Source organism: Amborella trichopoda, chromosome 1 (assembly GCF_054954075.1).
Source record: "Amborella trichopoda isolate Santa Cruz 75 chromosome 1, AtrichopodaSantaCruz75HAP2 v2.0, whole genome shotgun sequence".
NCBI classification, from domain to species: domain Eukaryota; kingdom Viridiplantae; phylum Streptophyta; class Magnoliopsida; order Amborellales; family Amborellaceae; genus Amborella; species Amborella trichopoda.
Window position 1 is genome coordinate 55,521,924 of NC_142336.1, and position 132,343 is coordinate 55,654,266.

Consider the following 132,343-nt stretch of genomic DNA (forward strand, 5'->3'; position numbering starts at 1 on the left):
CCGTTCATCTTCTCGTCGAGATCATCAATTTGAAAATTTCTAGGCATAGGTGAATTTTTTATTGGTTATGGCCCTGCCCAAAATATAAACCTTTTCTTTTCTTTAATGGAAGATAGTTTGATAGGGTCGCAGCCCTATTAAAATAAGTAAAGTCTTACCGAATAACTTGTTGAAAATTGTAATTTAAGTAATGAAAAACATTTACATGGATCATCTCAACTTTAACATTATGGTTGTAAAAACAATTAAGATTTCAAACTCTAAAAAATGTGTATATTTTAACACATTATGTAGACCATCCATTTCAACCTAAAAATAAGTGTTCAAATATTAGCAAGATCTATACATTTTTTGAGTTTTAAATTTTATTATTGGTGTTAAAATTTGATTTAAAAACCACCCTGAAATTTATTTTGTTGCCGAAAATGATTACGAAACGAGGATTTAAAGTGAGGCTTTATTTGGTTTTCATCGAAACTTGCGTTATAGAAACTTCATCCTTATTTAATTTGGATCTCCCCGACGTGGGGTAACAAACAAGTTTCGATTTGCTTTGCAATCCGCTGGTTATAAGTTTTGAGCATGTGTAGTATGCTACTGCAGGAGCATACTATCCGTGTTTACTTGGGCCAAAAACTTACTCGGGAGAATTTTATATATCTCAAATTTTGGGAACCACCTAACAATCATAAGTTGATTATTTTTAAAACAAAAAATTTAGTTTTTGCATTTTTTAACACTTATATCTCACCCTTCAAAACTACTCACCCTCAAAAAAATAGATGATCTCTATTCAATCTTGCGTTAGATCACTGCCTTTATTTTTTTCAAGCACATAGAAAGTGCAATTTGATTTTCTTTTTTTTTTTAATGAAGAAAATCTATTGGTTGAAGAGGTTATATCCCCAAAATTTGATGTTCTCAAAATACTCCTAAATTAAGTTTTACTCAAAAGAGTAAATACAAACTATAATCTTGCATGAAATCTTTTTTGGCCTAAGCGTTATTTAGTTTGGAGCACCAAAAGCATTCGACTCCATACGAATGAAAATGGACAATCTACTATTAGTATTCGAATAACCTTATGTGTCTTAAAACCCGTTGTTGAGGTAAACCAATTGTGGATCGTCCAATAATTGTATATATCTATTGTGGATCGTCCAATTGTATATGTGTATAAAGAAAGCTAACAATAGTTGGACAGTTATAATGATAGTAATAGCTGGACAGTAATAATGAATAGTAATAAATGTGGATTCCACCTATATTACTATTCAATATAGCTGTCTACCTATTATAAGTTTTTTCCATATATATATATATGAAAAATACTACACAACGTCTATAGGTGAAAATAAACAGTGATTTCGCCTACCCCCGTCACCGTCTAAAGTTCATCGCGTGGTCCCGATTGTTCGATAGTATTTTATTTTTTATTTTTTTTCTATAAATCAAAATGACTTAAAATTTGGAGCGTGTATTCATCAAACATAAGGTAATCTTCTAAAATTAAAAAAAAAAAAAAAACCAAAAAACAAATTTACATAAAAAATTGACCAAAATACCCTCAAAAAATTTCAGGGGTATTTTAGTCAATTTATTTTTTACATATATATTTTTTAATATTTTTATTAGATGTGCCTCAGTAATATGTACATATCTTCCAAATTTAAGGTCATTCCGATTGGCTGAAAAAAAATGAAAAATAACATACTACAGGACAATCGTGACCGCGAGATAAAATTTGGACGGTGATGAAGATAGATGTATTCACTGTTCATTTTTTCCTATAGACGTTGGAAAGACTTGACTTTTCCCCCCCTCTCTCTCTATATATGCCCTCCTTCCCCTCTCTATCTTTGTCTTTGTACAATTGTCCCAATGTCTTAAAACCATAAATTAGCTATCTACTGTACCGATCTAGATATGCTGAACCAATGAAAAATGGGTGCGGTTTCTATAAGATTGCAAACTTAAACAATCCAATATCGACGCACCTCCAATTTTATCATAACATGTAATTTTGTTGTAAAAAATTCTTAAGATTATTTTAAAATCTTTTTTCATATCTAATTAAAAAATTTTAAATTCCAAAAATGGTTAAAACCAAGTAGATCTATAAATATATGAAAATCTTGAAAATTGACGGTCTAGATAATAAGTTGCAAGATGCATTTTTTTTGAGATTCAAAAACTTTTTTTTTTTCATATCCATACATCTCGATGTCGAGATGATCAATTAGAGGGTTTTCCAAAATTAAAATAACATTTCCGATAGATTTTTGAGGTGCATCTATGATTCTACGTTTTAAGGTTGCAACCTTATATAAACTTTTCCCATGAAAAATTGGTAAAATATAATAACAAAATCAGTCACGGCAATTGTAAGGGGACCTAAATCATCTACCCACCATATCAACGTTTTTTGCGAACATTGCCTCTCTCATCTCTCTTAATTATTATTATTTTTTGGAAGAGGTTAACATTCGTTATTTCCACTAATGCTTTAAAAGATGCTTCTCTCTTAGTCTCTTTATTCCCTCTTAATCTATTTATTCTTTATTTATCTAGGATTATTTTCTTTGGCCTTTGAAATGTAAAGAACTAGCCAAGTCAAAGATGCTTGTGATAAATAATTGAGAAGCAATGTGTGGTATTGCTTTCAATGCTGGTTTGTGGCCCTAAAGATGCATGTGATAATGTCGCCGCGTAAGTTCAAGACTTGCAACACCCCAAAAGCTGGTTTGGAAGCTTTTTATTGAAATGTATGTAGCAGTAAAGTTTTTTTATTAAAGATGATGACGATCATTATTAACTGTTAGATGTAAAATAAGATGGTTGAGCTTGTTTCATTGATTGGACAAAAAGTATTTTTTTGAATATTGCGATATATTTTAGCCTATTAAATTTTACATCTAATCGTCAAAAATGATTGTGATCTCTCTGTACCAAAAATAAATGGTTTCATACTATATAATCTCATTTTTAAAACTAGTAAACTTGATGATTCATGACGAATTTTGATAAAAGAAAATAATACAGTATAAAAAAAATGAAAGAAAATTAATCAAAGTACTCGTTAGAGATGAAGTATTTAATATTGGGTTGTGTTAGGGTACTCACACTATAAAGTAATTTATCATTATACTCAATAAATTTGTACACTTATACACCTTTATTTTGTACATAGATTTTTTTTTAGGAAGAGTATTTTTTATCATTAGGATGGATGTGACATCATCTATATAAGTGTGAATTACCCACATAGAGCAGTAAATGTCACTAGTATACAAAACAAAAATATAAAAGTATCCAAAATTTGTTAAGTACAATGATAAATTACTCTATAGTGTGAGCAACCTAACATAATCATTTAATATTTTGTCTATTTGTATTTCAACTGAATACCGTATCTTCTTTTATGAGTATTTTGAAGCTAAATCAAAAGATGTGACATCTCTAGTAAATAATTTGACAAATCTCCAAAAAAAAAAACAAAAAGCTAGATCAACTTATTCGGGCTTTTTGGGAACCATGTCTTCTTTTATGGGTATCTTGAAGCTAAATCAAAAGATGCAAGGGAAGAGCTAAATTGTTCATCTCTAGTAAGTAATTTTACAAATCTCCAAAAAAACTAAAATACAAAATGCTAGATCAACTTATTTGGGCTTTTTGAGAAAAACTTCAAAAATCACTTATTTTTCTTGATGAGTAACCTCAAAGTCACTTCCAATATATCTACCTCTAACCTGGAACTTGAGGGACAAGAACCAGATACCTTGGGGGGAAGGCACGTTACCTTAACACTGGAGGACTTTTGAGACAATGCAAAGCCTAACATGCAGCACAACCGATATACAAAATTTATGTGACCCTGATCCTTGCTGTACCACTTGAATGGACGATTTGGATGACTTCTTATAATGTCTTAAGTTAGTCTCTAAGCATCTAAGTTGGTGCGGATTAGAGTTTTTTTTTTTCTTTTATTTTTTTCTAATAAATTATTTTGCAATAAGTCTTGCGCACCTCTGTAGGGTTACCCCAAATAAAGATAATAAAATTATTTTATATTGAAGAAGTTGACCAACATACCCCTAAAACAAATAAAAGTATTTTGGTTATTTTATCAAAGATATATATTTTGATTTTGCTAGGTGCACCTCAATAAGATGAGAGCACGCCCCAAATTTCATGCAAGAACGTTTTGTAAGAATTAAAAATAAAACAATACTAGGCAAGACCAACATTAGCAGGTCTTTTATTTAAATCATGATTTTTGAAATCCATAAAGAACTCGAGTTTTTCAATAGATCTTAAAAAAAAACAAGATTTTAATAAAATATTCAAAAAATCTTATTCCTTGTACTTTAATGAAACTTCCTCTCTCTCCATTGATTTGATACGTTCGAATTTAGGTTCGAGAGAAAGACATTAAATGTAGGATTAAATAAATAATCTTAATTTAACAAAAAAATTTATCAAAAGTTTTCACCAATATCATAATCATCATCACAGCCTTTTCCCAACTATTTGTGATTAGATACATGAATATTGGTCCGTCAATCTGCTCTATCAAGGAGCATACCCTTACTGAGGCAATAAGTGGCTATATCTTTTTTCATTACTTCCAACTACGTCCTTCCCTCCGCCCCTGCTATACACACTATACAACTAGTTTTGTCCTTGACAAAGAGCCTTGGGAAAAAATTAAGATGGTCCACCCATGCACAACATTTCCAGATCTAGTTCCAAAAACAATCCATGTATATTCTTGGTGGAATAAGCAGCATTACTAAACATCAATGAGTTAATAAGTAGCTCCCTAGAGTCAAGCCATATATACAAAACTTCTTTACAGTTGACCCCCATCCATGGAAGGAAATGGAAAATGGCTGGTCATTCATTTTTGTGTAGGTTATGTAGAATGTACAAAGAAGCAGATGACAGGAAGATACAAACAGAGTAGCTGAGAAGATCGAGCCCAGTCACTATGTTCACCATCTTGCTCCTCTCAAACATTTTAACTAAGAGAATCATGACTATGACGTGCCCCACCTTTGTTTTCAATTCGTCAAGAGAGCTTATCTTCATCCACCGAGGTCTCTCCTGCACAATGAAAGAGAATTTTGTTTTTCTTGACAATTAAAGTAAACAGATCCATCACCCATCTTTTTGCATTTCAATCTCTAGGTAACATCGTGACTGCTTTTTGTTATCAGGGACTCAGCTCAGTAATTCCTTCGTGAACTTCAACTTGTTTTACTTTTCTCTTAGAAATTTTTCATGAAAATCACCGAAAACATTGCAAAAATTAATATAAAGAAAAAGGAAGACACTAGTAAATGTCAGGACAATAAACGTAGGTCAACTCAACCAAAATACTCCCACCCAAAGGGACATTGTGCCATTTGCTATTGGCAAATTATAAAACTGTTTCTACTGGTTTCAGACTTTCAATAAGAATTCTCACATCACTATTAAATGGTTTTGTATCGTACTTTAAAGAGTATCAGGAAGAGTGAATGAGATATCAAAGAAAGTTGCCAGGACAAAAGAGTCCACGGCACAAAGGTGGCAAGCATTTGCAAATGGTTATGAAAGGTTATACTTGCAAGGTCTCAAACAATCAGATGATGAACTCATTTATTGGGAAGCTGCCTGCTGTAGCCAATAGTTAAGTAGGCAAAAAAAATAAAAGCAACTGTGAAATCTGCTTTCAAATATACAATCCGCATAAGTATCCTACCAGTGCAAGCAAAACCTTCCGTAAAGCTTGACCTTCCCATATTACATAATAATAGGTCAGAAATTGTCGGATATTAGAAGGAATATCTAATAAATGTCTTTTGTAAGATATTGGCAGTGAAAACAGCACAATTTGCGATCAAATATCAGAAACAATCCAAATAAGTATCCTATCAGTATAAGCAAAATGTTCCATAAAGCTTAATCTGCCCATATTATTTAACAATAATCCTCTAATTGTCAAATATCAGAATGGATATCAAATGTATGCTTTCTGTAGATATTGACAATGAAAACATATGAGCCTAGTAATACAAAAATCAAAAATAATGTTTTACAAGAACCACCCAAACCCTTTAGAACTGGAGTATATGATCATAATGAAGTAAAAGAATCAAAAAATCTTAAGGGAAATGGAAATCCTCTCTAGAAGCATAACAACAGATTGCAAGGAGATCCAAACAAGCATATGGGAGAATGCAATTTTTCTTTCAGAACTAAGGTTAGGCTGACCAACATCTTTTTGTCTGCATCTGGGTCAAAATGAAAGGACATTTACCAACAAAACAAGGACATGACAGAGAAGCACGTTACATATCTTCTCCTTTTAATAGTTGGCATTTTCTTTTGAGAAAATTATACAATGAGACCATTTATTTTTGGTATAAACAGGTCATAGTCATTTTCAGCCATTGGATGTGAAATTGACTGATAGAGGTGCGCTATTGATCTGGCAAAGTCCCAAAGAATATTTTATGAACTTCATGAAAAACCCCAAGCTGTCAAATTTCACATCTGATGGCTCGGGGTGACTGCGACCTCCTTGTACAAGGGTAAATAGTCTCGTATACAAACTCTTTTTTATACCTTTGAACAGAAACAGACACTCAATTTGTCCAATAGAATAGTAGATACCTTAAGAGCAAACATTCCAAACAAGGAAGACCCCCCGAGTGCACGGTCATGAGAGGCAGGTACATTAGGAGACACGTTGCTAATAAATAGACCATATAATCCCATGCCAAATATTAGCATGACAGTGCCCGCGAGATAAACATCTGCACAGGAAAAGAAGTTCAGACTTATTCATCCCAGTAGAATGAAAGCAACCAATTCACATATTACATTATTAAATAATACAGATGTTCACTAGTATAAATGGACCTAGTAGAATTAATCCATGCGACTTTAATATCCCATACATTTTTGGCTGACTGCAGTTTACATATGTATCACATTCTTGACCCAATTCTGGCATGGTACAGGGCATTGGATTCCGAGGGAAGTTTCATTTTTGGGAGTTGGAACTCTTTTATTTTTTGATGGTATTTTACAGAGTCAATTTCATCCAATTCTGAAGGAAATTTGGTGTTGGAAGGTGTCTCAATAACTTTCTATCAATTCTGGAAGATTTTCCTAACTGGAGCCTTTATCAATGGTTCACATTAAAGCTTGTGAGCAGAACTAATGTGACTGCAATAAGTGCATGCATAATCTGTCTTTCATCAGAGCAAATTTTCTTGTGGAACACAAGGCAAGTCGGTGTTCATATATCATAATTGCTATGTTTTGTGGTTTTGTTTAGCTGTCAACCTTTTAACAAGCACAATTCATAGAGCAAATTTCTTGCAGAGCAAAGCGGTCCACGTTTACAATGGCAACAAAATGGTCCATAGCCGTCCAATTGAAATGGACGCCTAGAGATTTTGCACCTTCCCCCAAAATCTCAGTCCACCATTGAACTGGATGGATGTGGACCCCATGATCAATGCACTACACATTGACCACTTGGTCCATAATCCAGTGGAGTATCTTATATGATACTCCAAATGGAAATGGAATTTGCCATCCATTCTCAATGACAGAATGAAGATTAACAATAGTGGAACTCACCAGGACATCCCCCCATGTACAGTTTATCAACAGGAAGAAAGACAAGATTATCATTTACTCCACTGGAATATGGTAAGCATTTTTTTTGTTAATGAATCATTGGAGTATAGAATATTTCTCCATCATATATTTCATAGGAACTGTAGAAGTTACAATCGGAGCACAAAGCACATAATTTTGCATTCGTAGATTAAGAATAACAGAATTTCTTGCATGTGAACACATAGATATATACATACCTTTGACATACATGTACAAAGATTGAGATAAAAGTAAAAACATTTACTCATAATTCTCACCAATGGCCTCAACCAAACGGAGAACCATCTTCCCAGTGTGAACACCTCTTAGACAGCTTGTCCAATAAACCTTGTATGCATCAACAATGTAAACACAACCCTAATTGAGAGAAAAATAACGATTAGTCAATATATAATAGCATCCTAACTTTAGAGGAAGAGCATGAAGACAAAGATATATTTTGTTTTCTACATAAAAGACTTTATTCTGTGCTCATGGAAAAATGATTCTTGCACGTTTGACTAGCAAAGACAGGTACTAGCACAAACAATAAACATATATTGATGCTGGTCAATGTTACATGTTTTTCAACTCTCCTGTAAGGTTTTGGGGCTTCAAGGTCCAACTCAAAAATGATACATTGGAAATATGGTATTAGACATCATTTGAGAAAGATTCAATTGATGATGCCAATATGGATGATATCTCACTTCCAATTCATGTGTAAGCTTCATGACGGCGTACCTCCTTTCCAGCATATTTTGTAACATACTAGATAACACAGATACATAAGAGAGAAATTACATTGAGAAAGCACAACACGGATCCAGCCAAGGAACCTCCAACAGCTAAAAGTGCCAGAAAGCGGAAGTCAAAGATCATCTGTTTGAGAAGAACACTCAAGATTAAACATCGGAAGATGTAAAAGAAAAAAAAAACTTCAATAAAATAGAATGGTCAAGCCTTTCAGCAAAAAATATTTTGCTACACATGTCAAAAGAAAAAGAGAGAAACACATAACAGGTAGAAGTCAATTACTGGTAAACAAATGTACGTCTGATGAAGAGAACTGAGACTCAAGCGTAAACAAAAATGGGGAGAAAACCACATCCAAATAGTACCAGAAAAGAAACCAATTTGAATATGTGAAGACTTCTTCTTTCAAGTATTTCATGTAACATGATCTATAATACACAGACAAAACCAGATGAACTTTAGGGTTTAATCACTTTCCCTATCAGGCTAGGAAAACCAATGAAAGTATTATCATCTTTCCCTGCATTGAAAGGTAAAATCATGGTGTAGGCGATATAAGATTAAATGGAATACACTACATAGAAGCAAATTCACAAGACATGCATATGGGCATCAGCACGAAGTATCAAGAAACCAAAACTTCAAACCTATAAAATACCGACTATGTCCAAAATTATTGATACTTTAGACATGTCCCTATAGAAAATCAATATGAGCTCATACCAATGTACCCTTAGCTTAAGCTATGCTAAAACACAAAATTGCTTGTTCAGGACCCTCTTCACAATCGTTGGTCATTGATATAAAAGTAAGAGCCATACAGATAATGGGGATTAGATAGAAGAACCTCACAATGACTAGCATTAGCTCCCAAATTCATATTCCCTAGGCAATCCACAGTGGAAAACGATTGCATGATCCCACCCTGCTCCTGTGAAGAGCATCTAGTGACTATATACTTAGGTGTCCATTAAGAACTAATCAATTGATGTGTATATGGATTTAACTGTAACAAGCACTTACATAGAGATGTTGTTGTGTTTCATTAACTATGATCCCTTAGGTAGAAGCCTTAGAAGCGATGGACTGTAGACAGAACTTCAAATTTTTGAGCAAACACCATTGCAACTAGCCGGTATTTTCATAGTCCTCAATGCCACTACTTATGTTCTTTTATTTTTATATAAACATGTGTTGTTGAATGGAGGCACTGGCATGATTGGTTACTAAGTTGACAATGGCAACACTATATCCCAGGTTCAAATCCCACATTGACCATCACAGAAAGTCATATAAGCATGTGCTATAGTGTTCGGTATGATGCCCTTATGTTGTTCGTATAGGTGCCCTAATCCTCTTAGGTGGTCAGATGACAAATTTGAGTGAGCATTTCTAAGGCTGTATAAAAAGAAGTTCCTCTTTTAATTTATGTCTTTTATTTGTTACAAGAACCTGTAACCCAAGACAAAATACCTCAGAAACCCTTGACAAAGTATAAAGCACAAGCAAGCTCATCCAGCAACCCAATCACCACATATCATAACTATGGTACACTTACCAGATGGGCAATCCAAAATTCAACATAATCTTTTTTACTGGCCCAGAGATGTTTTTTAAATTGTTGATATCATTAAAGTTGTCCAATAAATCTATACCTAACATAAAGGGATGAAAAGAAAATTCTTTAACAACCACCAATATGCAGTAAAAGAGTAACCAGAGAAATACACCGGTAAAAGAAAACAAGTTAGCAAGAAATCGATAAGAACTACGAAGAGAATAGGAACAAGATTAACCAAAGAAACAAAAAAAAAGCCATAATTGATAGAAACAAGCTACTAAAAAAAGAGCAAGCGCAAAAGTAAGAAACAAATAATTAACAACAAGAATCAAGGTAATAAAAACACAATTTCCGAAAGGAGTTGAAGACACACACGCTCAACATTGGATTCAGTAGATGGAATGAAGTTAATCATAGCACCGCCATTAGGGCTAGCCACTGTTTCGGGGATCCTAAGCCCTACTTTACCAGAAGATGAACCAGAAGAATCATTAGAAGAAGAAGAGTGAATAAGAGGATCAGAAGTAGTGGCACGAACAAGCACGCGCTGGTGTGAGGGCACGAAGGCAGGTGAAGCAGGGCGGCGGAAGGGGGCAGTGCTCGAGACAGGAGATAGGAGTGCCACGGCATTTAAGGCAGTCGCCATGGAGAGATGAGAGAGAGAGAGAGAGAGATCTTTAAAATCTGACTGTAGACAGAGAGAGCGCATTAAAAGTTAGAGGCCAGGAGAGAGAGTTCAGATATCTCTGGTTAGAGAGAGAGAGAGAAGAGTGAGAGAGGGCCAAAAAGCAATGGGGAGGGCGACTTGCGCGAGCGTCGCAATCAATCTCACTGGGAAGAGTGTGGTTACCGTTGATCCTCTTCACAGTAGGCGGGAAATGGAGTACCACGCGGTCACAAATGGCAACAATTGGTGAGGCCAAAATTCCTATGCTCCCGAAGGAACATCTTCTCCATTTGCTCCCCCTGGCAAAAATACTGTTACCCCCAAATCTCGATGAGCACGTGTACCATGCTTCCCAAGGGCTATAATTTACTTCTTCTCCCCCCGTAAGATGACCTACTTTAGAAGATTTTTTCAATTTAAAATATTGGAGGTTATTTTAATTTTTTTAATTTAAAATATTGAAAATCATTCTAGAATTACTAGATGATTATTCTAAAAAAGAAGAAAGGTTTATGTGATTGTCTACCAAATAAACTATTTATTTTTAGGTGCGGTTTGTATATAGGCGAGGCGAGGCACTAGATAATCAAATTAGACCCCACCTTCAAATAGTATCAAAAAATGTGGTTTCAATACTAGAAAGTTTTTTGATAGCCTTAAATTATGTTTTCATCTTTACTTATAAAATTTAAAGCTTCAAAAATAGTGCAGATCGAACAGATCTATGAAAACTTGAAAATTAACAGTCCAAAAATGTGTTACAAGATGCACTATTTTTAAAACTAAAAATCCATTTTTTCTCATGTTCATGCATCCTGAGGTCAAAACAACCTCTTCTAGTGAAAGTTTTGGGGTAGGCTCTATTTTGATTGTTTAGAGCTTAGGCTCTATATAAACTTCCCCCTTTATCTTTTGTATATGGAGGTCATAAACCTCACTCATTAGATGTCAAATATAATAGCTTGGAGTTAGTCACGAAGTTCGAAATTTTTTAAAAAAAAATTATATCTATTTAATGACACTCTTACAACCACTTATGTTGAAATTTAAGGGACAAGAATGATAGTAACATACAAAAGATAAATGATCTCTTTGTGGACAATCCCGAAAAGAAAGCTCTACAATTTGAATTTTCTAATACTTAGATCTTACCATCTAAAATTGGATGGTCACTATTCAATCTCGAGATATTATTTTTTGGAAATGTATATAATGAGACTATTTATTTTTTATACGAAGAGGTCATGATCATCATTAATGGCCATATTTGAAATCAAGTGGTTGAGGATGTGTCATTGTTTGGGCATAAAGTTCAAAATAAAAGTTCTCAAACGTTATGACTATGGATTTCACATCCAATAGCTAAAAGTGATGATGACCTCCATATATCAAAAATTAATGGTCTCGTAGAATAGAGTCCCCCTCTTCTCTTTTAAGTGCATAGAGGGTACAATTAGGGGAAAAAAAATTTGATTGAGGTTAATCAAACAGTTGAAGGGGTTAATCTTCAAAAATTGGGGTCCAAAAGTTAATTTTAGACGAGGTTTTGCCCGAGGGAGTAAATGGACATTCTACTTTACATACAACCTCTTGACCTAGCAACCAACTTTTAAAAAAAAAAACAAATAAAACACAGAGTGTATGCACCTCAAAATCGACATCATAGGTTTGAATTGGAATCGTCTGATGTTTGGGCAATGATAACCACATGCCAGTAACCATTTGAATAAATCCCATTCGTAAAAAGTTCCAAACTGACTTACCTTTACGATAATAACCGGATATTTTATGCAAATTTTTGTTTTATTTATTCACATATTTAATTTGTATTCTAAAATAGAAAATACTTTGAGGTTATTCGTTACTTCTATTTTTAAAAAATATTAAATTGTTTTTATTTTTTTGTGGATATTCAGAATACGTATTTGATCAAAATATGCATTTTTATATTTGTAGCCTTTTTATTGTAATGCATACGTATTTGATCAAACTATTTTTCTATTTTATTTTTAAATTTTTTAATTATCATCTTTGATATTTGGATTGCTCGGCAAATGACGGTGTTGAATTAAATAGACAAATGTTAACCTTTATTATATTACTGTAAACTTTCTATACTATGCAGTTACCATTAACTAGTGAGCGTAGACCTAATACAGAACATATTAGGAAGGACGATTTGATTCAAATAGAAAACTCTAAAAGAACAAAAAAAGCCGTAAAAAATATAAGTTCAAGTAGTGAAAAGAAATAGAGTGATTTATAATCCAACTAAGGGTATGGCCTTGTTAGAGCGGAACAGTTGTACATGATTCGTATACTTGGCCAAGTCTACAGCATATGCTCTTGAGTAGCCAATTTCTCAACAAAGTTTGGATGCATGTATTTGAAATTTAAGATCAATGTATGATCATGGAACTTAAGAATGCATATCGACCGAAGTTCAGCCTTGCATTAGTCGCGTTCATAGTATCCTTTTCCTTTCTTTCAAATTAGAAAAGTGTTCTTTCCTTTTACTTGAAGAGAAGAAGAGTTATGGAACGTAGAAAATAACTTAGGTTGCAATTATTAAAAAAACAGTACAATCTTATATCTTAATATATGTATCACTTTAACATTTATCTTAAAAGTAGGACTAAATCTATAATATCCAACTAAAATTTATGAAGTAGAATATTACGACTTCGCTTTCTACAAATAAAGTTGCAACCTTGAATTACTCTGCAACACTCAAATTTACCAAGTTCTTAACTTGCCCATATGGGTATTTTACCTCGAAAACGAAACCCAAATAAATCAATCTCCAATAGAATTAAAATTCTACTATTTTATGAAATCTTCCTCCAAATTCATTAGAAATCATACCCTTCTCATTCAATGGCTCCCACAGATCACGCTAATAAAAGGACACAAGAAGTTAAACAAAAAAGACCTGAATGTTTTATATAACATTTTGCCCTAGTGTCATTTGATAAATATCAAAAAATTGATAAATTTTGAATCCCATTTTGACCGGGCCAATGAACATATGCTCAAAAGAACAATGGGCTATTTGAAACCGGATAAAAAAGTACAAGCAATATGTAAAATAGTTAAAGTCTTTAGGTATAAGTTGATGGATTTCCCGAATAACTATTAAGCATCCGGCTTTCGATCTCCTTGGACACAACTCTCATGAATCAAATTCTCCTAAAGAAAGACAACATAGGAAGAGAAATTACAAATTCTCCAACTGAAAAAGAAGCCAATTAATAGAATGGCACCTCTACGACTGAGCTATATATTTTTCTTAGAAATACAATGATGAAGAGCCAGTCACGTGGTTAAAAGCCCTTGGAAAAAGGAAAAAAAACAAACCACAGCATTTATTTTAAGCAACTCCTTCATTACCTCAAATGGCTCAAAACTGTTTAGAAAAGAGCAGATGAGAGAGAGACACTATGACGATTTTGCAGTAGCTTTTCTTCTCAATGTCCTCTTCCTGCGAGCTTTCGGGGGTGGTGCTTCCTGTGTAGAATCCTCCAAATTGCCCTGCTTCATACCAAGAAAGCCGAGACCAGAAATGATAGCTTTCTTGGAGATGAACCAGTTTGAACCACCATCTTGCAATGGCTCAGATCGACGGTTATAGGCCTTCAGAAGGTTCTCTGACTCAGCCATTGGGTCTGCCTCCACCCCTAGCCAAGCAAGCCTCGATGTTTCCCCAATCTCAACATTAAGAACCCTGCACCAAACACAATACATGTTGTAAACATGATAGAAAAACAACCTATGCAAAATAGTCGGACCCAAAACTGGTTCAAGGCATATGACCCAAATGGTTGGTCACAACTATATTTTATCACAAACCTTTGATGGACTTATAGTCTTCCATGTGATGAACTAAGGTATCATTTTGTTAATTGCAAGAGTCAAGAGACTATTGAAAGGATAATTAATCTACAGCTCCATGGGTATATTTTTGAGACTTGATTCTCACATCTGGAAATGATGCTTAATAGAATGGTACATGAAGCAACATAATAGAAATTAAAGAACAAAAGACCATAGTAACAAATAACTAATAAATGAAATGAGGTTAGCAGACCATAGTAGAAGAGAAATACCACATGCAGTAGACTAACCTTAGTGCAGTACTGAAAAATAATGCCACTCCAAGGACCTCGAAATGATTATGCATTGCTCTCTCAGCTCCACATAACAATTGATATCGAAGATTTGCATAAAACCCTAGGAAAGCCCCATAACCCAGAGCATTGGTACTCACAGGTGGAATGGTTACTGACATCCTAAAAAACCCAATAGCAATGAAAAGAGCTATTTTGAGAAAGTGTGTATAAAAAAAAATTAAGTATTAGTGGAAAGCTGAAGCATATGTGTAATATACCTCCCCTCCTTTCTTGAAGCCAAAAATTTTGTTAAACCACCCTGGGCTGCACCAGCAGTTAATCCAACCATACATAGTTCTGCAGCCTTATAGAAAAAAGAATGGACTCTTTTCTGTAGGTCAAACTCTCTAAGGGGATAGCTCTTCTCAAAGACATTGTTGGGAAGCTTCTGCAGGGTATTTTGCAAATCAAAACGAAATGTATTCCCATATGAGCGACAGGGAGCAAGAGACCAAACAACGAGAGCATTGCAGGCTGAAACAGTCAACACATTAACAAGTGCGAGATCCCATTCTTGCTTTATTCTGGAAAGCAGAAAACCATATAAGTACCCCCAACCATTTATTTGTAACAAATCAGTTCAGGTTATTTGTTGTTTTTTTGATAAGTATGGTTCATTTATTTGTAACAAATAAGTACGGTGACATGGTCAATACCTTTCCCCCCGATTTTTTATCTCCCACCAAGTGGTACAACCAATAGAAGCAACCTGCTCTAGGAGCAATTTATGTAGGAAAGCTGGATCTGCAATCATCCTGCATGATATATGAATAAAGTAGGAGTTAGAAACAAAGGAAATTGACCAATAAGATGAAATAAAATAAGAATAACGAGACATAGAAAAGTTAATGTGTATGTGATTATGATTGCAAGAGATAGGAATCACTCAGAAAGACCACTCACGTCTGTGTACTGCTTTCAGACAACAGTAAAATCTCATAAAAAAACAGTGCTACTTTCCCGGTTGCAGTATATTTTATGGTTTGAAGTAAATCCACTGCAAGGCAGATTGGAAAAATCACCAGAAATATAATGAAAATTGGACAAGTTTATTCCCATTCCTATAGGCTATCATTTTACCTGCCAATGAAAGCCCTTGATAGCCCTTGAGGAAGAGCTCTCGAAATATATCTTGCTGTTGTTGGCCTGGCATTTATAACCAGGTACCTTACCACCTGGGCTGAACTCACCAAGCCCTAAAAATCACAAGACCCATTCAGATTAGCCCATTTGTAGACAATCATTAAAACCCTGTGGATATGAACTCACCATTTCATAAGCTTGGCGAAGCCCAGCAGGCAAATCCATCATGGTTTTGTACCATTCCTGCAAGACTGCATCCACGAATTTTCTATCGAAAAGCTGGAAAAGAAAAACAAGTATCAGCCTATCTCCAACAACGAAAGCTACAAGTTCGAGAAAACAGCATCATCTCTTGATCATGTAATAAAAATACCATAATAAGTACACTAAGCATCAACCAAAAATAAAATAAAATAAAAAGCATTACCAACAACAAAAAATCACAATAAGCATAAACCAACCTCTGGAAGGACAGCACGCCTCCTAAACAGGCCACCTTCATCACCTTCATCACCTTCTTCAAAATCACCAAAGTAGTCGTCATCATCTCCACCATCATCACCTCCATCGCCCCCACCATGATTGTTTTTCTTTCCAATGTCTCCACCCCCTCCACCATCTGCTGTCTGCCAAATACAATTAACATGAAAAAATCGAACTTAAGAAGTCCCTCTTATCCTGTGTGAGAAATGATAGTAATCCAAAAGTTGAAAGCAGCAATTGATATTAAAAAATCTTCAACAAATTAGTAATGAAGTCATGATGTTATTACTATCTTGCTTCTTTCTTTTCCAAGCCAAATCAGCCCCAAAAAACAAGAAAACAAAAATTGGATAAGAAATCAGGCACAAGAACCCCAGTATTTTTCTACTTAATGGGGAAAAAAAAGGATGGGCAGAGGCAATACTTAATTCATTCCTCGGGAGCTACTTCATTTCAAGCAAAACACAATATTATATTTACGAAAAATAGATGGTCTGATCAGGTGTTGTTGCTTCTCATTTCCCCATTAAATTTAGCTATTCGGAGACCCCCAAGTTCAAGGGACAAGTAAAAAATATATACATCGCCCACGAGTAAGAGAAAACACTCCAAGCTTACCCATTCCATTCTTGGAAAACATGGAGACATTAATATAAATTAAATCGCCAGTACATCGAAATGGACCAAAAAAAAAAAAAAGAGATTTAAGCAACATTATTGAAAGGTAAATACCCATATCTCTGCACATTGACTAGACGATGCATTCTCATGCAACAGGCTCTGATATTCAAATGCTCCTAAATGATGTTTTCCGGTTCATATATTTATCTAGGGCAAACCAAGTAACTAGAAATAAAGAAAGCGATAACACACGAAAGAAGAATGTAGAAAAAGGATCTCCATTTGTCCATTCATCAACCCTTAATAAAACTGTCCACCAGTTGATGAACCCTAATCTATTTTCTAATTGCCCTATTTGCTTTAACCTCCTTAAAATCCGTTTCTTTACAATTCTTTTGCATTTGACTGAATGTCCATATATGGGTTGAGAATTGACAGATATCATACTCACTCCATACAGTGTTTTAAAATGTGGCCGCATCGCCGCATATGCGGCCGCATAATGCCGGATGCGCTCGCATCTGCATCGCAAACTAGCGCATATACGCTTTTGACAGATGCGGCCGCATATGCGACGCATCATGACCACATCGCCCGCATCTATTTTCCGCGGAAAAAATTATCGATTTTGCCCCTCGATGAGGGGGTAAAATGGTCTTTTTGAACTTCCAAAGTTTAGGGAAATTGTTTGAGGGGTTATTATACCCCGTAAACGAAGATTTTCAGCCACTTTTGTGGCTTTTTTTGCATCACATCGAGGGGAAAAAAAAATTTGGCGAAAATTTTTTTTCATCCAAATCTTCGATTTGGTGGTTGTTTGATACTTGGATGTTCATTTGATGCCTTTGATTGTTGATTGGGGGATGTTAAGGTGAATTTGTGATAAGAAATTGGGGGTTTCAGAGGCCGTGAAGAAATCGAGCACTACTTCACAGATTCGGTAATTTTTATTCCTTCTTGTACAATAATACTGTTATACTTATTTTTGGGGCAATGTCTTCTTCCCAATCTTCTAGTAACAAGGATCCGGCTTGGAAATAATCTAAACTAAAAAATCCGAAAGATAGAAATTGTGTGATATGCTTGCTCTGTGGAAATACTTATATGGGTAGTATTTTTTTGACAAAAAGAGCATTTAGCCTGAATTTCTAGGAATGTAAGAGCATGCCCACAAGCTACAGATGATATAAAAAAGGAGATTAGAGAATATTTGGATAAATTGACAAAAGATAAAGAGGAAAAAAGAAAAAAGAATTACTTGATGATATGCAATTATTTGATGATGTTGATGATGATGATGATGATATGTCTGAAGTTGCTATGAGGCAAAGGGGTATTCATACTCCAACCTCAAGAGAGAGGGTTATAAATATTGGTAGTAATGCTGAGAGAAGAACACCTCTCTCTAAAGGGCCAATGGATTCTTTTTTCACCCCTAGCCCCGAAATTGTGGTTTAGGAGAGAAAGAAAAAAACAAAACAAACCACAATTCAAAATAAATATAAGAAAAACAAAACAAACCACAATTCAAAATAAATATAAGAAAAAACAAAGGAAGTCAGTATGTAAGTGGATTGCAAAGTGGGTTTACATGGCCAGCATTCCTTTTAATACTATAACTCTGGATAGTTTTGCATGTATGGTCCATGCAATTGGTACTATGGCTCAGGACTTATTCCTCCTTCACTACATGAGGTTAGGGAGCCCTTGTTGAAGGATGATGTATTTGATGTGAATAACATTTTGATTTCTCAGAGAGAAGGGTGGGAGAAATATGGGGCCACTATTATGTATGATGGTTGGTCCGATGGGAAATCAAGGGCATTCATTAATTTTTTGGTTAACTGCCCAACAGGTACTTTTTTTGTTAAGTCTATTGATGCATCAGACAAGTCACATGATGGTACATACTTATGTGACTTGATGGATGAGATTGTCGATTTTGTTGGAGAGCAAAATGATCACTGACAAAGGTGCCAACTATGCTGCAGCTGGGCATTTCTTGACTTTGAAAAGGAAGCATATGTTTTGGACTCCTTGCGCAGCTCACTGTGTTAATCTTATGCTTAAGGAAATGGGTACAGCATCTTTATTTAGTGGGGTGATTTCAAGAGCTATGTTTGTTGTTGGATTTATTTACAATCATACCATAGTCCTAAGCATGATGAGGTCTTTTACAAAGAAGAGAGAATTAGTGAGACCGGGTATCACCAGATTTGCCACGTCATTTCTCACTCTTCGAAGCCTAGCCAAGCAAAAAAGTGCCTTGAGGACTATGTTTGCTTCAGAGCAATGGAGTCAAAGCAAATGGTCAAAGCATAAGGATGGGAGAAAGGCTGAAAAACTTATTCTGAATACATCTTTTTGGAGTCAAATAATTCTTACATTAGAGGTGGCTCGCCCTTTAGTGAGAGTGCTTCGACTGGTTGATGGTGATTCGAAGCCCACCATGGGCTACATACACAAGGCAATGACTTGGGCAAGAACTTAAATAAAAGATGTTTTAAAGGATGATGAAAATATGTGTAAGGCTATACTTGAAATTATTGATAGGATTTGGAGACCCAGCTTCACAGGCTCCTCCATTCAGCCGGTTACTTTGTAAACCCATCTTTTCACTACAAGCACCCATCCATTGAGTCAGATCGTGTAATAAATGGTGGGTTCTTAGATGTGCTGGAGAGGTTGGTGCCAGACAAAGATATTCAGGATGAGATCCAGAGCCATGAATTGATTAAGTTCAAGTTAGCCTTGGGAAACTTTGGGAGAGATATTGCCACTCGAAATAGGGACACTACAGATCTAGGTAAAGGCCAAAAGCCCAAAAATAATATTACTTGTCTCTTACTTTATGTATAGTTCCATTGTTTATTTTATACTATTAATTTTTAACTATATTCTAAATTATAAAATATTATACAGCTGCATGGTGGGCATTATATGGAAGCGAGACACCAAATCTACAGCGTCTCGCTATTCGAGGGTTGAATCTCATATGTAGCTCATCTGGTTGTGAGCGCAATTGGAGTGCACTTGAGCATGTAAGTCCTTTACTCCTTATTCCTTAATCCTTATTTCTTGAATTTCAATTTTTTAATCTAAAATCTAATTTATCTGATTTCAAATTTCTACCACAACTCCATACAAAAAAAAGAAATAGATTGGAGCAGAAAAAGTTGAATGCTTTGGTTTATGTGCGGTATAACGAGCAGCTTAAGGAGAGGTATGAAAATCGCACGAAGCTCAACCCTATTCAATTATATGAAGTTGATGGTGATTCCATAAGTGAGTGGACCATGGATCCAAGACAAGAGCGTGTGTTTGAGGGTGAGGATCTTACATGGCTTGATGTCGAGCGAGCAACAGGGGCTAATGAAGAAGATCAACCTAACACTAGAGCACAAAGGGGTAGAGGAGTTGCTGGGTCTAGTCGCACTCGCACATTAGCTTCAGAGGTCAAGGAGGAGGAAGCTGACTCAGAGGAGACCGATGAAGAAGAATACATGGAGGCCGTCGAGGATGATATTGATGATGCGCATGACGACTCTCAAGATGACTTGTCTTATTGATATTTGAAAAAATGAAGTTTAAATTTCAAAATTGACTCTCAAAATGGATGATTGTATTAAGTTATTAACTATTAACTCTTCTTGACCTTGACTTTTGGTTTGTATTTTGTAATATCACTATTTTGTGCTTATGGTTGTACTTATGGTTGTTGATGGTTGTGCTTATGGTTGTGCTTATGATGCAAATTTGTGCTTATGGTTGTTGATTGTTGAATGCTTTATGAAGCTGGTTTCAAGTTTCTAGTTTCTATCAGGGGATAGTGGATAACTGGATATAGAATCTCCGACAGCTAATAGTTCTGAAGTTAAGCATTAAACTAAATACATACTATCACATATATCACCTTCATTTTTTTTTTATGCATTAACTTATTTTTTTAGATTTTTTAGAATTTTTTTACATTTATTGACCGCATCATCGCGATGCACCCGCATCCGGGCCGCATCGAGCCGCATCGGCCCCCCACCGCATCAGAGCCGCATCCCGCATTTTAAAACATTGACTCCAGATAACTCCTCTTTTTGGCAAGAGAAGTCCATAGGCTCTTTGGCTGATTAAAGTGAAGACCTCAGCTGTATTTTTAAAAAAAGAAAAATTAAAAAAAATATATGTATTACTAAGCCTAATATATATCAATGTACAAAGTATATTTTCCAAATTCAGAATATCAGAGGCAGTTCTACAAATTTTTTAATATAGTAAAGGTACTTCTAGTAAATTTTGAATATATCAGAAGCATTTTTAAATTAATAACTATATTTTAAATATACCAGGGACCGATTCCTCTTACTTCAAATTAGACATAAAACCCAAAGACATTTGCAGAAACGGCCAGAGCATAACGAATCTGATAACACTGGTTATGAGCACACGGATCAAAGTGATGAAGTATTCAAATATTTAATAGTTCAATATACAAGAACTCCAAAGAAATGCATGAAGGAGCACCATACTTTTTTTTCCTTTTTGAGAGAGAAAGAATGGTAACGGAGAGCTACTATTGGACTACAGTTTTGTAATTCATGTAAAGTCAATGTCAAGTTAGAAATATCACAAGTTTGTAACCATCTCCTCAGGAATATTACAAATTTCATACACACAATTTACATCAATAACAAAGCCAATTATCCAAAAAATAAAATATTTGATTCACCTTTTCTTATTGTTACGATTTGATAAAGTCTATCAAACGAATAACTAGATGAAACCTCAATTAGGCCTTTTAAGCTGATCTGAATGCAATTCACCGAATTGCCCAAATCAAGGTCACTCGAAGTTGAGTAGGATTCTATGCCCATGATCCCAACACGATGTGGCTAGATTCAGATGAAGAACATCATCTTCATCATCATAGCTTTATCCCGACTATTTGGGGTCAGCTACACGAATCATCTTCCGCCATTTTGCTCAATCAAGAGCTATACCCTTAGCAAGACCATTATGAACATCATCATCAGAACCTTTTCCAAACTATTTGGGATCGGCTACATGAATCCTTGTCTGTCATTCTACTCTATCAAGGACCAGACAATAAGATCATAAGTATATCTTTTCTCACTATTTCCATCCATGTCTTTTTGGACCTTCCCCTTGCCCTTTCAGCTTCATTGGTATGTGGCGATTACATAAAACTCCAATTGCACATCTCCATTGTACCCACCCAGTTCTAATTCTATGTGCGACATCTTAATCAATCACTATATTTTCCTAGATTATTGACCCAAGATATCGAACATACTCTCTTTTAGGTATTTCTTGGCCATCAATTTTAACTAGCTCCTCGTTTCTACTCCTAAAGTTAATACGCCCAATCCCTCCAACACCCCACCCTCCCCCTCCAATTAATAAAACCGAAGGATACCAAATAGGATTAAATCAGCCCTAATATATCATAGCTTTTAGCATCTTTTAGTGATTTCTCAACAAGTTTGGCAGGCTGTTCCACAATCCAAACATAAGAAACACATAAAGCACAGCATATGACTTCTCATAAATTATTTTTATTCAATATGGTAATCTGAACAACAAAGAAAGCACACTAAACATGGAGTCATGGACATATATACACCACGGCAAGCCAAAATACCTACAATGCTAAATCTCCCACTTTGCACCCACATACCAGCAGTTTACCAGGACATGTATGATTTTAGACACCAAAGACAGTTGAACCTCTACGTCAGTATAGGAATGCTAAGCTTCTAAGGGAAGCATTATGCCCACTATGCCTCTAATCATACAGCCTCAAAAACTGACATATTTAAGGACATGTATAATATTCGACAATCTCTACTCTTCGTCTCTTTCTAACCCGTGAAATTCGACATACCACGATTCCTTTTAAAAAACACGTTGAGGTTGCACTTCATGACCTTTGATGGATACCTATAAGACTCAAGTAAAATTCCAGCCCAATGCACCCTAATAATCAATCACAGCCCTCAGATCCAACTTGAAATCTTCAATTGGTAGCATCTAAAATTTCCACAGGATAACATCTCTCCAATATATTCAAACTGCGCCTGCCTTTCTTTTGTGAGATGCACTATCCATGAAATAGTTAAAATAGAATAGAAATACATAACAGAAAAAGGGGGGATATCCCCCAGAACTAGATTTTTGTTTTATAAATATAAAATTAGTCTTATAAGTGTACAATTATATCAGCTTCAACAACTTCTGACTTGTACCATTTCTCAACAACAAATATTTATGAAACAATACTTTGTAGAAGATGGCATAAATATAGAAAACAAGTCAATAACTGTAGTTCACATAAGTACTTTTGTAAAAAAAACCTGACAAACTAGCTACCCGAGTTACTTGCAATGCAAACTGCGTGGTAGACTAGAATGCCTACTCACAATTGAAGTTAGCGAAAGTTATCCACAAATATTATTTCCAAACCTCATGCCAATCCCAGGACCAAAACATATGTACAGAGATAAATGGCAAATGACTCCTCAAAAATTAGTGTCTCTCTAGTCATCATCTCCCTGACTTGGAAAACCATAATCTCGGCACCATCTTTGACATTAAAAACGTCCACAATCTTCTGTGTTGCAACCACCAATTTCTCACCATCTAGTGATATTTAATGGGCCAATGCTTCCTCAACCTCATCAAATAGTGTAAAAGTTTGAGAACTTGAAGCTGCAAACTTTTTTTTTGAAAGTAACAATGAGTATGATATATAGTGATGCTGCAAAATTTGATTAACAGTTTGTCTAGCATCAAAAGCCAACCAAAAGGATCACCCCCAACAGGACGAAACACCTAATCAGGACCAAAGACTGAACCAACATGCCACTACCCACCTTGAAAGGCATAGAAAAAAGCTTCACAGAAAAACAATTTACAATGCAAACTTATCTTATTGATCCTGATATAGGACTAAATACCTCCTCTTGTATAACAAAAAAAACTCCTCAACTGCCTGTGTTCTCATTATCCTGGAGGTCCCTCACTCCCTCCTAAAGCATATGTTATCGAACTCCCAGTGACCCTCACAAAACATCCCAAACTCCAGCATCTAGATCTCATGCCAACCCCATCCTCCAAAAAATAAATAAATAACGCCTTAGATAGCACCCTTTTGCACCAAAAAACCTCTTAAAACCTTCCCTACAATGATCCCAACCCTAATAGTTGTCCCATTCTAGTCTAGCTTTATTTTGTATATGTTTATATATGATTGATCCTCTGTCACCTGTAGCTCAACCTTGCTAATGAACATCCATGGCGTTTCAACTCCTTACCAAATCTCTAAGGCTGCTTGATTATTCACCTCCTTACTCTTTACAATTCCAAATTTTTAGCCCTAAAACCTCATCCTAATTCACCAAATTGAATTATAGGACCTTGCCACACCTATAAGCATCGGACCCCAATAGATCACCGTAGGATTTTGATCTAAATCTCAAGGTGAGATTTGAATCCCTCTCCCTCTTTATTAAAAAAATACTTTTTTAAGTAACTTTTTTAAGCAAATCTCTCTTTCTCACTTTCTCTCTCTCCTCTAAGTCGTACTCTCTCCCCCTCTTTACTCTCTCTCATTACTTTTTCTTAGTAACTCTCTCTTTCTCTCTCTTCCTCTTTACTCTCTCTCGCCGTTCTCTCTCTACCCTCCCTCTTGCTCTCTTCTTCCCACAGGGTCAGGTGCCGGTCCATTGCCACCCCCATAGAGAGAGAGGAGCTGGCCAATCTATTAAGCTTTTAAAGAGAGAGTTACTAGTACTACTTACTACTGTGAATATCAAGATGCATGGCTTATAGGCAACTACAAGCCATATCATGTATATAAGACTAACAAAGATATATGAGAGAGAGGGAGGTTCAACAGAGAGGTTCTCTTGGGGTTAATAGAAAGAGATTCAACAGATTGAGAGAGAGAGAGTTGGTATCAAAGGTCTCTTGGGGTTGGGGTTAATAGAGAGATTTAATAGATTGAGAGAGAGAGTTCGTATTTGCTCTAAGATGGATTCTCACTAGTGATTGTATTAGTGGTAACGCTGAGATGGCTTCTCTCTCCATTGCTTTCCCATGCAATTTGATGAGAAAGATTCTTTCTCTGCTCCCTGTTGAATCCATTCTTAGGTTCAAATCTGTTTCAAACGCTTGGAATGCACTTCTGTCCTCCCCACTTTCGCCGCCACCCACTCTCTCTCCTCTTCCCCTCGCTCTCCAACTTTCCCTCTCCTGCTCCACAACCTTATCTCTTACATCCCTCCACTCCAACCGCTCTCTCTCTCTCTCTCTCTCCAAAACGAGAGAATCATATTTCTCTCAACCCCACTTATTCTGGGCCCCAAACACTCGAATTTCAGCCAAAAATCGTGCCATCAGCATTAGCTTGCAGCCAGGGCATGAAGTGCTTGATGAGAAAGGGCTTTTTGTGAAGGGCATGATAGGTTATTAGGAGGAGAGAAAGAGTGGAGGGGGAAGAGAGCGGTAGGAAGATCGAATGAAAGGGTACAAAGACCCTGTAGGAAGAAGCGAGCAAGAGAAAGGGTAGAGAGAGAAAGGTAAGAGTTATTAAATAAAGTACTAAGAGAGAGAGGAAAGAGGTCAAGAGAGTATGACTTAGAGGACAGAGAGAAAGAGAGTTACTTAAAAAAGTATTTTTTTACGAAAGAGGGGGAGGGGTTCAAATTTCTCCTTGAGATGGAGATATTTGGATCAAAATCCTATGGTAATCTGTTGGGGTCCCATGCTTGTAGATGTGGCAAGGTCCTATAAGATTATTACTTATTGAATTTACATAAAGTGGTGTACATGATGGTGAAGAAACCACAAATAATTAGGATAAGGCTTGGATGATGATGTTGATGATGATAGTGTACATGATGGAGACCCTATGACTGGAATAAATGTAGTGACACTTCTGCAGTGCAAGCTTTCTTTCATAACACCCGTTTCCACCAGGTTCACAAAGATTTCCTTGATTTGTTCATAACAATGGAGAAATCCAAATATTAATGTAGTAAAAATATTATTCATGACACCTAAGGATCAGTTTCAGTTTCTCCCTTCTTTTAAATATGTACCATAATACAGCAGGGTGACCATGTCATTCCCTACCTGAACATGAGACATAATACCACACTTTTCCATTTTTAAATACTTCAATTAACCCCTTGCACCTATTAACAGAAAAGTTGAATTGCCTCCATCATGAAAAAAGTATTATAGGTTATCCCATATTCAATTCTCCCAAATGGCTGAAGAAGCATATACCAGGCCATTCACACCAAAAAATAATAACAATGGTTTAGACCTATTTGAATTCAACTTAGACTCGCCCGAGTTACACGGAGCCGGCAGGGTGCCGAATCTCATTGAAAAACCTCAGCGAACAGGCATGTCACAGCAGTTTCAGAGATTAGTAAGTGAGCCAGACCTGCTGAACAGGGCTCAGACCTTGCCTGATTCCATGCCCGAGTCCAAGATTTAAATCACTTAACAAAATGGAAGGCATAGTAGACTATCATGCACCTTACCCACCTTCCACCAAAAATTTAAAATGGTTTATCCCAGCAATTAATCCAGAATATACTAAACAACAAAGTTCTCGGCCCTACTGCATATCTTTTTTTGCATGTTATCCTGTACTTTTCACGCAGCTCTTAGACTCCAAACACTTCCTTTCCATTTTATCAGAACACGGAACATATTCATTATAACCTCAAAATAAAATAAAATTCTGACCGAAAAATAAGATGAAATTAATAGGAACTAGTTGGCAACAAAGCACGGTGTAAGGGAGGTGCAATACCCATTTCAGAGTTTTATTGACTGTCCAAAAAGAACATCAAAAACAAAACAGGAAAGCAGGATAAAAATTAAATACGAATAAATAGATAGAGAGAGAGAGAGCAAGCAAATAATTAAAATAAGTAGATGCCAACATTTTTTTATTGAAAGAGAGGGAAAGATTATTGTCAATAGAATTCCAAAAAAAATAACATTTATTGTGAATTATCCCCATACATAGAGATGGAGGGAAAGGAAAACCCTTGCATAGAAGAACGCAGGAAACCACAATCTAATATTGGAAATAGATAGCCGTAAAACAACTATGATGAGCAAGGTATGTTAGGGGTTTAGAAACCTTATCTGCAACAAGAGTAATAAGATCACAAACACAGCCACAAACAAAGAAGACAAAAAGATAGAAATATTGAAACTTTCAGATAGAGAGGAGAGAGAAGAGGAGGACCTGAGGGCTCGACCTTGTGGTCTTCTGCGACATATCGAGCTTACTCTTCTCTAAAGTGACTGTCCCAAATGCTCCATACTCTTTCTTCATAGAAGGAGAAAAGGAACGAACAGCACCACTCGTGGCACCAGAAGCATTGAAGCAGCGTTCCAGGTACTCTCTCCCGCAATCTTCTCTCTCTATAAAGCCTTCTCGCTCTACCACACCCAAGCTCGCCCTTATACAAACCCTAGAAACCTTGCAACGCCATCTCCTCTTACTGAATTTCACAGATGAGGGCCCCTTTATGGGACAAAACCGAATTCTAGGGCATGGAAGACGAGAAGGCGAGGTAGAAGAGTCTATAGACATGGGAGAAGCTAGAGCCATGGTAATCGATGGCAAAACAGTATGGGCCATCGTATTAGGGCTTCTGGAACTCTTTCATTTCACTAGAATATTGCCTGGTTCGATGAGAGAGAAAGGCAGAAGATGTAGAGAGAGTAAGAGGAGGCGGAAAACGCCTTGCAAATAAGACTCCACACAAGAGGATGGAGAAAGAGAGGAGCAAATTTTCTGCCTTCCACTTGTTTTATAAGAGCAGGCGCACCCCATCCAAACTCCTGTTAGCTTATGTGGGAACATCCGAGATAACCTTGGCTTTTGTGATTTCTAAACAGTCCAACTACGGTCCCCTTTTTTGTTATTGAGAAATTTACCAAATTATATTTAAAAATTGAACTATTCAACAAGCAAAATATTTACTTGTGTATCTTGATAAATTTTAAAACCCATTTTGATGTCATAGAAATTTAATTAAAATAATAATAAATTTTTTAAAAGTCAATTCGAATAATACTGATAAATTTCAGTAGTTAAAATCGTAAATGTTATTTAACAAAAATTATTTTCTCTTTATTTTTTAATCTGAGTATGTCGTCGTACGTTTTACAATTAACAAAATAATCTTAGTAAATTCTCGAACCCAATGGATATATTTATTGCTGAAGACGACTTTTAAGGTAACTTGACTATTAGTTATAGATGAAGCATATTTATTCTATACTACATTGTTAAGCAAGAATTCAGGATAGCAAATATGGTAAAGGTCTCTAATTATTGAAAAGTTATAGGACACAATCTTAACTTTAATATAAGAGGGAGAACATTTGTACTTTATGAGAAGAAAGGAAAGAGAGAATAAAAACTCATAATGGCTGGAAAAGGTCGCATACAAAAAAAAACCCTTTTTTTTTGTTGTTTTTTGCTTTGAATAAGAACCTTTTTTCTTTCTAAGACAATGGAAGCCTAGAATCCGGGTTGCTTTTTTATTTACACATAAATTTTAGGGGGTGAATTTTTATATTGCATATTTTTTATCTTTTCAATTAATTTAAGAGGAAGAGTAAATATAAGAGAGAGACAAATAGCATATTTTAAAGAAAGAGAGATAAAACAATCTTTATCGCATATTTTCAACTAATTTGAGAGAGAAAGTATAGGAGAGATATCATATTTTAGGGAAAGAGAAAAAGAGAGCAATCTATTTCTCATCTTTTGAACTAATTTGATAGAAGAGATAGTACATACAAAGAGAGAGCAATTTATATCTCATCTATATGGGGAAGAAAGGAAAGAGAAAGAGAGTACATGTAAGAAAGAGCATATTTTAGGAAAAGAGAGAGATTGAGAGAGAGAATACATATAAGAGAGAGGAGAGAGGATAATAATCTATATTTTCATATTTTCAACTAATTTGAGGGAGAGAATACATATAAGAGAGGGAGCAATCTATGTACTCTATATTAAACGTGAAAAACACCCTAGTTATTTTTACTCCATGTGTTATTTTTTATTTCATAATTGCCCTCTCTCTTCCTCTTCCCACAATCTAAGGTTCTTAAAGCCATTCTCTTTCACTGTCCCTCTTCCCAACACCAAAATCCGTTCTCTACCTAAAATTGATTCCTAAAATAGATAAATAGAAAGAGGGATACAAAGCTCCTAAATCTAAAGTTCCTAAATCCATTATCACTCTCCCCCTCTTCCCAACTTTAAAATCTATTCTCTACCTAAAATTGCTTCCTAAAAGAGAGATAAAGTTTTAATAATATTATTGATATTATTCTAAATTCAATATAAATAAAAATATTAATAATCTTAAACTATTTAAATAATTTTAATAGTTATATTAAATATATTATTTATCATTATTATTCATTAAATATATTAAATACTACACTATTCTTATATATTAAATTATTAATTAAATTTATTCAATATATTAAAATTAATTTAAATAAATCAATATTAAAAATATATTTTTTGTAAATTACTAATTGATTTAATAATTGTATTAAATATGTTTAATAATTATTATCAATATTTATTAATATTAATAGATAAAAATATATAATATATTTAATAGATAATAGAAAAAAATGATAATTCATGTAAATATTATCTAGCTTTCTCTCACTATTTTTCTTTTGTACTTTGTTTCTCTTTATTCCTCTATTTAAAGTAGCATTTAAAACTTTTTGGTCTCACTATAATCTTATTTTATGACAAATAGTATATCTGAATTATTTATTTCTTTCATGGTTTTAAGTAAATAATAATTATTTAATAAAATTATTAAATTATGTGGATAAAATCAATAATCTCTATGACCACATTATATTGAAAATATTTTTCAATAGTAAAATATGTTTCGGTGATAAATATTAAATATCATGTGCAACGCACATTGCATGTGCATATTACTAGTATCTCATCTATATGAGGAAGAAAGGGAAGAGAGAGAGAGTACGCATGAGTTTTAGGGGGTGATATTTTATATTGCATATTTTAATCTTTTCAACTAATTTTATAGAGAGAGTATGTATAAGAGGATTTTGTTCATAGATAAATTGAGAAACCATCTAATTTTTCTTGGGAAAGGTTTCTATGTTTCCCCTCAGCATAGAAGTTCTATCCTCCCCCTACCATCCAGCCATCCAATTTTGATTAAGAGAGCCACTCACCATTTGATCTTAGATCCGACTTCTCAAAGTATTTTATTTTTAGCTTTTTTTATACAAATTGTATGAATATAAAATTTTGTATGTGTCATCTTCTCATTGGGGCGCATCTATAAAAAATATTAAAACTAATTTTTCGATAAAATATAATGATCAAAATACCCCTTGAAACTTTCAAAGGTATTCTAATCATTTTATTTTATTGAAAATATTTTTTTATAGTTTTTGCTAGTGCGAGTTTAATAGAAGAATGGACGTCCAAAATTTGTTGTCAAAATAGTTTATAGACAAAAAAATTAAAAATAAAATAGTGTAGAGACTTGACATTGTGATTGGGACAATCTTAACCTTCTATTCAAAATGGACGGTTGGATAAGGGGAAAGATAGAACTTCTATGCTGTAGGGAAAGAATAGAAAGCTTTACCCGCATAAAAAGCTTACCCATTTTTTTTTATAGTTATTGCATGCTCTCTCTTTATGCATGTATATGGATTGGTTTTGGGGTGTCCGCTCTAATTCCGTTTTTTGTGCGTCTACATTTTGGTGTGCAAGCTATTTGGTAAAATTTCTTGCCCATATCCCATGATATTGTTTATTGGTTGCGTTTTTCCAGTCAGTGTTGAATTTGGTTTATTGGTTCCTGACTTAAGAGGAAAACATGGTTCATATTTAGAAGGCCTTTTTCTATCTAAACACAAGTTTTGCATGTAAGCACAAGTTGCGTGCTTTCGATGGTCTAGATTTAAGAAAATGTTTGAGCTTAAGTTTTGATCCTTTATATATTATCCTTTACTTGGTTTTCTTGGTTGGATTTGGTGGCATCTTTTGGAATTTGATATGCTGTATTTTTTTATATTTTGATGGTTAGATTAATATGGACCTTAATAATGTAAGTCTCTACTTATGCCTTGATTTTATTACAACATAAACGTGATGTTTTCTTCAATGGACCGAATCGTAGAACATGGTTTAAGGGTGTAGCGGTGTAGAAATTGGCAACCATTGATATTGTTGTGTTTTCTCTAGATTGTATTATTGACAAATATTTTATAAGTTTCGTCGAGTTTGTTACTTTTAACAAGAAGCACAAAGCACATTGTTGTGAATTCAGCTATACTCCAATCCAATGTTCGCAAACTTTAATCGGAACGGTTAACGGGACAAGGGCCTGGAAGTGGTTTAACAAGCCTAATCGGTAAACCGGTCAATTCAACCGTTTTAACTGGGTAAGTCCTGGGCGGTCAAAAAAGTGTCGAAAAAATAAAAAAAGATTAAAAAATAAATATACGAAAATATAAAAAGCATATAAAGAAGGGTGCGGTTTGTATAGAGCCTAGGCTCTAAACAATCAAATTAGAGCCTACCTTCAAATATTGTCAATAAATGTGGTTTCAATACTATAAATCTTTGTGATAGTCTTAAAATATATTATTATCTTTATTCATAAATTGTAAGCTTAAAAAATAGTGTAGATCGATAGATCTATGAAAACTTGAAAATCTTGAAAATTGACAGTCAAAAAATACGTTACAAAATACTCTATTTCCAAAACTTGAAATCCATTTTTTTTTTTTGTCTATGCATTTTGACGTCGAGATGATAAATTTGAGGATATTTGGGCATGAAAACAACCTCTTATAGTGAAATTTTTGATGTAGGATAAAATTTAAACTTTTCCCTATAAAGAATGGTTAAAATAATACACATTCAAATGAAGTTGAAAATTAATGGAAAAAAAATATTTTAACGAATTGATTTTTGAATTAAAACGAATATTAATGACAAAAACAAGTTTCAATCTTTACCATAATATAAAAATATCAAAAAATGTATTACAAACCAAATTTATTATTTTTTAGAATTTATAATTTATATATATATTTTTAAATACTGATCGATCACTAAAACCGCATAAAACCGAAACCAGCCAGCCTCGATACTTTTTTTTACTTTTTTTGTATATCATACAAGCTGTATGATTTTATTTCATTTTTTATATCCATCTTTTTGTATATATATATATATATATATATATATATATATATATATATATATATATATATAGGATTTTTTCCCACAAGTTCAAAACAATATATAATTTATTTATGTAAATACTTATTGCATATCTATGTATCTTCTATTGTATATTTACGTCTATTTACATGATTACTTATTTCACTCTACGTACAATGTACGTGACTCGTCAGTAAAATAAAAGGAAAAGGTGAGTCAGCGGGTGCAAGGGGCTTGTGCCTCTTCAACGTCGATCTTTAACGTGGACATTGTGTAAGGCTTAAAATCTTAAGTGTGATTCGACAAAAAATTTATTCTCTTTATTTTTGAATCTGAGTATGTTGTCCTACATTTTACAAATGAACAAAATAACTGTAGTAAATTCTCGAACCCAAGGGATATATTTAATGTTGAAGATGAGTTTTTAGGTAACTTCGTTATTAGTTATAGGTGCGTGAGGCTAGGGATATAAAATAAAAGGAAAAATGTTCTTATGCGTCAGTGGGCGCAAGAGGCTTGTGACTCTTCAATGTCCATCTTTAAAATGGATGTCGTGTAAAGTGCATGGGTCAAATCAGATACGGACAGTGCTAAAAAATCCCGCAAAAAAACACATTTTAAAGTTATAAAAAATCATATTTATTATAGCTTGGCGTAAATGAATCTCTAAATTTTGGATAACAAAACCACCTTTATATTGAATTAAAGAGGAGGAACACACGTGTCAATATGAGTCAGCTGACTTGTAGAAACCCCATCCAAAATAAAATAAGAAAGATTATAGATGTCTCTTGAATTGTACATATATGTCAGCCGACTCAAAGAAACCCCATCTCAAAATATAAATAAGCAAGATTATAGATACCTTCTGAATTGTACACATGAGTCGTAAGTGTTCTCTTGATATTAACCCCATCCAAAAAAAATGGTCGCAAGCGTTCTCTTGATAAAAGATCTATTTATAGGTACTCGATCTAAAATTCAAAGATTCACTTTACAAACGAATAATTGTGTATCTATTCATTTTGTATTTTAAGTGGGTTGTCTTGATTTATTTTTCATTTAAGTTGGGTGCTAGGTTGACCAGATTAATAGGTCTAAATTTTAGGGTCCTCAAAAAAATTTGCTCCCAAAGAACCACATAATCTCATTTGGAAGCACTTCAAATGTTTATTTTTTTCGTTTCTTTTGGAATATTAACCATAAATTTCATTGCCTCAAAGATAAGAACACTAGGACATTATGAGATCACCAAGGATGCTCGGTGAACTCCCCCTTTGGCAAGCGCATCAGCCTCAGAGTTTTCTTCTCTATAATAGTGCAACAATTCAAAACAATAAATAAGTAAAAGTGAACAAATTTCATAAAAAAACCCACTTAGTCGCCACATTGGTTTCACTTCTCATCTTGCCCATGAAATAACATTTGCAAATTCTCCTTCAATAACCTTGTGGCCATCCATATCCATGAGCAATTTAAGGCCTTCTAGTAAACCTCTTGATTCAGCCTCATTTACTATCGTGACACCAAATGGACCTGAAAAAGTCTTTAAAACTCGTCCTTTATGATCAAATGTTTATCATATTTTTATAAGAAATGCATCTACTGATTAACTTGTGCCGGGTATATGGTACACTTTAGGGCATCATCCCAATGACTGAAATGGATCGATAACAAATTCAATCACGATTTCACTCATGGCTCAACTAAACCATCGTAGCGGACAAGGTGAGTGCATAACTCATTGCATGTAGACTCAGGCCTCACGACCAAGAAAGACGGATGGACACTGAGTTGATGTGCTCATGTTGGGCTGGTACATTAGGTTTGCGTTAAAATAATTTCACATTAAAAAATTCTTTCATGGTTATGTGAAGGAATATTTTCACACCAATTAATCAGATAACTTTTCCATGCGAATGCGAACCAAATGTGAAAATTCAATAGAAGCAGTGGCATTGCCAGAGATATGGGTGAAACAATTAAGTCACGGTGATTTGAATTGCAGGCGGGTTGGATACAATTGATGCTAGTAGCAACTAATCGGTCGTCGGTTGCTAGACCTCAAGTCATGTCACCATGTTATCTTGGATATTAATTAAAATAATTGTACTTAATATCTATATAAACTCGAGCCCTATATATTTGAAGGGCATCTAGTTTAACACATATTGTAGTGTTACACAATACTAAAGGTGGGTTACAACTTTTCTTTACTCTCTTGCACGTTGGTATTGTGTGAGAAGGCTCGACTTGCCCTTGAGCAATTACATATCATCATTATCATAGTTTTTTTCTAATTAATTAAGGTGGGCTACATGAATCATGGTTTACCATTATGCTTTAATAAATGCCATACCATTAGTGAAGCCATAAGTTCCTATATCTTTTCAAACTATTTCTAACCACGTTTTTTTGGGCCTATTTCTTACCATTTTCAGCATTTCTATTTGAACTAACTTGCACCTCCTAACATATGCTGTGTTTGATCGGCGCTACACATGTCCAGCTCACTTAAGTCTATTTCTCTCATCTTATCATTTATTGGTGTCACACCTAAATTATCTCGTATATATTAATTTCGAATTCTATTATTTCTTGTCTTGCCATTCATCTATCTCAATATCATCATATCTGCTACACTCACTCTAGTGGTATATTATTTTTTATCTCCTGACATTCTGCCTCATAGAGCAAAATTGGTCTTACACCTGTCTTGTAGTTGTACTAAATGAAAACTTACCCTGACAACTACTTAAATAGGATGCAATTTTTATATAGCCAAGGCCCTACGAAAGAAACTAAATCCTCGTATGCCCTGAAATCCATTTCCACCACTTATAAAATTTAGATACAAATCATATAGATTTATGAATACTTGAAAATAAATGACCTAAATAATGCTTTGCACTATACACTATTTTTGGGACTCAAATTCGATGTTTTTTTTACAAGATAACGATAAAAGTCGAGATGCTTTGGGCGAGTTTTTTGGTAAGGCTTTTACTTGGCCTTATTTTAACCTTTTTCCCTTGTAAACACCCGAACTTCTTTGGAAAATGATTTGGTTTACTCGCGGGTCCATGTTGTTTACATAGAGCTCCTTTTCCCACTCTATCTAGAGTGCGCGTGCTCTCCCGCCCTTTCCACTCTCTTTTCCACCGCTTTACTTCTCACTCTCTCTGGTTATGTAAACAAGGGCATCTCTCTCTCTACATGGTATTGTTTTGGCAGCAAATGCGTGCACGAGCAGTGTAGGGCTCCCATTGCATCTCCATGGACGCGGCAGCACTGGGAGCTTTACATTACCAGCCATGGAGTCTCCTCCCTTCTTCTTCCATGTCCAGGAAATTATCACTAAACCCCACATTTGCGAGCTTCCCGTTAAAGAATCCATGTAAGTTTACTTATTTTTGATGGCACTTACTTCCCTATTTGCTTGGTTATTGAAACAGTTAGGCATCATTTCTCTGGTTCGTGCTCTATCAATAAGGCGTACGATTAATGGTTCGGTATTGTATCAATTATTTTTGGGCTTTGCCATTGGAGTTTTAGGTTACTATCACATAGGGCACGGGCCTCACCAGTTGGGAATAGTTTAAAGCGATTATTTTCTTATTAGCTATTCCATAATCATCACATCTTAGTTTTGAGAGAGTAAGAATTTTTCTCTGAAAATAGAGTGATAGAATTTTTGGTTTTAAGTCTAATATAGTATTTTTCTGAAAATTGATGTTACAGAAAGTGTGAGAGAAAATTCGCGCTAGGACTGATATGGTTGCAAGGTTATTGCATGTTGTGAATCGAATTAGGGATTGTAAACTCATTCACAATTTGTTGATAAAGAATATAGAAACTGTATCTCTGTCTATTTAGACAGATTAGGAGCAGGAAATGCTGGCATTTGTTAAATATGCAATATGTCCTCGAGCCTGTGTGACTTGGATGCCCTTGTCCATGGTTTTTGGCATGTGCCGAACATGATAGACACGGCATGCATGTTTGACACATCAGAAAATTTAGACACTTTTGCGTAGCTTTTTTTGTTGAAATGTCACCACTCACTGTTGAAATACTTAATTTCCCTCAAATGATCGCTTCCCTCTTCATGTTAACTGTGTAAGAATGTGTTGTGTACATCTGAAAAAAGACGCATGTTGTCTGAAAGGGCAATCATGGGTTGCTGTCTATGACACTTGTGTCCATATCAGTCGTTGACAAGCTTATCCCTGTCTTTGATCCATATTCATCATTGGTGCCAATACGAAGGATATGTGGAAAAGCCCAATTTATGGGGAATTTGAAGTTAAATTTTGATGGGAGTTTGAAGTTAAATTTTGACAATCATGGGTTGCTGTCTCAGACACTTGTGTCCATATTAGTCTTTGACAAGCTTATCCGTGTCTTTGATCCATATACATCATTGGTGCCAGTACGAAGGATATTTGGAAAAGCCCAAGTATGGGGAGTTTGAAGTTAAATTTTGATGGGTGTCCTCACTTTCAGAAAATAAATTTGTTTGATGGAGTTCTCTTGGTAACGATGGGCCAATTGGAGTGGTGGGGCTTAGATGGACTAGATGTGGTCCACGAGATACACGCAGGTTCCATAATCTATTGGGGAGCCTGATTCTTGGAGGCCTTTCCCCCTTCTCCTTTTTGAACTTTGTTTAGACCCCTCAATGGCATGCTTAAAATTTTCGAAGCACCCCTTTGTTGTTTTATTGATTTTTGGGCATTTATCAACATTGGAGACTGGTAATATTTTAGAGGTGATTTTAGAGATGGCTTATAATCTACTTTGGAAGTGTTTGAAAAGTCGAACTTGGTTGCTAACTTCATCACCAGCAAAATCGAGTCAACTTGTTTTTCAAAAGAACTCAGCAAGTTGTTCTAATTTTTGGTTGAAGAATATAAAAAAGGAAAATGTCTATCATGGGGATTGAACCCAGTTCTCTATGTCAGTCATTCCATGATGCTTTCACGTTTGAAGGAACTACCCAAACTAGCATAGAAAATCATATAAATAAAAAGCACAGAATATGCTCTCTTAATGAGTCGAATTGACTTGGACAAGTTTTCTTGATTCAAAATGAGTCCTATTCTGATTTTTGCACCTTTGTATTATTTAATAGATAAAAAATCCAATGTATGGCAAATAAAAAGAGAAATATCATGCTATACATGATGATATCTTGTATTGTTTCCATGGCCATGACACTTATTTTGATAATTAAAGCATTACCCATTTTCATTCTATATAATTCCTTGATCCACCAGTACCCAATAAAATGTTTTCCTCCACTTCTTGGTGGTTCTTGCTTGAATGCACTTCTTGTTCTTGTAACAAAGATGATTTAATTGATATGATTGCCTCTATTCTGGTTATACAGGTGGGTGGGCCTTTCATTTTTCCTGCTCAAGTCATTGTGGTGCTTCAACATGGGTTCATCCGTGTGACTATCCATCAGCATATTCGAGAAAGTCTTTCTTACTTATGGAGAGAAGGCACTTCTCATTTAATATTGACAAAAGATTTCCTGTTCTCTGTTCCAATGGGTACCAAAATGGCAGTTTGGAGGATGGATCAACGCAATGCCAGTCATCTTTATCTTCTGTGATGTTGGAAGATGGCGATAATGTGCTGCATTCAGTTGATGACAGTGCCTTGAACAGTCACAGCTCCAAACCTATGAAGTTTAAAAATCGATACCTAAACATGGTTCGTCTAGGATCACTGTTCAGTGATGCTGCAGAGTCTTTTTTTAAAAGCGAAATAAGACGGAGATTATTCGTAACAGCCATGCTAATTCTCGTCAGTCGTATTGGATACTTCATTCCATTGCCTGGCTTTGATCGAAGGTTGATGCCTGAAGATTACCTTAATTTTACTTCTGGTTCTGTGGGTAAGGATTTCTATATGTCCATTATCTTATCGACTGGACCAAATGAAAATGGTGTATGATTGTGCTAGTTACTTGATTTATAGTGCTCTTAGAAACTCCTAAGGCTTGATTTTCTGCAGAAAACTCCAAACCATCCAAATTATGATTAGATATTATAATCTTGCACCTTGGGAATAATGTTTTGTGCACATATTGAGGAGCCCTTTTTTTTGAAGTAACAGACGTGATATCGTCAGTTTATATTTGTTTATGTGAATGCTTTTTTTAGTAGCACATTATTGGCTGTGTTCAAGATTTTTTTCCAGTTTCTGAGGAGTAACCTTAATTTTTTTGGGCATATACTCACGCACGCACAAACACCCCAATACTATCGTTGGATGTACAGACACATAAATATAGTGCCAATATAATTACTCCTTGCTGCATTTTTCACGTGTTTTGTATATGATGTCTGTATATTTATTGTTTCATATGCATTTGCAGATGAACTAGGTGACTTTACTGCTGAGCTTAAGCTCTCCCTCTTCCAACTTGGAATTGGTCCTCAAATAGCAGCATCTATTCTTATGCAGGTTTGCAATATAGACCTCACAAACTTCTATTAGTTTTAACTTTGCATCAACACATTGCCAATTACATGTGGACTAGGGCTTCATTTAATGGTCCCTTTCTTATTACTAATGGATAATAATATTAACTAAGAATTGAAAAAGAGTTCAACAACAGTCACATGTTCTTTTGTTAGGCAAGTTTAGACTTCCAATCAAACCGCAGAACTACCCCAAAAAGGAAAAGATGGGCAATGATGCTTTGCATGTGATTGGTTATTCAATACCTTCTCCAGCCAGTTCATAATTGTATATACTGTTGAGATGTCAATACATTCAAGCTGGCGTGAGAGGGGTCAGGGCACATGTTTCCTGTGGAAGAAAGTTCTTTCTAGTTCAGTTTCTGCTTTTATAGTGTCCTGAGGGCATTCTGAATAGTTTAATTCTAATCCCTGCTACTACTTGTCCCTACTAGAAGTATTTTTTACCTAATTTGTTACTTGTTATTTATTTATTGGGAAAAAGGATCCTGTAAGACCACTAGCTAACAACTACAGTTTAGCCCAGTGGCCCAGATTGAATCTGAACCGATCCAATGGTCACGATTACATTTCGTATTTGAATTATAGTTTTTTTTCTACAAATCCAAATAACTTGAAATTGTGAATGTGTATTATTTAAAAATAGGAGAATCTAATAAAAATATCAAAAAATAGTTCGCAAAAAATAAATTAACCAAAATACCCTTGAATCATTTGGGAGGTATTTTGATCAATTTTTTTTTGCGAATTATTTGTAAATATTTTTAGTAGGTGCGCTTTGATGAGAAGAATGGACACCTAAAATTTCATGTGATTTGAATTTGTAAAAAAATATTAAAATTATATTACGAAATGAGATTGTGACTGTTAGATCGGCCTAGATTCAATTTGGGCCGTCGGGCTAATACTGTAGCTGTTAGCTAGTGGGCTAACCTCAGATTCTCGCTTATTTATGTGTCTATTATTAAGCGATATTTGACCTGATGTTACTTTCTTGAGCAGGTATTATGCCACCTTCTTCCTTCACTTGTGAAGCTAAGAAAAGAAGGCTTAGATGGTCATGAGAAGATTAAGGGCTATATGTAAGTTCTTTCTATCCAAGTATTTAAGTAAGTTGCTCTGTACAGTTGGTTGCATCTATTTGCTTGGTGTTGGGCTCAACACTGAATATTATGTTTAAGATTTGTTTGTAATTCTTAAAGACATCTGTGAATTTCAGTTGGTGGATTTCTCTTGGCTTTGCAGTACTGGAAGGTGTTATTATTTCTTGTTATTCCCTTCCTTATTCGATATATGCTGCTACTCACAGGTATTTCAAGCCTAATCTGAGACATTTTGTCATTTCAATTTCACCTGAAGTTGTTAAATATATTTACTTGTCTGCCCTCACATGTATTTCTGATGAACATGCAATATGGTTTTCATGTCCTTGTAAAGGATAGGTGTGCAAATTGTGCCATTAGATTCCCGATAATTTATTTTCATTTCAATAAGTAATGTTTGACATGGCTACTACATGAAATTACTATTCTAATATTTTTCCCAACCGGTAGTACGTACTTTATTATGCTGTAAGAACTCTTTGAAATAGACGATGATCACTAGATTATATTGTAATCTTGAATACAAGTATAAAAGATGATTTTCATGTCATAGAATTGGTATCATTATTAAGGATCCAATCCGGAAGTATAGTGCTTGCTTGAAAATTAAAACAATATACCATCTAAATGCTTTTGGTTGCTGAAATGGAGTAGACCATAGTTATAATTGTAGGATTACATTTTGCTCGAGATTTGCCCTTAGTAAAATGCCAAACCAAGTTTTTCTATTAAGAACTGGATTGCTGGTGTGGCTTTAGAATCAGTTTTAATCTTAATTATCCCTAATCTGAAAGTTAAACTTGGGGCCGAAAACCCACCTTTAATGTGAAAAATCTACATCAAACAAGATTTTTGGTTCCCCATAAATACCTTTAATTAATTTAGAGTTTCATACCTGCAAATTTCTCTATTTTTGCCTCAAGAAACATGTCACTAAATAACCAGGTACGCTATTTTTGCCTTTATTCCTGGATTGTAGCATATTTTCATTTTCCATCTGCATCTCTACTCATTTTTTACATAGTTACTGAAGTGGGTTATTAGATTATAGTCATATTAAAAATTCGGTGAGATTGGCTCTGAGTCTCCTAAGTCACTTGGAACCAGCTCCTTGCCAGTTCCGGATGACCCCTATTCTAGTAACTTGAGTCTTGCCAAGTTTTGACCACTTATCTACTGAGTCTTGCTTACTCTTATTGAGTCTGACTGGATCTTTAAAATTACCACTTATTCTGTACTGAGTCTTGACTGGACTTGGGACTCGCCAAGCTGACTTGGGCTTGCTCCCTACCCAGTTTTATGGTCTTAATCATTGTGTTAAACTATAGTGGGTTCTATCATTTGGCCCTTGGATGTGATATAAAGACAGACAAACAAAGTTAAATGTGATTTGATTTGTGACGGTCAACAAATTTACCATACCTCTTAAATAAAAGTTAAATGTATTTTGCTATATTTGTCTTATAGTATGTTATTAGATTTGCTATATGTGAATTAAAGATCAAAGAATTAACCATTAACATAAATCTTTATGGTAATAAATTAGCATTAATTCTTGACAGTAATCTGTAGCCACTGACTTACTGAATAAATTATGCAATGTATCCTTTTTTTTGTTCACTCTTGGTGGCTTATAGCTGAACCTTTTACAAATTATTTTTCTGATCTTTATCATGGTAAAGCTTGAGAATTGGTCTATGAAATTCCAAACTTGTGCTTGTTAGGTTGGCTTTACATTGCCGTAGATTATGACACGCTTTTTAGTATATTCTGATTATCTTTATACATATCACAAACATATCTGATGAAGAGTTTGGAATAATGAGTAGTAGTTGTTCTCTGTATAGCTACAGATTATCATCCTATTTAAACAATTCTCTAGGGAATTTTGAGCAATTTGATGATTCTTGGCGATGTTTTCAATGACAGATTACGGCATGTGATTATAAGTACATGTTTATTAGTTTTTGGAGCAATGTCTATGACAGGGATCTGCGACAAAATAACTGAATCTGGATTCGGTAAAATCATGCGGATTATCTTCTTCTCCTATTCCCATTTTGATGTGGTCTCAGTATGGGCTCCGTGTTGGCTTCTATTTACCTTTAAATCTGTATAATTGGTATTTCCTGTCTTTGTCTTGTCGTTTCAATATCTGCCTAACCTGTAACTAATTTCTTTGACCCATACAACCATTGGCTGGAGTTCCCTGAAGTTGTCAATTTTTTTCATCTTTAGACTATCTCAAAAAATTAGAAAATTTTTGTTTAGATTGCATTAACTCTCGTTTGGGTAAAACTTATATCATGTAAAATTCCTTATGTTAAATATTTAAAACTGTAAAAGTCTGTTTGCAGATATACTGAAATAGAAACTGGTTGTAAGTAAAAACTTCTCACAAATAGGAACTGTTGTCCCCCTTTCAACTGTGATTCAAACAAATATTGAAGGAAATTCAGTATTTTGTCTAAAATAATATTCAAGGATTCTCAAGCTGTTGCATATATCAATTGATAGTTTCCAGACAACATAATTAAACATTACACTGATATCTGTCGATATAGATCTCAATATTTATTCCAGAATAGTGGTTTATGGAATGAGCTTTAAGCACGGGTTCCAAGCATCTATGGTGGAAATAAATCTTTTAATGAAAACTTTTACTCCAAACTCAATGCTGTGAAATTGTATGAAATTGTGTTTAAAGATTCCTGTGAGTGCCTTCTGTTTTTACTCTGATTATTGCCGTCAAAGCATGTTTAAACATTTGAGCATTAGTGTTTTGGATACATAAGGAGGGTACTGAATTACACTGGTAATGTATTCTTTGCTTCCATTTCTCATTGCTTATTGTCCTTGTCCAGGTCAGGGTTCATCCTTGATCATATGTGTTAGCATATTAATAGGGTACACTGAGACATTGTACAAGATGTTGGCTCAGTTCTCAGGTACATAATTCTGCTCATGGCATAGAATAGATCAGAAAATACTGTTTAATTCTGTCAAATTTTATTTTTTCAGATAGTGCATCGTTAATTGTTGCCTATGAAAATACTTCTAGATGGTACTTCGGAGTTCATAGAGGTTTTCTTTTTCCTAATTAATTTGGTACATATACCATTGCAGGCAGCATATTCAATTGGTGGCCTTATGTGCTTGGATTACTTGGCGTTTTCACTATAGTTACCATGTGGGCTGTGCTAGTTACTGAGGGTTGTAGAAAAATCAAGTTGCAATATTATGCTTTTAAACTTGCTTCTTCCACAAGGTCAGAATCTCCATCCATATATGCAATATTAAGCTTTTAAACTTGTTTCTTCCACAAGGTCAGAATTTCCATCCATATATGTACTTGCTCTGGTTTTCATCTTCTTACATGTATGTTTGCTCTGTTTAGAAAATGAGGCAGAAAATTGTATTATTGAATCTGCTTGTGTATTCTCTGTATGTATGTATTGTTTTGGTGTTCTCTTTTTGAACAGTTGTTTTGGTTTATTCTTGAACTTCATTACAGTTTTAGCACGTTCTTTTCATGTCCATTAATATTCAAATGGAACTTTTTGTAATCACTGGGAGTAGTGGTTGCAAAACCTGGGGAGATTTACAATGACTGCTAGATACTTTGGTCTAGTTGATTGATAATATTGACCTATGATTTTGGCACTTATGGTTTCCACGGTTCCATTAATCGTACCAAATTTTGTTAATAGGCTGTTTTTCCCCTCCAGTGTTTTGGAAGCAATGAAGGGCCCACCTCGGTCCACTCTTGTATTCATGGTGGATGAACTTTTTTGGACCCCATGTATCAAAGAAACATTGCCAAAACACTTCTAGTAGTTAACCAAATAAAAAATCTGTTTTCCCTTTTCTTTCATTATCGGATAACGCCATTCCTTTGGTAGAATTGTTGAGCCTCCAAACAGGTCGTGAAATTTTATAAATCGTTAAATGAAGACTTTTCATGTCGATAATCATAAATGCCTTGGTGGTCTATCTATTCATTTTGCATGTATCCATTGTGCTTTCATGCATGTGCTTAAAAGCAGAGTTTCAAAACCCAGCAAGTTGACTGTGGACTCACCTAAGTCAGCTTTCTTGGACCCCTAATGAGTCTGCCCACTCTCCAAAAGAATCGCCCAATTTTTTGGAGAATCGGCTGAGTTTCAATGACTCGACAGTGGTCGGGGCTATTCCAAGTCGTGAGCCAAGTCTGTCTTTTTGAACTCTTATTTAACTACATTGTATACTCAAATAAAGTTCAGTAGAGACTCACCTGAGTTTTAATAGTCGACCAGGGTCAGGGCTATCCCGTCCTGAGCCAAGTTTGTCTTTTTGAAGTTTGAACTCTAATTTTAGATTGTATGTTGAAATAAAGTTTAGAACATTAGAAATAGGTTAAGTTTTTGTGGATTACTTTTATGATAATATTAGAACATTATATATTACATTGTCACATGTTATTACATTTTTAATGTACTTATGGAACAATTGAAATGATCTTCACACTTTCATGTGCATCAGTACAATCTAAAAACTCATCATTGAAACAATCATACAAATGCATGACAAAAGTTCATTCTTTAGTAGGTTTAGAGGATACTTATCCAAATCAATGAAAATATTTTGGACACTTGCTATGATATTTGCCCTTCATCCCATTTTGTCAATCATTGTATAGAAACATGATGCTTCACTCATCTAGCAAATGGTTATGCAGGAAACTTACTTCAATTATTATTCTGTTGATTGTGTTTCTCCTTCGCTCATCTAGCAAATGGTCATGCAGGAAACTTACTTCTATTATTATTCCATTGATTGTGTTTCTTCGATCTCAGTTTTAATGTCATTGAGAAGATAATATGGAGCATGATTGTTGCCATTGGATTTCTGTGCTATGCAGAGATGATTCGCCGATTACTGAGGTGGAGCCTTATATTCCTTTCAACATTAATCCAGCAGGAATGCAGCCCGTCCTCACAACCACCTATCTATTGGCATTTCCAAGCATTATTGCAAGGTTAGTGTTATGTACCATTTTCCCTTTTGGTCATCCGTCTTAACATATTTGTACTTGTTGTAATGAGAAATTTGGATTACTCCCGTCTACCATTTCAGCTGTGAGGTGATCGAAGGAACTTTTTACTGACTGGTAAACTGTTTTTCATGTGGATCACATTTGTTTTGTATTAAGGGGGACCATTTGAAAAAAGAGAATCTTTAGTGACTCATTTGACAAGGTACAAATTGGTTTGGTCTTCTATAATTTCATATTTTGTAGGGTGTCACATGGTTCAGTGGGTTCCATCAGTGTTCTAAAACTCGCAGAGGCCCACTCAGACTCGCCTGGTTTAATTGGAACAAGCAGCCTTTCAATTGGAACAAGCAGCCTTTCGGTTTTTAGAGGGCCCTCAATTCAGTAGAGGCCCTACTGTTCATCGAACTGCTCAGGTCTCTGGTCAGGCCCTGGCAGATTTATGTTGTTTTGTGCAAGTCCTTGCAGGACTGAGTCCAGAAAATCCCATCGAATCCGACAAAAAGTTGAAATATAAGAGTGGTGAAAATCCAACCAACCTTTCTTCCATTTTCTTCCCATCCAAAGCTGCATAGGCCCTGAAAACATGCATTTGGGGGCATTTTTGTGTCCTCTAACTTGTCAACACCTTGGATTCAACAAAAAAGCCTTATAAAATCGCAAATCCAAAATTTTGAATTTTGGTTTGGGGTTTTCGAGATCTTCAGATCAAGTAGATCAAAAGGCCAATCTCAAATAAAATTAGGGTTTTTTGATTTAGAGCATACGAGGACCTACTTACAAAGATGGAAGTCTTGATTCGAACTGGAAGTATCTTTGTGAGAATCGGCTTTTGAGACTTTGGGTAAGCAAAAATGGGTTTCGTACGCAAAAATGAATTTATATTGGACAATTATCATTAGATCTAGATATATTTTCTTTAATCTTGTATTTTTGTTTCATTCTATCAAAAATGGTATTTTTTTTTTTACATTTAATCTGCACAATATTGCATGCATACATATGAAAATCAATATTACATATGAGAATTAAAATTTCATTTTTTTTTATTCGTGTATAATTTTATTAGTTTTTATTTTTTATTTTTATTTTCCTGAAATTTCCCTATTTTTCCTAATTTTTGGTTCATTTTCAAAACCGGGCAAGACTCGCCGGGCCAATTTGAGAGACAACTAGTTGACCGGCACCTGGCCTTGCCCAGTTCCTAGAGCGGGTTCCATGGTTTGAAACATTGGTTTCCGTCCCTATTTAGCGGCTTATGCTGCATTTGGAAAGGGTTTGAAACAGAATTATGGGACATAACACTATTTTTCTGGGCGGTCAATGCTCAGGTTTGGGAGTGTTTCTGGTGCTACAAATAGCTTTCCTATATATTGTAAAATGCAGCAAACAAGCAGTATTTTACATTATGTTAAAAAAGAGGTTGGGATCCCTCTTTGGTTCAACTGTACGGTGTTTCCAAAAGGAATTCTGTCACCTGAAAGGCTATAGAAGGTCAGAAAAGCATTTGATTAGATAACTAATTCAAACGAAGCCTTAAGCTGCTCCAAAAATTGAACTGAACTATGGTGAGGAATGAGCAGCAAAGTTATTGGAAGCCATTGGTTTTGTCACAATATTTTAAATCATACAAATTTAAGTGTTCCCTTTTCTAGGTTTGAATATATTTGTTTTTCTTTTCTAGTTTCTGTCTCATATTGGATGATTTATGTGCAGCGTCCTTGGATCGCAGTTTTTGGTGCGAGTGAGAGATATCTTGAACCCTGAGGCATCAAAACCATGGATTTTCTATTCACTTTATGCATTTCTTGTCTTCATGTTCAACATATTTGACATTGTAAGTATCTTGAAACCATAGCAATTGGTAGTTTATTCAGAAGTTTCTCAGTTTTATTAATTGGTTTTGCAATTAATAATATGTTAGTATTCCTTAATGAGGACAAGTTTCAACATTGGCATGTGTTCCTCAAACAAAAGCCTACTCCACTAGGATAAAGTCAAAATAGAAGAAAGGAGCATTGAAGCATGGGTATTCAAGCTTGAGTAATACAAGATTGTTACGATCTAGAAATGTGATAGTTCATAATCCTTAAGTCCTTTATATGTATTTCAAATACTCTATGCATGATGCTAATTCCTCTGATTATTTTGCTGAATCAGATAACTTCTTTTGGGATACATTAGATGTGCAACTTAACAAATTTTGCATGCACAAAAGTTGCAAGGTAGAAGGAATCTTAAATTCCACGCCTAAGAACTCCCATAGAAACTATCACCTCTCTGTAAAATATCGTTAGGAAATATTGATATCGTAATTCCTGTAAATTAATGAACTCCTATAAAAACTCTCACTTCTCTATAAAATGTCATCTGGAAATATTGATGTCACAGTTCCTGTGAATTATTCCAAGATGACTCCAGATTTCCATTGGCATGCGGCGAAGACGATTTTATCCCTTTCCAGGAAGTTGTCCCCAAATTACTACAATTCCCTTATGATAAATAACCAAATTACCTTCACATAAAAGTGCACGAAAAAGGAAGCCAAACAATTCTGATCAATTTATCACAATATTTAAAGCTCCATGTTGAAGCTGTCTCATTGTGCTCAAGTGGGTTGTCTTGCATGAAAGGGGAAGGGTGAAATCCTACGAAGTTAGTTTGAAACAAGGAAATGTTTGTTGTGCTTTCTTCCAGGATACGGGAGCTTTCATGAATTACGTAAGGCTCATTCCTAGGGGACATTAGTCGATCCTCTGTGGATGATTGTAGGGTTATACATTTGTCTTAAGCTATAGGGAAATAAAAAAAAAGAATCCTGTTTTGTTTTTGGAATTTAAAAATAGTCCCGTGTATTTCATATTTTACATTCAAGTCCCACCTTTCGAGGGTATATAGTATATTTTAATCTTATTTCTTTTTCTACGTCTCCTATTAAACTCATATTTGTTATGCCCATAATTCTCACTATCACATACTTATAAAAAATATTTAAAAAATAATAAGTGACCAAAATAACCTTACAATGTTTAGGGATATTTTGGTAATTTTATTTAGTTTAAATTTTTTTTATAGGCATGTGATGATGAGAAGTATGGATATAACAAATTTGAGTTTAATCTAATGAATAAAAAAAAGGAAAAATAAAATTTAAATATATTATATGGTTGCAAAAAGTGGGACTCGAGTGTAAAATGTGAAATATATGGAACTATTTTCAAATTCTAAAAGTAAAACAGGCTTTTTGTGTAAATTTTCCTAAACTATATAGGCAAAAATAGCTGATTACTATGAAAGAACAATTGGGATTTAGTGGTGGGATCTTACCAAGTTCTATCGACTGTTGAGCCCATCTTTTTGTATGGTGCTTAGAGATACTTCTACAACCTTTTTTGCCTGATTAGAACATCAAATAGTAAAGTAATTGCATGCATGGCAATTTTCATGCATCTCATTTGCTGGTAGTTTCTAAGATACGTATGATGCTTACTGCCTCTTTTGCCTAACTAGAACATCATATATGACAAAGTATTAGCATGCATGAGAATTTTTCATCGATAAATTATTCAGTTTGTGGCCTTTGTGATTGAGCTCTTTCATGATAGAAGATTGAAGTGAATTAGTGCTATGTTTTTGGGTATTTAATTGCATTAACAGAAAATGATGTAAGTAGGAAATGTTTCTGAGAAATTGAAAATCGGGCTAGTTGTAAAGTTGCTTGAAAAACGTCTTAGTTGAAAATATTAGATTAATCTTCCTAAAATCATGTTTCTGTATGTACTAATCAAATTTTATGTCCTGCTTAACATGTAACGATCCAAACCTTTTATGTGCTCGCTAATTTTGGGTATCCATGCATTTTATTCACAGGCTAATCTTCCCAAAGAAATTTCAGATTATCTAAACAAAATGGGTGCGAGAATACCAAATATAAAACCTGGGAAGGCCACAGTGGACTATTTGACAAAAATTCAAGCATCAACACGTTTTTGGGGTTAGATGTTATTAGAATTTGGGAAGAATTCTTGTGCGCATTTAAATGCTTTCAAAGATATCAATAAATTTTTTTTTTTTAAAGAGTGTTTGATGTTGATTTGTATTATGTTTTTTATGCAGGAGGGTTATTGCTAAGCATTTTGGCTACTTCATCAACATTTGTTGATCATTATTTGCGACGTATTAATGAGGGATTTGGAATAGGTTTCACTTCAGTCCTAATTATTGTAAGTGAAGTGCGACCCCTTCACTACTATTTGTCATCGAGGTTGCTAAACTCTTCTCTTATTTAATCAGTTATTGTGGTTCCTAACTCATTGGAGAATGGCTTATCATTCAAATATGCGCTGGAATATCTTTTCTGACAAAAAAAGAAACAAAAAAAGCATATTAGTGATTCATCAAACTGTTTGTTCTTACCTATCTTTGATGAATTTGAAATTTGGCTCCATGCCATCATTTTTTTTAGGGAAATTTATCAAAATACCCATTAGAGATGAATTATTTGTCATTTTATGTGTTTGCAACTATTCCAACTCAGGATCATGCGTCTCTTGAAGGGTGTTTTGAAATGAATCTAAAAGATATGGGTAGAATGTCAAATAGTTCATGTTCTCGTGGGTATTTGGATAATTTGCCCTTTCTTTATTTCAACAAACAACACCAATGTAGAATTGGTGCAGTCATAAACAACAGCTAAATGCATGGAGAAAATGCACCATACAATCCAATGGACTATTGGAGAACTACAGTCCATTGGTCATCACCATCCAATCCAATGGACTATTGGAGAATTATAGTCCTTTGGTCATCACCATCCATTGAAATGATATCTGGTGATAGGAAGAGGGTGGGTGATCACCTTTAAGTTTCCTTTAAAATTCTAGTTTGTTGCCATTGTTCTCTCAAATCTGCCCGTGCTGATTTTTCTGGCTCAGGTTGGTTCAATCATAGAGTTGCGAAGGTCATATCAGGCATACAATGTTATGCCATCCTTGAGCAAAGTTTTGAGACGGTATGGAGTCTGAAGTTGAGAGTGTAATCAGTGAAGTTGTCAGGTAAACATTGCTTTTTGACAATCAGTAGAAAAAGGAGTTAAGAAAAACTCTTTTCCTCGGATCAAAATGAGCATTTTTTCTAATAAATTCTTCTCTGTGCGGTGGCTTATAGCGATGATATGTGCACGAACAGCATGCAGGTCTGGACAAATGATAGCCATAGATCAAGAGCATTTGTTCCTAAAAAGTGTTCCAGTATACTTAGGTGAAACCACAGAACAATGAATCATTCATGGAAATCTGAATGTTGTAGTAAATTTTTAATGGAAAAAGCAGATGTGCATATGTGGTGTAAGTTGAATATCATTTTCTATTGTCATTGTAGCTCGCAATATACCAAAAAATGGCTGTATTTCTGAAAGTACTCAAAAGTATCTATATTAGCAGATATGATCTCTTCTCAGGTTATTGTTCTTTCATTATTAATGAGAAATGGTTTTGAATTTTGACAGGCCATAAAGAGAGAAGAAATCACCATGCAATGAACAAAAATGACAATGCAATACCATACAAAAAGGAATTTCTAGGGAAAATAAAGTCAAATACAGCCCATTTCTATGCTGCAATAATAATTAAAAAGAAAAAGTTAATACAGGCATCAACGTTGGCACACCTCAAGAACCCATCAGAAAAGGTTGTTCTGATGTTGGAAAATCCTCCCATCGATTATCTTAACCACAAAATGTACATCTTGTAATATATTATTTAAACCATTAATTTTCAAGATTTCCAAGTATCTATAAATCTGTTTGTGCTGTATTATTTTTAGCGCTTTAAATTTCATAATTAAGAGTCATCATAAGAGTTTCCAGGAACGACATCTCTAAGATGCACCTTTGATTGTTTAAGGTGAACCCTTCTATAAACCGCACCCATTAAAAAAAAGAAAAAAAAAAGTGGATAATAGGATTTGAAGTAGAAATAAAGGCTAATCTAACCAATCCCGTATCTGGGACACGATGAACCTGCACTTTACAACCATCAGACTTTGTAGGCCAATTACACATCAATTGCAAAATTCTTATAAATATTCTCAGATTTGCATCGTGGCTTTGCTTTGCTTCAACTTGAGCTAGGCAGCACCTTAGCAGCTAAAAATGATGCTCATTGCAGCAGCAACAATTCAATGGCAAAAATTCCGAGAGGCTGGGAGAGTGCAGTGAATCTAAGCCGCCAATCTCCTCAAAATGGCTCCAAGTAATAATACTGAAGAAATCTAATGAGGACCAAAATATGCTGGTTATTCAGCGAGATGAAACCTCAACAACTTTTTTACTGAATAACCAAAAAATTGAATAACCATGAGAAACCATCAATGCTACAATGGGGGCTAACATAGCTTCGCCTCCAAAGAATGAAATTTGCAGAACAGTAAAGCTACAAAATCAGAAGTCCATGAAATGGACACACCAAGCTCAATCATAGAAACCAGATTATACGAGGACTGCACAAATTACGACCAGCCCAAACCGGTAAATCCACAGCCTGTGTTGCATGCCGAGGGTCAATGAAGCAACCTGGAGCATACATTTTGCTCCACCTCCAAAGGTGTCAATATATCCAGCTTTTCCATTGCCTTTTGCCACCGTTCTAAAGAATACAACCCTTAGTTGTTTCTGTAATCGCTGATGCAGCTTTGCTGAAATCCTATAGCTTTGGTTATGAATGACAACAATCTAGCCATTCAGTTCAAATGAGATTTAGCCACAGCATAAAGCGGGCAACTGTGGAGCCTCGGGAGAAATGAGATTTGCCCACAAATTTGCCAGTTGGAGAAAAAAGTATTGCTGACCATTCCAAACAACTGGCTCCAGGCCTGCAAATTTAATCATGTAAAAGAGCAATCAATCAATCATTATGTAGTGATGGATCTTGTTTTTGGGAATTTCTGGGTAGGCTACTTCCTCTAAAGATTTTCGAGATTGCTGTTTTTCTTAAGTCCTTATCAATCATAGAGAAATTATTGAAATGAGTAGAAAACAGAAAAGATTACCCATGACCCAACTTTCTTTACAACCTACCCACAACCACTTTAATTATCGCAACTTTTACTCCTACCCCCCCAAGTAAAAAAGCTATAATTTTTAGGACCAAAATTCCCTCTCTTCTAACATCGACTACTTAACTTTTCCCCTAACACACAAAAAGGCAGTCCGTCAGTATAAACAAGCAGTCCGGCAATATCCCAAAGTTGTCCAGCACTGCCAAAGAACAGTCCAAAAATAAGCCCATGCGCTCCGGCAACAAGCCCATACAGTCCGACAATAGGCCCAAAGTGCGGTCTGGCAATCTCCCCATTTGGTCCGGCACATTGTGGACTCAATTCGTCATTCTTTCTAGTCATTGAGCATCTTACAAGGACATGCCCCCATCGTGTACGGATAAGGGTATTTTTGTCAAAAACCCAATGATTTTTTGATTTAGTGGACATTTGCTAGAAAAGTTTGTTTTGGAGGTAAAAGTTGTGATAAAAAGATTGGTTGGAGGGACGTTGTCTAGAAACTGCAAGTTGGGGGGATATTTGCAAATTTCCCAAAAAATTAACCATGAAAGGGAAATATAGGAAATATAGGCAGAGGTTGTGGTTTCTATAAGGTTGCAACCTCAAACAACCCAATTAAGGCGCACCTCCAAATGTTATCATAGCATGTAATTTTGGTGAAAAAAATTCTTAAGATTCTCTGAAAATCTATTTTCATAAGTAATTATAAAATTTTAAACTCCAAAAATGGTTAAAATAAAATAGATCTATAAACATATGAAAATCTTGAAAATGAATGGTCTAGATAGTGTGTTGCAAGATGCACTATTTCTAAGACAAAAAATCTTTTTTTTTTAATATCCATACATCTCGATGTTAAGAAGATCAATTAGAGAGTTTTTCAACATTAAAATAACATTTTCTGATGGATTTTTGAGGTGCATATTTAATTCTACATTTAGTTTACAACCTTATATAAACTTTTTCCATAGAAGGAATAGATATCTTTCAAATTTAAGATCATGTATATTATTAAGATTGTTTTTTTGAAAGTGTTAAACTGTCATTGTAAGATTTTTTTTATAAGAATTTCTTTTAAGCTTTTAATCTCATATAAGTATTTTATTAAAAAAAGAAGAATAAAAATGAAGAATAAATCTCGGGAAATATATATATATATAAGAAGATGATACTATAAATCACCTATAGGCGAAAATGAACAGTGATTTCACCTACCCTCATCACCATCTAAAGTTCATTGTACGGTCACGACTGTCCTGTAATATTTTATTTTTCATTTTTTTTTTCTACATATCGGAATGATCTGAAATTTGGAGCGTGTGTTTATAAAAAATAGGCGAATCTACGAAAAAATATCAAAAATATATTTTACATGAAATAAATTGACCAAAATACCACCGAAAAGTTTCAGAGGTATTTTAGTCAATTTGTTTTTCCTGAATGATTTTTTTTATATTTTTATTAGGTGCACCTCACTAAAATGTATACATGCTCCAAATTTCAGATCATTCCGATTTGTTGAAAAAAAAAATGAAACACTACTAGACAATCGTAACCGTACGCTTTGGACGGTGATGATGGTAGGCGAAATCACTGTTCATTTTCACCTATAGGCATTGGGAAGACTTTTCCATATATATATATATATATATATATATATATATATATATATATGTTTGGAAAACCTTGCAATATTTTCTTGAGAATTTATGCAAAATTCAAGATATTGGTTTCTACAAAATACTGATATAAGCAAACGACATATACAAATGTTTTTTTCCATTCCCACTTTGCTCTTCTTCCCTATCAAGAAGTCAGAAACTTAAAATGACCCCAAAAAAGAACTAAGGTTTTCTTCAATTATTCAACGTACCTGGTATCATGTTAAAGGGCAACAGTGACAATTGGCAAAATTGACCCTCTCTTGAAGCATGATTTTGAAGAGCAACAATATCCATATTTCCTATAAACTCAATCGCTTCCAACAGAGCCTTTATCCTTCCAACATATTCCACAGCTGCATGTTCTAAGATGTTGCCAAGAGCTTCTCTCACTCCAGATTCTTTCCATGCAGCTGAGCATTCCTTCAAATGCAAAGGCATGTCCAAGGAAGAACTTATTAGTACCCAAGGCTTGTAAACCTCCAAAGATACTCTCAATATTTCTGATACTCTGTAAACTTCTCCAAGGGCTACAAAGTATTCCATGCCTGCATCAACCAAAACTTTTATGAGTGATTACCAATAAATCAATGCTGAATTGAGACAAAAAAATGTGTAGATCAAAACTGGGTTTTGATGGTGCACCTTGAGTTTCGGCTAAGAGTAACGAGTGAACATTTTCTTGCAATGCCCTCCTCCAGATAGCAGCACCATGCCTTAACTCCTTGGCACATGCTGAAATCATTTTAGACCACACGCCTAAATAAGTAGGTTGATCCACTACAGATGCCAATTTCATGATGCTTAACATGGACATTGCATGGTCAAAGAGTTCTATAGCTGGACTCAGATCCTCTTTTGCCTGAAACCCATTTGAAACCCATTCCATACATGGAAGCTTAGCTTAGCCAACATGCACATATATAATTCCACATTTACATAAAAATACCCATTGACTTCTTTTTCTTTATATAATTCCCATCCTTCAATCTCCTATAAAATATTAAATCACAGAAGTAAAGACAGTATCATTGAAACACAAATAAAGTTGGATTGATTTCCTTTGAATGTGACATCACAAAGACATTGAGAAAAGACACTTCAACGAAAGGGAACATACCAACGATAATCTCTCTGACAAGTGAAACTCTTCCTCAAACATTTGAAATGATGGTTCACGGATGATTTTAAGCATGTCTTGATAACCATTCTCAAGCTGATACTGATCAAGGGAGCCTTGTTTAGAGGACCATTGCAGTTTCTCCTTGGCAGCCTGACTTATAATAAAAAGGTCAGCCAAGAGTCAAATCCATACAACCACAAGGATAAAAGTAGTCTGATCATCCCCCTAGCATTCAATAAACAGATAATATCCAGAATATCCTTGATGAGATGTTATGTATTATTTACCTTCAGCATGAGATAGTACATTTATGGTTTCGTAAACACATTTTAGACTTCTTTTTTCCCCTATTATCCATATAACAGACATAAGTGTATTTATCAGAAATTTCTGAGCAAAAGAAGTTAAAATATCATCGACGAATGTAAATGGACGAGGATCATTTAGACATGGGCAGAGCCAACCGATATAAACAGTTGGAATTCAGAGGGAAGTCTCAACTCAAGGTAATGTCATTGTCCAGAAGCTTAGGAACTTGAATATACCAATCCAAACCATTCTGAACTGAAGTTCATTAGTTTACCCTAAATAACTAAAGTTCATCATGAAATCTGATCTATTCCATAATTAATAGTTGAGGTACTAAACCCTTTTTTCTTTTTTCTTTTTTTTCTTTTTCCTACATAAATCATTGAAGAGAAAACTTATTATGTCTTGGTCAAGGTACCGATATCAGCTTTCATCTTGAAAGAGCAGATTCACATAATTGACTTAAACTAGCATAAGCGGCCAAGCACCTTTCAGTGGACTTATAATGTTGTGTTCTGGGGGGTATGGAAGGGGAGGAAACAAGTGTGCGCATGCAAAAAAAAAAAAAGAACCTTGAAATAGTAAAAGTGAAAACAATTATTTTAAGCCTAAGTTAAAGTAAACCATGACTAAACCAATGGAAACATACATGTCCTTAACACATGAGTGCAACATATGTTCATCTCACGTGAAAGACATACTCTGGTCTAAACAAATGTTAGGGGCTTTCTTATTTGGGACCACATACTATGAGACCATTTTTTTTATATTAGGAGGTCACAAACACTTTTAGCAATTGGATGTGAAATCCAATAGATGAAAGTGTGTCACAACATTCAAGAAGTTTTACGTTGGACTTTGTGCCTAAACAATGACATCCTCAACCACTCTGATTTCAAATCTAACCGTGAATAATTATTGTGACCTTGTTTCAAAAGTACGAGGTCTCATTGTATACATTTTCTTCTTATTTAGTTCAGCAAGTGTGATAGTTTGCTTCATAATAACCAGTCTTGATTGATATTAAAGTCAATGTTTTTTTGAGGCTGAGTCTGCAACACTTCATACAAACTCATCAGTTCATTTGGGTTTTTGCTTCCTTTGTTATAGTTCCATTTTCCATCAAAATGTAAAGATATTAGCAGTCGTTGACATACTCCTAAGGGATAATGTTTGTTCATATGTTCAGAAAATATATAACTGAACTAAGAGCGTATAACACAACTAAGAGCCTTTTAAGGCTAAAACATGCATTCAAAACCCCATGCCTTTAAAGTATTACATCCATTAAACAGATAAAAAGAGAAACCCAAGAACCTAAGATTAAAAAAGAAGAAATCTAAATACCAAAAGCTAAAAAGACGAGCCCAACACCAAAAGGTCCAATGAAACAAAAAGAAAGTTCACCTGAATTTTTGCATCTAGGGCAGTTGCCATCTCAGTGCTATCAGAAACGGAAGCAACTCTTCGTGCCTGCTGACCCATGACCACGTTAAATTGTTTTACAATGAAATTTCACTGGAATTTTGGAACGCTTAGATCTAAGAGAACAGAAAAAAAACCAATAAAAAGGATAATTTGAAGTCATTCTACCTCTAGAGTAGCAATGCGATGAAGGGCCATCACAAGAGTCTCTTCTTTCAATCGACTGTAAAAGCCCAAAAAATCCAGCATTCCTTTGCTCGAAGAAGAAGATGCATCCTGAAACTCCCAATCTTCAGAATCTAAATCTCCATTACAATCTACAGAGGGGGCATCGAGACCTGAAATTCCAGAACCAAATGCCCGTGATTCCATAACACTTGAATTCACCCCATCAAACAATGACATTCCAGATTCAGAAACCCCAGAACGCAACACACGGCTCTGAGAAACCCCAGAATCAAATACCATAGAATTCATCGTATCCAATTTTGAAAGCCCTGAATCCAAAACCCTAGAATTCACCCCATTAGACCAAGAAGCCCCAAAATCCATCACCTCAAAGCGAGAAGTCCCAGAATCCTGAGCCTTAGACTTCAAGCCAGAACCCAAAGCCTCAGAGTTCATCCCAGAACCCAAGGCCTTAGAATTCACCCCAGAAACCGCAGAATCTGGAGGGTCAGAATTCACCCCAGAATAAAAAACCTCAGAGTTTAATTCAGAAACCAAGGCCTTAGAATTCGACCAAGAAACCCTAGAATCTGAAACCTTGGAATTCACCCCATCAAACAAAGAAACCCCAGAATCCAAAGACCTTGAATTAAATCCATCGAGCTCAGAAACCCCAAAATCCAAAACCCCAGAATCAAGAGCCCTGGAATCAGCCCCATTTGAAGCAGAAACCCTATATTGAATCACTGGATCAAGCTCTTTTCGATCCTCTGAAGCTATAGAGGCCACTTTTTCAGCCTGAGTGTAGAGGCTATCGATGAGGCTTTGAAGGCCAATAGAACCGGATTTAACGCTGAAGTTTTGTTGAAATTTGCTGGAATTTTGGGGGGAAAATTCAGGAAGTGGGGTGATGAGATCATCGCGCTCAGGCTCAGGCTCAGGCTCAGGTAGGCCAAAGAGAGAGAGAGGAATTGCATCGCGGCTTTTAACCGAAGGAGGGCAAGGGATCTCGTTGGCCGGAATCTTTCCAGATTCCGGCGAACTGGTTTTCCGGGCGACGTCATTTCCGGCAGGGGTAAAAACGAAATCACCCCAGTCATCAGAGGGATCAGGTGGGGATGCGAAATTGAATTCGCCAAAGGAATCGTCGTCGTCGTCTTCGTCTTGAAAGAGAAGGAGAGGAGGAGGAGAGGAGTTCTGTGTCACCAACATCACTCTCTAACTCTCTCTCTACATCGAGCGAAACTCCCTCTCGACTCTTGTTCTGGACTCGTCTCCTTATCGATCCCACGGTTCATTCAACTGTAAATATTAAAGGAAAATGGTTTCGCGCGACTACTAGGGGTTTCTGATGTGGTCTCGCGCGACTACCCAGCACCAGATACGATGACAAAACATTGGTGATCGATTGTATCTTACCTTTGTCGGATCCAATTTTTTAAAGGGTTTTGTTAGGCTACACCACAAGTGGTGTAGATTTTTGAAGCACATACCTTTGTAATTCAAAATTTTTCAAGTAAAAGTATTTTTGATCATTTAAAAAGATAAAATAAATGTTTTTATAAAAAAATAATGGCATTCTATCATAGTTAATAACAATTAATGCATTACACATCATATGGGGTGGTGTTATTGTCTACTATTATTAATAAATACTTTTATTTTTATTAAGAATTTCTAGTTTTCCCTTAATTAATTACTTAAACGGAAAGGTCTAAACAATCAAATTAGAGCCTACCTCGAAAATTTCACTAGAAGAGATTGTTTGATGTCCAAATATCCTCAAATTGATAATCTCAACATCAAGATGTATAGACATGAGAAAAAAAATGGATTTCAAGCTTTGGAAATAGTGTATTTTGTAATGTATTTTTGAACCCTCAATTTTCAAGATTTTCAAGTTTTTATAGATCTATCGAGATCTACACTATTTTTGAAGATTTAAACTTTATAAATAAAAATGAAATATATGTTAAGGCTATCAAAAAGATTTCCAGTTTTGAAACCATATTTCTTGACACTATTTGAATGTAGGCTCTGATTGTTTAGAGGGAGGGAGGCTGTTTCGGTACCTGGAAATCTATTATGTGATAATAGATTACAAGGAAATATGACATTTCCACAATTCGACTATACGTAATCGTAAATAATCGTAAAGAAATGGAAATAAATTAGGCGAGATTATAAAAAAAATAAAGAAATCCATTACGTGGTGATAGATGAAAAATCTACTACTGTTGAAGGATAATTTTAGAAAATCTTTCACATGCATTTTTGCTAACCCTATCCTGATTAAAAAAATAGCCCTCTCTCTTCATAATAAAAGGTGATCCCTATTTTTTTTTTTTAAGCTCTTCCCCTCGGCATTAGATGTCATATAAAAACAAAAATAATAAAAATAAAAATCAGTAATCAGTGATAAATTACACAACAAAATCATAATAAAAAATTTCACACAACATAATCATCATACGAGATTACTAAAATTTCAATTGAAATAATATACTTTTTTTAGTCTCCTCTAATACCTCAAAATTTTATAATACAATTACCAAATCTTTTAATTTACTAATTAAACTTCTTCCTAATTTTTAACTTGTACCATAGAGATTTTGAATTTAGTATCATAAATTTATTGTTTATTTAAAATTATATAGAGAGACATTTGAAAGACTTCTATAAAAAATAAATAAAAATAAAGCTTATCATAATAAAATCATGTTATTCTTATCATATTGTTCCAATGACTTATTATGTTGAAACCAATGTCATGTTAGAAAACATGTGATTCAATGTAAGTGCCAAAAGCCTTTAAAATAAGTAGTAAATGGTATCATGATGATTGAAAAATGGTACAAGTTATTATTAGAAAATCTTTTTGGAATGGTGATGATGTTATTATTAGAAATCGTTTTGGAATGGTGTGATGATGATATTAATTCCGTATTTTAGTAGAATTTATAAAAAAAAAGAAAAAAATGATAATTATGCATTTTAGTAGAATTTTGTGACAAAAAAGAAAGAAATGATATTTTATAAGGACCTGCTGATAAAATGTTGGTAATACATTTGCTATATTTCTTCCAGACATAACCAAACAATAATAATGTATTTTTAGGTATCCAAACGATTAATGTATTTCATAATTTTTGGGGAAATCACGAATAATCTCTTTTTATTTCCTTACAATAAATATACCCAAACGGTCGAAATATCATATTTCATGTAATAGATTTTCAGGTACCCAAACGACAAGTCTGGGTACTTGGAAATATATTCTCTGTGAAAGATATTACTGGCATAATACATTATTGCGTAACACATTACCTGTAAATGGATTGTCACTGTTTGGGTAGTATTAGATGAAACCTAGGAAATACATTATTACTGTATGAATATGTCCACAAGAAATATGGGAAATACATTTCCAACAAATTTTTTTTTTTTTTTTTTTCTTTTTTGGCTTTATACCCAAAACTTTTTTGGCTTTATACCCAAAACATGGTTAAGCGTTCTTCTTTGGCTTTATACCCAAAATATGGTTTTATTTTCTTTTTTTGGCTTTATACCCAAAACATGGTTGAGCGTATAATCCCGATTAGTATGTTGCTTAAACTTTGTAATTGCATCAGGCATAAGAATTAGCCACACATTTTTTATATCTTTATTGCATCGGCATAAGAATTAGCCACACATTTTTTATGCCTTTATGTCCCATCATATTTTTGTTGTTTTCTTTTCTTGTGCTAAAGCCTTTCGATCATCTCTCAAGAAACCTTCCATGGGCAAATTCAAAAGAAAAAAAAGTTTGGAAAAATTTGGCTAGTAACTTAGAAGGCTTTATGATTAAATGAGATGCATTGGAGGAGAAATTATGTTGGGGCATTGAAGGAGATTGAAGAGGTAAATTAATTTTTTTTAAAATAAAACAATTCAAGCAAACTGATTTGACGATTCTCTATGAGTGATCTCAAGTATTTTGAAACTATCAACAAATAATAGCAGCAAAAGAGAAAAAATAACGCCAAAAAAATATTTTAGCAGAGAAGCCAAATCAGTTTTTTTTTTTTGGAACAATAGCTACAACTTCAAAGAATGACCTGTGTGATTTTTTATCAGGGAATACATTTTTTTTTTTTTTTTTCACCCTTTCTTTTGGCAAAAGATCACTTGCAGGTGGTCTTTATTATAATAAGGTAAATTTCAAAATAAAATCAACATAATAATAAAACCAAGATCTTAATAACTTGATGCCATTGAAACAACTATGCACTATGCTTGCCATTGAAACAACTCTGCGTTATGCTTGAGAATAAAATGTAAGATTGAAAGAAACAAAAAGAAGAGTGCCGGAGATTATTTCAACCGGGCTTATTACACCCCACACCGAGTCACCATCATCCGATGGCACGGGATCAACGGTTGAGCTTCAATCTCGAACCGGGAAAACAAATTTCGGCCAAACCACACCAATGGAACATGAATCCCTTTGATCACAAACTCAAACCCTATGTGAATTCTCTTACCAATCTAGTTTGAGACAGATTGATTCTCTTTTTGCTAAACCCTAAAACCCTTAGTCATAAATCTCAAATACCCTTAGCTATAAATCCATATTTGAGAGATAGAAGAGAAAAACTCCAACTCCAACCCTTAGGTTTGTTCACAATGTGGGAGAGAGATCAAACATAAAAGAGATAAACTTTCTTAAGAGAGAGATAGAAAGATAAGGTGTAGAGATTTTTTTGGTAGAGACAATCCTTTTTTATAGGCTTTGAATAAGATTAGGGTTTTTTAGGATTTTCTTTGGCTTGCCTCTTCTTGTGAGATTGAACATAGACCGTCGATCAAACGTGACTTGTGGGGTGAGAGATCTGAGCCATTCATTCCATCGATATGCCATCAACATTATAGAAGATGCATGAACCATTATCCCCTTTCATAAAGCATTTTCTCATCAATATAAATTAAATAAATTAAATCTAATCAAAATATTGTACATACCATAAAATAACACAACTCTATTCAATCTTTTCACAATATCTTTAAAAGATATATTAAGTCAATATCTTCCAACCATATGGCCATATGCCATATCACAAAAAAATAGGAAAGAGAATAAGGGTAGGGCGTGCCACCCAAGGGAGACACTCATGGGCCCCACTTCTAAAAATATGGCGGGCCCATGTGATAATGGCCCCCATGTGACAATGGGCCCATATGATATTTTTATATATTTAAAATTAATAAAAAGATTTTATAATATTATTTGAATATTTAAACAATTATAAAATCAATATCTTTAATTTTATTAATAAAAAAATTATAAATAAAATATCTAGGGGTTCATAAAAATTCAAATAATAATCTTAAAATAATTTATATCATAAAAGAAGTACAATTAAATTAATTTGATGGGAAAATGATCCATATGGTTTAGGAATCAACAATCATGTGGCACTCTACCTTCAACTGTGGACTACAGACCACACTTGCTTTATCATACCGACCTAGTGTTTCCCATGACCTACAGTCTAAGAGTGTTTCCCATGACCTACAGTCTAAGTAGGGGCTCATTAGCGGGTCACAAAAGTCCGGCCGATGAGCCAAGAGATCGCAATCCCAGTCTGTGGATTTCAGGTCCTCCCCTAGAGACAAGTCAAGGTCACCAAGGCCTTACACGACCACAGCTCTATGACGCATAGGATATCTCTCGCACATGCATACGCTTCACCTTAAAAGGTGGATTTTTGGCTTTTTCGAACGATCTATCAATAAGCATGCCGTGTGATGATACATGAATGAGGTTTTGGCTCCTGTCTTTGTAGGCCACCATCACACACAAAAGTCACAGAGTCCCTCGGCTCACTCATCCGGGCATATTTTCCGACCTCATCAAGGGCTAACCCATAAACCTTCATCGGTTTGTTCTTCATGCCCAGATAACATGGGTTTTTCTCAACCGACAGGCCTAGATTGTTAAGCATAAATTGGTATAAGCAAATCATCGTTTACTTAGTATGGTCTACGAGGGACCACACTCCCATTAAGTTCATGTTCCACTATATCATTTTATTTTACCAGCATTCATAAGGCCTTTCAATACCACATAAACCTAACACAACTGTCGTTGCAGAAACCAAAACATAAATCTTGGATATTTGGAAATAAACAATAGATACAAATGTGGTTGTAGAAGATGGTGCTGGAGGTACAGGATTTTAGCTGCTAGTTGAAGAAGATGGAACTTCTATGTGATTTGCTGCTCGTTGAAGAAGATGAGACTGCTGTGTGATTTATGATGAGATAAGGGGTAGAAGATAGGGCTACAACAGGTTTTGCCTCATTTTTGACGTAAGAGAGAATAAGATAGGGCTATTGCGATAGGGCTATTGCTTTTTAGTTTCTAGTTGAAGAACTTTTTGAGGTTTATTAAGATTCATGTAGTTTATTAGGCGATGAATAACGGGATTTGAGTCATTTTTGAGGTAAGGGAGAATAAGATAGGGCTATCGCGCTTTAGTTTCTAGTTGAAGAACTTTTTTTTTTATCGTAGTTTATTAGGATTTTCTAGTTGAAAAACTTTTTTTTTATCGTGGTTTATTAGGATTCATGTAGTTTATTAGGAGATGAATGACGCGATTTTTAAGTAGATAAAATAGAGATACGTTCGAAAGATTTCCCGAATTACTCGTAAAACGCATAATAAAATTTTCACCTTTTGTAATAGATTTCCCTATTTTATCTTTCACCGCGAGTAATAGATTTCCTAAATTATAGGAAAATCTCAGGTAAAATATTTCATGAAAGTGTACCCAACCAATAGAAATTTCTAGTGTAATCTAGTTTTGTGTAATAGATTTCCAAGTTCCCAAATGGCCCTTAAAGTGTACGCAAATCATACCGTTTGGGGCATGTACATATATTCCCTCAACTAGAAAACCCTCTTGAATAATTTTTCTTTTAATCTGGAATTTTGGAAGGCACTTAAGAAACATTAAATAATTTGCAAAAGAAAACGTTTGAATTTTGAGGTTTTAAACACTTAGTTCTCGGCTTAAAAAATTGCAAGCCCTCTATTCAATCTTGAGACTTTTTTTTTTTTTTCAAGCCTCTAAAGAGTGCAATATGAGATTTTGTTCTATTGAGATTAGTCTATGCTTTGAAAATAATACATCCCAAAGATTCGACATCCTAAAGTTAATCCTATATTGAGTTTTCTACGAGGGAGTAAATGGGCGGTATAGTCCGGCAGGAGCATATCTTTTGGCATTTGTACGAGGCGTGCACCTCAACGATCGAAGTAAGGTGAGCTTTTAAAATTTGAAGACACAGTATATGTGCCCCAAACTTTGTGATGGCTTGAAACTATATTGTCATCTTTAATTATAAAAATTTAAAATAGTATTATGAAATAGATCTATAAATACTTGAAAATCTAAACAGTCCAGATCAGTGTTTAAAAAACGCCGAGTCGAACCGGACTCGCCCTGTTCGACTCGGGAATCGCCATGGACGGATCGAATCGGCGAAAAAACGGGAATCATCCGGTTCTAGAGAGAACCGGACGATTCTGTACAGTGACTAGCCGATTCATTGTACGGAATCGGCGAGTCCGTACAGTGAAACGGGCGAGTCCCGTACGGATTTTTTTTTTTGTTTTTTTTGTTTTTGTTTTTGTTTTTTTTTTTTTTGTTTTTTTTTTTTTTTTTTGTAATCCATGATAGATTTTTTTGTAATACTTGATCGATTTTTTTGTAATCCATGATCGAATTTTTTTTTTTTTTTTTGTAATCCATGATCGAATTTTTTATAATCCATGATCGAAATGTTTGTTTTTTTTTCTTGTAATCCATGATCGAATTTTTTGTTTTTTTTTGTAACCCATGATAGAATTTTTTGTAATCCATGATTGAATGTTTTGTAATACATGATCGAAATGTTTGTTTTTTTTTTGTAATCCATGATCGAAATGTTTGTTTTTTTTTTTGTAATCCATGATTGAATTTTTTGTAATCCATAATCGAATTGTTTTTTTTCTTTTTTTGTAATCCACGATTGAATTTTTTGTTTTTTTTTGTTTGTTTTTTTTTGTAATCCATGATCGAATTTTATGTAATCCATGATTGAATTTTATGTAATCCATGATCGACTTTTATGTAATCCATGATTGAATTTTATGTAATCCATGATCGAATTTTTTGTAATCCATGATTGAATTTTTTGAAAATTTGTGATTTTTTTTTTTAAATCCATGATCGAATTTCTTTTGTAATCCATGATAGAATTTTTTGAAAATTTGTGATTTTTTTTTTTTAATCCATGATCGAATTTTTTTTTGTAATCCATGATAGAATTATTTGAAAATTTGTGATTTTTTTTTTTAAATCCATGATCGATTTTTTTTTTTTTTTTTTAATCCATATTATTCAAAGAGAAAATGAGAGAGATGATGATTCTGAGGCCACCCTATCCCAGCCATAATATTCACATATCGAGTCCCAACAACAACAGTGTAGGGATGAGCACGACAGTGCAGGTGAGCATGAAGGATGGACAATCTTCGGGGATTTTAGATTGGGAACACAACAAAACACTAACACTCAGGGATTTGGGAATAGTCAGACGCCTGCTAATATCGATGATTCATTTTTAGATCGAATCAATGAATTGTTAAACGAATTCAATCAATGGCACCAGTGTGACCAAGAAAAACAATAACGTCGTCTATCATTTTATTTTTAGATCATATGTTACTAATTTTATGCTTTATTGTAGTCCATGTATGTTGATATACTTATTCCATGATAATTATATGTTTATCCTTTTGTGTGATGTAAATTAAATGCTGAATGGCGGTTCATGCAGGGAAAGAACATATCAATATTCGCATATTCATTCAAAAACATGAAAATTCTTAATGGAGTACCCTCATTTCTTATTGAATTCCTAAAAAACAATATTTATAATAAATTTTAATAATTTTTTCGAATTTTTTTTAAGCTTTATTCTGACCGATTCACCCGATTTCCGATCCGAAACGCCGATTCGCCGATCCGGATCGGTTTTTTGGAAGCCCGATCCGGGGTCACCGATCCGTTTTTTAAGCCATTGGTCCAGATAATGTATTACAAGATGTACTAATTTGAGGATTTTAAATCCTTTTTTTTCATATCCATACATCTTGAGGTTTCAGGTTAACAATTAGAAGGTTTTCTAACAACAGAACAACCTTTTCCGATGGATTTATGAGATATACCGTACTTATGTGAGATAAGGTTGACACCTTGTATGTACTTTTTATTAATTAATACAAAGTATTTCTCAATGTCAAACTACTTTTTTTAAAAAAAGTATACAAACAATCATTTAATTTTAATACAAGGAGGTCATAATCACTACTTTAAGTCAAATTTCAATTTAGATGGTTATTGAGTGTATTAATGACTGTGACATAGAGGTCACAAAAAACAAAAAACTCTTGAATTTTATAACACACTTCAAGCCATCCAATTTGACATTTAATGGTTAGGAGTAATTATGACATCTCATAAAAAAAATAAACCGTCTATATACACTCCCTTTATAAATTTTGTTTAGAATGAGTAAAGATGACTGGATGATATTCATATCACAAAATTTTCCTTAGCAAGGTGCTTCCGAGGGACCTTGTGTTAATGCTGGTCTTGCCAGAGTACCAAATCTTTTGGCTTTAGCGCATGACGTGCAATTTGGTGGTTCCTAATGAAAGCTAGCTGCGTACTAAGAATGCACTATGGGTTGTTCCAGCATGGAGAGTATCACACGCAATTTAAAGCAAGAGCCTACAAGGACATATTCTTTGTTTTATATACAGTATCCACTATGGGTTGTTCCTTGGCGCATGAAACCATTTTTTTTATTTTATATTATAAAAGCAAGGTGCCCCTCAAAAAGTTTAAGTAGAAAAGAGTCGTTTGTGGTTGTAAAACTTTCAAATTAATCATCTCTCAACTCAAGATGTATGGATACAAAAAAACCACAAAAATTTCGAATCTTAAAAATAGTGTATTTTTTATCTAGTTATCTTGGGTTGATCATGGATTTTCAAGTCATTGTAAAATTTTCAATACCGAAACTAGATCTCAGGCAAACCTTAGAAGTGCCCCTTACTTGTATAATATTAGTTGGGCACCCTGTACAAACCTCACCCTTTTAGTATTTTATCTGATTAGGACTAGTAGGAGGACAAGTTTAGTTGTGTGAGCTGATGAAATTATTCAAATGCGGTCTCCTTATATAATTAATGTAAGCAGTGGTGTTTTTAACTAAACTTTTGTAGGTCAATAATCTTAATTTCAAAATTTTAAATACTTGAATGTGAAACTTAAAAATATAGTGCTTTAAGTTTTGCTTTTGGAATGTTAATCAGTATTTTTTATCATTATAAGATTGATCTATTTTTCGAACTGTAAAATCATGGATATAGTGACTTTACATGTGTTTCGAATCTTATATTCATATCTAAAATGAATATTCGAAAGGACACACCGCATTTGAATAAAACCTTCTTCAAAAATTTTCCCCTATACAAAGATAATGCAAAGTTTTAGGGTGCAACTTTCCCTCATATTTTGATTATTATCTTCTTTACAAGTGGATAAATAAAAGTAGATCTACCCGAAAAAAGAGTCAATAAAATATGGGTGGATCATCCAATTTATTTTTGGGTCACACACTTTAAACATGTGACACAAGGTCTCAACCATCCATTGTAGTTGTAACTGCATACAGAGTAGTTTGTTGGGTTCCATTAATATTCCACTGGGTAACCATGCATCCACCAGTCAATTCTCAATAGAATAACCTTTTCTCATTCATGTTCATGTTCCACATAGACACTGCAGCCACCAACTTTTGCCAAATTCGGAATAGGGCTTGCAACATGCCGGGCTTGAGTCGGGTCAGCCAGAATTAGGTTCGGTCCTTTCAGGACCAAAATGAGCGTGCCTTGGCTCGGTTGGGCTTAAGGGGCCCTAACCCAAGCCTTGTCTGGGTTGGGCCAGTTTTAATAGACCAAAGAAAAAAACGAAGAAAAAAAAAGAGGAAAACATAAGGCCGGGCCAGGCCAGTCTTGATGTGGCCTTGGACCAGGCAAGGCTATCAGGCTCGGCCCTATGGCTCTGATGGCCTTGCGGTGGCCTGCCCTTCGGCCAAATTTTGTTGTCCCATTTCTAAAATTCAAACAATTTTTTTGAAGAAATTCCTTGAATTGACTATGTTCTACGAAAGTAAACTCATAGCAATTCAAAACGAGGTTTTCTAATGGATTTGATCCAGCAAATAGGAAAAATGCAACACGCACAAACATCCATTCCTTGTCAAAGATGAAATAAATCGAAATAATAAGGGAAAAAAAAAGTGAAAGTCCAATCTAACACTAGCCAAACAAGATCAAAAGTTTAGCACGAGATTCGCAATATATATAAAAAGAAATGAATTTCAATAACTCCAATAAGAATTTTCTAAAATTTACAATAAAGTTAATAATTTCAATGTTGAACAAAAAATTCCTATCAAATATGTATTTCATATCTAAAATATATAATATTTAAATTTTTTTATATAAGGTATACCGTGGAAGTAATTCAAGACCCATTGGAAAAAGATAATAAGCTCATGGACTTGATCTTACATCAGCCAATATATTGTATGCCATGGGATTGGAAATCCTATTCTATTTTGGCTTCCTTATTGCTTGCTGCTCCTTTCCAGAGTCATATGGATTGATTCCTCTACGGACAAGGTCAACTCTATTTGTTGGAACTGCTGGGTTTTTGTCGCTTTTAAAGGCCTTATAAGAGCTTGTATGAGCATTTTACATAGTAGAACATACACTCATGGGAGTGTAGTCCTTTTGTAGGCCATACTAGACAAATATTATTTGCTGATTGTCGGACTAGGTTCGATAAGCTAGGCCAGTCGAGGTTTGGAAAAACCCAAGATACCTGGGGCATAGGGATCGACCGAGAAAAGTTTAGTATGTTATCCCTTAATGAGGTCGGAGTATGCCCAGATGAGAGCCAAGGGATTGTGGCCTTTGCGTGTGCTGAATAGTCTTTAGAGACATGGCTAAAACCTCATTGTTATATCATCACACGAAATATACATAGCTAGCCATTTTAAGATTCACCAAATAACGGTGAAGCGTGTACATGTGCGAGAGATTACCCCTATACACCATAGAGTCATGGTTGCATTATGGTCTGGAAGGCCATGATTTTTTGTCTATAGGGGAGAACCTGAAATCCATAAATTGAGATTGCGTCTTCTAGTCTATTGGCTGATTTTGGTGGTCCAATCATAAGCCCCTGCAGTAGACTGTAGATCATTGGAACTGTTGGGTCAGTTTGAGAAAGCTCGGTGGATCGTGATTCGCAGTTGAAGGTGGCTTGCTCCCATATTTTGATAATTTTCTAGATCTAATTGATTCGATTCCCATTAAAATTATCTAATTTTAATTAATTTTATGCTATGTGATTTTTAGAATGTTTATTTGAATTTTTATGAATCTTATGATATTTTATTTTTGTCATTTGGATTTATAAATTAAGAGAAATTAATTTTTCAATGTTTTAAATAAAATATAAGATTTAAAAATTCTAATTATAAAATAAAATATTTTTTAAAAATATATGAGACCTCCATAAAATATGGGGCCCAAAATTTAAATACATGTGGATTAGGTGGGGCCCACACGCCACCACTAAAAGGGTGGCACACCCTACCCATTCACGTATTCTTCTTGGGAAGAATATTAATCACTTGTTGGCTTATCTTTTAGATATAGCCAACTTAATCTTTGAATCAAGATTGGTTACTCCAATAATTTATTTTTTAGGTATAGCCAACTTATGTAATAAGGTTGAATATTTGATATATTTACTGAATCTTTGAATCAAGATTTGTTGATCCAATAATTAATGATGTGATATATTAAAATATAAACTTTTTTTATTTAATGGCAATCTTGATTCAATAATTAAGGATTTGATATATTAAACTATAAGCTTTCTTTATTTGATGGGAATAGATTTAGGAAAGGGATGATTAGGCTCTAGCACATCTCTTTGGATCTTGATGGTGGATCAAAAATATGGATGGCTCAAATCTTTCACCCCGCAAGTTTCCTTAGATCGACGGTTGAGATTTGACCCTACGAATTGAGACAAAAATCTATAGCATAGAAAATCTATAAAAAGAGTTTTTCCCTCATAAAATGCGATACGTATTCTCTTATCTCTCGTTAACAATTATCTCTCTCCCTACCCAAAATTTAGCTCTTTTCCAAAGGCGAGGCACTGGTGGCACGCATTACCTCCGTTCTTTATGGGTGACAAATGGGTGGAACCCCTTGCTAGTAGATCTCTCCCTCTCTCTTCATATTCATCTCTCATATCTTTAAAATCAAGCTAAGAAGCTTGATCAAGATTAAGCCATTGAGTGGATTTTTGCCATAGTAGGGAAATCAACATACCAATCATAGATCCCGAACACCATTGGAAGGAGGAGACTCGGCGTGGAGTGTACTAAGCTCAGTTGAGGTAATCTTCATCAATTTTAAAATTTTTTAAATATTTACTTTTCTTCCAATAAAGTAATAAAGTCTAGTTTTGTTTCTTGGATAAAGAATTGTATTTGAAGAGGTAGCAATTTAGAACCAATTTTATTTTTATTTTATTTATTTCAAGAGCGGTTTGATTATAATTGGACATTGTAAGTGATCTTGCCGATGTAGGGGTAAAGAGTTTTTTTTTAAAATATATACACCGTACTTTATTATAAAGTCATTTCATTTGTATCAGAGCGAGGTTGATATTTGAAGCCATTAGATGTATTTTTCCTTTATTGAGTCGAGATCAAGCTTGAGAACGAGAGGTAAGAAAGCTGCTAATATTTGTGGTCAAGTAATACACCCCAGTTAAGAATTATTGAAATATTCAAAACACCGAGAAATGCACTTTACAGAATGAATATTCTTTGCTATTTTGGAGTAGTTGTATGAAGAAGATAATAATGTATTTATCTATTTAATACTTCAGTGATTTTGTGTGTCTTTGAGAGTAGGATCTACTTACAAAATTTCAATGGGAGATCTTAAGGGAATTGAGAGCTATAGACTCATGATTGAAGGGTGTCAGTTTTGACCTTACAAAATCCAGGAACTATCTATTGAGTAACGTGATTTTTCTCATTAATAATATGCTTTTGTTTCTACTGAAATTTTACTATGACTCATAAAATTGAGTCTACTTTCAAACAAAAAAAGTTTCATCAAGAAATTCTTTGTGGTTTGAAAGATATGATCAATTTATTGAACGGTGTGCAAGTGTTGTTTTTGGCAATAAAAAATATTTCCATGACTTGGAAGTCAAGATTTTATTTCTATTATAAATATAATATCTCACACTAAGGTTTTAGACTTCTATTTTGAGTCTAGTTTATAATAAAATTTATTTGAGAGAGAAATATCTATAGGAAGAAAGGAATAAAAATTTTGGATTGAAGAGAGGTCATCCTGAATTTTCTGCAATGATGGCATGCTCTTCATTGAGACTTAAAAATCTATAATTATTAAGCCTACTTAACATAGTGATATGAAGCTTGTGGAAATATATGTGTTACCGTTGTTTATCTACTTTTAAACAAAATTACTTTGAAAGGAAAACTCCATAAAGATAAAGAAAAAATACAATTTTATTAGACATTGTTCATCTTGAAATTCGGGAGTATGAATTATTTTGTGATGTGTATGTCACTTTATTTATTTTTCAGAAGAAAGATATTATTTGGGATTCACACCATGATGTTATCATTTGGTTTTGAATCTAGTATTCAACACAAGAGATTTCAAGAAGAAATTCTTTGGGGCCTGAGAGAAAATAATTTTTTATTGAGAGATGCTCACCTTGATTTTTTGTTGAGAAAATTGCATTGTGATGTAAAAGTCACTAAAAGGTAGACTCACTAAATAATGTGATTTAGAGATGGAATTGAGCACTATTTTATATTTTTTAGTTTATTTCAGTACTCAAAAGGATTTGGAGAGAAACTCTTTATAAGTTGAGAGATATCATATTTTTATCATTGGATGCTCATGTTCTATTCTACAGTAAATTAAAAGATATGGTATGTTAATGAACATATTTGGATTTGCAGTAATATTGACCTTTTTACGCCTCATTTAAAAGGGATTTTATAGTGTGCCATGCATATGGTTCATCATAATAAAACTTCAGAGAGAGGTAATACAAAGCTGGCAAGGTACGACACACTATATAAAGAGTATTCGATTTAGGAACAACAAAAAGAAGAAGAAACACAATACCGATAACAGTATCTCGGTTTCTGCGAAATGAAGGGATACATAGAGATGCTTGGAGGTAGTAAAGAAAAGCTAAAGATCAGTGAGAGAATCAAATTTGTGATATTTGAAATGATGTGATGAAGGAGACGTTTTTTTCTTCACAGTGCTATACAAGGAAGAATCCAAGTGCCGAAGAGATGCACATTTCGTGACATGTGAAACCGATGACCAATATATTCTCTATCAGTTGCGTGCTCTTCCAAGATCACAAAAGTTTGTTAAACAAGTGAAAATAATAAATCAAGAAAGCCCAAATACTACGCTACATAGTTTTGAGGTATGAAATCTATCCCACATTACATGGTAAGGTCATATAGGGAAAGATGATTCGACAACTTTTTATATGCTTTGGTTATATTTTGGCTAATTATTTTATGAATATGTATGGAGTATATAGACATTGAATGATATGTGCTAACAAATTTGAAAGAGCATATGTATAAATACCATGTGTTGTGGTACATCTTTGTGCTAAGAGTATGAACTACTTAAGGTAGTGACACATATAGAGATGTGATTTGATCAAGGGCTTTGAGTCCTAAACATGAGACATGAGATATGGGTATGATTCATTCAAATATGTAAGCACGAAGGGAATGTTCTGATGAAACTCGATTTTTATGACCATCCTCCCAATAATGACCAATAATATAATGTGTTGGATGTAATGATGATCTCTTCATAAAGTCTCCATATTTGCCAAAAAGAAATTTTTGTCATCAAGATTTTGATAACTATTATTTAGTTATGCTTTGTTTTAGATATAACTGTAATATGGACTTTATGGCTTGTTTTTGTAGTTGTAAACATAACTTGGTAGGTGAATGCCGTAAAGTGATTTTTGAAGACTAAACATATATTTTAATATTAAATTGGATGTTTTTAGAAAAATCTAAGTCTTTATATAAGAAAATCATTTTAAACCATCATACTATTATCTAACAGCTGCTTGTAATATATATACCAAGTCAATTTTTTAAAAGGAAGAAAATCATTATGCCTTCAAGGTATTTATAATATTGGGAGAAAAACTGTCATGCATAAATATCCATATACCTTGACTCATGTTTGTAGTTATTTAGAATCCTCAATTACCTAAGACCTTGAACCATAGGGAATGTTGTAGGAATGATATCTTGTTAGGTTTCCTTGACACATGTTATATTGATTAGATAACTTGGTTTGTATGGATTTACTACCAAGATGACTAGTGTGGTTGAACTTTTGTGGTTTGTAAAAGTTTTGTATTGTGAAACCAATGGGCATTGAATTACTTATTGCATGATACTTGTTATGCTACTTCATGATATAGGCATAAGAATGTTGAAAATGTATATATTGTATGTGCAATAATTAAGTGGGAGATACTACAATTCCACATTTTTTTAGCTAATGGGATATTTAGATATATAGATGCAAATTATCTCAAGGATTCAGATGATGTGAAGTCTACATCTGGATATGTGTTCATACTTGGAGGGAGAACAACTTCTTAGAAATCAAAGAAACAGGATGTGGTGACATTGTCGAGGCAGAATACGTGGGGTGTTATTTGGCGGCCAAAGAGGCCGTATGGAATAAGAAATTTCTTAATCTACTTAATTTTTAACTCGTGCGTTGTGAGGCAGTGAGGATTTTCTACAACAATATGGCGGCGATATGCATGTAAAAGGGAGCCACGATTCCATAATAACGCCAAGAGTATAAAATTAAATATTCCAATGGGAGTTCTTAGTGTTTGACAGGCCAGCTGAAACAACAGACTATGGCGTTGTTCACCCATGGAACTCAGATGTGTGGCGCTGGTTGTATGGCTACAAAAAGAAGCGGCTTGTTTAAAGAACTCCTTTGAGCTTATGAGGATATAAGCCCATGCGATGAGGATACGTGATGATTTTATGTGAAACAGGTTCATGATTCATGATGTGAAATGAAAGATAGACTACTACCACTTTCAAGATGAGATTCGAGCATCAAAGAGAAAGAGGCGTTGCCTCTATGAGTCCTTTTGTGAAAGGATTGACGACAAAAACCATAATTCACATATTAAAAGAGATTGTGATTGGGAGAGATAAATAGGGATGAGAAAAAGTGAAGAAGAAAGAATGTTATGCCTTCAAAGGCCAAGAGGGAGATGTTGGGTTTATGTGGCTTTTAAATGTGGCCTTATGGGAGCTTGTATGAGCATTTTATATAGTGGAACATAAACTCAGTGGGAGTGTGGTCCTTTTGTGGACCATACTAGGTAAATGTTATTTGTTGATACTCGGATTAGGCTCGACGAGCTAGACCAGTCGAGGTTTGGACAATATACCTGGGCATAGGGATCTACCGAGACGAGTTTAGTGGGTTATCCCTTGATAAGGTCGGAGTATACTCAGATGAGAGCCAAAGGATTGTGTGGCCCTTGCGTGTAATGAATAGCCTTTAGAGATAGGGCTAAAATCTCATTGTTATATCATCACACGGCATATACATAGATAGCTATTTTGAGATTCATCAATGAGGGTGAAACGTATACATGTGCGAGAGATTACCCCAATACACCATAGAGTCATGGTTGTATCATGGTTTAGAAGACCATGATTTTTTGTTTTTTGGGGGAGAACCTGAAATCCATAAACTGGGCTTACGTCCCCTAGTCTATTGGCTGACTTTGGTGGTTCAATCATGAGTCCCTGCAGTGGATTGTAGGCCATGGGAACTGCTAGGTCAGTTTAAGAAAACTCGACGGCTCGTGATTCACAGTTGAAGGTGGAGTGCTCCCATATATTTATAATTTCATAGATCTAATAGATTCGATTCCCATCAAAATTAATTAATTTTATGTTATGTAATTTTTAGAATGTTTATTTGATTTTTTGTGAATTTTATGATATTTTATTTTTTTCATTTGGATTTATAAATTAGGAGAAATTAATTTTTCAATTTTTTAAATAAAATATTAGATTTAAAAATTCTAAATATGAAATAAAATATTTTCTAAAAATATATGAGACTTCCATAAAATATGAGACCCAAAATTTAAATACATGTGGATTACGTGGGGCCCACATGTCACCAGGGTGGTACACTCTACACATTCACGTATTCTTCTAAGGAAGAATATTTATCACTTGTTGGCTTATCTTTAGGGTATAGCTAACTTATGTAATAAGGTTGAATATTTAAGATATTTACTAAATCTTTAAATCAAGATTGATTGAGCCAATAATTAATGATTGGATATATTAAAATATAATTTTTATAGATTTAATGGCAATCTTGATTCAATAATTAGGGATTTAATATATTAAAATATAAGCTTTCGTTATTTGATGGGAATAGATTTAGGAAAAGGAGAATAAGGCTATAGCATATCTCTTTGGATCTTGATAGTGGATGAAAGATATAAATGACTCAAATCTCTCATCCCACAAGTCTCCTTAGATCGACGCTTGAGATTTGACCCTACGAATTGAGGTAAAATCTATGACATAGAAAATCTATAAAATGAGAGATATAAAATGAGGTCTCCCCTTATAAAATGACATACGTATTCTCTTCTTTTTTTTTAACAATTCTCTCTCTCTACCCAAAATTCCCATCTCTTCCAAAAGGGAGATACACCCCCAATTTTTTTTCTCTCTCCAAGTTGCACCATGTTTTGGTGGCACGCATCACCTCTGTTCTTTATGGGTGGCAAATGGGTGGAACCCCTTGTTAGTAGATCTCTCCCTCTCTTTTCATATTCATTTTTCATATCTCTAAAATCAAGCTAAGGCTTGATCAAGATTAAGCCATTGAGTAGATTATGATCAACATACCGATTATAGATTCCGAGTACCATTGGAATGAGGAGATTCGGCGTGGGGTGTACTAAGCCCGGTTGAAGTAATCTCAGGCAATTTTGTATTTTTTTAAATATTTACTTCTCTTCCCATAAAAAATAAAGTCTAGTTTTGTTTATTGAATAAAGAATTATATTTGAAGAGGTAGCAATTGCGAATCGATTTTATTTTTATTTTATTTATTTCAAGAGTGGTTTGATTATAATTGGACATTGTAAGTTATCTTGCCGGTGTAGGGGTAAAGAATTTTTTTTAAAAATATATACACCGTGCTTTATCATAAAGTCCTTTCAAGAACAACTTTCGTTGAGTTTCTGCACCTATCTTTTCTTTTGATATGCTCACAATTTCCCTCTAGACGGCTGCTATTGAAGCTCCATCTACAAATGGATAATATTTTGTTCTTAAGTATATATGAGTCGTTAAAGAAACAACACCAAATGCCTTGTTATGTTCAATTCAGTAGTTCTTATTTCACATAATTATTTCTTTCATTCCAATGAGTTATCAGGATTAACTTTATTAAAATAGTGAATTATCAATGGTAACAAGTGCATGCAAACAAGCCCTCAAATTATAAAAGTTGTGTGTGAATGTAGGGGCCAGTGTTTTTAAAATGGGAGTTGGTGGGGTTGAGCATTCCACTTGGCGACCCGAATTGGGCCACCAATTTGGGGCGAGCTGGCTCAAATTTTTTAAAGTGGGAAATTCTTGACTTGTGAAAAAGAAAAAGAATCCATTCATAAAGTGTGGAGCTGTTTTCAAACTGTAATAGATATCGCAGTTGAACATCTATAAAACCCTCAATTTTTGATTTTTTGCTATGGAAGAACATGGCCTTGATTTGAAAGGTACAGCCGTAGATCTTGCAAAAAAAAAGAAAACGAAAATGGATAAATTTTTGGGACTAAAATGGCTCAAAATATGCCAAAGATTAATAAAAAGGCCAAAAATGCATTTCTTGGGCAAAAACAGGGCTTTAAATGGGAACATCATCGGACAAAAGGGTGTCTACAGATATTGTCAAAAACTGGAGACCCACCCGAGTGCAATGATCGAATTGCCTGCAACTCTCCAGTTTGCTGACCTTTGGAATGGGGGCAACCCATCTCGATTCGGATCAGATGATTCCTGATTTTTTATATAGTGAAGAAGCACGCATCAGGTTTTATGAAGTTGGGAGGTCACGCAAATTTCTCAGAGAAAACAAGATGTGCATGCAAAATCTTATGATGACATTACACTCAATGGTTAAACATCAACTGTTCTCTTAGTATTTGCTAGATTAGTTTAGCAAAAATCTCACTTAAAGTGCTTTGTCAATGAAATATTCAAGAGAAAACTTCGTTTAAATGCTTGTCTATTCCAACTTTATATTAACTTTGCATTCCCTTTATTGATCAGTAACTTTGCATAACTTGTTATTTACCAAAACTTTGCATTCTACATCTATTCATCAATACCTTCAAGAAGTGAGGTCTAAAACCCTCCATTTGAGAAGAAGGTAGAGATAGAGACAATTGAACTCCACCTTCTTCATCTCTTGCTTCTGCTATGGTCATCCCTCCATCCCTGTAACTAGACAGAGACTCCACTCTCCTAGCTCTTTCCCATCCGAAATCCAAATCATAAAACTGAAGCTTCCCTGTTATAGTCATGATCCCCCCTCTGACGAGCCTCATCACTTGGCTCAACCGTGCATCGGCCCCTCCCAATCAATGAAAGAAGAATTCAAAGAGTTATTCAAAAACCACTAAACAACTTTCATAATTAGCTAAAGCAAAAAAGCAGTCCCCTATCTAGTTCTTAAATCCAATTTGATATCTCTATTTGAAGAACTAGTACACAAACACTCTAATGAATTAGATATGCACAATCTTCATCCACTTCTTTTATCAGTAACAAATTCAAAACCACATGAAACACTACATTGAATCCAATTCAATGGACCTCAGCTAAATAATAACCAAACCCTAGATGGATAAACAAATAAAAACACAGTAGTCCCCTTCCAATTAATCATCATCATCTAAAAACTAAAGAATTCAACTTTAATGAGTAACTAAATCATTTCAACATAATTCGACATTGATAAGCAACTAATCATTTCATTGTAAAGATAAGAATCCAACTTTCATAAGCAACTAAATCATCCCATCAATAAAAAAGAATTCATATTAGTTCAGTAACCAAACCATTAAAAAACCAAGCAGTTCAATAAAAAACTGAATAATTCGATTTATAGATAGATGAACGACTCCATCAAAAAAAAAAGTTCAATTTAATGTCAAGCAATAACAGAGAACAATGTTACTTATAATACAAGCAATAGATTAAATACAATGATATGGTCACCTACCATGCTACTTATAAACAGGAGCAAAACCCATAAATTATAACAGAAAACACGAGCAAAACCACAATCTGCAAGAAACACACCTAATAAGCATAGACCCAATTATTTTGTGCTATTAAGAGTATAAACCCCCAAATTAAAAAAATATTTACAATTCTACAAATAATATCAAGTTTAGAAAAAAAAATTTCCCAAAAGATTAGGAGCCACAATAATATCAAGTTTAGCAAGGAATCCAGAATCAAAAGATCAAAAAACAAAAAAACGAAATAGAATAGGTAGTGCATGTCATATAAGGTAATCTAGTTGAGTCTAACCTCTTACAAAACCTTTGTTTTAATATTAGTACTAAAACTAGAAGAAAAAAGAAGATAAAAAGCAAAATGTTAATTACAAAATTCTAAATACAATTAACATTGTTTCATTTGAGGAAGAATCAAAATAAAATCAATCAACTTTGAAAGTAACCATAAGATACATGGAGAGGGGGAGACAAGTTTTAGCACAATTACTGCTTGGGAAACAGATGGGGAGTTTAGACTTCAGATCCTTGATTTAAAAGGAATAGTTGCCGGACAAACCAAATACAAGAACAGTGGAATATCTTGAATCACTAGTATAAACCCCCAAATTTTAAAAATATTTAAAGTTCTACAGAGAGCAAAATTCCAAGTTCTCAAAACCCACAAATTTTAAAAATCTAATTCAATCACAATGGAGCCACAAATTAATTCAATCTATACTAAATTCACAAGAAATAACTGCTATGCATGAGTATAAGCCCTAACAAAAAATCAGGTGGCAAATATAAAAAATCGACCCACATACCTTCACTCCGTGAAATGGCTTCAAAATCCAAGAAATGTTGTCTGTCAAAGACGTACACTGTTTCAAATCAAAATATATGAACTATTTACTAATATTTACCAATGAGATATCAAATAGGCGCACAAAAGAACTCACAGATAAAGAACACTGAGCCAATGTTCAAATATGCAGAAAACAGACTGGCCAAAGTTAAAGTCGTACGATTTTCAGATGTTCAACATCTAAAAATCCCAAAAATTAGGATGTTGAACATCCGAAAATAGGAAAAAACATTGTTTTAGTTGCAGCTAATTGTGGATGTTCAACATCCGAATTTATGAGATTTTCAGATGTTGAACATCTGAAAAAGGGCAAACTTGTCTTTTTTTTAAAATGGTGTTATGGAAGATAAAGAACGGGCACTTTTGTAATAACGGAAACTATTTGGTATAATCGTAATAACATAAACTATAATCGATATGTACGTAATATGTACTTTATGTTTGTATATTATAAAAAAGAAATAAATATAATTAATCTTAAAAAGGATTAAATATTAAATATAAATAAATAAATTTAATCTTAAAAAGAATTATAGACCATTTCATTTTATAGAGGTCCTTATATAAGATAGAAAGATCTATTTATAGAACCCACCCATCCCTACCTAATACAAGCATCATAAATAATTTGGAACAAATTATCGGCATCATTTAAAATAAAGAGCACCTTAATTTAGAGCAGCGTTGGGCTATGAGAATTGTCCCACATCAAATAGATGTGAGATGAAAAATGCATATATAATTAGTTGCAACAACATCACTGGCAAGGAATCGTTTGTCCCACATCTAGGACGGCTTGGGCGATACCCGATCCGGATTGCTCGATTCCAGATTGAATTGCCAATTTTTCAAATAGTACTAAACACAACTCTTATCTCTTGTTGATAAGGCTTTCATTTTAATTCTTTGACACCAAAACAAACCAATATGTAATTTTAATTTTTCAAGTAATTTCCTTTTAAAGCGATCTCTATTCACGGAGCTGATGGGCAATGATGGAGAAAAAAAGGGAGAGAGAAAATGACTTGATTTAAATGGTTGGTCTCAGTTTCTCTCTTTTATAGTCCATGATTTGATACTGATAGGTGTCAACATGACAATGTAAATGTTTTTTGTTTTTCAATAATAAAATGGTAGGGAGAGTTGAATCCTGTTTTTTCCTTGGATCAGAGACGGCTTGGGCGATACCCAATCCGAATCGCCCTATTCTGAATCGGATCGTCAATTTTTCAAACAGTACTAAACACAACTCTTATCTCTTGTTGATAAGGCTTTCATTTTCATTCTTTGGTACCAAAACAAACCAGCATATAATTTTAATTTTTCAAGTAATTTCCTGTTAAAGCCATTTCTATTCAAGGAGCTGATGGGCAATAATGGAGAAAAAGAGAGAGAGAGAGAGAAAAGATGACTTGATTTAAATGGTTGGTCTCAGTTCCTCTCTTTCATAGTCCATGATTTGGCACTAATAGGCATTAGCATGCCAATTTAATTTTTTTTTTTTTAATAATAAAATGGTACGGACTGTTGAATCTTGTTTTTTCCTTGGATTTGGGATGGCGTGGACGATATCCGATCTGGATCGCCCGATTCGTATCGGATCACTGATTTTTCAAATAGTATCAAATACAACTCTTATCTCTTATTGATAAGGCTTTCATTTTCATTCTTTGATACCAAAACAAACCAGTATATATTTTTAATTTTTCAAGTAATTTCCTTTTAAAGTCATATCTATTCAATAAGCTGATGGGCAATAATTTCCTTTTAAAGCCATATCTATTCAATAAGCTGATGGGCAATAAGGAGAAAGAGAGAGAGAGACAGAAGATAACTTGATTTAAATGGTTGGTCTCAGTTCCTCTTTTTCATAGTCCATGATTTGACATTGATAGGCATTAGCATGACAATTTAAAATGTTTTTTGTTTTTCTTTGGATTTGTATTTTGATCATTATATTTTCTTGAAAAATTATTTTTAATATTTTATATAGGTTCATCCCAATGAGAAGATGGTACATACCAAATTTCATATTCATATGATTTGTATAAACAAAACTAAAAATAAAATACTTTGAGACGTCGGATCTAAGATCAAACGGTGAGTGGCTCTCTTAATAAAAAATTGGACGGCTGGCTGATAGGGGAAGCATAGATCTTCTATGCTATAGGGGAAGTATAGAAACCTTTCCCTTTACTGAAAGGGAGATGTTTGTGTAAGGTGTAAATCTTATATGATGGAAGTAATGTGTACTTCAAAATTCTGCCGAAAGTTGCTATTTTTGCTATTTTGGTGTTGGAAAGCGTTGCGATGGCATGAAAATCTATTATTATCCCTAAAAATTTTAATTTTAAAACAAGATCCAGATTGATTTGATCTATATATATTTAAAAATTTGAATATAGATGGCTTAGATAATACATTATAAGATGCACTATTTTCAAGACTTGAAATTTTTTTTTGTTTTTTTTGTTTTTCTATACCCATACATCTGGAGGTTGAGGTGCTTGATTTTATGATTTATTAGCATCGAAACAAACCTTTCCAATGGATTTTTTTGGTGCACCTTACTACAATATAAAAAGTTGACACCTTATATATATATAAACTTTTTCCTTTAATTATCACTTGTTTTAACAATTTTATGAAATTCTAAAGTTTTCGCATCCAAAAACTCCTCTTACATCACCTTTTCATGTAAAACATTTTTACTTGCTAAATGATATGAATAATTCCATTCAAATGTATCATTTCTTATCTATCCCATGAAAATAAAACAAATAGAGCCTCTCTAGTAATATTATCTTTTGTTGCATCGAATTAATTGAGACCCTGCAAAAAAGAGATGCATGAACTCTTCTATTTGAGAAGTAGGCAGGCGCACAGGTTGAATTTGGTGCTATCCAAAATGACCTACATATAGAATTCTCATTTTATGTGGGATTAATATTGATATTGATAAGTTTTTTAAAGGAAATATAAATCCAAAAAGATTAAAACTCTTGGATATATCTATTTGGTTTGAGATATATGTAATATCTTTAAGAAGTTTCTTATTTTGTATGGATTCTTAACGTTATATATATGAGATGAATGTGCAGAGAGTTTGTGCGCTCTATTCCACATGAGCATAAAATGTTCTGGTAGGCATGAAACCAGAAAACTAGAAAATGCCTGCCGACAACTTTTACCACATTAGTAATTCATAATGATCCCTCTTTCCTGCTTGAAAGTTCAACTATTTAACATCTTTGATATAATTTTAAATGGGATTATATATTATAAGACCGTTCACTTTAAGTACAAAAAAGTTACAATCACTTTTAGCCATTGGATGTGAAATTCGATAGCTTGGGTACATCACATAATTCTAAAAAAATTATTTTATATTTTGTGCCTAATCATCCATATACATGTAGTAGTTTGATTTCACATCTAATGATCAATATTATTTGTGACCTCACTGTGCTAAAAATAAACGATCTTATTGTATATTTTTCCATTTTAAATAGCCCGTCGTTCTTTAGATTAATTTTCGTGCAACCACCAAATAACACATCAATGATTGGTTGATAAACTTATCGAATCACACCTTCTGTGATGTTAAATTTTTCATCCATAGGAGTAATTTAATAAATTTCTCTATGATTAAAACCCTTTTTAACAAAGGAAATTTTTAATCTTAGGTGTTAACCTTCATCATAAAAGGTTGTTTCGTCATTAGAAAACCCTCCAATTGATCATCTCCAATTTGATATGTATGAATATGAAAAAGAAATTGAATTTCAAGTATTAATAATAGTACATCTTGTAACACATTTTCTAAATCATCATTTATTAAGGTCTTTAAGTATTTATAGATTTGTTAGATCTACAATATTTTTTGAGCTTTCAATTTCACAGTAAGGGTCAAAAATGTATTTTAGGGCGATCATAAAAGTTTCGAATACATCTTATAATGAGATTTTGAGGTGCACCTTACCATGATTGTTAAGGTTGGCACCTTATACAAACCTCACCCTTTTAACAAATTATACATTGTTGCACACAATGTTTTAGAATCCAAATTGGTGGGGAGGATCATCCACTCCACAGATCCATGTCAGACTACTGAACCTATGACCTGGATCGGTCCGAAGTAACAATCCAAAAAATATTTAAAATAAAAAAAAATTCAAATAAAGGTTTTTGAGTGGGGATTTAGGGAGATCTAAGAAAAAAATATAGAAAAGCTTAAAAAAAAAAAAAGATTTTTTTTTTTTTTGGTAATTGTGGTTGTTGTTTTGTGGGGTGGGGTGAGGTGGAGCGAGGCAGGAAACGGTTCTTCATTTGAATCGACAATTCCCGATTTGGGTTGTCGATTTTAAAAAAAAAAATATTTAAAATGGACATAAACGAGTGGTTTCAATATTGTCTCCATAGAATTTTTAAAAATTTTGTTTCGAGTTTTTCAAATTTATTATTTTGATAATCCGAGTGTTGATATGATATATTTCTTAAAAATTGGATCCATAATCTATCTAAAGAAAAGGATTTTATGAGGGACTCGTTTCTAGAGCCCTAAACCTAGGAAGAAACGTCCACTTTAAAACACCGCTTGCATGTGAGACAGAAGGACAAAGAGTTGACAAAGACAGGTGTTAACGTGCTGACAAAATCACAGGTGCCTTACGCCGCCACCTTGTGTGGTGTGTGCTCTCCCAGGGGCATTTAGGGTAAATATGCACTTGTGATCGATAGGAGTGGAATTTTATTATTTTTTATGTTACCATTCATTTATTTCAACATCCTCATGTTAGTAGTTATCTTATAGTTGTGTTGCTTCTTGACTGTTCAAAATTTCGTCCCATATTTAATTTAGAAAAGCATGACATTGATCGATAAAAGCACTATATAATAGAAATAATGTTTTGTGTAAGCCTTATGATCCATGCTATGATATTATACAATTTTATGGGAAATTTATCAAACTACGTCTAAGATTCGGAATTGCCCTTATTGGAGTTACAATATCAGCAATCATTGAAGTTATCAATAACAACTATTGTTGAAGTTACAATATCTATTCATATAAGGAAAATTGTTTCATGCGGTTTGAACCGCATTTCCACTTATGCGGCCCAAAAAGTGTAAAACATCCATTTTAAAGATGGATGCAAGTAGGTGTTCCATCTACAAACAATGGAAACTAACGGTCCAAATATTTTCTTACTAGAATTATTATTTTTAGTTTTTAAATTTGATTTTTTTTTCATATTCATGATCTCCATGTTCGAAATTACATGTCTTTAAAATTTAAGTCTTAAAATCCATCTCAAAAATAGATTTACTAATAGGCCCGTATTTCTACATGTGCGGGTTTGGCCGCATTGAAACCAAGTCCATTATATGATTAATGATAATGGAATTCCACCAATGCTAATAAAATTAGAGGAATTCATTAGAATATCCACAAGAGACTAGCAATTTAACTTCTCACCAAATATTTTATTTAATTTCAAAATACTTATAAAAAATACCTCGGCATGAATTCAAGTTGTGGCAAATTGCAATAGTATTAAATAATTCATCTCTTATAGTTATTTTGATAAATTACCCATAAAAATATAATAAAATTAAAATCCTAGTAGTTATTTTCAAAACGGACACGGTTTGTATGAGTCTCCATACTCTTATATAAAAATGTGCCCCTCTTGAGAATTTTTTTTAAAATGGATTTTGGCCGTAATTTTTAAGGAGTATAAAAATAAATAAATTTTAAAAATTAAAAATAATAATTTTTGAAAGAAGTATTTCAACCATTATTTTTATTTTTTATGTTTTTGAAAGGACCACCATTTCCATTGGATGGTTTACGCCTTGCAAAAAGATATAAAGTTTACCGTTCAAAATAATTAGTTTCCAACTGTGGACCCCATATGCCCTAAATTCATTTGATTCATGCTTAGTTGGTTGACCCCACTAACAACTGGCCATACAACAATGGTGTCTATATTATCGAAACTCATCCTTATTTTCTTACTCTCTCTCTTTTTTTATAAAGGTCATTTTTTTTTTTTAATTAAGTGATCTATGCATAACCCTACTCGTTTATTCAAGTAAATTAAGAGTTAGCTTTTTAAACGTATTAATGAGATAATGTTAATCGTGAAAATGAAAACCACAATGTGGTCACTATAACTAAGGAGTGGGGCGACAACCTTATAAATCTTCATGGCCACATTAATCCAAATGCCCCCCCTCCCCGATAGAGAGAGAGAGTCATTTACCTAATTCTACAACATCAGTAAGGAGTTTGGGTTTGCAATGGTTGTGGGAAGGATGTTTGATCCAAGCCCTAGGAAATTTGCTTTGCTAGTGACTGGGGTTCTAAACCCACAATTTACCAGCCGTTATGGAACCATTACCCTAATATTTGAAAGGTTTCTAAAGGAGGCTGGTGAAGTATGGGACAGCTTTCTGGTGGTTAATGGAGATTTCTCCTTCATGGATGGCATTGATGACTACTCAGGCTTTGTGGTCACAGGAAGTCAATTTGATGCTCATGCCAACGATCCATGGATCCTTCAACTTTGCCAGGCCCTAAAACATTTGCACCATATGAAGAAGAAGATTCTAGGTATATGCTTTGGCCACCAGGTTCGTCTTGCTATTACTATCTCTCTCTCTCCCTGCGATGCCATTTAACCACTGTTATAAGGAGGACAAAATTACTCTTAGTCATTATTGGAAGCTTTTCCAACTTCGAAATACTTTAATTATAAAATTTAAAATTTTGAGAAGAGTAATGATCTTATAAGACCCTCCCATACCCATGTGTATAGATAAAGTAGATCCATATCATTTTTTAAAAATGGTATAGATAAAGTAGATCCACATCATTTTTTAAAATATACATTCTAGATGATATGTTACAAGATATACCAATTTTTATGATTTGAAATCTACTATCCCATCAGCATACATCTTGAGGTATTGATGATTTATTTTGGGGTTCTTTGATGGTAACAACCCTTATAGAGTATTTTCCTATTAGGGTTGGCAACGGGCTTGACTTGGGCTAGGTTGGCTGGCCAAGGCCAAGGCCAGACCAGAGAGGCCCAAGCCCAGGCTAGGCCCTAGCTGGGCCAAAGAGGCTCAGGCTCGGCCCAAGCTCTCTCAGGCCCGGCCCGAGTTCTTTCAGGCCGAGCTTTAGCCCTAGCACAAGGCAAGCCATAATTGGGGAAAAGATCCTTGGCCCATGCCTGGCCCTAGCACTCTCAAGGCCAGGCCATGCCCAGCCGGGCTAGAAACAATTTATAAAAAATAGAAGGAAAGGTAAAGAAAAATGAGGGCTGTTATTATAATTGTATTTATGTAGGTGGACGGTTCTTTGGCAACCTAAAACGATAAAAGTGCCACTTTTCCCTTGGTTAAATTGTATTTATGTAGGTGGACGGTTCTTAGGCAACTATCATTTATGTGGACCTATTTTTTTGAGAGAGGAGGCTGCTTTAGTGCTTTCTATGGTAGTTCATTAATAGGAATAAATTTGGGGAAAAGTTCATATAAGGATGCTACCTTATAATGTAGAACTATGGATGCCCCTCAAAAATCCATCGGAAAAGATAGTTTTAATGTTGAAAAACCCTTTGATTGATCATCTCGACATCGAGATGTATGGCTTTGAAAAAAAAAAAAGATTTTAAGTTTCAAAAATAGTGCATTTTGCAACATATTATCTACACCGTCCTTTTTCAAGATTTTCATATGTTTATGGATCTACTTAATTTTAACCATTTTTGAAATTTAAAATTTTATAATTAGATATAAAAATAGATTTTGAGATACTCCTAAGAACATTTTACATCAAAATTATATACCATGATAAAATTTGAAGGTGCACCTTACCTCTTCACCTACGGATGCATCCGTATGGAAACTGCACCCATAAATTTGTGATGTTCCATTACTGAAGTCAAATACTAACCACTTAACCTTGATTCCTAGGAAAATAATATGATTACTAATAGGAAAAAGAAAATTTTTTATGTAAGGCTCGGCTTTAAAAAAAGAAAAAGCACAAAATTGCACTTTCTAAGAGGGGCATTTGATAACGGAAAAAACATACGAAAGTCTCACACTTTCTCCTGTACTATAGTTTTCACATGTTTGAAAACAGTAAAATTGGGAAAAGTTATAACTTATTTTTTCCCTATTTCACTATTCCCTTAAAGAAAGTGGCATACCATAGGCACCGTCTGTGCTGCCACTTTTGGAAAAAGCTACAAACCATCAACAAATATAATAATACTTATTGGAAAAATCTGGGATAACCTCACTAGTTTATATGAATATATGAGCCCAACGGTCCAGATTGAATATGGGTCGATCTGACGGTCATAATATCATTTCGTGTTTGAATTTTAATTTTTTTTTTACAAATCAAAATCACTTGAAATTTAAATATGTGTTTTTCTCATCAAGACACACCCAATAAAAATATAAAAAAAATTTATTTACATAAAAATAACCAAAATACCCCCAAAACTTTTCGGGGGTATTTTGGTCAATTTATTTCATGTAAAATATTTTTTTTTTTATATTTTTCGAAGATTCAACTATTTTGATGAACACACTCTTAAAATTTCAAATGATTTGGATTTGTAAAAAAAAAATTAAAATTCAAACACTACCGGACATCCGTGATTGTCAGATCGGCCCATATTCAATCTGGGCCGTTGGGCTCATATGTTCATATGAGTTAGTGGGCTAATCCCATATTTTTCCATATTTATTATATTTGTATTGTATATTGCAATACTATATATATATAATATAATATTTTTATAATCTATTATATATAATATAATATTATAATAATATACAATTATATAATATTATATAGATATAATATTATAATAATATATATTATATACTAGCTTTCTCAATGCCAACCATGTAAAAATACTAGCACCACAATGTATCAAATAGGATCCCCAGCTTTAGAGAATCGAAATTCTAAAAAAAGTTATCAAACGCATTCCAAAAATGTGAAAACATTGAATGCATAGACCACAGCGTTTCAAATTTTTTATTTCTTTATTACTTAATGGAATAAAAACTTTTATCAAAATTGTTAAGTTCGTCAAAAGATCTCAATTGGAATTACATGCTTTAGTTTTAGATTTTCATTTCACCCCATTACCTTCTTAAAAAATATAGATTTTTTAAGAAATTTTCTAAATTACTCTTATTCAGGAGTTGAAACTTTGAAAAAGTTAGGGCACTTCAGTAACTTGATCTACCTCGAACGAGTAGGGTACTCCCCTCTTTTTGTTGGGGCTTATGTGGGCTAAGATACTGATGCCTTTAATTCAAATTTCCAACCCTAAATAGGTATAGTTTTTAGAAAGTAATTTTGTACCTTTACATTTGATATAGAAGTACGCATGGATCCTAGGGTCTGGACGTTAGGTCGATTTGCTCATTTTAAACAATCATTTGGGGAGAACCTCATTGCCTTCGCCAAGAGTAAATATCCTCTACTTTAGGTGGTTGGTTTGGTGAATTTGAATCTTTTAATACAACTTCAAATGGGATATTTATATAGGGAAGTATATCACATTCATCATAAGAGAAACATTTTAATACCTTATTATCGCTTGATGTATATTCAAAATACCCATAAATACATATGATCTTGAGTTGGAATAGTTGCAAATAGATAGAATCTTAAATAGTTCATCTCAAGTGGATATTTTGATAAATTTCCTTTTTTCAATAGTAAAGTACTTTTACAAATTAATGGCTGCATTATGAACTCCTAAAAATGGAGGTTATCTATGGTGTTCCAAGGGGAGCAAATTGTACATTTTGCTTTTTATTTTTATTTTTTATTGTTAACTATAATTTGTATTCACTTTAAAAAATGATCGTGTGACTCTGAAAGGACTTTGTGGTAAAGCAGAGTGTATATCTTTTAAAAAAATATTCTTTATTCCTACACCAGTAATGTCCAATTACAATTAAATCGCTCTTGAAATAAATAAAATAAAATCCATTCTCAATTGCTGCATCTTCAAATACAATTCTCTATTCAACAAACAAAATTAGGCTTTATTGCTTTACAGGAAGAGAAGATCAAAACATAAATAAATATTTAAAAATGTAAAATTGCTGGAGATTACCTCAACTAAGCTTAGTACACCCCACGCCGAGTCTCCTCCTTCTGGTGCTCGGATCTATATTCGGTTTGTTGATTTCCCTACTATAGCAAAAACTCACTCAATGGTTTAATCTTGATCAAGCCTCTTAGCTTAATTTTTAGAGAGAATCTTGATTAAGCATCTTAGATTGATAATTAGAGAGATGAGAGATGAATACGAGAGTTGAATATCAAGAGAGAGGGAAATATCTACTAACAAGGGGGTTCTACCCCTTTGCCACCCACAAAGACACAACCTACGCTTAGGCGTGACACCCAAAAGACCTAACAACCTAAATGAAGACACAACCTAACAACCTAAACGAAGACACAACTTAGGCTTAGGAGTGCCACCCAAAACAACTTACAACCTAAGACACTGTTGGATTTAGCGCTATCCAAAATCACCCACATACAAAAATCCCATATTTTGTGGGATTGATTAAAATTGATCCATATTTTGTAGGATTGATTAAAATTGATACATATTATGTGGGATTGATATATTATTGAAATATTCTCATATTTTGTGGGATTGAGACATGTCCATATTTTGTGGGATTGAGATTTATAATGATAAGTTTCCTAAAGGAAATAGAAATACAAAAATATTAGGACTCTTAAATTTATCTCTTAATCTTTTGAGATATATGTTACATCAATAGGAAGTTTTCTATTTAGTCATAATCTTATATATATATATATATATATATATATATATATATATGATAAAAGTACAGAGAATTTGTGTACCCTATTTGAGTCACCATATGGGAATGGTGGTTCCTCTCGATAGAGAGGGAGCTAGAGCCTCTTGTGCATAAGATGCAATTTACTCTTAGAGAAAAAAGCTTCATATGGAAATAAGCTTTGTGATGATGCCTCTTTTAGACTCCCGAAGATTGAGAGGCTTGTTTGTTTCTTACAGAGAAATAGTTCCCATTGAGATTTTGGGTGGTTTCCTTTTTAGTTAGAGATAAAGTTAGTTTCTTATTGCTCTCACGTCTCTATCTGGTATTGTCAGTAATGATATTGCCAGAAGTAAAGAGAATGAATGGAGAGTTGTTCAAAAGGATTTGCTTGACTTAGGTTTTTTTGTCAAGGTTTGTTCCTGTGCCCTATTTGGGTCACCATATGGGAATGATGGTTCATCTAGAGAGAGAGGGAGCTAGAGCCTCATGTACATATTATGTAATTTCCATTTAGAAAGAAAAGAGCTTCCTATAAAAAAAACATTATGACGGTGCCTCTTTTAGTCTCCCGAAAATTGAGATGCTTGTTTTTGGTAGAGAAGTGGTTCCCATGAAGATTTTGGGTGGTTTTCTTTTTAGTTAGAGAGAAAGTCAGTTTCTCGTTGCTCTCGCGTTGGTATTGTCAATATTGCAAGAAATAAAGAGAAGGGAGAGTGGTTGAAAAATGTTTGCTCGACTTGTTTTTTTGTTGTTGTCAAAGTCTGTTTCAAAATCTTTGATGTAACTTTCATTGGAATAGTAGATTTTAATTTGCCGTGCCCGTGGATGTAGCCATTTTGGGGTGAACCTAAATGGTATCAGAGCTCGATTTGGGTTGTCAGTATGATAGTAAAGGTTTCAAATGCAAAGTTCGAGGTTTAGAAATTTGATGGGAAACATTATTATTAAGCAATAATGATGAAATAATTTATTTAGCAAAAGATGAATAATCCATGAAGCTATCCAATGGATGTTGGCATGGTGAGCAGGTGATTTTGAAATCAAAGTGGAGATTGTTAGATTTGATGCTATCCAAAATCATTCACATAAGAAAATCCCATATTTTGTGGGATTGATTAAGATTGATCCATATTATATGGGATTGAGATATTCTCATATTATGTGGGATTTAGATATTCTCATATTATATAAGATTGATATATTCTAATATTTTGCGGGATTGAGATATTTTCATATTTTGTGAGATTAAGATTTTTATTGATAAGTTTCCTAAAGGAAATAGAAATATAAAAAGATTAGGACTCTCGGACTTATCTCTTAGTCCTTTGAGATATGTAACATCAATATGAAATTTTTTATTTAGTATGGACTCCAAGTACAGAGAATTTGTGTGCCCTATTTGGGTCACTATATGGGAATGATGGTTCATCTAGAGAGAGGGAACTAGAGCCTCATATGCATAAGATGCAATTTCCTCTAAGAGAAGAAAGCTTCTTATGGAGATAAACATTGTGATGATGCTTCTTTTAGTCCCCCGACGATTGAGAAGAGGTTCCCATTGAGATTTTGGGTGGTTTCTCTTTTAGTTAGAGAGAGAGAGTCAATTTTTTATTGCTCTTGCATTTTTATCTGGTATTGTCGGTATTGATATTACCAGAAGTAAAAAGAATGAATGTTCAAAAGGGTTTGCTCAACTTGGGTTCTTTTGCCGAGGTTTGTTCATGTGCCGTATTTGGGTCACCTTATGGGAATGGTGGTTCTTCTACAGAGAGATGGAGCTAAAGCCTCATGTGCATAAGATGCAATTTCCTCTTAGAGAGAAGAGAACTTCAAATGGAGAAAAACATTGTGATGATAGATCTTTTGGACTCCCGAAAATTGAGAGGCTTGTTTCGGGTAGAGAAGTGGTTTCCATAAAGATTTTGGGTTGTTGCCCTTTTAGTTAGAGAGAAAGTCAGTTTCTCGTTGCTCTTGAATATCTTATTTGGTGTTGTCAATATTGTCAAAAGTAAAGAGAAAGAAGGGAGAGTAATTGAAAAGGGTTTGCTCGACTTGTTTTTTTTTTTGTTGAGGTTTGTTTTAAAATCTTTGATGTAACTTTCATTGGAATAATGGATTTCAGTTTGCCGTGCCCGTGGATGTAACCCTTTTTGTGTGAACCCAAATGGTATCAGAACTCGGTTTGGGTTATCAGTATGGTAGTAAAGGTTTCGAATGCAAAGTTCAAGGTGGAGAAATTTGATGGCAAACACTATTTTTCAACAAGAATGATGAAAGAATTTATTTGGCAAAAGATGAAGAATTCATGAAGTTATCCAACGGATGTTGGCATGGTGAGCGGTGATTTTGATATCAAGGTAGATATTGTTAGATTTGGTGCTATCCAAAATCACTCACATAAGAAAATCTCATATTTTGTGGGATTAATTAAAATTGATCCATATTATGTGGGATTGAGATATTCTCATATTATGTAGGATTCCGATATTCTCATATTTTGTGGGATTGATATTTATATTGATCAGTTTCCTAAAGAAAATAAAAATCCACAAAGATTAGGACTCTTGGATTTATCTCTTAGTCTTTTGAGAGATATGTAACATCAATAGGAAGTTTTCTATTTAGTATAGGACTCATGTGCATAAGATGCAATTTCTTCTTTGAGAAAAAAGCTTCGTATGGAGATAAACATTGTGTTGGTGCCTCTTTTAGACTCTCGAAGATTGAAAGGTTTGTTTGTTTCTTATAGAAAAGCGGTTCCCATTGATATTTTGGGTGGTTTCCCTTTTAATTATTGTTTGTTTCTTATAGAGAAGCGGTTCCCATTGAGATTTTGGGTGGTTTCTTTTTAGTTAGAGAAAAAGTCAGTTTCTCATTGCTCTCGTGTCTCTATCGGGTGTAGTTGGTAATGATATTGCCAGAAGTAAAGAGAATGAATAGCGGGTGTTGTCGATAATGATATTGTTAGAAGTAAAGAGAATGAATGGAAAGTTGTTCAAAGGGGTTTTCTCGACTTGGGATTTTTGTCGAGGTTTGTTCTAAAATCTTTGATGTAACTTTTATTGGTATAGTGGATTTTTGTTTGCCGTGCCTGTAGATGCCTAAATCTTTATGTTTTTATGATGTGTATTTCATGATCTATTTATCATACTTTATTTGTCAAAAAATCAACCCATCGGGTTTAGGGCTTTTGCACACAACAAGTAGTATCATAGCACAATAGACACAACCTTGACTAGGCTTAGGCGTGCCACCCAAAACACAAAGATAAAAACTAAGAGAGAGAGAGAGAGAGATAAATTGGGGTGTGCCTCCCCTTTGAGAATCTAGAGAGGGGGTAAAATTTGGGATAGGGAGAGAGAGAATTCTTAAAGAGAGGAGAGAATACTTATACACTTTTATGAGGTAGGAGACCTCCATTTCACCTCAATTAGTAGGTGAAATCTCAACACCCGATCTAGGGAGATTTGTGGGGTGAGATATTTAATCTCAATCCTGAGAGATTTTTGCAGGTGAAATCTCAACCCTCGATTTAAAAAGACTTGTGCAGTGAGAGATTTGAATCATCCATATGCTTGATCCACGATCAAGATTTAAAGAGATGAGCTAGAGCATTATCTTCCCTTTCTTACAGCTATTCCCATCAAATGAGCTAGACCCTTTTTCTCACTTTCCTACATATAGAGATGAGCTAGAGCATTATCCTCCCTTTCTTACAGCTGTTCCCATCAAATGAGCTAGACCATTTTCCTGACTTTCCTACATATATTCCTATCAAATAAAGAAAGTTTCTATTTTAATATATCCAATCCTTAATTATTGAATCAATATCGCTATCAAATGAGGAAAGTTTATATTTTAATATAAACCATTCTTAATTGTTGGATAAACTAATCTTGAATCAAAGATTTAGTAAATATCTCAAATAGTCAACCTTATCATATAATTGGCTATAACTAAAACAAGAGGAGGAATGTCAAAGGGTGGGGAGTGCCACCCCTTTTGGTGGCCACGTGTGGGCCCACCCAATTCTCATGTTTTTAAATTTTGGGCCCCATATTTTAGGGAGGTCCCATATACTTTTAGAAATTATTTTATTTTATATTTAGAATTTTTAAATCTTATATTTTATTTAAAATGTTGAAAAATTAATTTATTTTAATTTATAAATCCAAGGGACAAAAATAAAATATAAGAAGATTCACAAAAATTCAAATAAACATTGTATAAAATCACTTAACATAAAATTAATTAATTTTAATGGGAATCAGATCCGTTAGATCTAGAAAATTATCAATTTATATGAGCACACCACCTTCAACTGCCAATCACGATCCGTCTAGCATTCTCAAACTGACCCAGTAGTTCTCATGACCCACAGTCCACTGCAGGGACTTATGATTGGAGTAACAAAGTCAGCCAGTAGACTAGGGGATGCAATCCCAGTTTATAGATTTCAGGTTCTTCCCTAGAGACAAATATCACGGTCCTCTAGACTATGATGCAATCATGACTCTATGGGGCATAGGGGTAATCTGTCGCACATGTACATACTTGACCCTCATTGGCGAATCTCAAAACAGCTATTTATGTACATGCCGTATGATGATATAACGATGATGTTTTAGCCCTGTATCTAAAAGCTATTCATCTCACGCAAGGGCCATACGGTTCCTCGGCTTTCATCCAGGCATACACCGATAGTCTCTCGGATCTCATCCAGGCGTATACCGATCTCATCAAGGGTTAACTAACTAAATCCTTCTCGGTTAGATCCCTATGCCCTGTAATCTTGGGTTTTATTAAATCTCGGCTGGCCTAGCTCGTTGAGCCTAGTCCGAATATCAACAAATAATATTTGCTAGTATGGTCCACAATAGGACCACACTCCCACTGAGTTTATATTCTATTTGTTTAAAATATTTTATACAATATCTCATAAGGCCATTAAAGGCCACATAAACACAACAAAGTATTTCGTTGTATTTACAAGAAAAGAGAGATTTAAGACTTTTGTGAGCCGAATATTTGAATGCCATCAAAAGTATTTTTTGCTCCTAAACCCTACAACAATCCATCAAATGGTGAGCCTGAAGTCAATCTTGAAAGGCAAATTTAATTATAGAACACTTTAGCTCCCAAATGAACTTTTATAGAGTTGATCTAAGACAACGTCAAATTTTATCAAAACTTTACATGAATCTAAGGGAGAAAAGAAATATGGTTTTGAAGCTTTTGGGTTAAATCAAATCTCCCACTAGAGCACTAAATATCTTTCCAAGAGAGGATATTCGACAGATGGTTCAAGCATCAAACCGATTTGATTTAGATGACTTCATGATTCCGCGAGCATATTGACGATCTACACCCTTGACTGGAGTACATTAAGACTCCAATTTTTTGGGATCTACTTCTTTAACTTAGCAATCAACATAAAAAATAAAAATAAAAATAAATAAAATTTAGCTTGGTATTTCCTTGAAAAAATAACATCCCAAGATTGAAAAGAGACCATCTAATTTTCGGAGGTGAGATCTAAGAATTGAAGAACATAATATTCAAGATTTATTTTATGGAAATAATCATCTACTAATTGTTAAGTGAATCCTTCCCAAGTAACTCACGGAGTAACTATATAATATGCTCCTGCAGGAGCATAATATGGAGTCTATTTAAGTTAAATCAGGCCTGGATCACTGACAAATGACAAGAAACTGCAATCCTTTTTTATTAATATTTTTTCTGGGTGACGTCTACATAAGATGTCCACCTTAACCTATTAAAGTAAGTTGCACCTTCAAATTCTATTGCCCTATGCTATTTTTGTGCCAGAAACTTTATATGGTGAGTTGAAAATCTTTTTCTAGTCTTAATTATAAAAATTTATTGTTCTAAAAATAATGAGGATCAAACTAATGACTCAAAGATCCTAAAAATGGATAGTCTAAATAACATGTTATAATATAAACTATTTTTAGGATTTGAAATTCCTTTATTCATTTCCATACATCTCAAAATCAAGATGATCAATTCGAGAATCCAACATCAGAATAATTTTTTATGATGAGTTGAAAATATTTTTCTAGTCCTAATTATAAAAGTTTTAAGGTTCCAAAAATAATGCGGATCAAACTAATGACTCAAAAATCATTAAAATGGACGGTCTAAATAATATGTTATAATATACACTATTTTTAGGATTTGAAATTTCTTTATTCATATCCATACATCTCGAAGTCAAGATTATCAATTCAAGAATCCAACATCATAATAAATTTTTTATATAGGTTTTTGAGGTGCACCTTACTTCTAGGTTAACACCTTATGCAAGCTTTTTCTTTTTTTTAATCATTTGAAAAAAAAAAGAAAAAAAGAAAAAAAAAAAACTCCATGTACCATGCATAAGCTTCTTGTAGGGTTCTCAGGAACCCTAGTCTGCAAAGATAATCCCAAATACCGGGATCCTACCCAAGATCGTATACATGATTGGTTAAATGCAAAGTAGATGAATACAATTATAAATCAAGTGCAAAAAATAAAGAAAACATAAAAATAACACCACAACTACACATAATTTACGTTGTTCACCACGTAGGGCTACATCCACGGTCGTGACAAATAGAAATTCACAATCTCAATGAAGATTAAAGTTTTCGGTTATAAGAGATAATACATATATCTAAACATCCGTAAATGACTATCACCGATCTTCCCTTCTAAACTTGCCCTCCCAACTGAGCGATACTGTCAGTCAGTACCTTCTTTCCCATCGCATTATTGCTACCGGAAAGATAATCACGAGACAAACCGAGAGATTTTCTCTCTCTTAAAGTGGAAGTATTACCAACCCAAAACTCATGAGAATACTGCCTCTCTCTCAGAGGCCATGTCTCTCTCTTGGAGACCAATTTCCATCTTGGAGATCCCTTCCCATAACCCTCAAAGAGGTGACTATCAAAAAGAGTATTATATCTTTCTTAGCCATCTTTTATAGACATCACTTGGGCTTCTTTATTGTTCACCAAGGAAGCTCATTTTTTCTTTGGGAAAATTTCGTATACAATCTTAATTTCTCATTTTATTTTATGGTATACCCTCTTTCTATTTTTTTTTCAAGCGGCATAAGAAAATCTCTAAGGATTTCATCATACACCCTCATCTCTTATCTCCCTCTTTTATACCATACAAATTAGGCCTAACAAATATTTTTATATCATTTCATCCCAAAAACTTTTTGGATTGAAATGGTATAAAAAAATTTGTTGAGTCTAATTTTTATGATCAAAATTCTCTAAAAGAGGGAGATAAGAGATGATGGGGTATGATGAAATCTTTAAAAGGTGTTTGAAAGCAAAAAGAAAAGATGGTCTTACATGAAATAATGCAAGGAATTAGAGTTCTATACGAAAATTTTCCTCCTTCTTTTTCATGATACCCTCAATTTTTGAATGAAATATATATGTGGTGATTTTGATTATCACCGAAACCTAACACTTCTGAGCATACTTGAACCAAAAGTTATATAACAATACTTCTATTAAATTTTGTGATAATGAGAACAGGTTTTGGCTCGTGCATTCGGCGGTTCAACAGGAAGAGATCCAAGTGGATGGGATATTGGTTTATCCACTATTAACCTGGATACAAAGAGAATCAAAGAACTCTTTGGGTTAGACGTAACTTCACAAGTGAAAGTTATTGAGATCCATCAAGATCAGGTATCAATCTATTTATGAACAGAAGTACATGATTAATAAATGTCTTGTTGCATATTATAATGGCGATGCAGTTCTTGAAAGGCCGAAGCTTTATGAAAAGTAAAACCGCACCTTAAAACGTAACAAGAAAATGTATGATTGGTAAATTTAAATAATATGAAATTTGAAACTCCTAAAAAAGACAAGATCTAACTGATCTGTGAACACTTAAACCCCCCAGAAACCTTTGGTAGAGATATTGAGCCGTGGTTTTAAAATTATATGGCCCAGAGCTCACCGTTACTGTGCAATTAATTTTTGTAATTACATGATATTTACATTGACATTTCTTTATTATATAATTTTTTAATTTTTGAACAATAATACCCATGGAAAAAAGCCAATAAATAATGTGCGTTGCAAAGCACTTATCTAATCTTAAATTTTGACAAAATCCTCCTTTCCGTTTTTTTTTTGTTGGTTCAAGTTAGAAGTTCATAAAGGTTTTATTCTAATTCTTCACAAACTATTATTAGGTGTCTCAATTATGCATTTATCTTGTAGTTATAGCCCATATTGAAAATTTTCCACATGTGATTGTACCCTGTACTCCTAAAAATTTGCAAAATTGTTTTTCAGGTTAAGTGCCTTCCTCCAGATGCTTTGATTCTTGGATCTTCTAGGAAAACAGGAGTAGAAATGTTTTCAATTGGAAACCATATTCTTGGTATGCAATTCCATCCTGAGCTTACAAAGGAATTTGTAAGAGACACAACGAGTGATGCTTTTGTGCAGAACGGAATTACTGTATGCAATCAAAACTCCTTTTTTAATCCTTAATTTTTATTATTTATTATTTATTATTATTTTTATTTTTTTATGGCTATCCAACACGTGGTTTTTCTCTTTTCCATTGCTTGGACTTGAACCATCGTTTAACTTGATTATTGGGATTTCGGATTAGCAATTATGAACATAAAATTGAATATCAAGTATAATTTTCCCTATTTTGTGAGAGTGTGTATGTTATATAAGATGTCAAACCTTAAATAATCACGGGAGCGCATTACCAAACCTCGCAAAAGATGTAAAATTTTCATATTTATGTTAGCCTGAAATTTTATTTTCAGCCCCAATTATGAAAGGCTTAGAATAAGAGTACTTTTATTTTCAGCCCCAATTATGAATGGGTTAGATTAAGAGTATTGGTATTTCTTTAATATACTTAATATTGTTGGATCACTCATTGCCCCTTAGTTTGTAATGCAAGGGCATTTTTTATAATTAACAGTGGTATGATGGATATTTTTAAAAACATTTAGTGGCATTTTAGTAGTAGTTAAGAAACAATCATTGCTCTATAATAGACCTATAAACTCCTTTATCACAAATTTCAAACCCTTAGGTGAATCCCCTTAACACCCTAGTTTGAGAGAAATATTTTTTTTTCCTACCAAACTCTATAATCTAAAACCCCAATGAGAGATAAGAGATCATGAGAGGGTTAAGAGAACCACCATGAGAGAGATATCAAAGACGAGAGAGTATGGTGTCCCCCTTTGGATCTCTTGAGAAAGAGAGAGAAACTTTTGTAAAAGAGAAAGAGATATTCTAAGTGGAGCGTGCCACCTTTGTAGAATATGAGAGATAGATATGGGAATTAGGTGTAAAGATTTGGGTAGGGATCAATTCCTTTTTTATTGTGCTTGAACAAGATTATGGTTTTTTTAGCTTGTTTCTTCTTGTGCGATTGAATATGAATCATTGATCTTGGGTGACTTGTGGGGTGAGAGATTTGAATCTTCCATTTCATAAATGGGCCATCGACATTATGAAAGGTGCTAGAACTTTTATCCCCTATTTTTGAACCATTTTCTCATCAATAGAAATCAAATAAAATAATTTTATTAATAATATAACACTTACCAAAATTATGCAGCCTTCTCATGCTTTCAAAAAATCCTTTGAAAGTTTCCTCAAAGCAAAATCTTTTCAAGACACTTCAAAGCTTTCTCTTCAAGCCAAAATTTGAACTAACACAAAGAAAGTTTCATTAGGGTGGGGTGTGCCACCCTAAGTATACTTTACGAGCCCATTAACATATTGGATATCCTATGCAACATTAAAATTATTAAAATTAATTATATGATTTTTAAAAATCCATAAAATCAAATTTGAATATTTAAATCAATCTAAAATCAATATCTCTGTTTTTATAAATCCAAATTTGATAAATAAAATATCTAGAGCTCTAGAAAAATTCAAATAATAATTCTAAAAATCATATATCATTAAAACAAACATAATTAAATTCATTAGATGAGAAAATGATCCATATGGTATAGGAATTAAATAAATAAACACTGGGCCACTCCAACTTCAATTGTGGACTACAGTCCATACTTGCTCTATCAAATCGACCCAGTGTTTCCCATGACCTATAATCCATGCAGGGGCTCGTTAGTGGGTCGCCAAAGTTTGACCAATGAGCCAAGGGATCGTAATTCTTGTGGATTTTAGATTCTCCCTTAGAGACGCACCAAGGTCACCTAGACTTGATGTGACCACAGCTCATCTAACACATAAGGGTATCTCCCGCATATACATAAGCTTCACCCTAAAAGGTGGTTCGCTTTCCCAAATGGTTATCATTATGCATGCCGGTGAGGCTTTGGCTCCTGTCTTTGAAGGCTACCATCACACACAATGGTCACACAGTCTCTCAACTCACTCATCCGGGAATACTCCAATATCATCAGGGGATGACCTACTATTATAACCCTTATCAGATAGTTTTTTATGCCTAAGTAACATAGGTTTTTTCCAATCGACTGCCCTAGCTCGTCGAGCTCAATCCGGCATCAGCAAACACTGTTTGCTTAGTATGATCTACGAGAGGCCACAAGCACTCAAAAGGCCTTTAATGACCTTATCAGTTCATGTTCCATTGTATCATTTCATTTTACAAACACTCATAAGGCCTTTAATGACCACACTCACCCAAAAGTTACTACATGATGGAATAATGGTATGAAATATTTAGAAATGTTGAGTACCTTAAGGAAATACTCATATGCAAGGTTTAAAAAAATGGATCAGTAACCTTGATGGGGTACCTAAAAAACTATGTCGGATTGGTGAATCGGCATTACGAATAAAAAAATAGGCCGAATCGGCAAAGATTTGGGATTAAAACTTTTTAAAAATACAACAATTACATTAAAATCTAGTTTTTAGGTTTTCGAAAAATAATAATGGTATTGCATTATTCTTTTAATTATTTTACTAAAACTACATAAATATTGAGAACTTCTCATGTTTGAGCGATTGTTATCCACTACATTCATTTGGTCAATATAAGATTTAAATTACAACTCGTTGTAATAAAATTGATCTTTCTAACTCAAATTTTTATAGTGAAAAAAAATCAATCATACGATATGTTTGGACCTTTTGATATAATAGAGAGAGAAAAAGCTATGACCCTCATAATGAGTTAGTTTTTATTAAACCAAAATGGCAATATGAGAAAAAACTATGATCTTCCATCAATTTTGCTTTCTCACCCCACATACTTTTCGCTATTCTATAGGGCTTTTTTTTATTTTTATGAATTTTTTTTAAAAAAGCAATAAATCATTTATGAAGTCTTGCCACATGGTTACAATTTCTAAAAAAAAGCGAAAAAGTATATGTTGCCAAATAAATAGATCTAAGGTATAAGAAATAATACAAATATAAATGCAAAATTTAGAAACATATATTTGAAATCATATTTTAATAAAATTAAAAAATAAGTTTATGTTTGCAATGAGACAAATGGATAGAGCAACATGGAAACAGATTTTGAAGTGGGGACATGGACTAATGGTGCCCAAATTTGTCCTTGTTTTTTAAGATTTCCCACGCTATTGACCTCAAAATTTATTTCTTTGGGCAAATAAATTTATTTTTGGTTGAAGCAAAATTTTGGAGGCGGCCCATAAAATTTCAACGCCCCAAAATTTTCAAGTTAATTTTCCAGTGAAATGGCAAATGAAGTTAAATGGTTTGAAATTTGGGTGGTGGCAATGGATCTGACGATACGCGGGACCCGATAGGTAGACGCGACCTTAGTTCTGGGTATGGGTCCTAATTTTGGACCCAAAAGGTTGGGTCTAGACTCGTACCTTATCCGAATGATGTGGGCTTTTATGGGTATACGATGGTTAATATATATATTGGATATTCTAAACTTCGTAACCCTTCAAATTACAAAAGTTCAAGATAGAGAGAGTTGTGAAGGGTGGATTTATAATTTTATTTTCTATTTTTTAAAAAAAGTTACTTTTGTGGGGTAAATTTGTAAATATTACTACAAGACAAATGGTATTTTTATCATCTCCATAAGGGGTAAAATTGAAATTTTAACTAAAAGACAATGACACCCATTATACTTTTGTAAAAATTTCAAATTTGTCCTTGTTTAATGGTAAAATTACCTATTTAAATAATTTTTTAATAAAAAAGTAATGATGGTTTTGATAAATACACTGATCACAACACCTTCTAACTTGAACTTTTGCATTTTGAGGGGTTGTTAATTCTAGACAAACCCTATATATATATATATATATATAGGGAAAATCTTCATGTTAGCCCAACTAGATCTGGGACCCGACGAGTCTGAGTATGTGTTCAAATTTTGGACCCAAAAGGTTAGGTCTGGGTCTAGGTTTTGAATTTGAATACTATTTAGGTCCGGGTCTAGCTGAACCCGACCTCATTGCCACCCTATGTGTGCCTGAGTTGTTTGGCTAGCTAATGGTAAGGCCTAACTTTAGAAATAAGGAAAAAGAAAAAAGATATAGGGTGGATCAAATAGGGCGGAGAATGGGTCGGATCAGGTCTGGATCCAAAAAGTATACATGGGATACAGATCCAAATTTTGATCCGAAAAATATACATGGGATATGGATCCAGACCTGAGTAATATAAAATAATATATAACAAAAATAATAAGTTATTATTAAATGATATGTAATATTTTAGTAATTTGATCGGATCCACTTGTACTCGGATCCAATCTGAATTATTATTCAGATCCAAATGTTGGATCCGGATCCGACCCATTATATCCAAAACTTGGATCCAGATTTGATCTATCGGATCCAAATCTTGGATCCATACAAGATTCGGATAGGGTCCAGAATTCACTTGTACTTGGATCTGATTTGAATTATTATTTGAATCCAAATTTTGGATCTGGATCTAACTTGTTGGATCCAAATCCGATCCATCATATCCAAATCTTGGATCCATACCCAGATTCGGATGGGGTCCAGAATCTGGGTTTTGGATCCAAATCAGCCCAAGGGCCACTGACCCTCTTTTTAAAAAATTTCAAAGATACCCCTTTCAAACCGTATTCAATACACATGACAAAGTTCCTCCCCACCATCTGGTCCAATCCTAACACAATCGGCTGATTACTAATAGAACTTGTGAGAGCCAGCGGTTCAGGGGGGGACCCAACCGATTCTCGTTATATAGCGGGAATTAGACCGGTTCCAATGATTTTCAATCTGGTTTAGGCGATTTCGATCCACATCGGTAATTTTAAAACCTTGCTCATATATGAGTATCCTAACATAATCCAAAACTTTAAGGCTCTAAAAATGATACAGATCAAGCAGATCTAATCACTTGAAAAATGATAATGCAGATACTGTATTGCAAGATGTATTGTTTTACGAACTTAAAACCCTTTTTTTTTTCATTTTCATACATGATCAATATGTTTTTGGTCTTTCAAGGACAACACTTTTATATTCGAAAACCCATGCCTCATACAATTTTCTTCTTTATGAAATACTTGTTAAAAAAGAGGGAACTATGGCATGTGTTGAGCCCGTATCTCTTAAAATGTTGTAATAAAATAGGCTGCACCATCAAATTATCATTATGGGAAAGCCGCAGCTCCATTTTCTTTCCCAAGCTTTGCTATGATTTTGTTGAATACATGATAAATAGTATTTCTTAGCTTTAGCTATGACCACAAAACTCACCCAAATGAGAGATTTATCGCAATACATCGAACCTATTACTGTTTAACATTTCACATTTTTTCAACCATTCTAACTTAATTTTCACATTTTTTTTTGACCACTCTAACTTAATTATCATGTGTATTTTGACGGGTTTTATGAAATCCAATCAAAACCAATGGGTAAGGTTTTAAGTAATTCTTCCCTTAGATACATATTGCTAAATTTCCCTTGATAATCAGTAACCTTTATCTCGTGTTGATTACATAATGGTACAAACCACAAAACTTGAAATCAATTATCTTGTATGAGCAATTAAATTTATTGGTGAATTTTTTTTTATGTTAACTCTTAAATTGCTACACTTGATTCTTCTATCCTCTCGCTTCAATGGAAGTGGCAATGGGCTCGGTGCGACCCTCAGTCTGGCCCTAAAAGACTAGGGCACGAGCCATGAAATGTGGCCCAAGGGCCGGGCCCAGCCCTCTTTTCCTTAATTTTCTCTTTGTTTTATTTTTCTTCTATCCGGCCCAGCCTAGATAAGCCTAGGGCCGGGTGTGTAGGGACTGGCCTGGCTGGGTCCAAACCCAAGCCCTGGTGTTGCCAGCTATCAATGTGTGTGGTGGTTACTTTGATCGCTCTTCTACCAAACATGTGCAGGCTCAGTTTGCAAAGGAAACCATAGAGAGCCTTGAACAAGGGGAATTGGAACAAGTTGTGATAAAAAAGTTGTGCAAGACCTTCTTGAAAGGCCATCCATAAGGTGGTCTCCCATTTACAAGTTTCAAGCCCCGCTTGAGATCATTTGGGTATGATCAGTTCAACTTTGTATATTATTTTTTATTTGCATCTATATATATGTGTATGATCAGTTCAACTTTGTATATTATTTTTATTTGTATCTGTTATATATGGGTATGATCAGTTCAACTTTGTATATTATTTTTTATTTGTATCAGTTATATATGGGTATGATCAGTTCAACTTGGTCAAATGACATTATTGAGAGGGTGCTTCAATAATGTATTGTTGTCATGGATTTTTAAAAGATGTAAGCTTTAAACAATCAAAGCAAAGGCACACCTAACTCCTATTAGAAGTGCAGTTATGTTGTCGAAGACACTACAATTGCCTGCAAATTTATTTCCACCCCTAAATCTGAAACTAAACTCCGAAAATGCTGCTGGCCGGACAAACTTATTAATACTGAAAAACTTGAAAATAGACAAATTACATAATGGGTTACATGATCCACTATTTTTCCTACTTGAAATCTTTTTTATTCATAATTTAAGTTGAGATGATCAATTGGAGAGTTTATCTGCATAACAAAACAACCTTTTCATTTGGTTTTGAGGAGCACCTTACTTTTATAATATGGGACCTTCATATAAATTTTTTCGGATATTATCAAGGAATATAAACTGTACATGTCTGGGTCTTCTCAAGGAACTTTTATGGTAATGCTTTGTGGATTACAAATTGTGAGGTGGAAGTTTCCTTTTTAGTTATTGGATTCGACCCAAATTTTGTGTATCGATTCAAGTGTTTGCAAACTCGGGCGGTCCAACTCAGAATCGGCCGGTCAAATTAAAATCGAGCATTGGCCAATCCGGTTTTGGTTCGTTTTGGTGGTCCGACTGGTATTTTAAAAATTCAAAAGAATTTATATAAATTCCCAAAAAATAAGAGGTTCATTTTTAATTTGTTTTTGGATTTTTTTTTATCATTTGGTCAAAGATTGTAAAGAGTTTTGCCCATGAACACTTATCTTAAAAATTTTCCCATCTTTTTTAGAAAAATATAAAACTACCCCCAGGCACAAATGGATTTTTTAAAATATATTTTTTGCATTGATTTTCTACTTTATTTTGATGTATTTTGTTTAATCATGATTTAAATATACTTTTCATTTTTAAAAATATTTTATTTTTTATTTTTTATTTTTTTTTTACTCTTTTTGGACCAGTCGGGACCTGCCCAATTTGACCAACTGAACCAACCGGTTACCGGTTACTCGAAACCGGCCATTGGCTGGTTTCCGAGGCCGGTTTGATTTTTCAAACACTGTTGTGGATTTAATTATGAAGAAATATATAATATCTAGAAATTGTAAAGAAAAACAATTTTAAAAACTAAAAATGAAAATTCTAAAAAAAATTTGAAGAAAATATTTACATCATTGGTTTAAATTTCATTTGGAGGGACCACTCATTTGCATCCATCTTTAAGATGGATGTATCCCCTGACGCATGAAATAATGTTTTTAAAACAGGCAACCCGGATTAGAAAATGTCGATTCAGATCATGGATCGATCCCTATCCCCACAAAAAATAAAAAATAAAAATAAAAAAAATTTATTTTTTTAAAGCTTCTCTAATGTTTTTTTAGTTCTCCCTAAATCCCCGCTCATAAACCTCTATTTTAATTTGTATTTTGTTTTTTGTTTTTAAATATATTTTGGTTTATTGATTTGGACCAATCCATGTCATAGATTTAGTAATCCAATACGGATCGGTGAGGGGATGATCCACGCCAACAATTTCGATTTTAAAACACTGTGTGCAACATTGTATAATTTGTTAAACGGGGTTTTATCATAGAGAAATTTATTAAATTACTCCTATGGATCAAAACTTTAATGTCACACAATTTGTGATTTGATAAGTTAATGAACCCATTAATAATGTGTTATTTGGGCCGTTGAGGTTACACTGTTCTATCAACCGATGGGCTGATAGGAGATATATATATATATATATATATATATATATGAAAATCTTCATGTTAGCCCAATGGCTACTGGAAGATATGAACCCAACGGCCCATATTGAATCTGGGCCAATCTGACGATCACGGATCCTTGATAGTATTTAAATTTTAATATTTTTTCTACAAATCCAAATCACTTGAAATTTTAGGTGTGTTCATAAAAATATGTAAATCTTCGAAATATACCAAAAAAATATGTTACATGAAAAAAATGATCAAAATACCCCTATAAAACTTTGGGGGTATTTTGGTTAATTTTATTTGTACGGATTATTTTTTTTATATTTTTATTAGGTGCGGCTTGACGAGAAAAACACATGCCTAAAATTTTCAGTGATTTGGATTTGTTAAAAAAAAATTAAAATTCAAATAAGAAATTATGTCGTGACCGTCAGATCAGAATCTGGGGCGTCGGGCTCATATCTTCCAGTTAGCCCTTGGGGTAACAGTAGTATCTATATATATAGAAAAAAGTTTATATAGAGCCGAGGCTCTAAACAATCAAATTTGAGCCTATATCAAAATTTTCACTAGAAGAGGTTGTTTTGATGCCCAAATATCTTCAAATCGATCATCTCGACATCAATATGCATGGACATGAGAAAAAAATAGATTTCAAGTTTTGGAAACAATGTATTTTGTAACACATTTTTGGACTGTCAATTTTCAAGATTTTAAAGTTTTCATAGATCTGTCGATCTACACTATTTTTGAAGCTTTAAACTTTATAAATAAATATTAATATATTTCAAGGCTATCACAACGATTTCCAATATTAAAACCACATTTCTCGATACTATTTGAAGGTAGGCTCTAATTTGATTGTTTAGAGCCTAGGCTTTATACAAACTGCACCCATATATATATATATATATATATATATATATATATATATACAACAAAATACCTATAGGCAAAAATGAACAGTGATTTCGCCTACCCTCATCACCATTCAAACATCATTGTACGGTCACAGTTACCCGATAGTGTTTCATTTTTTATTTTTATTTACTAATCGGAATGATTTAAAATTTGGAGCATGTATACATCTTAGTGAGGTGCACCTAATAAAAATATGGAAAAAAAATTGATAAAATATAAATTAACCAAAATACCCCCATAAATTTTTTAGGGTATTTTGGTCAATTTATATTTTGCAAAGTATTTTTTTTATATTTTTATTAGATGCGCCTCACTAAGTTGTATACAAGTTCCAAATTTCAAGTAATTTGGATTTGTAGAAAAAAAATGAAAATTGAAACACAACCGGACAAATATGACCATGCGATGAAGTTTGGATGGTGATGAAGGTAGGCGAAATTGTTTGAATGTATTTTTCAGCACCTTGGTCCTTGGTAGGAAGCAGGCTAATAAAGCCTACAAAACAGTGAAAAATTGTCTATAGTCTCATAATGGCCCCAGAATTGCTCAAGATCATCATCATCACTTCAAAAGACCACCTGCCAAATTTCATCACGATCAGACATGTCTAAGGTAGTGAACACAAAGAAACAGTTTTCATAAAAGTGACATTTAGCACCCTGAAATGGACCCTACAACTAGAGCTACATTTTCGATGTCTCAAATTACTGTGGGACCACAGCTATTAGACCCGACACGGTTGAAAATCCATATGGGCCAAGTTTCGATTTAATCGAACACTCCATAACAAATATATGAGCAAAACATTGAAACAGGAGGGGTCGCACACTATTCCCGTGTCGCCTCACTGCACCAAAACACCATTGAAGGTGGTTGTTTTTACAGTCACAGGCAGTCATTTTTGGGGCCTATAACTCACTTGTTCCAAGTTCGATCACTCCCAAATTTGGGGGGCTTATTCGTCTCATCAAGACGAACAATCCAATATGTGGTACGCCCCGTGATGATGTCCGAACAGGGAGAACAGCTAGAGAGAAGTTGCCGATTCGTGAAGAAATTGCAGAAAATTCAGCAGCGACACACCACGCTCTATGGACCAGATCACGACGCTCGTGGGACGGATCAACGCGAAACTAATTCCATTGTGTGCATAAGGTCCAGGACTATCATTGGTCTGAACCCCGTACATAATGGACTGTCAGATTTCATGCACAAAGCTGGCAAAGTTTGAAATTCCGTCCGTTGGATTCCATATTCTGGCAAAAACTCAAAAGTCGCAAAATCTTCATTCAGACTCCAAATTGCGTTTCGTTTGTTGCCACGTGATCGTGATGACATGCTTAGTGCGCTACGATAAAAAAAATCACATAAAAACATTAAGGAAAGATCGCACTATCGACCCAAAGTTTTCAAGATTTTCAAACAAATTTCAAGTCTCGTGATCATGACTCAAACACATGGTTCATAGCCCGAAATTGGTATCAACATGATCGCCATGTCGAGCCCTACATGAAAACAATAATCTTTCAATCAGACGAGCATCAGAACAACCCCGGGTCAACCATAGAAGATCACACAAGTTCTTGGGCAGCGACAGGGACTGTTATGGAATTCCACACATTATTAGGCAGGGGCAAAACAGTCCTTTTATACCCATTTTTAGAATTTTTTTTAATTCAATTAAATCTTAATTTTTAGGCATTGCCGCATTGTAAAAGGACCTCGAGACAAACGAAAAAAAAATGCTCGATTCATTCTTGGAGAATTCAATAAAATTTCCGTTCTTGCTTGAGCTTGTGAGTACATCTTGGAGAGAGAGAGAGAGGAGAGAGAAGAAAAGAGCCGATACCTTTTGGGCATGTAACTTTCTCTCTCCTCCCTTCTTTCTCTCTCCTCCCCTCTCTCTTCATCTCTCTCTCTCTCTCTCTCTCTCTCTCTCTCTCTCTCTTCGTCTCTATCTTCTCTAACTTCTTTCGTCAACTGGCGAGACCTAGTGTTGGTTGTCTTTCTTCCTTCTTCTATTAGTCAGCGAGACCTAGTACCGGTTGGGCTTCTCTCTTCTATTTTGTCAGTGGACGAGACCTAGCGCCGGTTGGTCTTCTCTCTTCTCTTCTATCAATAGGCGAGACCTAGCGCCGGTTGGTCTCCTCTTCTTCTATCAGTCGGCGAGACCTTGCGCCGGTTGGTCTCCTCTTCTTCTATTAGTCGGCGAGACCCAGCGCCGGTTGGTCTCCTCTTCTTCTATCAATCGGCGAGACCTAGCGCCGGTTGGTCTCCTCTTCTTCTATCAGTCGGCGAGACCTAGCGCCTGTTGGTCCTCTCTTCTTCTATCAGTCGGTGAGACCCATAGTCAGTTGGTCTTCTCTCTCCTCTTCTATCAGTCGACGAGACCCAACGTTGGTTGGTCTTCTCTCTCTTCTCCCGTCAACTGGTGAGACTTAGCGTCGGTTGGCTTTCTCTCTTTTCTCCTGTCAACTGGTGAGACCTAGCGTTGGTTGGCTTTCTCTCTCTTCTTCTATCAGTTGGTGAAACCTAGCACCAATTGATTCTTTTCCTCTTTCTCCCATCTTTTTATACAGTCGGCAATGTCTAGTGCCGACTGTATTTTCTCTTCCTTCTTCTCTCTTCTTATATTTGTTCCCTTCTTCTTTTTAACCCCTACTATGCTACTCTTTTGTTTGATTAAAAGGGATTGAGGTTAGCCTCCCATGGTAGTCCTGTCGTCTAGCCCTAATGTTGTTGTTCCAAGATCACTTGGCCTGCTTTACTATCACGATAGATCGACCATCGTGCCTAGCTAGTCGATATTGGTAATAACGTCTAGTAGTGATCCCGTGAGCCGGTCTTAGTTACCCAGCCTGTTTCGCTACCTCGTTAGGCCATTTATCCATTAGCATAGTCATTGCTCTGATATTCTAGCTTGGGCGAATTCTTCTTCCCCCCCCCCCCCATCTGTCTTTCTTCTTCTTAAATGCGCATGTTGGTGTACGTTCATCAGAGAGGAAAAGGGTGAAGTCAGACCCACATGTCCCTTAACCTTTGCCAGATATATTTGTGATTGCAAAAAAGCAAAAAATAAGAAGAATATGAGCTAAGGGAGGCGATTCCGAACTAGTTTTATTAATGAGGGGGCTTTCTTCATGATCTAAGAGGACTCCCATGCTAGTCAGCCCGAGAAAGTCTCGAACCCATCTTTTAAATTCCTCTCACCGGTTGGTAACACCTGCCCCTATTTTCAAACGAGGTTCCCGAGATAGCGATCTCACAAACGTCTTGGGTCTTCCCCGAAACCTAAGACGTGTGCCGCCCGATCCTCCAAGATCCGGAGGGCGAGATCGAGGCACCTAACCAGCTTGGCGATTCCCCTAGTCAGATCGTTCTTGTTTGGCTAGTTTCTTCTTTATCTGCTTTCATCATCTTTTCACATTCACTTATGGCTGCTGGGTTCTGTAACCCAATCATCCTGATAGGAAATTTTCTTATTCCCTTATTCGAGAGTGTCCCTAGGGAACAAGGTCCTTCGACTTCATTCCCGACAATCCTCTTGAGCAAAGACCGCTTGTCTACTCCCAGGTCTTAACTTGGACCGGTGTGAGAAGGGACTTGAAGCTCCCTCCCTCCTTATCTCTTCGCTCTGGTGGAAATTCCACCAAGGCACCTTGCATGGGCGACACTTATGTTGCCCCACACAGCATGCACCCATCCATCGGTAAGTCACTTACTAGTCATGCTTCTGAGGTATGCTGGAACGCTGCCCAGTCCCTTTCTGCAAAAGGCAAGCAAGATGTCATTGCTTCTGTGGGTTGCCATAAGGCTACTCCCCACATTCCTATACCAGGGTCTATCCCTAGAGGCTCAACACAAAGAGGCAGAAACCCCACTGTCTCCACCCCTTACACACACCACAAGACTCGTGGGTCACCCACTTAGGTCGCACTTCGGGGCAACGCTTCCGTTACGTCAAGTCCGTGTCTAGGATTGAACCTTCCGATGCCAGATCCTCCACACGCCACTCATGTGCATCTCACTACTCGGGGCAATGCCATTATTGCACCAACTCGAGTATACAGGAAACGACCTCCTCGTCCTCCTCCAATGCACCCACAAGCACACCCTGTAAGGGGCAGGCCTGAACCTGTTCTCTTACAAACACCTGCTCGTAGTTCTCGACCTCTTAAGGCTAGCTCACCTGCACGAGCCTAGGTGGACCCCCAAGATCCTTCTTCAAGGGGTGCACAAGCGTCTCCATCTCAGGCTTCCCCTCATCCTCGACTCAAGCCTCCTTATGAGTCAACCCTGCTCCTTCTTCATCGAGCAAGTACCTTCAGCCTTAGTACTCGAAGGTTTTCCCCACGTGTACCATCCTGAACCAACCCCAACACTTTGGTCATGTCTTTGGAGCTCATAAGAGAGCTCGGGGCATGGACCTCACAGAAGCTCGAGTCCTTCATCCTCCCCGGCCTAAGATGACTCCAGTTCGTGACCCTCATCCTTTGCCACACCTGATGGAGACAGCTCTCTCCTGTACAAGAAGAGTTGATCAATCACAACCTAGATCGTAGTTTTAGCAAGAGGTCCATCAAAACCTCAAGGCTAAACGCGATAGAGGTCTGCAAATTTCGACTAGGGAGGTGACCAATGCAGTTAAAACAACTAATTTTGACGACCTGCTTCACCTGAATCCCTTCTACCCCCTTCAGATGATGAAGGTTGAAGAAGAGCTCTATTAGCCTAGTGTTGTGGTTACTGTTGCAGAAGGAGACTCAGCCACTCAACAACCATGGTCCCAAGACTGTCGAGAACCGATCCAAATGCGATCTGCATACAAAAGTCGAGTTCAGTTAGGACTTGCTGACCCCTTATTGACTAACCTATCATGTCCGACGCATCAAGCTTGCAAACCTTCTATCGCCACTAACGTTGACTTCCCTAAAGAAACGGTCAGCATAATGGTCATCAGCGAGCCCAGTGATGTACAAGAGGATTGCATGAACAAGTTTGAGGATATGGTATGTGCGATGATGGAAAAAATCGATCATATTGACGCTGCACACCAGTCGGCTAGCCATGAGGTCAATTCCTATCACTCTGATGGTATACCTCCATGGCAGCCTCCTCCATCTACCTCGTAGGATAATTTTGTCCCTCATCCGGTCTCTCAGTCTGATATTGACGCTATGGTCACCCATAGCCTAAAGAACAGACAAATTCTAGGCATACAGGGGGTGACGCCTTATCAAAGACCATACCCCTCCTATATTGATCAAGTCACGTTCTCCTCAGACTATAAGAAAGGGAAGTCTCCTCTATTTAGTGGAACCACCTCCCCAAACCAGCATTTCGCCCACTTTCAGGCGGCATGTCGGGAAACGGCAGCTGACGGGAGGCTTCTTCTCCGTCAGTTCGTTGAGACCCTTGATGGCCCGACGTTTCAAAGGTACATTCGACTTCCTCCAGACTTGGTGCATACATGGGAGGAGATGGAGAAACTGTTCTATAGCACTTTTATGAAGTCGAGAGAGAGGTTCAAACTATCGAGCTTCTCACCATGACTCAGGATCCCGATGAGTTTCATATCAAGATGGAGAAACTTGGCTTCCCGCCATCCTAATCCTATGCCTGAGAAGGAAGCAGTCCAAACTTGCATGCAGAATATGCGACCTGAAATCACTCTACATGTAGAGACCTCCAATCCGACCTCCATGTCAAAGTTGATCTCTAAATCAGTTCGCATAGAAAGTTTTTCACGCCATAATGGTGCAACATGACAGCCATCTATGAGTTCAGCAAGTAATAGGGGCAATGGTAGCTCTCAGAATAACACACGGGGTAGCCAACAGAAGGGGGTAATCAGTGCAGCCGTCATGGTCACTAATTCAAAGAAGGCTTCCCCCCAAACTTTGGACCTCTCTAAAGGGGTAACTGCGGCAACAGTAACACCCCAGGCTAACAACCAACAATCGTCGTACAATAGGGTACCTCCACCAGCCAACTTTGATCAGAATGATTATCTCTCCAAGCATAGGAATAAGGTCTATCCCTTTAAGAAGGAATGGGTCCCTGCGTTATTCCAGTTATTATTAAAGCAGAATATGATCCAGCTTCCAGAAACCAAGTTCCCCGAGCAATCTGGCATTGATAATCAGGCTAATTATTGCGCTTACCATCAGAGGATTAATCATCCAACGGATGACTGCTACACACTGAAGGACATCATTGAGGCCCTGATTCATAAGGGTCAGATAAAGCTTGAAGACCTAAAGAAGGCCTTCGGGGCAGCTGAGGCCTCCCATGTTGTAACCATCCAGGAGGAGGATGAAGTGCCTGAATTCTCTACACCTTCTTCATTATAATGCTTCAAGAAGGCATAATCACACTGAAGCAGGTGAGGCAATCCCTTCACCTTGTTAAGGGGACTGAAGATCGTTGGTGTCTATACCATCAGATAAGAGGTCATTACTTGTCAAACTGCACAGCTTTCCTTGACATATTCGCAAGGAAGATGCGGGAGTATCAAGAATTCTTCAATCTTTCTGTAAGTGATCCTCAAATCACTTCCTCATCAGGGAAAGAAGATCTCACAAGGCAGGATCTTCCCATCAATGACTCAGACCCTGCGCACCCTCAACCTCCCAGTCATGGATGATCTACCATGGCCGAAGCAGACTCAAGTCTTTGAGGTGAGAAGCAATTCGTGAAGCTAAGCCTATTCGCCACCTCGAAAACAAGAAAAAGACAGGCATCAAGGGCTACTCGCCGAAGAAGCAAGACCTCTCAACCCATAGTTGAGCAGGAATTTCTCAGGTCCCTTCCTCTGTTGCCAACTTTGCTGCACTTCATCCACGGCACGATCCTTTTTCCTTCTTCATCCTGTCAAGAAGACGTCCACGTGACAACTTCCACTCAACGAGCGTCTGATGAGGGTGATGACGTTAAAAGCACTCCCCAAAGGTTTGAGCCAGTGAAAGACCTAAAAGATCCCCTGCACCAATCCAATCTTGGTGATGACGTAAAAAACTGCCCAGATCGGTCTGATGGGGGGAACGACCTTAAAAAGTCTCCCACCTTTTAACCCGTCTCTGCCTTCTTCTCATGCTTCTCATTCTCATTCTCTTATATCTTCTGCAGGTGCGACCTTGATGTGCCCAAACTTCGTGGCTTTCGATCGGGAATTCAAAGGAATCAAGAATCAATATAAGCAGGATGCAGCGGAAGCGATTGAGAAAGACCTTGGCACAGGCAGCGGGATTCTTAACAGTTGTTGATGCCCTGGCAGCTAAAGCTAGGGCAGAGCCACCTTCATCAAAGAAGCGAAAGAAGTCAAAGCCAAAGAAGCCACAGTGGTCCCCTGAGCCTGACTTCCAACAGAGATTGAGAGAATCAAAAGGACAAAGCTTCTATTCTCAGGAGGCTTGCCACATGATACAAGTCTGTGAAGAACCGGCTGGCTTGGAGCAAACACTCCAGGCATCCGTACAAATATCGTATGATTCGTACGAAGACACTTTTCACATCATCATTGTTGAACCTCAATTCCCCTCTAACGTTCAAGACCAGCCTCTCCAACCTAACGTGTTCACCACATTTGAAGTTGACTTTTTCGTCACTCGAGTTGACGAAGGTGCATAAATTATGACCCACTCTGGACCTCTATCAGAGGTAGAAATGTTAAGATCATGGGTCTCTGCACTTGAGGGTGATCAAAAAATCTTTGAGAATGACGATGAAGAACTGCAAGAGGCTTCAAAAGAATGGGAAGAAGGTGGTCAGGCCACAACTGACAAACTTGAGGAAATAAATCTTGGAGACGAAGAGGATCCCAGACCCACTTTCATTTCAGCGGATATGTCTCCAGGAGAAAAAGAAGATTTCACCACCTTCTTGAATGCAAACCGAGACGTCTTTGCTTGGCACTATCATGAGATGCTTGGATTAGACCCTCAAGTAACAGTTCACCATCTCGGCATCGATCCAACTATCAAACCAGTCAAACAGAGTTCGAGAAGGTTCAGACCTGACCTCGAGATGCAGATAGACGTCGAGATAACCAAGCTCAAACAAGAAGGTTTCATCTGTGAAGTCAAATACCCGAAATGACTAGCACAACAAAAAGAATGGTCAAATCAGAGTGTGTATTGACTTTCATGATTTAAACACCGCCTGTCCTAAGGATGACTTCCCGTTGCCATTCACCGAGATGCTCATCGACTCTACAGCTCACTACCAGATCTTTTCCTTCATGGATGGATACTCCGGGTATAATCAGATAAGGATGGTACCCAAAGATGAAGAGGCCACCGCATTCTTAACTCCAAAAGGGGTCTTCTGTTACACAATGATGCCTTTTGGATTAAATAATGTTGGGGCCACATATCAGAGAGCAATGACGACCATTTTCAAAGACATGATACATAAAGAGGTGGAGTGTTATGTAGATGACTTGGTGGTAAAATCTGAAGAGAAGGATGATCACATGAAGGACCTTGAAAAAGTATTTGAGCGACTACGTCTTCATCAACTTAAAATGAAGCCGCTGAAATGCGCTTTCGGCATGAGCTCTGGAAAATTCTTGGGGTTCGTCGTTAGACATCGAGGGCTTGAAGTTGAGCCAGTTAATATCAAGGCAATCCAAGAAATGTCATCGCCCACTACACTTCGAGAACTACGCTCTCTTCAAGGACAATTGGCATACATTCATAGGTTCATCTCGAACCTCTTAGGTCGTTGTAAACCCTTTGCACATCTATTAAAGAAAGATACCTCATTCATCTGGGATGAAGCATGTCAGGCAGCTCTTGATGACATCAAACATTATTTGCGCAACGCTCCAGTGCTCTCTATACCAGTATCAGGGAAAGCCCTCATTTTGTACATGACTGCTTTCGATGAGTTACTCCGAGCATTGTTGGCACAAAACAATGAAGAGGAAAAGGAGACTGCGTTATATTACCTCAGCCGTATGATGCAAGGAGCCAAGAGGAACTATCCCCCTACTGAGAAGATGTGTCTGACTCTGATATTCACAGTACAAAAACTCTGTCATTACTTACTTGGTTATAAAGTGAAACTTATATCAAACGTTGATCCTATAAAATTTCTCATGACACGTCCATTTTTGTCAAGATGCCTTGCCAAGTGGGCATTATTGTTGATGGAGTTTGACGTCACATATGTCCTATAAAAGGCCGTCAAGGGCCAGGCCTTGGATGACTTTCTAGCAGCACACCCCGTGCTGGCCGAATCTCCTCTATCAAGCGACCTCCTTAATGAAGAAGTATTATGCGCCAACCTTGCTCTTGTGTAGGAATTATACTTTGACGAAGCTTTCCAATCGGAACGAGGAGGCGTCGGAGTAGTATTCCTGACTCCTACAAGAGGAATACTGCCACTTTCTTTCTCTCTCGCTCAAGCCGATTCTCATAATGAGGCAGAATATCAGGCCCTTATAATCGAACTCGAGATAGCTTTTGATCTCGACTTAGAGCAGCTCGAGATCTACATCGACTCCGAGTTGGTTATTCGACAACTTAAAGGGATTTATGATGTAAGAAAAGACACCCTCAAGCCCTATCACGATCCGGCAAAATCGTATATGGCCCAATTCGAAGACGTATCCCTGTGTCACATCCCCAGGAGGCTAAATTTGCAGGCTGATGCACTTACGAACTCGGCACTACAATTCAGTTGTCCTCATCAAAGCCCATGCTTGTTTGGGTGGCAGAATGGAGACACATCGAGCTAAAAACTGAAGTCGATGCGAATGGCGAGAGAAATATCTTCCTCGAATGCCCTCCTAATCCATTTGGAGCACTTCTATCGGCCAAAGAAGTAATCAAAACTGAACAAGAAATAACACAGAGTAGAGGAACTGAGGTCGAAATCAAGAACCACAATTATTTGACCCAATATGCACAGAAATTGAGCGGGTCAAAGATTGGAGAGACCCCATTACTAGTTTCCTAAAACATGGCAGTCTCCCGGAAGATCGTGCCGAACGTAACAGTATATGTCGAATGTCCACCAAGTATACCCTCCTCGAAGGTGATGCTCTCTTTAGACGGTCATTTAACGACATTCTTCTGAGATGTGTCGACATCCAAGAGGCAAATAAGGTGTTAGAAGAAGTCCACTCAAGCATTTGTGGGGCTGCACCAGTCCGATCCTAAGCTCTATGAACGAATACGCAGGTTGGGATACTATTGGCCTTCTATGATCGTCTATTCCTTAAGCTACGCTAAAAAGTGCCAGGTATGCCAAATACACTCCAGCTTGGTTCACCAGCCTCCAGAGCCCTTACACCCCTACGGTTGTGTCATGGCCCTTCTCATAATGGGGTGTGGATATCGTAGGGCCCATTGACCCCCCTTCCGTAATGGGTCATGTTTTCATCCTAGCTGCAACATATTATTTCTCTAAGTGGGCTGAAGCGGTCCCCCTTAAGCAAGTTCCTAGGACAACAATGACCTACTTTATCCAACATCATATCATATATCGCTTCGAAGCGGATCATATCTGACAATGGCCCCCAATTTAGGAGTCATCACATTGATCTCCTAATTAACCAATTTGGTTTCGAATGGAGGTACTCGACTATGTACTACCCTCGGACGAATGGATTAGCAGAGGCTTTTAATAATACTCTATGCAATGTTCTAAGAAAGTCAGTATCAAAAATAAGGAGGAAATGGCATGAGAAGCTTCCTGAAGCACTGTAGGCTTCTCTCACTACTATACGAAATGCTACTGATTCCACTCCTTATTATCTGGTTTATGGGGGTGAAGCAGTTTTACCTCTCGAAGTACAAATCCCTTCATTACGAGTAGCTATTCACCAGGGAATAACCAAAGATGAGAGAGTCAAGCTCCGGTATCAAGAATTGGATGCACTCGATTGAAAGAGGCTAGATGCTCAGCAGAACCTTGAACTCAACCAAGGGAGAATGAAGAGGGCTTTTGACAAGTCTGTCAAGACTTGCTCATTCACCCGTGGTGATTTAGTCTTAGCCGTCAAGAGGCCTATAGTTATGCATGGCCGGTGTAAAGGGAAGTTTGAGCCTAAGTGGGAAGGTCCTTTTATAGTCAAAAAGGTCTCGCCCAACGGAGCCTACATACTAGCACGTCCTGGTGGAGAAGAGGAGATGCCCCCTATCAACGGGCGATACCTAAAGAAGTACTATCAGTGATGTGTATTCAAAAGAAAGGAACTCAATGTGAAAACAAGCAAGATAGTCCAAACAAAATGCTAACTCTTTTTATTTTTATTGTAGTGAGAATGAGTTACAAGTTACAAGAACCCATTACTAGGGAGGTTACAAGTCTCTTGCGTCTGAAGATACGAGGACGGTTACAAACCAAAACTTGTACTCTTGCTCTTGCATTTGAGGGTAAGAGGAAGGTTACAGGCCAAAACAAATGCATGTCCCAAGAAAGGAAGGACCTTCTCATGAAGAAGAAGTAAACCCACGAAAGGGAGGCCCTCTTCATGAAGAAGAAACGAAACCACTTGGAGAGTCAGCTTTAATTCATTCGACGAGTAAGAGGATAGTTACAGGCCAGAAGACAAAACAAAGCCACTCCAAGAAGTTAGCCTCAGTCCATTCGACGTGTATGTCAAACATACAAGCCAGATACCTCACCTGACGTGTATGTCGAACATACGACGTAGGAATCATTCGACATGTATATCAAACATACAAGGCGAGCCACCCTGGCAAGGAGCTCGCTTATGACGGAAAGCACACCCTATTCACAATGGGAGCCCTTCCACATAACAAAATGGGCCTCACTGTTGTGCTGGAGGATTTGGCTTCCAACAGGTACCACAAGCCGTGCCCCATCCTTCGCCACTTTTGGCCAGGCCATAAACATCGCCTTACATAGCTCATCACCGAGCATCGCAAACCCCGCACGTGACTTACCGCCATACGCGAGTGTCTTTCTTCGCATCGTGATAAGTCACATGTGCTGACAAGCGCCAACTGAAGCCAGCTCCAGTTGTGCTCCTAGCCCTTAGCGTCGGTTGCCTTTCTTGAGGTTCATCGTCGATTGTGTCGGCACTCCAAACCATCAGCGCCAATTGCACTTCTGTTAGCACCGGCTCTGTCGCGACTGTTTGCCTCTCGAGACTCCTCGTCATTCAAAACTTAAGTTTTCACACCTCCTTAATGGTCACACACTTCCAAGGACAACGATTCACCTCCAGCAATCGTACGCCTTCCCCACGACAGTTCACCTCCTGAGCCATACGGCCCACCTCCGGTGACCGTTCGTCTTCCACCAAAGATGCTCCCCCACCGCCGAGAAACCCTTTAAAACCCCTGGAAACCTCTACGACACCACGAAAGTGTCAAAAAAATTTCACAACCGTCGGGAAACCCCTTAAAAACCCCCAGAAAGCCCTCAAGACAGGCAAAAATACTCGCTGATGTGTTTCCCGCCTCTTCCTGAAAGAAAAACGATAGCCGGAGCCTCCTCTGCTTCCCAGGAAGCTTTCCTTTCCCTGCTACTCTCTTTGCAACTTTTCCAAATTCTGGGCAAAGTCCGCACACCGAAGGTCTTCTCTGCAAAACCATTGCCAGAATCCTGGTGTCTACCGAAGGTTCTTCCCTACAGAAACTGTTGCTAAGGTCCTACTGCTCGCCAAAAACTTCAACAGAGCGCTCTCTCCTCACGGTTAAAGAAAACTTGTGTTTAAGTTTTTACCCTTGGTGAAAAAAATAAGAAGGGAAAACGGGATTTTACCCTTATGTAGACTACACTGCCCTCCAAAGCCCTTCACAAATTCAGAATTCCAGTTGCATCCAAGGAAGGCCAAGCAACAATGAGCGGGGTCGGGCTTTGACACAAAGCCTGAGGTAACTCTCATCGATCCATCGCTAGTGCCGGTTGACTTAGCGCCGGGTGTGTTTCCAAATACTACTCTAGCACCCATTAACTTAGCGCTGGGTGTGTTTCCAAATACAACCTTAGAACTGGTTGACTTAGCACTTGGTGTGTTTTCAAATACAACCCTAGTGCCAGTTGACTTAGCGTCAGGTGTATTTCCAAATACAACCCTAGCGCCGGTTGAATTAGCGCCAGGTGTGTTTCCAAATATAACCCTAGTACTGGTTGACTTAGCATCGGGTGTTTTTCAGATACAACCTTAGAGCCGGTTGACTTAGCGCCGGGTGTGTCTCCAAAACGACCCCAGCGCCGGTTAACTCAGCGTCGGTCGTCTTCAGATAATACCATAGGTCATTCACAACGCCAGCTGAACAACACAGTTTGTGTTGTGAGAACTCAGCGCCGATTGAATAGTCACAATAAACCATCAGCGTTACACATGGCATTGGCCGTATTTCAAGCAGTGTACACCCTACCGCTATCCCTAGTGGAGTTGCACCTAAAGCCAGGATGTGTCATCCCTAGTAAACTTGCACCTAGGCCATTGCACCTAAACTGTGACCTCCCTAATGGAGTCATGAGTTGTCCCTCATCCCCCACTAGGAGTCACACCCATACTGCGACCCATCATCCTCAATGAAGTTAGGGTCATTCTCACCTTCCCAATACCCAGTGGGTCAGCTTCACACTAAGCTACCTTATCCTCAAGGAGTCGGGTTACCGGTCATAAAGTCTCATCCTTCACCCCGGAGAATGCCTTACCCCCTTTAAAAACCACAGCAAGGGCCACTTCTGCTGGCCATCCTTCATAATGACACCATTTCCACCTAGCCCTTAGTTTGTAAATGGTCTTAACCATTTTATTCTCAGGGAGTCAGATTACCGTCCACAGGCCTATTCCCCATGGAGCTCAACCTACATGGAAATCTACACAACGGTCTGTGCTGCATAACCTTAAACTGCACCGCCCTGGTCTAGATGCACGACCTTAAACTACATAACCACGGTTCAAACTATATGACCTTAAAATGTAGCGGAGGTCTAGTTGCACGACTTTAAACTGCATGGCCTTAGTTGTACGACCTTAAACTGCATAACCACGGTCCAAACTATATGACCTTAAACTATAGCAGAGGTCTAGTTGCATGACCTTAAACTGCATGGTCCAAACTATATGACCTTAAACCATAGTCTACATCCTAGCTGCTTGACGTTAAAAGGCTCAGCACCATGGTCCAAACTATATGACTTTAAACTGTCGCAGAGGTCAAGTTGCACGACCTTAAACTACATGGTCCTATGACTCTAAATTGCATCACCACGATCCAGCTATATGACCTTAAAGCATAGTGCACATTCTGGCCGCATGACGATAAACTGCTTTGCTCAGGTCCTAGAGTCATGACCATAAAAAAACTTGCCCCCACATACACGTACACGCCTCTACGTGTACTTTCACGCACGCCTTTCCTAACCTACCTATTAGTGTGCGCGCATCACCTTCATTACCTCCCCAGTGAGTTCATTCTTCTCATCACCATACATCATTCCCCAGTAAGTCTCACCCATGCTCACGAAACGGCGAACCATCTCATCATCCAAACTCGTTGTAAGTCAGTGGGTCACCATCATCCACTCACATTTCATACATCACCCATCTTTCAGAGGTAGCCTCGAGTCATCCCCCCAAGTGAGCCAAACCACCACCATATACACTCCATGGCTTTCAGAGGCTGCCATCCATCACCATTACGGTTTAGTTGTTTGACCTTAAACCATAGTGCATGTCCAGACCGCATGACATTAAATTGTTTCGCATAGTTCCCGGATGCATGACCTTAAACACGCCCTCATAAAGAGAAAATATAAAAGAATTGTATACTTGAACAAGGGAACACTATGAGTAAAAATGACGGACGAGCATGGTCATGACACCATGAGTAAAAGGGTTCCGTGAATAAAAACTGAGCATGGTGAAAACCTGAAAGGGCATCATGAGTAAAAATGGACAAAAATATTGGACATGGACGAAGGTCATGGGTAAAAGAGCCCCAAATAAAAAGAAGTTGGTGAAAATCGTCTCTACGGAACTGCTTCCCCAGTTTAAGTAAAAACCCGCAAAGGGCACTCAGAACAATAAAATCAGTTGGATGCAACACTTGCTTCCACAGACGGCCTCAACCAGCACTCCCTTTATCATCAAGACGTCCAGTAGGGTGTAGACGTTAAAATCACCGCTCATCTCCTTCTTCAGTCCTAAGTGAACAGGTAGCCCAGTCGACGTCATTCTTCAGTCCTGGGGGAATAGGTATCCCAATCGACATCCTTCTTCAATCATGGGTGAATAGGTAGTCCAATCGACATTCTTCTTCAGTCCTAGGTGAACAGGTAGCCTAGTCGACATCCTTCTTCAGTCCTGGTGAACAGGTAGCCCAGTCAACATCTTTCTTCAGTCCTGGGTGAACAGGTAGCTCAGTCGACATCCTTCTTCAGCCCTAGGTGAACAGGTAGCCCAATCGACATCCTTCTTCAGTCCTGGGTGAATAGGTAGCCCAGTCAACATTCTTATTCAGTCCTTGGTGAACAGGTAGCCCAATCGACATCCTTCTTCAGTCCTGGGTGAATAGGTAGCCTAGTTGACATCCTTCTTCATTCTTGGATGAACAGGTAGCCCAGTCGACATCCTTCTTCAGTCCTGGGTGAACAGGTAAACCATTCGACATCCTTCTTCAGTCCGAAGTGAACAGGTGGCCCAGTCGACATCCTTCTTCAGTCTTGGGTGAGCAGGTAGCCCAGTCGACATCATTCTTCAGTCTTGGGTGAACAAGTAGCCCAGTCGACATCCTTCTTCAGTCTTGGGTGAACAGGTAGCCCAGTCGACATCCTTCTTCAATCTTGGGTGAATAGGTAACCCAATCAACATCGTTCTTCAATCTTGGATGAACAGGTAGGCCAGTCGACATCCTTCTTCAAGGCTGGGTGACAACGTAGCCCAGTCATTATCCTTCTTCAAGGACCCTTTCCCCATGCATGGAGTATGCATGCCTTCTTCTTCTCTTATAGTCCTTCTCCCCATGCACGGAGTGTGCATGCCATTATCTTCTCTTATAGACCTTCTCCCCATATATGGAGTATGCATGCCTTCTTCTTCTCTTATAGACCTTCTCCCCATGCACGGAGTGTGCATGCCTTCTTCTTCTCTTATAGACCTTCTCCCCATGCATGGAGTATGCATGCCTTTTTCTTGTCTTATAGACCTTCTCCCCATGCACGGAGTGTGCATGCCTTCTTCTTCTCTTATAGACCTTCTCCCCATGCACGGAGTGTGCATGCTTTCTTCTTCTCTTATAGACCTTCTCCCCATGCACGGAGTGTGCATGCCTTCTTCTTCTCTTATAGACTTTCCCCCCATGCACGGAGTGTGCATGCCTTCTTCTTCTCTTATAGACCTTCTCCCCATGCACGGAGTGTGCATGCCTTCTCCTTCTCTTATAGACCTTCTCCCCATGCATGGAGTGTGCATGCCTTCTTTTTCTCTTATAGACCCTTTCCCCATGCATGGATTATGCATGCCTTCTTCTTCTCTTAAAGACCTTCTCCCCATGCACGGAGTGTGTATGCCTTCTTCTTCTCTTATAGACCTTCTCCCCATGCACGGAGTGTGCATGCCTTCTCCTTCTCTTATAGATTTTCTCCCCATGCACGGAGTGTGCATGCCTTCTCCTTCTCTTATAGACATTCTCCCCATGCACGGAGTGTGCATGCCTTCTCCTTCTCTTATTGACCTTCTCCCCATGCATGAAATGTACATGCCCTCTCCTTCTTCTATTATAAACCCCTCTCTCCATGAGGCTAGATGACCAAGTAGCCCAATCATCATCTTTCCAAGGTAGAAACTGACAAACCAGGGCAGAACCTACCAGAGACTTCATCTCGCCTAGTCGGCACGACCACACCTTCAGGATCAATTAATAGAACTTGCCCTCGACTGGACTCGATAGACGAGACCAATAGTGGTACTCTGATCATCAAAAGTAAACCTGGTGTAACAGCAAACAAACACCATAAAAAAGTATCTTCTCCCCCTAAAGTCTCCACAGACGGACCCGCGAACAATGCATCCCTACGTCTGAGCAGCCTAGTTACACCATTATGTGAATCTCCTCGGCGTTCACGTGGTCTTGTGCTAGGAAGGAAAAAAAAAAAGTAAAAGCCAAAGGGAAATTTTCGAATGATTGTCCTTTTCACTTCTCTTAAAGCACAACATTCGACGAGGCAAGCTGTTTGAACTTATTTTTCAGCACCTTGATCCCTGGTAGGAAGCATGTCAATAAAGCCTACAAAACAATGGAAAATTCTTGACAGTCTCAGAATGGCTCCAAAATTGCTCAAGAATGTCATCAGCACTTTAAAAGACCACCTACCAAGTTTCATCACGATCAAACATGTCTAAGGCAGTGAACACAAAGAAACAGTTTTCGAAAAATTGGCCTCTAGAAGCCTAAAACGGACGTTACAACTAGAGCTACATTTTCAGTGTCTCAAATTACTATAGGACCACTGCCATTAGACCAGGCACGGTCTATAGGCCAAGTTTCAGCTTAATCAAATACTTCGGCACAAAGATATGAGCAAAACATTGAAACAAAAGGGGCCGAACACTATTCTCGTGTGGCCTCACTGCACCAAAACACCATCAAAGGTGGTTGTTTTTACAGTCACGGGCAGTCACTTTTGGGGCTCGTTACTCACTTGTTCCAAGTCGGATCACTCCCAAATTTAGTGAGCATATTCGTCTCATAAAGACAAACAATCCTATATGTGGTATGTCCCATGACGATGTTCGAGCAAGGAAAAAGGCTAGAGAGAAGTTGCCGATTCGTGAAGAAATTGTAGAAAATTCAACAGCGACACGCCTCGCTCAATGGATCAGATCACGACACTCACACGACAGATCAATGTGAAACCAATTCCATTGTGTGCGTAAGGTCCAGGACTATTATTGATCCCAACCCCGTACATGGTGGACGGTCAGATTTCATGCACAAAGCCAACAAAATTACTGAAATTATGGTTGCCGGATTCTAGATTCCGGCCAAAACTTAAAAGTCATGAAATCTTCATTCGGGCTCCAAATCACGTTCCGTTTGTTGCCACACAATCGTGATGACATGCTTAGTGCGCTACAATGAAAAAAATCACAGCAAAATATTAAAGAAAGATCGTACTATCGATCTGAAGTTTCAATGATTCAAACAAATTTCAAATATCGCCATGACTCAAAAACATGATCGCCATGTCACGTCCTATAAGAAAACAATAATATTTCGATCAGATGGGCATCAGAATAACCCCGGATCAGCCACGGAGGATCACACAAGTTCTCGAGCAGCCATAGGGACTGTTCTAGAATTTCACACATCGTTAGGTAGGGGTAAAACAGTCCTTTTGCACCAATTTTTACAATTTCTTTTAATTCAAATAAATCTTAATTTTTGGCAATTAAGTCTAAGTTTGATCAATCCACCCATGTATGGGCACAACTCTATATAAACAAGCACTGCCTCATTGTAAAAGGACCTTATGACAAACAAAAAAAAAATGCTCGATTCATTCTTGGAGAATTCAATAAACTTTCCATTCTTTCTTGAGCCTATGAGTACGTCTTGGAGAGAGAGAGGAGAGAGAAGAAAAGGGTCGATACCCTTCGGGTAGGTAACTTTCTCTTTCCTTTCCTCTTTCTCTCTCCTCCCCTCTCTCTTCCTCTCTCTTTCTCTAACTTCTTCCGTCAACTAGCGAGACCTAGCATCGGTTGATCTTTTCTTCCTTTTTCTATCAGTCGGTGAGACCTAGCACCGGTTGATCTTTGCTCTTCTCTTTTATCAGCCGGCGAGACCTAGCACTGGTTGGTCTTCTCTCTTCTCTTCTATCAGTCGGTGAGACACAACGCTGGTTGGTCTCCTGTTCTTCTATCAATCGTTGAGACCTAGAGTCGGTTGGTCTCCTCTTCTTCTATCAGTTGGTGAGACATAGCGCCGGTTGGTCCTCTCTTCTTCTATCAATCGACGAGAACTAGCGCTGGTTGGTCTTCTCTCTCCTCTTCTATCAGTCAGCGAGACCCAGTGTCGATTGGTCTTTTCTCTCTTTTCCCGTTAGCTGGTGAGACTTAACCCTGGTTGGCTTTCTCTCTCTTCTCCTATCAACTGGCAAGGCCTAGTGCCAGTTGGCTTTCTCTCTCCTCTTCTGTCAGTTGGCAAGACCTAGCTCCAGTTGGTTCTTTTCCTCTTTCTCCCATCTTCTGATACAGTCGCCAATGTCTAACACCGACTGCATTTGCTCTTCCTTCTTCTCTCTCCTTCTATATTTTCTCTTCTTCTTTTTAACCCCTACTCTGCTACTCTTTCGTTCGACTAAAAGGGATTGAGGTTAGCCTCCTATGGTAGTCCTATCGTCTAGCCGTAATGTTGTTGTGCCAGGATCACTTGGCCCGCTTTACTGCCACAACAGATTGACCATCGTGCCTAGCTAGTCGATATCGGTAATAACGTCTAGTAGTGATCCTGTGAGACGATCTTAGTTACCGAGCCCTTTTCTCTACCATGTTAAGCCAATTATCCATTAGCCTAGTCATTGCTCGAATCCTCTCGTTTGGTTGAATTCTTCACTACCCCCCGTCTATTTGTCTTCTTCTTGAATGTGCACGCTAGTGTACGTTCATCAGAGAGGAAAAGGGTGAGGTCTGACCTACTCATCCCGTAACTTTTGTCATATATATTCGTGATTGCAGAAAAGCAAAAAATAAGAAGAATACGAGCCAAGGGAGGCGATTCCGAATCAGTTTTATTACTGGGGGTCTTTCTTCATGATCTAAGAGGGCGCCCACGCGAGTTAGCCCAAGTAAGTCCCTAACCCACCTTTTAAATTCCTCTCTCACCGGTTGGTAACACCTGCCCCCATTTTCGAACGAGGGTCCCGAAAAAGCGGTCTCACTAATGTTCCAGGTCTTCCCCAAAACCTGAGGTGCATGCCGCCCAATCCTTCAAGATCTAGAGGGCAAGATCGAGGCACCTAACCAGAAGTCATTATTCATTTTCACCTATAGGCATTGGGAAGAGTTTTCATATATATATATATATATATATATATATATATATATATATATATATATATATATATATATATATATATATATATATATATGTGCGGTTTGTATAGAACCTAGTCTCTAAACAATCAAATTAGAGCCTACCTTCAAATAGTGTCGAGAAATATGGTTTCAATACCGGAATTCTTTTTTATAGCCTTAAAATATATTTTCATCTTTATTTATAAAGTCTAAAGCTTCAAAAATAATGTAGATCGAGAGATCTGTAAAAACTTGTTAATCTTGAAGTTTGACAGTCCAAAAGTGTGCTACAAAATACACTATTTTCAAGACTTGAAATCCATTTTTTTATCATGTCCATGCATCTTGATATTGAGATGATGAATTTGAGGATATTTGGGCATCAAAACATTATCTTCTAGTGAAATTTTTTAGGTAGGCTCGAATTTGATTATTTAGAGTCTGGGCTCTATATAAACTTTTCCCTTTATATATATATATATATATATATATATATATATATATATATATATATATATATAAGAAATGATGAGATTAGACCACTAGCTCACAGCTACATATGAGCCCAACCACTCATATTGAATCTGGGTCAATTCTACGGTGACGACCTCATTTCGTATTTGAATTTTAGTGTCTTTTATACAAATCCAAATCACTTAAAATTTAGGATTGTATTATTTAAAAATTGGAGAATCCAATAAAAATACCAAATAAATAAGTTGCAGAAAATAAATTGACTAAAATACGTCTTAAATCTTTTAGGGGTATTTTGATCGATTTAGTTTTGTGAATTATTTTTTTAATATTTTTATTAAGTGAGCATTGATGAGAAGAATAGACACCTAAAATTCATGTGATTTGGATTTATATAAAAAAAATTAAAATTAAAATACGAAATGAGGTTGTGACCTTCAGATCGACTTAGTCTGGGTCGTTGGGGTAGTGACAATGAGATATGTAAGTCGACCAACCAAACATTGAAACATCTCAATATCTTCCAAAGATTTAACTGAGTCTAAGTCATATAAGGTCCTAATAGTCTGGAAGGCCCAGAGCAGGCTGACAACATACTTTGCACCGTGATAGAACTCGCGTTAGTTTTTTAGCCTTTTTGGAGGTCAATTTTTTTGCACTTTAACTGGTTATGTGATTTGTCAAAAATTGGCCTTGAAATGGATTTCGTGGTCGTTTTCTGATAGATTTTGCATGCCCTTCAAGCTTGGCATACCCCATCGAGGGCACAACTTTTTATGATGCAAATTTGAAGAAATCTCAGGTGAACCTCCCTAAATTTATGCTATGATCTTAATAAATTAAATTTTGATAGGGAATCGTGGGGTCCATTGAATTACAGTTCAAAAATATATCTTGATCTCGAAAGACCAACCCTTTTTGAAAATCGCAGGCTGAGCCAATTTGAAATCACCCAAAAGCCAAAAGAAACCAAGAAAACAAAGAAAGAAAGAAAAAAAAAAAGAAGAAGGAAAATAAACTAAAGCTAAACTAAATTAAAGAGGAAAGAAAACTTACCTGACTAAGCTGATTGCCCCAAGATACCCAGAACTAGGAGTTGGAGCCCTCATTAGAGCGTGGGTTGTTTACTCCACTATCCTTCTATTTTCTTAAAAACATTACCTAGGATATATTCATCCAAAGGTTTTCAATACTTAAGGCATATTCATCTTAAGGATTATGATTTTGGAATTAGGGTTTTGAATAGTGTAGAGAATTGGTTAATGTTTCTTAGTTCTAGGTCTCTAGGTTCCTAGGGTTTGTTCTAACTTATGGGTTTTTTTAGTAATTTTCATAAGATTTTTCTATAAAATTTGGATGATGAATTAGGGGAGGTTGGGGGGTTAGATAGGCTCTTGGTTAGGGACTAATCAATTTGGGATTAGGAGTCCTATTATGATTAGGATTAGGAGTCTAGACTTGTCTCAAGAGTTCCAAATCTATTAGGATTAAGATTGCAGGGTTTAGACTGGGGACAAATCCAAGGTCAAACAACCTCCAAAAAATTCCAAAAACTTCGATCACCAGAATCCCAATTTTTTTTGGAAATTTTCATAAGACTGATGTGCCCCACATTGTTGGGTCCTCTGGACCTTGCGATGCGTATCACGTCGTTGATCCCTTTCTACCTTAGTTTCTTTTCGGACTATGAAAGCTCTGCTTCATTATGTCCTAATGCAAGTCTGATTTAGATTTAGCTCAGTTTGGGGTCCGATTTGAGACTTTCTTGAGATTCTAGTAGTACGGGTCATGGTGTACTAAGCCAATATGGTCCCTATGAATCTGGCTTGGATTTTTAAGGTACTAGGAATTAAGAATACAAGTTGTTGGGTTTATGTGACCTTTAAAGGCCTTATAAGTGCTTGTAAAATGAAATAATATAGTGGAACATGAACTCAATGGGTGTGTGGTCCCTCGTGGACCAAACTAAGAAAACGATGTTTGCTGATGCTGAACTGTACATGACGATCTGGGCCAGTCGACTGGGAAAACCCATGTTACCTGGGCATAGAGAACAAACCGAGGGACTGTGTGATCCTTGTGTGTGATGGTGGCCTACAGTGACGGGGACCAAAGCCTCATCAATCTGCCATCACACGGCATGAAAATTGATAGATCATTCAGGAAAGCAAGTAAGCTACTTTTCAGGGTGAAGCATATGCATGTGCGAAAGATACCTCCATAGGAGCTGTGGTCGCATCAGATCTAGGTGACATTGACTCGTCTCTAGGGGAGGACCTGAAATCCACATACTTGGATTGCAACCCATTGGCTCATCGGCCAAACTTTGATGACTCGCTAATGAGCCCATGCTTGAACTGTGGGTCATGAGAAATACTGGGTCGGTCTGATAAAGCAAATGTAGTCTGTAGTCCACAGTTGAAGGTGAAGTGCCCCCATCATTGTTGATTTAATTATTAAACTATACATATCATTTTTCCATCAAATTAATTTAATTGAATTTGTTTTATGATGAAAATTATTTTAGAATTATTATTTGAATTTTTGTGAACACTTGGATATTTTATTTATAATTTTTAGATTTATAAAATTAAATATATTGATTTTGCAATGTTTTAAATATTTAAATAATATTTTAAAATCTTTTTATTAATTTTAAATATATAAAAATATCATGAGGGTCTATTGTGCACATAGGGCTACCATATTTCTAGAAGGTGGGGCCCGTGAGTGCCTCCCATGGGTGGCACACCCCACCCTTATTCTCTTTCTTATTTTTGTGGTAATATGGCATGTAGCCATATAGTTGGAATATATTAACTAAATATTGACTTGATATATCTTTGAAAGATTTTGTGGAAAGATTGAGTCGACTTGTGCTATTTTATGATTGACTCTATTTTTGTTTCTTTTCATATTTAATTATATTGTCTTTATATTCCCAAGCATAAGAATTGTTGATATTTTCTTTGTTTAAAGAAAATTGGTTTAATGGCATCAAGGGTTTTAAGATCTTGAATTTGTTAGTTTTATTTTCTTGGAAGCAAAAACTATTGTAATAAGACTACTTGTTATTGATCTTTGCCAAAAGAAAAAAAAAAAGAAAACAAAAATTAGTGAAAAGAAAAAAAATAAAGAAAAATACTTTCCCCAACAATATCGCATTAGTCTTTCTTTCACAAGTCAAATTCAAACTGGGTTTCTACAAATATATTAGAAAAGAGTGTCTCAACTTTGTTCAACATATTTTAACCTACTTCTGACCAAACCAGGATTTTGCTTTAAACCTGATTAGCTAAGACACCGACCAAAAATCTGACTGGTCTGATAGGGTGGTACAACGTGGTCTTGATAATTATGATAAATTGCACATCACCTCCACCATCTTTTGTCACAAACAATTGTGATGAACAACACTATTTTTGGAAGCGGACATTGGGCTGAGGAATTATTCACATGGCATTCTGAACAATGGAGCAAAGGAAACGTCCACCTTACAATTTATAATCTACAAAGCATCAACTTACATCGCTCCTTAAATAACTTCTTAAAGAAAAGTATTCAAGAGAGGAAACTACTGAAAGTAAGAAACAGGCACTAACATAATATATCGCCCTTCTCAAAGAAAACTATTCAAGGGAAAGAGAGAGAGATGCTATGTCAATCTCTTGTGAAAGTAGAAACCAGTAGATGGTGCGTCTGAAAGTTCCCCAGAGAAGCAGACATGTACCATTTACATTCCTTCACATGAATAAAGACAATAAAAGAAAAAATTTATATAAAGCATCACCTTTATATATAAAAGTAAGGCACGCCATAAAAACCAATTGTAAAGGGTGGTTATATATATATATATATATATAAACAATTTCAAGTTGTAAGAGTAGTGCATCTTGTAACACATTATTTGACGGGCACGAATATTATGCTCCCTCGAGAGCATAGTTTATTTCTACTCCCTCGGTTAGAAGACCTGCTTGAGAATTTTTTAAAATCTGAAATATTTTGGGAATTACATAAGAATTACTAGATGCTTATTCTAAAAAAAATTGCAATTTGAGTTTTCTAACACTTAGATCTCACTATTTAAAAAGCGGATGGCCTCTATTCAATCTTGAGACTTTATGTTTTTCAAATGCACAGAGGGTACAATTACTTTTTTTTTATTATTATTTATTGAGGTTAATCTATGGGTTGAATAAGTTACATCCCTAAAATTTAGGTTCCTGAAATTATTACTAAGTAAGATTTTATCTGAGGGAGTAAATGTGTATTCCATTCTCGAGGGACTAGAATATCTTTTGCCTTATTTGAATAGTCTATTTTCAACATTTTCAAGTAGATTTATAAACATGTCCTATCAGCATCATCCTTGGAGCTTTAAATTTTAGAATTAGAGGTGGAAAAAGATGTTTAGGCTCTTGTAGGTCATCAACATCATCTAAAAAGGTGGGGACCTCAAACATT

General features: G+C 35.7%; 5 protein-coding genes across 11 annotated transcripts; 2 read left to right on the forward strand and 3 right to left on the reverse strand.

Moving 5' to 3' along the window:
• Nucleotides 1-4,743: 4,743 nt before the first annotated feature.
• LOC18440862 (uncharacterized) lies at nucleotides 4,744-10,983 on the reverse strand. Its single transcript, XM_006850999.4, has 5 exons — nucleotides 10,350-10,983; nucleotides 8,464-8,541; nucleotides 7,938-8,037; nucleotides 6,661-6,803; nucleotides 4,744-5,106 (listed from the first exon to the last, which is right to left on the reverse strand). The coding sequence occupies exons 1-5, from the start codon at nucleotides 10,683-10,685 to the stop codon at nucleotides 4,897-4,899; spliced, it is 867 nt and encodes a 288-aa protein (XP_006851062.2). The 5' UTR covers nucleotides 10,686-10,983; the 3' UTR covers nucleotides 4,744-4,896.
• A 2,760-nt stretch (nucleotides 10,984-13,743) lies between these two features.
• Nucleotides 13,744-27,879, reverse strand: LOC18440861 (plant/protein, putative (DUF3411)). 2 transcript variants are annotated; one of them, XM_006850998.4, is made up of 8 exons: nucleotides 27,288-27,879; nucleotides 16,357-16,521; nucleotides 16,082-16,174; nucleotides 15,893-16,008; nucleotides 15,469-15,567; nucleotides 15,031-15,336; nucleotides 14,768-14,932; nucleotides 13,744-14,367 (listed from the first exon to the last, which is right to left on the reverse strand). In XM_006850998.4, the coding sequence occupies exons 1-8, from the start codon at nucleotides 27,684-27,686 to the stop codon at nucleotides 14,082-14,084; spliced, it is 1,629 nt and encodes a 542-aa protein (XP_006851061.2). In that variant the 5' UTR covers nucleotides 27,687-27,879; the 3' UTR covers nucleotides 13,744-14,081. The 2 variants fall into 2 exon arrangements, with proteins under 2 accessions (XP_006851061.2, XP_088701924.1); XM_088845798.1 differs by having other exon boundaries at nucleotides 15,716-16,008; nucleotides 27,288-27,829.
• Nucleotides 27,880-35,534: 7,655 nt separating this feature from the next.
• SCY2 (SecY protein transport family protein) lies at nucleotides 35,535-50,394 on the forward strand. 2 transcript variants are annotated; one of them, XM_011627504.3, is made up of 14 exons: nucleotides 35,535-35,700; nucleotides 37,696-38,208; nucleotides 38,692-38,780; nucleotides 39,800-39,879; nucleotides 40,017-40,106; nucleotides 41,830-41,921; nucleotides 42,765-42,848; nucleotides 43,027-43,168; nucleotides 44,801-44,917; nucleotides 46,649-46,769; nucleotides 48,803-48,926; nucleotides 49,049-49,155; nucleotides 49,867-49,986; nucleotides 50,099-50,394. In XM_011627504.3, the coding sequence occupies exons 1-13, from the start codon at nucleotides 35,580-35,582 to the stop codon at nucleotides 49,954-49,956; spliced, it is 1,770 nt and encodes a 589-aa protein (XP_011625806.1). In that variant the 5' UTR covers nucleotides 35,535-35,579; the 3' UTR covers nucleotides 49,957-49,986; nucleotides 50,099-50,394. The 2 variants fall into 2 exon arrangements, with proteins under 2 accessions (XP_011625806.1, XP_011625807.1); XM_011627505.3 differs by having other exon boundaries at nucleotides 50,120-50,394.
• Nucleotides 50,395-50,895: 501 nt separating this feature from the next.
• Nucleotides 50,896-57,951, reverse strand: LOC18440859 (uncharacterized). 3 transcript variants are annotated; one of them, XR_016040034.1, is made up of 6 exons: nucleotides 56,675-57,951; nucleotides 56,489-56,554; nucleotides 54,770-54,922; nucleotides 54,295-54,384; nucleotides 53,862-54,197; nucleotides 50,896-51,802 (listed from the first exon to the last, which is right to left on the reverse strand). XR_016040034.1 is itself a non-coding variant. In XM_006850996.4 (6 exons), the coding sequence occupies exons 1-6, from the start codon at nucleotides 57,884-57,886 to the stop codon at nucleotides 51,687-51,689; spliced, it is 2,100 nt and encodes a 699-aa protein (XP_006851059.1). In that variant the 5' UTR covers nucleotides 57,887-57,951; the 3' UTR covers nucleotides 50,896-51,686. The 3 variants fall into 3 exon arrangements, 1 of the variants encoding a protein (XP_006851059.1); XR_016040032.1 differs by having other exon boundaries at nucleotides 54,295-54,642; XM_006850996.4 differs by having other exon boundaries at nucleotides 54,295-54,511.
• Nucleotides 57,952-85,154: 27,203 nt separating this feature from the next.
• On the forward strand, nucleotides 85,155-104,730 carry LOC18440857 (gamma-glutamyl peptidase 3). Of its 3 annotated transcripts, none has more exons than XM_020671096.2 (4): nucleotides 85,155-85,774; nucleotides 97,576-97,731; nucleotides 98,350-98,517; nucleotides 104,397-104,730. In XM_020671096.2, exons 1-4 carry the CDS (start codon nucleotides 85,442-85,444, stop codon nucleotides 104,496-104,498), a joined length of 759 nt encoding a protein of 252 aa, XP_020526755.1. In that variant the 5' UTR covers nucleotides 85,155-85,441; the 3' UTR covers nucleotides 104,499-104,730. The 3 variants fall into 3 exon arrangements, with proteins under 3 accessions (XP_020526755.1, XP_020526756.1, XP_088701957.1); XM_020671097.2 differs by having other exon boundaries at nucleotides 85,156-85,774; nucleotides 98,350-98,437; XM_088845831.1 differs by lacking the exon at nucleotides 98,350-98,517 and having other exon boundaries at nucleotides 85,156-85,774.
• Nucleotides 104,731-132,343: the final 27,613 nt, after the last annotated feature.

What these genes read in the sequence shown, in the direction of transcription:
- LOC18440857 (XM_020671096.2), top strand. Translation starts at nt 85,442, where the DNA reads ATGGTTGTGGGAAGGATGTTTGATCCAAGCCCTAGGAAATTTGCTTTG. An exon ending in TTGAGATCCATCAAGATCAG is followed by an intron (nt 97,732 to 98,349) that starts GTATCAATCTAT and finishes ATTGTTTTTCAG; the next exon opens with GTTAAGTGCCTTCCTCCAGA. An exon ending in TTGTGCAGAACGGAATTACT is followed by an intron (nt 98,518 to 104,396) that starts GTATGCAATCAA and finishes AAACATGTGCAG; the next exon opens with GCTCAGTTTGCAAAGGAAAC.
- LOC18440861 (XM_006850998.4), bottom strand. Translation starts at nt 27,686, where the DNA reads ATGGCCCATACTGTTTTGCCATCGATTACCATGGCTCTAGCTTCTCCC. An exon ending in CCACAAGGTCGAGCCCTCAG is followed by an intron (nt 16,522 to 27,287) that starts GTCCTCCTCTTC and finishes TGTATTTGGCAG; the next exon opens with ACAGCAGATGGTGGAGGGGG. An exon ending in ATAAAAAATCGGGGGGAAAG is followed by an intron (nt 15,337 to 15,468) that starts GTATTGACCATG and finishes TCTGCTTTCCAG; the next exon opens with AATAAAGCAAGAATGGGATC.
- SCY2 (XM_011627504.3), top strand. Translation starts at nt 35,580, where the DNA reads ATGGACGCGGCAGCACTGGGAGCTTTACATTACCAGCCATGGAGTCTC. An exon ending in CTTCCCGTTAAAGAATCCAT is followed by an intron (nt 35,701 to 37,695) that starts GTAAGTTTACTT and finishes CTGGTTATACAG; the next exon opens with GTGGGTGGGCCTTTCATTTT. An exon ending in ATATATGCTGCTACTCACAG is followed by an intron (nt 40,107 to 41,829) that starts GTATTTCAAGCC and finishes TTTCAATGACAG; the next exon opens with ATTACGGCATGTGATTATAA.
- LOC18440859 (XM_006850996.4), bottom strand. Translation starts at nt 57,886, where the DNA reads ATGTTGGTGACACAGAACTCCTCTCCTCCTCCTCTCCTTCTCTTTCAA. An exon ending in TGTCAGAGAGATTATCGTTG is followed by an intron (nt 54,512 to 54,769) that starts GTATGTTCCCTT and finishes AATGGGTTTCAG; the next exon opens with GCAAAAGAGGATCTGAGTCC. An exon ending in ACTCTTAGCCGAAACTCAAG is followed by an intron (nt 54,198 to 54,294) that starts GTGCACCATCAA and finishes TGGTTGATGCAG; the next exon opens with GCATGGAATACTTTGTAGCC.
- LOC18440862 (XM_006850999.4), bottom strand. Translation starts at nt 10,685, where the DNA reads ATGCGCTCTCTCTGTCTACAGTCAGATTTTAAAGATCTCTCTCTCTCT. An exon ending in CCGTGTTGTGCTTTCTCAAT is followed by an intron (nt 8,038 to 8,463) that starts GTAATTTCTCTC and finishes TCTCTCAATTAG; the next exon opens with GGTTGTGTTTACATTGTTGA. An exon ending in TTGGAATGTTTGCTCTTAAG is followed by an intron (nt 5,107 to 6,660) that starts GTATCTACTATT and finishes TTCATTGTGCAG; the next exon opens with GAGAGACCTCGGTGGATGAA.